Consider the following 144179-nt stretch of genomic DNA (forward strand, 5'->3'; position numbering starts at 1 on the left):
GAGGGGATCAACTTAGCATTCCCAATTCATTCAGAATTCAATCTACAATGTTTGTGTGAAGAGATTGAATCTAGTGAATTATCATCTCCTTCTTCCTAATGTAATGGTGAAAAGTGCTTGAAGGATAATCAATAGTGAAACTCTCATCTCTCTTTGAGGGAAAGGGTAGTTTTCCTCTTGATCTATTATTCACCATTTTCCCACCATTATGTTTTGGTGAACCCAACATCTTGCATGCTTTCCTTTGAGAAAAAGTGCATATTTTTCATTTACAAGTTTCAAATTGTTGCAAACTTACTGGTTAATTCATTAAAAACCCTAGTTTTCCAAATTCAAATTGAACTTGTGATTTGTAAAAATTTCTTGTGGTTATCTTAGATTTGAAAACTATCTTGATTGTCAAATTCAATTTCCTTATTTTCTTGTTCAATTTGCAATTAAAATTTGCAAAATTAAGAGGTTACTTGTTAAAACCCTAATTTTCAAAAATCATCTTGAACTTGTGCAAAAATTGGATTTCCAGTTAACTTTCAGATTTCTGATTGTTCTCAAATTTGTCTTCAATCCTACAATTCTAAATTTTAATTTCCCCCCTCTTTTCACAAAATTCAAATTTCAAACTTAATTGGTTAGGTTATCAAACCCCAATTTTAAAAATTAATTGGATTTTGTGTGAATTTCAAATTAACGTTAGTTACATTCAGATTTATAAACATTTTCCAAGGTGTCCCTATCCATTAGGTTTGACCCTTTTCAAAATTCCAATTCAATTCCTCTTTTTCTTAAAAACCCTAATAGGGTCCTATTTTCACATTTGTGTCTTCATTTTGCCCATCTAGAAATTGTAAAATTTGCCAATTGTTTGGGGTTAGCTTTAAACTCATCGTAATATCCATCCTTGAAAATTTTGAAAAAAGTTGGTCAAACCATTTGCGTTCCTGCCACGGTCCTTGACTTTTTTCCTGAATTTTCGAGAGACTGTTATGACTATATTTAATAGCCTAAATCCGGAAGATTGGCTGATTTTATCGATTTTTTACCCCTCTAGAATTAGAAATACCTTCAAAATTCAACATTGTAACTTTTAAGAAGATTTTTGAAATTAAGAGGTTAATTATAGTCTACCCTGATTTTAAAAATTCCAATTTTAAAGTTAAGTGGTATTCCCTTCATCGTAATTTTTAAATTCCAATTTTCTTTCATTTTTGGAAATTGTGTCATCCTCTCCCCGCAACAAAGTTCAAATTGTGTAATCATTCTTTTCTTCAATTTTGTAATACTCAATTTTGTAAGATTTGTTCTACAATTCAAAATTCAAAATTTCCCTCTAGTGCATGAGTTTTACCACTATTAGTCCTACCTCTCCTATCCATGTTAGACAAAGCATTAGAGTTAAGTCTTCCCAAGGTTTAATTATCGAGGAGATGGAGCCTAATCTGGATGACTTCTTTAATGAGGATCATGCTAATTCTTCTCATCCTAGTCATGTGCCTATTCACCCCATTGATGGATCCCATGACGAAGAAGAATATTTAACTAGGGTTTGTTTAGATCAACTTTTTATATTGGACAATCAATTTGATAGCTTTCAACAATGGATGTCCCAAAAATACCCTAATAGTGAAGCTCTTCCATTAATTGAAGGTCTTAAATGCGTGCTTCAAAGTGATAAGAATGGAATTGATATATTGTGTGGCATTGCACATATTGTTTATTTTAGTGTCATGCCTAAAAAGAGTTGTGTCAAAACCTTAGGCTACTCACAACCCTCAACACAAGTCAATCCCTCAATTCCTTTGACTAATCCTATGAGTAGCATTCCTACTTTCACATCCAACATTGTGGCTGCTTAAACTGAAAATGTCATTCCTACAACCATAGGTCATGGGGGCAAAATCTTTTCTTCATTTAATCTTCCATCGTTACCTATGTCTTCCATTAGCGTTCCTATTATTTCTCAACCAATTAGTATGACACAAGGGGGTAATTTCTTCAATAACTTTATTCCTCCTTTAAGTGTCCCTTTTCCTACCCAATCATCACCAATGCCTACTTATCATAATGTCCCACCACCTTATTCTCATTCCATGCCTACATTGAATAACATCACACCACTTTCTCAATCACCTATGTCTAACATCAATTCTTTCACCGAAATGACAATCAACAATCTTGCTCAAACTATGTCTTCTTTTCAACAACAAACTACTTCCATGAGTCAATCCAAGTTTAGTGTGCCCACCTTTGATCTTGTGAGCCCATTTTCTCTTGATATTGTTAAAGTTGTGCCACCTAAACATGTTGAGATCCCTCAATTGGAACTATATAATTGAAAAGGTGATCCTCTTATGCATGTCAAAACATTTCAAACCTTGCATATTGATTTTTCTTATGATCAATGATTGCTTGCAAAATTGTTTACAAGAACACTAAGAGGTAGGGCCTTAAAATGGTATTTCTCTTTGCCTTCTTATTCTATCACTTCTTTTCAATGGCTAGCAAATGATTTCATCCAGTAATTTCAAAACAAAATTGGTCCTAAAATCACTTTGACTGATTTAATGCATTGTAAACAAGGTGTTAAAGAAAAAGTGATTGATTTCAGTGGTAGATATAATAATTTGTGTTCTCAAATTTCTTTTCATGTACTTGATAATGATATTCAAAGAATTTTCATTTCTAATTTTCAAAAAGATATCAGGGAAAACTTCTTTTGTCTGAGTTTACTTCCTTTCCGTAGTTGTGCGCAACACTCCATTATTATCAACTAGTTGTGAGTCAAAAGGAGCAATCTGCTCCTATGACTCTGAGTGATAAAGGGGAGTGGTCAAAAACTATTTGCAAAGTTCAAACCAACAAAAATCTTGATCAAATTCAATGATCCAATAAACAACCATGTGAATGCTACAACAGGTGTGCCTTCTGTTTCTAAATTTTTCCAAACAAAAAGACAATTTACTCCTTTGAATGAATATTTACATAGTATTATGTCTTAGTTGTTGCACATTATCAAACTTCCTCCTATAAAAAATTGATCCTTCCAAACTTGCATCTCCTTATTTTGATAACAATTCTTTTTTCCAATTTCATCGTCAGCCTGGTCATGATACTGAGAAATATTTTGCATTGAAAAATATGTTTCAGGATTTGATTGATAATAATACTATATATGTAGCAGGTGTGCATGATAAAGGGAATAAATCAGTTTCTCCTCCTAATCAAAATATTAAGATTTTCACCGATCCTTTGCCATCTCATACCTCTAACGTTATTGAGATTGTGCCTAATTCTCTCACTTCTGAAGAATTCACCTCTCTAGCTCAAAAATTGGTTAATATGGTAGAAACACACAATATGCCTAAGGATTCTTGTATTACATTTGACCCTAGTGAGACTATTATAGTACCCAATGGCCCTTTATACATAGTGTCAAATGTTAAGGATATCCCTTGTCGTGATGCCCTGATTGATCCCTCTTGCATGGTTAATGTCATAACTGAAGAGTATCTTTTTACTTTACGATTTCATAAGCCAATATATGATGCTTTTAATATGGTTGTGAAGTTATTTGATGGCTTCTCTTGTCCTACCATTGGCTCAATCACCCTTCCTATTGAAGATCATACTAAATCCATGGATGTTGGCTTTGTTATCATACCTTATTTTGAGCAATTCCATATAAAGTTGGCATATCCTTGGCTATCTTCCATGAAGGCTATTTCTTCTCCAATCCAAAAGTGTATGAAATTTCCTCACAATGGAGAAATCATAACCATGAACCATAGCTTAATTTGTCCATCTAATAGAAGTCCCAATGTTCTTATTGATCTCTTTTGGCCTAAACAATTTCAATCCCTTCCATCAAGGAGAGATTCTCTTTCTAAGTCTTATAAAAAATAGAAGAATGATATGATCTTATCCTTAAGTCAACCTAGATCGCCAATACTTGATATTCCTATTATTTTTCAATATGAGGCTCTTTGCCTTTCAGATAGAACTAATCTCGCTCCTAAGGAAAATTGTCCACCTACTCCTATGGATGTGACTTTACCTTCTCTTAAGGAGAAAAATAATATTCCTCCTAAGGTTAGACCTATACCTCCTCCTCATGATGGACCTAGTCTCCTTCCTACACCTAATATTCATCTTTTCTATGGCATAGTTCCACCTCCTTCCTCTTATCAAGAGAAGAGGCCCACTTCTCCTCTTGTTCAACCAAAAACACCTCAACCTAAACCTTCTACTATCAAGGAGAGAAACATTCCTACTTTTTCAAGTGTTCCTCCTCCTTCTCAGCCTTCCACTAAGACTCAACGGAATCGTTGTACGAGGGAATGCTAATGAAGATATTCTGTTTGAGCTCATGAAGCTATCCCTCAAAATACTTAATCTCCTTAAACTCCAACAGTTCACATGATTCCCTTTTCTCCTAAACAAGATTTTCAACCTACATCTCCAAAGCATAAGTTGCATAAAATATGTGATGGTTTTGCTTTTATTCATGTTCTTGCTCCTCTTTCTCTAAAATTTTATGAAGAAAAGGGTGAAAATGTTATTCATAATGGTAATACAACTCCTAATGCTTCTGACAATGTGTATGAGTATGTTGATATGGACAAACATTTATCAGTTGAGTATTTACAAAGCCTAATCCTAGCTCCTAGGATCGAACAAAGTGACTTACAACCTGAGGGTTAGTGCAAGATCATGGGTGGCCAAAAAGTGGCGATGTAAAAAAAATAGCCTTCTCTTCTCGCCTAAAAATGCAAAAATATTCATGTTGACTTTTTGCTTCGCCTGGGTGTCAGTACACCTTGGCATGGTAAAAACCTAAGCAAATCGAATATCGGATAAAATCGGATATCTGATTTTTATAGGTAATTTTAAACTAAAAAATAAATTATATAATATATGATGTAATATAATAATATATTATATATTACATATTATATAATATATAATATATTATTATATTATATTATATATTATATATTATATATTATATAATACATAATATATGATATAATATTAGATTATAAAATATTGTATTATATTATTATATTATATAACATAAAAGTATATTATATAATATAATAATATAATATTTAATATGTAATATATAATACATTATTATATTACATTATATATTATATAATATAATATAATATTATATATAATATAATATTATATATTATATAATATAATATAATATTATATATTATATAATACATATTATTTAATGTATTATTATATTATATTATATATTATATAATATATAATATATAATACATAATATATTATTATTTTATTTTTATTTTTTAAAGGTGGCAGTGTCACTTAATATATTTTATTTATATAAAGCTAATTCAAAGAGCTCTCGAAGAAAAGAACCTGTAAGAAAAACTCTGATCCTTTCTCTACAATACATAGAAAGTCTGTGAAATTCAAATCTCAAATATGAAAAAAAATACAATATCTTATAATGTCCGTAATACCGAGTGCCATAAAACATTCCCCAGTATCGAATGCTTTCTCGAATATATTGAACAAGATGCAGTCCGAACCAAAACATAACGAGAGTTGTAAATATTTACATAGCAGTCCACAATCTATCTCACTTATGCATTTATCCAGCTTACAATCCAGCATGCTTCTCAAATCGACATCCATTCACAACATACATATATAGAAAAACTACAGGATCCTGCATTTATAATGCCACTCATACCAATTTATATCATTATGAAAAAGACCACTTCATAGCTATATGTAATATTATCCTATACTCATATCCTCCAAAATTTTCCCCTTGAGAATTGGCTAAGAATCGAAATCACAATTCAGAGCCATCATATTAAGTTCCTCCTTGGAACTTCCCATATTTGCCAAATTATCTGCAACCCGGTTCCCTTCTCTATACATAGGTGAAATGGTAAAGTTTGTAAATGTATCAATTAGTGTCCATGCTTGTTCAAGTAAATATCTTTTCTGCCAATTACCAATATTTCTCTTTATGAAAGCATTGATAATAGTAGTTGAATCACCTTCAATGTGAATATAAGAGATGTTCAGTTTTTTTAATAGTAGAATTCCTTCAAGTAAAGCATATGCCTCTACAAAGCTGTTAGTACCCAATGGAATAAAAATAGATTTCAAAGCAAAAACACATCTTATGTGATCCCTTATGCATACTCCTATCCCTGCATCACTCAAGTTCCCTTTAGAGGAGCCATCAAAATTCAATTTGAAATGCATTGAATCCGGTGGACACCATTTCACTTTATTTCTATCAATTTTACTAGTTCTCACTCTCAGAAGACAAAGTGATATAGGAATAGAGATGCCCTTCTAGAAATTAATAACTTGACCATCCCAAGAAGTAAATTCCCTATTTGAATTGAACTGATTTGAAACATGAGCATTAACTAGTTCTGATACCGATTTTTCAATATTATTGAAAACATAAAAAAGAGGAGATGTTTTCTTTCTAAAAATATGCTTATTTCTTTCCCACCAAAGTGACCATACTACTATGGATGGGATCACTTTCCAAATACATGCAAAAAGAGAGGATGAGTATAAGACTGGTCATGACTAGAACAAATACCATACATTATTTGGAAGAGGGGTGCTAAAGGAAAGCTTATCAAGCACAAACATCCCACTATAGTGAGAAAAATCACATTGGAGGAGGAGATGATCTAAAATTTTACTGTGTTCACCACAAAGTACACAAGCAAATGGATGTGCAATATTCAATTTAAGAAATCTCTCATTGGTGAGTATTCTCTTATGTAGAGCAAGCCAAGTAAACATCCCTACCTTTGGAAGAACACTGTTGTTCCAACATAAATTGTAGGCTCTTTGTGAATAGGATTGAACAAACATTTGATGAATTTCCTTATATCGTTCCTTGATAGAGTAATTTCCATTCTTCGTAGGGTACCATATCAATTTGTCCAAACCATTAGAGATAAAGATAATGTAGTTCTTGAGAATCAAATAAAATATTATCTTTTGACCTGGGGATATTGGGAATTATTATATAATATGTATTACATAATATAATAATATACTATATAATATATTATTATATTATATAATATAATAATATATTATATAATATATTATTATATTATATAATATAATGTTATTTTAAAATAATTGAAGTATAAAAATCAGATATCCAATTTTTTGAGACAATATAATTGGACTGTGATAGCCCATGAGTTATTTTTAACACATGGGATAGCAATGTTTTGGAATCTGATATCCGTTTGTTCGACCCAAATTTGCTAAAAAATATATTAAAAGGTAGGATTTTTATTATTTTCAGTCATTTTTATTCAATTTTTATATTTTTTTAATGTATATTTGTTTTTTCATTGAAAATATGGTTTTTTTCATGAAAAATAGGTTTTTTTAAATCATATACAAAATTGTTCAAATTTGTTAACTAAATTCATTTTTTTACATTCAATTAGGTTAAAATGAGGGATAACATTGAAAACATTGATCAACCACAACCGCAACAACCAAACCTTCATTTGCCAAACCCCCCTCAATTCAGGATTTAATTGCACAAAATTTGAACCAATTGAGGGGGATTGCAGATGTCTATTGTATGATCCCTCGCCTAAACCAAATGTTTGATCTGCTCACATCGATCATAAAGAGTATGGAAACCATCAGTAAAGAGCACAATGCCACTCTTTTGTGGCAAGATTCTATGAGGGAACAATATGCGGATGACTTGTCCTATAAGGAGATAAGGATATCGAGATATCCAAAGCCGCTATCGCCGCATTGTTTGTGAATCCCCGCGCTGGTCAACCCGTAGACCCCCAAAAAACAATACTTTCTATTAAATGGTGCACAAATGATGATATTGTGAAAAACTTTTGGGATTGTTGGTGGATTGTTTTCGACAAACCACCCACCAACAATCTTTATGTCCCCTCTACTTAATAAAAAAATTATATGCTGAGTTTGTTTTAGGAAAACGTGTGAAATACTTTGACATCCAGGCATTCCAGGGTGTGGGTTTAGGTATGCCCCAAAATAGACCTGGGGTAGTCAAAGTAGTCCAGGGCCCATATATCCCCCCTCCTCCTATTGATCCCACACCTCCAGTGTAGCATCCAGATATCATTTATGAGGCGGCATCACGAACCATATCGGTTATTCACTCTTTGAGTAGCCTTTTGGTTTCTCAGGCTGGGTCAGTAGCTTAGCCTACTTTTGATGGTAGTGGTGCATCTGGTGGTGCTAACACATCCTCCTTGGCTCCACACATTTGCATGCCCCATAGTTGTGTCATGTGTGGGCACGTATGCTTGGGTCCAGCTGGACAACTTGTTGATCCTCCTGCGCACAATGTAGATTATGAGGTGCATGAGATGCACGATGCACCAGATGTTATGACATAGACTGGAGGATACCCTAGGGAGTCCTCGCATGCTAGAGGCAAGGAGGCACCTTCATCATACATTGATGATTTAGTGGTAATATTTGTATTTTCATAGTTCATTCTATATTTTAAATGAATATTTATAATCTAGATAATATTAAGTACTAATTTTTATTTACATGGTCTATTTAATAGTTGATGACCAAGGAGGAGTTGAGACAGATCCAGGAAGGAACCTTCACGACGATTTCATTTGGCTTTGATAGCTTGATGGTAAATATATTATTACACCTAGTCATTTGTATTTTATTATACATACATGCTCATCATTTATATTGGTATTAATTAGACTATGTAGTAACTTGCATGTATATCTTGTTTTACTCTTGTAGGCTACAAGCAACACGAGTGCGAGGTTGTGTGATTTAGGATCTGGTAGTGCAGTTGGAAACACGGGAAAGGTAATTGAATGCAAATATGATTGAATGAATAGTTTGAATAACTTATAGTGATTATACACGTCTAGACATAGATTGATAGTTTCATATACTTGTGTATATGTATAGAGAATTTTTGGCTTCACATCCTTGTTGATGGCACCCAGTATACCTGAAGATGAAGAAGAATAAGAGATGCCTCAAGTACATGTGTGTTTATTTTATTTTGTGTTTGCTATTATCAGTGACAATTATATGCTAACTTGTATCAATGTCATATTTGTGAACATATGTAGGTTGTGTATGAAAATATTGAAAACATACCTCCTCTACCGATGACATACATCAAGAGTCCTACAAAGCTAAAGAGAAATGTGGAGATGAGGTAAACAAGAATAGTTTAATTATAGTTCATTTTTATGTTAGCTTTTCGAATGTGAGTTATATAATATAACTAATCTTAATCGTTGTTTGTTTTTTTTTGTGTAGGATCCTTCAGAGCCAAGCAATGTGGCGAAGAGGATCGATTTTTTTGATCCATTGACAACTTAGGATGTTATAGACAATTTTGGGATGCTTACATGTCTAGTTGGCATGTATATTTTGTATATGGACATACATTCACATATATAGACATATATTTTGTTTGAGTTGGCATTTATGCCATATTTGTGTATGGACATACACTTGTAATCATTTGACATTTTCATATATACAAAAGTTGATAATTGATCATATAAACTGTTGCTCATCTATGCATGGTGTTATCATGGAAAACTTTAATCTTCATTCCAATAATTAAAAATGGTTAATAATGGTTATTTAATGAGTAATACAATTCATTTCATTTCATCATAAGTTTTGTTTGTATAATGAACAATATAATTCGTTTAATAAACAATATAATTCATTTAATGAACAATACAATACAATTTATTAAATGAACAATATTATTCATTTAATGAATAATATAATATAATTTATTTAATGAAAAATACAATACAGTTCATTATTACCCTATGCATGGTCGTATTCCCCCCCCCCCCAATTGGTCGAATGCTCGGGGTCATACCCTACTAGCGTTGTCCCTTGAGTACCCTGAGTGCTAAAAATTGTCAAAATTTGATGGGCCCTAACTCAGAATCCATGGCACCTATGAATGATCCATGTGAATCTACAGGGCCATGAGAGGGGTCCCTACAAAATCCTATCTTGGGTTTTCAAGTTTCCCTATGGTTTTATTAGGGTAGCATTTTTTTGGTTGGCGAAAAAATCATTAGTCTCATTCAATTGAATGTTGTCACGTGGCCAATTTCTAGTTCTGCTTGTCATGATAATGAACCATCACCTCAGACATGTCTAGTTAAGAATTATTTCCCTATGCATTCTCCTATTCCCCCCCCCCCCACTTAGTCAAATGCTCGGGGTCATACCCTACCGGCGTCGTCCCTTGAGCACCCTAACTGCTAAAAATTGTCAAACTTTGATAGACCCTAACTCGGAATCTGTGGCACTTGTGAATGATATGTTTGAACCTATAGGCCCACAAGAGGGATCCCTAAAAAATTCTATCTCGGTTTTTCAAGTTTCCCTATGGTTTTATTAGGGCAGCACTTTTTCGGTTGGCAAAACAAATTGTCAGTATCATTCAATTGAATATTGTCGCGTGGTCAATTTCTCGCTCTTCTCATCATGATAATGAACTATCAGCTCCAACATGTCTAGATAGGCATTATTACCCTATGCATACTGCTATTTTTTCCCCCCACTCAATCGAACGCTCAAGGTCATACCCTACTGACGTCGTCCCTTGAGCACCCTAAGTGCTAAAAATTGTCAAACTTTGATGGGCCCTAACTCAAAATCCATGGTACCTACAAATGATCTATTTGAACCTACTAGGCCATGAAAGGGGTCACTACAAAATCCTATCTCATTTTTTCAAGTTTTCCTACGGTTTTATTAGGGCAACATTTTTTTGGTTGGCAAAAAAATCATCACTCTCATTGAATAAAATGTTGTCGTGAGGCCAATTTCTCATTCTTCTCATCATGATAATGAACCATCATCTCTAACATGTCTATATAGGCATTATTACCTTATGGATGCTCCTAGTTTGGCCTCTGACTCAATCAAATGCTCGGGGTCATACCCTACTAGTGTCGCCCCTTGAGCACCCTAAGTGCTATAAATTGTCAAACTTTGATGGGACCTAACTTGGAATCTATGGCACCTAAAAACAATCTATTTGAACCTACTGGGCCATGTGAAATATCCCTAGAAAATCCTATCTGAGTTCTTCAATTTTCCCTATAGTTTTATTAGGGCAGCATTTTTACTGTTGGCAAAAAAAATCATCAGTCTCATTCAATTGAATGTTGTCGCGTGGCCAATTTCTCCTTCTTCTAATCATTATAACAAATTTTCATCTCTGACATGTCCAAATAGGCATTATTACCCTATGTGTGCTCATATTTTCCCCCCCCAACTCGATCGAATGCTCGGGGTCATACCTACCAATATCGTCCCTTGAGCATCCTAAGTGCTAAAAATTGTCAAAATTTGATGAGCCCTAACTTAGAATTCATGGCACCTGCAAGAAATTTGTTTGAACCTACAGGACCATGAGAGGGGTCCCTACAAAATCCTATCTCGATTTTTCAATTTTCCCTATGGTTTTATTAGGGAAACATTTTTTCGGTTGGCAAAAAAATTGTCAGTCTTATTCAATCGAATGTTGTCACGTGGCCAATTTCTCATTATTCTCATCATGATAATGAACCATCCACTCTAACATGTATAGATAGGCATTATTACCCTATATATGCTCCTATTTTTTCCCCCCACTCGATCGAACACTCGGGGTCATACCCTACCGACATCATCCCTTGAGCACCCTAAGGGCTAAAATTGTCAAACTTCGATGGGCCCTAACTGAGAATCTGTGGCACCTGCAAATGATCCATTTGAACCTATGGGTCCATGAGAGGGGTCCCTACAAAATCCTATCTCTTTTTTTAATTTTTCTCTACGGTTTTATTAGTGAAGCATTTTTTGCAAAGTTGGCAAAAAAAATTATCAGTCTCATTCAATGAAAAATATAGATAAACAAGCATTACACTATAGACACATAATGATCATCAATATTTTCATGTATTGTATACACATAATTAGCATTACACTTGCATGTGATATCTATGAAGGGATATGCAAACATGATTTTTTTTATTATCAATACAACTATACCAATGTACTCATGTACAGATACATTGTATATCATCAATATTACTAAACCAATTTTCTCATGGACATTATATATCATCATAATAGAGTTACATCAATTCACATCCATTAAAAAATGCAACATTACACTTCATTTGTATCAGACATCTTCATGTCCTAAGAGAAAAGGTTACATACAACAACACCTGCATATAAATGAAGACCAAAATAAGCAACCTTTTTATGCGGAAGGAATGTGCTACAAGAAACAAATTATAACACTTAATACAAATTATTTTGTCAAATTATAAATAGATCATTTGAAACATTTTTAAGACATACAATGTTGTATAATTATGAAACTTACCAGTTTCTCTGCAAAGTATACAAGCATAACTTTGAAGAAAGACACATGTTGATTAAAGCCCTTCTCACTGCATTTCTCTGCATGGTTGAAGATGATGGTAGATATGGTCATTTCTAAATAGAAATACATTCACTTGACTTAGTATTTATGAACAAAATTTAATCTCATTAATGCACACATGTACCATCACCAAGAGTAAACTAGTCAATAGCGAATAATCTAGCATGAACCTATATTTTTAAGAATTGTTAGTTTACACATAAAATGCATGGATGAACATAAAGGCTTTATGATAATCACTTCAATCGAAATGCATGATAATAAATGAAAAGGTAGGATTATATACCATAAAAATACATCCCTTCGAATTATATCAATAGAACCCACTATGTTGACACAAAAATCATAATGTGATACTGTTGTATATCATCAAAAAAGACCTACATGAGCATAAAGGTTTTGCGATAATTATATCATCAAAAACTGTCAAATAGTGTTGTCTAATAACAAAAATTGTAAAGCTCATCAAATGCATGATAATAAGTTGTGTTGCAAAAATACATCCCTTCCAATTATATCAAGTGTACCCGCTATGCGCATGCAAAAACCGTGTTGCCAGAAAACAAGTTCATCAATAGACCCGCATTTTGAACACATCCTTAATATACATGTAACAGACTTGAACATTAAGGTTTAATGATCATTGTTTAAAACAAAATGCATGATAAAAAAAATAAGGCACCATTAAACACCTACTACTCAAGTATGCCTAAAGGGTCATATCTTTGCTTAAGAGTATCTAGTATTGCTTCATGATCAACACTAGTCACCATTCATAGGTTTTTGGTCTTTGGTCTTTGGTTTTTCTTGATTATTCAACAAATTGACATTTGTAGATATAATAAGGTGTGAATACATTAGAATGGTTTTGTGTCTCTCATAGTCTTCAAATGTAGGTATGCCATTCTTTCTAATCATGTATGTTTGCAACCAAGTTCCCACAACAACAACTGAACCTGTAGGATATGTGAACCTATCATCATCTATCACTAGTTGTGTTAGCTTCTTTTTTCCCTATACACATCATGCCAACCAATATTTTGATCTCTCTTCATTCCCTTGTGGTGCAACAATTGCAAAACCATGTCCTTGTTGTACAAGATCTAATAGATGGTCATACTCAAGTGAAATTTCCATGTCATCGTTTGACAAGGACATTATTTGAGATAAAGGAGTTAGATATTGGGGAACCCATGTATCAACCCACTCACTTGACTCACACCAATCCAAATCACACCGAACACAACTCTGACAAAAATAAGCCAATGCTCGTGTCCAAATGGTCTATGTACTTTCATCTGAGCTGAGAAATGAATGCATCTTTGAAGAATCTTTAATTGTTTGACAATCCAATCTGTATCCCACTGTGCTCTCCTCAACCAACCAAAAGAATCTCATTACTGTTGAATCAAGAGTAGCTCCATGTGACAATGTTGAACTACACCAATCAACAATAGAATGTGCATCAGAGAAATTTGCACCTGAAATCCTCAATTGATCCTTAACTAGAGCTCTCTTCAAGCATGCACTTGCTCCATCATGCTCCCCCTTCCCATGCCCTACCTTGAAAAAATACCAAATATGAGGTATATGCTAGGATTCCCATAGATACTGAGAGGGGGTGCATTAGTATCTAACCAGTTGCGGCAATTTCTTAACTTAAAACATGTAGAACATATTAATATTGTATATTGGTAAATATAGATTAATGCAATAAATAGAGATAATAACAACCACATGAAAAAACCTGATGTGGGAAAAACCTCGGTGGGATTTGTGACCCACAATATTCACTTACTGGCCAATAAGAGAATATTATTACTACAAGAGGGGCCTGCATATACAAGAAGGCCTAGTGCCTAGAGCTCACTACTCAATTACAAAATGGGAAGTCTCACTAACTTACAAAATGGATTATATAAATCCAATGTCTTGTATTGCTTCAAAATATCAACTACTATGCCAGATCTAGTACCGGTTTATAGCTCTACTTCATACATAAACCCTTAACCTATAATTCACATAATAGGTCTGCCTTATTTCACCTAATTACATTCCTCCATGCTTACTAAAATGTTCTACAATGATCTCTTATATATATGAGTCATTTTACAACTTGCCAAGTTGTCTTACAATGATTTTACAATAATTAACAAAATAAATTACAAACAAAATTCATGTCGGCTTCTGTGTCAGTATGCTTCCTTTTAATGTCGGTGTCGGTGGTCTATGTGGCAGTGTAGAGTATGACCTTGCTAGTGCCGGTGGATTGCCTTGCCAATGTCATAGGATTGTAAGGTTGCCATAAATGACAAAACCTTCAATCACCTACAATGTCTCATTGGAGTGTTCATTTGCCAACAATCTCCCCCTTTGGCATTGATGGCAACACTCATGAGAAAAATCCAAAAATTGTCATCCAAAAATAATCTACCGGTATTGTCTTACCAAAAATTGTGTACCAAAAGAATGTGTACTCCCCCTGAGTTTATGAGTCATTTTACTGATTATTTTTCTCATTCCACTACTTGCCCTTTGGCATCAATAAAAAAGGTTGTTAAAGTGTCAATTGAGTGTGGTTTCCTTCTTCATCCTTGTAACCGGTTGGTTACAATCTGAAAAAGATCTGTCAAAACCAGATTCAGGCTTTCGATGAACTGTTTGTTGTCTTTAATTGCGGCCTTGATCCTTTGAACTATACCGGTGAGGTGTTGCATTTGCTCTGCCAGTGTTTTCTATCCTTGAATTAAAGCATCAAATATTTCTTTCCTTAAGGAAGCGAGGTAGTCCAATTTTGGACTTAGTATCCATTTAAGATCTTTAGCCTTATCTTTTATTCTTTCTTTTTCTCTTTCCAACTTTAATAGTTCTTCCTCAAAACCTATTATCTTCTACTCAAAAACTGATAATGAATCAGATGAATGAATGAAATTGTCAGCTAGTTGATTTATTTCTTCCTGTATCTTGTTGATCTTCCTTTCTATATCAACTATCAAAAAGTTTGTTTTGCATGTTTCTTTGTACAAAGTTTTGAATTCCTTTAATGTACTACATAGTTCTGGTAGAAGTGTGTCAAATTGCCTTGTACACTTCTTTATTTCTTCCTCAAAGAATTTGTGTTTTTCCTTCTCTAATCTCTCCTTGAATGCTTCCTCTTTTATTTGTTCAACTGTCACAGTGTTTTCAGTAATATACTTAGACAAAGTGTCAAGTTGATTCAAAGAATCTTTATTATCTATATTACATTTAGGTGCTATCATTTTCAAAATTGAAATGATATCCTCTATTGCCTTGTATGCCTATGAGCTACAATCTGTTATCTTCTTTATGGAATCCAAAAGAACTTATGTCACATTAGTTGGTTTGAATTCTGCATTTGAAGAGCCAACACTCTGTATTTCATCGGTGGGAGCATTTTCTTTTCTTGTGGTGACCTCTGGTAGGTTAGTTTGTGTTTCCATTTCTTTAAGCAAAGGTTTGTCTTGGTCAATTTTTGCCGATGGCACTAACTCTATGTGAACCTATTACTGAGATGGAGCCTGTTGCTCTGCTTGTTGCTCAGCCTGTTGCTCAGTGTTATCATCTGTCAGTTTACCTTCTCTACCATCTGTTACCAGTGGCTCATTAGCCATATCTATTTTCCCAATTGAATCCTTATCTACCACAATATTGACCTTTTGAGTATCAATGTCCACTGTGTATAATACCTCAGAGTTGGGATTTGTGTCCTCTTATGGTATGTCCATACTCTCACTAGCCGGTTGATTGTCAGTGGTAACTACCGATGGAGTATCCAGGGGCGGTGGGGATAGATTATCTGTTATTTTTATGCTAAGTGGTCCACCAACCTTGCCTTTTCCCTTATTCTTATCCTTTTGGTATACTTTGATAGGTTTGGGTTTTCTATATTCTTCCTTCTTTTCCTTCTCTAGAAGGAATATGTCCCATGCATTAGCAGTTTCTTCTACTACTTCATTCACTCTACCAACCATAAGTGCTATATGTCGGTGCGCAGTTAAGAATACTGTCCGGTTAGCCTCAAAGATCAGATCATCTATCTCTTTTTGTGAGTTGACTGGGTATACAGCAAGTAGTTTTTCAATTTTTATTTTCTTATCAAGCTCTACAACAACTTGCCTTCTAGGTTCAAGTCATTTAAATAGTTCTGCTGGTAATTCATCTACAACTTGAATAAAAAATTTCTTGTAGATATCCAAGTGTAGAATTACATTGTTTTCAACTTTGTTACCCCCTTTTTTTTTCGCTTATAGCCCATCAAAAATAAGGGTCATAATTTTCGCAGAGCTTAAGTATTCATCAATCGAGTTTCGTACTCATCTGTTGAACCTTTTATAAAGTTCAAAATCTAGGTTCAAAGGAAATACGATCCATTAAGTTCTAAGTCTTCATTAGCATAGTCATTGAACTTGAACTTTGAACCTTTCCAGTTCAAGGTTCAAGGTTCAATCGGTCTTTTGTCTTGTGTTTTGCGGCTGTCTCTTTAGTACTAGTCTTGTGGTCACTTTGAACTTGAACCATTGAACCTTTTTTGAAATTGTTCAAGGTTCAAGGATCATTCCCATGTCATTGAATGTTCCTTTTGTCTCTTTCTGCCTATTTGTAAATGTTGATCTTTTGTCATTGAACTTTGAACCAATGAACTTCTTTAAAAATAGTTCAAGGTTCAAAGTAGTGTTTCAAATCAGCCTGATGGTGTTTAGGAAGAAAAGGCGGGGTGATGGAAATAGAATATTCCTTGTTTTTCATGTTTTCAAATTGTAATTATGGAAAACAATCATGAGAAAGCATGTCGACTGTGTGAAATTGATTTCTAATTAATGAGCATGTCAGAACTATATCAAATCATGAGGGGTTTTACACTGATAAATGAGCTGGGGTGAAGCATGTTTTGGTACTTTTCAGTGTTTTTTGTCCTTAAATATGATGCTTCTCAGGTAAGACAATTATTGTTGCCATTGGTGAAGAGTAGAGACGCGGAAGGTAATTTAGCTCAGTTTTTCTGAGGGTTTCACAGTTTGATGGTGAAGATAGGTGAGTTCAATTTCTTATTTTCCCCTGCTCTGTTTTAGTTCTGAAATTGGAAAAGTGTAATTCTTTGCCTCAGAGTTGAATGTTGTCTAATTGATGCAATTTTAAGAAAAAATGAGACTGACTCTTCCAAAACTGGGTCAAACATCATGCTTGATTAGTACCCTCCCAAAATTAGATGATACAGCCTTCGTTCAAGATGAGTTAGATAATTTTCTAGAAAGGGCTAAGAACCCAAAAGCCAATTCCATGATGGGAAAGATAGTTCACAGTGGTCTTGTTGAGGCTTCCACATTCCCAATTGCTGCTTCTTTCCCAGAATTAGTATATGCATGCATAAACATATATGATGCTAGTAATAGGTGTATTAGAGCCAATAATGGAGACATGCTAGTGCGGATTGATAGAGAAATAGTAATGGCTGCAATTGGAATTCCTCACAAAGAGCTGTATGAAGATTGGTCCATAGGAACCTCATACGCATTTTTATCTGAGAAGAAAAGTGTTTATTGGAGTGTCATTGCTAGAAACTGGCTCCTTAAAATACAGAAGGGAGGTTCTAGGTTGCCTAAACCCTTGACGAGAGAGCATTTTATTACAGAAGTAAGAGATATTGTGATTCTTTTGAATAGGCTTAAGGGGAATTCACATGCCTTCTATTGGGAAGACTGGATGTATTTTTACATTCAGGTATTATTATCTGGTGAGAAATACCCTGATTGGGCACAAGTAATTGCTAAGAGATTGCATGAAGGTTTGAGTAATTTTGTTGGAACAGCTGATTTTCATATGACTTCATACCTATTTTATATTTTAGCCTGTATCAGAGAATGGCCAGGATTATATCAAGAACCTTGGTTGATGGAATGAAGATCTATGAGTTCTATCCATATTTGCAGATACAGAGGTACACAGAAAACTTCTTGAGATGGAATGATGTCTTTGTGGGAAGATTAACTTTTGAACTGCAGGGAAATTTGAATAATAGAATGTCACCTGAGGCATTAAAGTTGGTCAATACATATGGGAGTTTTTTTATTCAATTTCCTAGATTTACTTATATTGGAATTGGTGGCTTTGAAGATGAAGCTTTCAAATTGCCTAGATATGCTCTTGATAGTTATGTACTCTTCGAAGTTTGCAGACAGTTAGCTCATGTTGATAAGAAATTAGGGATGAAAAGTGAGTCTGAAGCAATTTTCCTAGTTGAACTCGGATATTATAGTTACAAAACTATTTCTGATGCATTGAACTTAGAAGTGGAGCTCAAGAAAATGAATTTGCAGCCTTATGTTGCTCGACAAGGGTTTGACAGTAAAGAATATGCAATGAAACACTTGAATGTTGATTGGAACTTTTCACATATACCCCAGTTAGAAGACTACTGGGAAGATTTCTATGATGAATTTGAAGCTAGGAGAAGATTATGGTCAAGGTTCACTATACGGCAAATCATTACTTTGAAATTGCCAATGAACATAGCAGAAATACAAGAAGAGGAAGGTGAAGATGTATTGGACCCGCAGTTCAATGAAAGAGTTCATGAGCAACCTATTCCTAAAATTGACTGGGATAGGAGAGAAGAAGAAAATATTCAATCTAAAACCTTTAATGTTATAAGGAGAACATAAAAATGGTTAAGAGACCATAGATCTGGAATAAGATTGACCACTACCTCAGCCAAGAAATCGGTTGAGCAACCTCACGCTACTGTACCAATTTCTTCTTCTAACATTATTGTTGATATTGCAGGTGTCACTAATACACAAAGTGAGAAGGTTCAAACTAGAAGATTTAAAGAACCACTATTTGGCCCCTTAATAGTTCGACTCACTCGTTCCAGAAGTAAGAAGAAAAGTAAAGAAATTTCAAGAAAAGAAACTATCATAATTCTTGATAGTGAAGAGGTGCAAGTGATTATGGGTGAACCGAAAGCAAACATCCTTGTAGCTCAAGATGCAGGTAAAGAAAAGGAGCAACCTGAGGAAAGCCCCAGTCAAGTGACTACTTTGGTTATCATGGATTCATTTGAATATCAGATGCCACCAGCAAAGGAATCTCCAAATGTTTCGAGGTTCTTGGGAGCGTCAATTAGTAAGAAACGTAATGTAGTCCCTATCAGTGTACCAATGGAGGATATGGTGAGTACATGCCTCGGGAAAACACCTAAATCTAAGAAGCTAAAACCAGAGGCTATGCTAGAAGTGGATGAGAATACAGGGCATTGGGTAGCTAAAGTGGCTAGGCCGATTTTAGACAAAGATCTAGAGAATGCTACTGAGAAGGATTTTGCCATTGAAAAGGTTGATTTCGGAACTGCTTCAAGGGCTGCTGATGCAAAACACCTAGAGTCCTCCACTAAAAGAATGTTATCCAGAACATGGAAGGATGAGAAGGACAAACGGGAGTTGAAACAGATTGTTAAGTAGATGGCAGAATACATCAATGCCATACATCATCCTAGTCCATAGCCCCTATCATAGGTTTCTCAGAGTTTTGATCGTAAATCACCCATGAACCAAAAATTGTTGGATAAGGTTCAGATGAGTCATATGTTGGCGAAAACCTTTGAGGAGTGGCTTGAATGCATAATTCAGCAAGGATTAGAGTATATCACCAATCTGATTAGGGTGTACGAAGATGCTATAACTGTAACTGAAGAGCTTGAAACAGAGGTGTCAGCATGGGAGAAGGAAAGGAAAAAATGGGTTGCAGTATTGATTCAGATGAGAGATGTGCAGAAATATGGTGTCATGAAATTTCTCACAGAAAAGGCAGTAAATGATTTGGATGACAAGGTACTGTATGTGGCCAAGGAAAATATTGAATGGAGAAATTCAATCATGAAGAAAGGTCATGAAGAGTCCATTAAGCTGTTGAAAAAATTGAAAGAACTCATTATTGTGATGCAGAAATACTTAAAGTGCATTGATGTACAACTTCTTAAGGAAGATGGACAAACCATCGAGCAGGCAGTAGATATGGTGGAGAGTTTCAAAGGAAAGATGAACTTGGTTAAAGAATCAAAGTCTTTAACCAGAGATGACTTCACTAGAGTATCTCGAATTGAATCTATGTTAGTTGTCTATTCAAATCACTTAGAAGTGCACAAAATTAAAGTTATGCAAGTGAGTATGGACAAAGAAGTTTGGAAGCAACACATCCTGCACATTGGGCTCCCACATTACCAGGTTGTTCATAACTTCTCCATGGCTCATATGGAGTGGTGAAATATATGTGGCACCACACACACCCCTGAGACAATTTAAGCCATTTTCTATTCCTATCATTATAGCTCTATTTACAGCTCTTGGTCGTTTAGTTAATTTTAGTTACGAACGGTTGTTTCTTGAAACTTTGGTTTTAGTTAATGGGTCAATTTCATTTGCTAAAAAAAGACAATTTAGCCTAGTGGCTATAAATATTAGTTATGGATGTTTTGGCGGGATCCATAAAATTTTGTTAAAAATTGAGAGAGCAGACTGGTTTTGACTTGTTCATTTAAGTGAAATACCCATCTTTGAATGGAATGGAATATATGATATAGCTTTAGAGAACTTGTGAGTTTGAATATATAAAGATTTCTATTGGAATAATTATGTGTTCATGTATCGGATTCCTTTCTCTGATTTTTTCATTTTAAGTCTGTGAATCAATTTGATGAATGAAATTAGCTGAAAGCATTTGAATATTCTGATTCCCCTTTTCCTGTGAGACATGAGCGAGTATCAATCAGAGTTCAAATATTTTTTATCATGCTTTGAGTTAATCTTTATTTGAAGTTTAACATCTTAATATGAGTTTCATTATCTATCATGAAGCGTTCATGTTGTGTTGACAAGTGAATGTTAAAACCTTGTGTTTGCTTTCTGGTTAAAAGTGAATTACATGATTAAGTTTATTCAAGATTCATTGAATATCATATAGGGAGCTATACCTTTATGCAGAGGGTAAAATAATATTATTTACCCAACTATTGGTTCTCATTGGTTTTCTATTGGGAAATAGGAGTATTTATTTTGAGAGATCCAATCTATTAACCAACAAACTTTCTCTTTGTTATCAGTTGATAATGAATCATATAATTTATTTATGTTGTTCTTCTTTCCATCCTCGGTTATTTCATCTAAAAGTTTTTCAATTGGAGCAATGTTTTGTTGAGTCTTCTTCTTGGGTGTTAACTTCTTTTTCTTAGGAGTTATTTTCTTAGTCGGGGGCCTTACTGCCTGTTGTTTTTGTCTGGTTCTTCTAGGAGAAGGTGCAAATACTAGTGAAAGTTCTCTTTTCCTCACAACTCTTTTAAATGTAGCTGACATATCACTTTCTGAAGAAGTTTCTATCAGTGAAAGGTGAGTTTCTGGCTGTAGTGCTTCTAACTCATCTTCAGTGATATCAGTTTGTTTAAGTACATCTTCTTTGATAGCCTTTGCTTGCCTAAATCCTCTTCTTACTATTTCTTCTACCTTCTTTACCTTTTTCTTAGATTGATTTTGATTCTCAATAATCTCAGCACTGCCAAATACATCTTCTTTAGGTTCCTTGGGTGCTTCTAGAAGGGCTTTTTCATATGTTTCAATTATGTTGTCATCAGTTTCATAACCCATTTTAGTAACCCAAATTGTTCTTGGGATAACTGCCTCCATCTAAATCTCATCCTTTTTAATAAAAAAGCATATTTCATCCTTATACTTATTTATAATTGCTTGTGATAATCTGACTCTAGTATTCATCCGAGCCTTCAATGACTGAAAGTACTCATTTATATTCTTTTATCTATTTTCACCCATGTTATTTAGTAAATCAGACAATTGTTTGCCTACTAGTATATCAAAACCAAGATTCTGGTTATCATTATCGGGCACCTTTTTTGTTATGTGCAACAATAAATAGACAAGTAGGTTTCCAAATCTAAACATCCCCTTTTTGTCTTTCTTAATCTTTCTAAGATTTTCAATAAGCTCATCTTTCAACCATTCACACACATCTATCTTTGCATTATCTTTGATTATATCATAGGCACTCTTTATGCATAGGCTAGAGACTAAATTTAACTTGTTTGCATGTGTGGTTTTGTAGCCTAAAATCATGCTAATGAATCTAACATTGATGTCGGTCACATCATTTACTCTTAAAGTTCTCTTGTCAGATGTTGCACCTATTAGGTTGATCACAAGGTCATTTGAGACCTTCTTTGTTTTATCAGGTCTGTTACCGATGGAAGGTAACCCTGTCATAGCCCCTATCATAGCCTTTACTGCCTCTTTAGTGATTTTGTGAACCAAATCCAACCAAAAGAATGCACCATGTACCTTGCTTAAAACTATCCTTATAACTTCCTTAGGGAAATTCGGAATACTAAGAATTTCAGTGAATCCTAGGGTTTCAACTATTTTGTGTTCAGGTTTCACATTACTGGAATCGTCACATATTACAGTCTTATACATGTTCTTGATTTCCTCATCACCTAATTCTTCTATGTGACAATGAATGTACATTCTAGGGTCTTTAGCAAAAACTACTCCTTTGGGAATTTGAGAAAATGCACCAACATTATCATCCTTCTTAGCTATTTTGGGAACTAACTGAAATATGGGTCTAGGGCACTTGATCACTTTGACTATAGTAGGGTTTGCTATGAACTCAAGAACATATGAAGAAGCCATGATTATAAATACCTTTATCTACCTTAGGAAAGATTGCTTGTTGAACTGCTTTGCTTCTTTGCTTGAAATACCTTTGCTTAGGATTTTTCACGCTCTTCAAATGTTTGCATGCTCGGTGAAGTAAAAATGGAGCCAAAACACTGATTTATAATGTTAATTTTGCCAACCACCATATTTAATGCTTGTCGGTTAAGTAATCACTTAACTTATTGTTTGGTATAGAAGTAATTTCAACTTCTTACCATCAACCGAGAGAATAATAGCATGTTTCACATTTGATTGCCAAACCCTTAAGGAATTTTCTTCAGTTAGATGAAGAGTCTCCTGCTGGTGGAGTGTTACTTCATTTTGTTGGTGGAGCAGTATTCCTATCAATTTAGTTATGATTTCTTGATCCATTATTTTGAGAATTCCTACTTAACTTCTTCAACTTTTTCTTTACCATTCAAACTAGGACCTTTGTTATTTACCGGTGAGGACTTGCTTCTACAAAATTTAGCAATATGTCCAATTTTGTTACAAGCATAACAAGTCACATTATTTTTCTGAATAGCTTTCCCATATCCTATGCCGGTTTGTATTCTACATTGATTAGATAGATGTCCAAACCTTCCATAAACATAACATCTCACATTCATTCTGCAATTTTCAGAATTATGACCAACTTTGTTGCATTTTGAACATTGACCGGTGGGTGTATTGGTATTCTGATAATTTATAGATCTACATTGATTTTCTCTATGACCATACTTGTTACAGTTAAAGCATTTTCCATTAAATTTATAAGCAGTAGGTTGCCTTACCGATTTTCCATCATCCTGTGTGTTTGTAGTATTGGAGCTTTCACTAGCTTCAAAGCCAAGTCCACAAGTGTTATCATTAGGTTTTTGATTCTTCAACAAGTCACTAAGTTCTTCTGAGCTTTTCTTGAATTTTTCTTTGTGCTTATTTGCAGTATCCAGTTCTCTTTCTAAGATTTCTTTCTATCTCATAAGTTCATTTGAGTCATTCTGTGTATGCATCCGATCTGTCTTCAACAAATCATTTTCATAGCTAAGTCTTGTGTTCTCATTCGCAGCATCACTTAGTCTTCTAGTCAAATCTTCTTCATTCTTCTTTCTATCTTCAATTTCCCTACAAAATCTCATAGTCATATCCTGCATCTCATTCTTTGTTGTCATGTTCTCTTGTTTCAGCTTGCTTATCAGATCACCAAGAGTTTCCTTTTCATCATTTTCATTTTGCATCTTTTCACAAAGTTCTCTTCTCTTGTTTCTTGCAATGGTAATATTTTCTTGAAGTGCTTGAATAATATCCTGTGTAGCCTTTAGATCATCTTCAAGTTTGATATTTTTCATTTTTTTTGTATCATAGTCTGAGAGAGCTACTCCTAATTGCTTCATCAAGTTTTCCATCTCTACCTATGTCAAGATATTCCTCAATCTGTTAGACTTTTGAAAATAGAGGACCGGGCTCTAATACCAATTGCTAGGATTCCCACAGATACTAAGAGGGGGGGGGTGTGAATCAGTATCTAATAGGTTGCAACAATTTGTTAACTTAACACATGTAGAACATATTAATACTATATACCGGTAAATAGAAAGTAATGGAATAAATAGAGATAACAACAACCACATGAAAAACACACCATAACACAATAGTTTAATGAGGAAACCCGATGTGGGAAAAACATTGATGGGATTTGTGACCCATAATGTTCACTTACTGGCCAATAAGAGAATATTACTACTACAAGAGGGGCCTGCACATGCAAGAAGGCCAAGTGCCTAGAGCTCACTGCTCAATTACAAAATGGGAAGTCTCGCTGACTTACAAAATGGATTATATAAATCCAATGTCTTGTACTACTTCAAAATAGCATCTACTATGCTAGATCCAGTACCGGTTTATAGCTCTACTTCATACATAGACCCTTAACCTATAATTTGCATAATAGGTCTACCTTATTTTGCCTAATTACATTCCTCCATACTTACTAAAATGTTCTAAAATGATCTCTTATATATGAGTCATTTTACAACTTGCCAAGTCAGCTCACAATGATTTTACAATAATTAATAAAATAAATTACAAACAAAATTCCTCTTGGCTTTTGTGCTAGTATGCTTCCTTTTTCTGCCAGTGTCAGTGGTCTGTGTGCTGATGTAGAGTCTGACCTTGCTAGTACTGGCGGATTGCCTTGCTGGTGTCATAGGATTATAAGGTTGCCATCAATGACAAAACATTCAATCACCTACAATGTCTCATTGGACTGTGCATTTGCCAAGAGTATATGCTTCTCTACATGCATTCAAATCAACCAATAAAATATATGGGAATTCTTGAATTGACCCATATAGTTATCTAACCATATGATATATCGATCAATTGCAGTATCTTTCTCATGCAAGAAGTCAAAAAATTCTTGAAAGAATGTTGCGCATACTCAAAGGATTGTGATCTATCATCACTCATATAAAAATGATACTCCCTAATTATCTTCATGTCCTCTTTTGTACTATAAGGAGCATGTCTATATGTAATGTGACTAAAAATAACAACCTATATTGAATTGTAATACTGAGACTGTACCTCATTTTGTGGTTGCAATGTATAGATCTCTGCAAAATCAACCACTGATACAATAGTACCAATTGGGAAAGAGTTCTTACGCATCCTGAACTGTTGATCCAACCACTGAGACCTATGGGTGTGCCTTGCATACTTGTAAAAACTTTTTTCCTTAAAATCCAAAATAAAATCAGCAACACTCACTTCTCTTGAGACTAATTCACATCTAGAACCTTCACCTCCACTCTTCAAAGTATATTTCACTATCTCATATCTTTTCTTCTCAATATAATTCTTTCCAAACTCATGTTCGCTGCCCTCATGAAAACATGAAACAAAATTTGACAACCCACCACATTGTGAGCACTTCTCATTCAAACAATCATTTCTATAGAAATAGCAGCCATCATCTCTAGGGCATAAATCTTGCAAGTCTCTTTATGATCTGGGAAATAGCATTGCACTACACTCCTGCAACATCTCTTTAGTATGCATCGTAGAACGAATATGGCATAAAATTTCATGGTACATTGAAAACTCCACATGGTACTTGCAACAAAAAGTATTAAAAATATTAAAAGGAAAATAATAAAATGGCTTCAAAGATTCAAAGGCCCTTTGTGATATTTGTAAAGTTGGATGTACTTCACAAAAAAAATTGTACAACATTGTTTGGCTTGATTCCAAGAAATGTTTGGGATGCGGTTGCAATCTCGGTTGTCGATTCTTAATTTCAAAATGTCCTTTACATTGGGTGATACTCTAGAATTAGAGTGCCAAAATTTTTGAACCTCCTCCTTCACATTGTCAGTCAACTTTCTATCAACATGTGGAAGCCTCCCACCAAAATCCCATGTATCATGTTGAAGTGGATCGTCAAGTCTTTGTCTTCATGCAAGTGATCTATCCAAATTTTTACAGTTTATGTTCAAATCAACACATGTTTGTCTCATTTGATGAGCCTTCCTCAATTGATGGCTTACTAAGGAGGTTGTAATCACTCTTCAAGAAACTCTCTTATCTATTTCTTTGGTCCAATAGAATTGAGAGCATCAAATAGATTTTTGGCAATAATAGAATTTCTCTCCATCTTCTTGTTTATAAAAATCTTCAATTTGTTTAGCAATGGTCTCATCTTTATCATCTTTATCAATTGAACAAAGAGTTAGAATTTTGTGGTCAATGTCTTATTGCTAAAATTTTGGTCGAAAAGTTGTGTAGCCCACAACCAAATGGTTCTTGTTGACCTCTTGCCTTCAAGATAATGTTCTCATAAATTTCAAGTAACCATTTTGGGGTTCTTGAAGGTCTTGGATTTGGAATTTTTATTTCATCCATGAGAAGTTCTTCATTTCTAAAGTAAATAGGTGTTACATATTGTTCACTTGGTTGAGAAATTCCACCTTCAATATCAAATTTTTCCACATTTTTACCTCCAATGTCAAAATTTTCCACATGTTCACCTCCTATGTCAAAATTTTCTACATTTTCACCTCCAATATCAAAAATTTTCATATTTAAACCAAAATTATGGACATCTTCATTGTCAACTCCCAAATTTTCACTTTCCATTCTCACGTCATGTTGAGCATTTTCATTATCACTTTCAACATTTTCAACATATTCAAAATTTTCACTTTCAAAATCTACATTTTCATTTTCAATAACTTGTTCAACATTTTCAAATTCAATTTCCTCTTCACTTGAAGTAACATTAGCAATACTTAACATATCTTGTCTTGTCCTCCTATGACCTTCTCTATCTCTTTCTCTATACACTTCAATTTGGTTATTTGAAAGTTTTCTTTTGTGTTTAGACTTCCGATGACTAATACTCCCAATTTACCTCCATAAAGATGCTCCTAAATGATTGACAATGTAAGATTTGACTTTAAGAATCTCTCAAAAGCACAAATTTGTCTCAACCTGTCTGAAAACTTGTGATCGTCAACAGAAAATAGAATGTGAAGACTGTGGGCTATTGGAATCTACAAAATGGCCCACAAGGCTCTTTTTTATTTACAAAAATCGGATATCCAATTTTAATGTATAAATTTGTGGTCCCAAAAGCTTTTCCCATTACCACCTTTTTTTTTTAATTGCTGCCACATTAATGGCAGTGACAGAAATTAGATATTCGATATCCAATTTCATTACTCATATTTTAGAGAGAGAGATTATGGGAGAGAGAGAGAGAGGGAGAGAGAGAGAGAGAGGGGAGAGGGAGAGGGGGGAGAGAGAGAAAGAGAGAGAGACAAAGATTAGGGGAGGGGAAGAGAGAGATTAGGGAAGAGGGGGAGAGAGATATTAGGGGAGAGAGAGGGAGGGGGAGAGGGAGGGAGATAGAGAGAGAGACAGACAGATAGACAGACAGATAGATAGACAAATAGACAGAGAGAGGTAGAGAGAGAGAGATAGAGAGAGAGGGGGAGAGAGAGGGGGAGAGAGAGAGGGGGGACAAAGAGAAAGAGAGGGAGGGGCAAAGAGATAGTGACCCCTTAGGACACAATATGACCACTTAGGGGAGGGGTCATATGGTGTCCTAAGGGGTCATATGTTGTCCTTAGGGGTCATCGGGTGTCCCATGACCCCTTAGGACATAATATGACCCATAACGACACAATTTGGTGTCTTAAGGGGTCATACAGTGTCCTAAGGGTTCATAGGACACAATCTGATCCCTTAGGACACCATAGAATGCCATATGATCAAATATGGTGTCATAAGAGGTCCTATGTTGTCCTTAGGGGTCATATGTCATCCCATGACCCATTAGGACATCATATGACCCCTAAGGACACAATTTGGTGCCTTAAGGGGTCATATGGTGTGCTAAGGGGTCGTATGACATAATATGACCCCTTAGAACACCATAGGACACATAACGACCAAATCTAGTGTCTTAAGAGGTCATATGTTGTCCTAAGGGGTTGTAGGACACAATATGACCCCTTAGGACACCATAGGACCCATAACAACCCAATATGGTATCATAAGGGGTTGTACATTGTTCTTAGGGGTCATAGGGTGTCCCATGACCTGCTAGGACACCATATGACCCCTAACAATACAATTTGGTGTATTAAGGGGTCATATAATATTCTAAGGGGTCTTATGACACAATATGACCCCTTAAGATACCATAGGACCCCATAATGACCCAATATGGTTTCATAAGGAGTTGTATGATGTCCTAAAGGGTCATATAGTGTACCATGACCCTGTAGGACACCATATGACCCCTTAGGACACAATATGACTGACAATGACACAATTTGGTGTCTTAAGGGGTCATATGGTGTCTTAAGGGGTCGTAGGACACAATATGACCCCTTAGGACACCATAGTACCCAAAACCACCCAATATGATGTCATAAGATGTCATATGTTGTCCTTAGGGGTCATATGGTGTCCCATGACCCCATAATGACCCAATATGGTTTCATAAGGGGTTGTATGATGTCCTAAAGGGTCATATAGTGTACCATGACCCTGTAGGACACCAAATGACCCCTTAGGACACAATATGACTGATAACGACATAATTTGGTGTCTTATGGGGTCATATGGTGTCTTAAGGGGTCGTAGGACACAATATGACCCCTTAGGACACCATAGGACCCAAAACCACCCAATATGATGTCATAAGACGTCATATGTTGTCCTTAGGGGTCATATGGTGTCCCATGACCCATTAGGACACCATATGACCCCTAAGGACAACATATGACATCATATTGGGTGGTTTTGGGTCCTATGGTGTCTTAACGGGTCATATTGTGTCCTACGACCCCTTAAGACACCATATGACACCTAATGACACAATTTGGTGTCTTAAGGGGTCATATGGTGTTCTAAGGGGTCGTAGGACATAATATGACCCTTTACGACACCATAGGACCCCATAACAAACCAATATTGTATCATAAGGAGTCGTATGTTGTCCTTAGGAGTTATATGGTGTTCCCTGACCTCTTAGGACACAATATGAGCCCTAACCAAACAATTTGGTGTCTTAAGGGGTCATATGGTTTCCTAAGGGGTCCTAGGACACAATATGACCCCTTAGGAAGCTATAGGACCCAAAATGACCCAATATGCTATCATAAGGGGTTTTACATTTTCCTTAGGAGTCATATGGTGTCCCATGACCCATTAGGATATCATATGACACCTAAAGGCACAATTTGGTGTCTTAAGGGGTCATGTGGTGATTGAAGGGGTGGTAGGACACAATATGATCCCTTAGGATAGCATAGGACACATAATGAACCAATATAGTGGCGTAAGGGGTTGTATGTTGTCCTTAGGGGTCATATAGTCTCCCATGACCACTTAAGATGCAATATGACACATAAAGACACAATTCAATGTCTTAAGGGATCATATGGTGTCCTAAGGGGTCATAGGAAACAATATGACCCGTTAGGACACCATAGGACCACATACCACCCAATATGGTATCATAAGGGGTCATAAGTTTCCCTCAGGGGTCATATTCTATTCCATGACCCATTAGGACACCATATGACCCCTAACAACACAATTTGGTGTCTTAAGGGGTCATATCATGTCCTAAGGGGTTGTAGGACATAATATGACCCCTTAGGACACCATAGGACCCATAAAAATCCAATATGGTATCTTAAGGGGTCATATGGTGTCTTAAGGAGTCATATGTTGCTCTTAGGTTCCATATGGTGTCCCATGACCCATTAGGACACCATATGACTGTTAACGACACAATTTGGTGTCTTAAGGGGTCATATGGTGTCCTAAGAGGTCAGAGAACACAATATGACCCCTTAGGACACCATACAACATATAACGATCAAATATGGTGTCTTAAGGGGTCATATGTTGTCCTTAGGGGTCATATGGTGTCCCATGACCCCTTATAACAACACAATTTGGCATCTTAAGGGGTCATATGGTGTCATAAGGGGTTGCATGTTGTCCTTAGGGGTCATATGGTGTCCCACAACCCATTAGTACACCATAAGACCCCTAACAACATAATTTGGTGTCTTAATGGGTCATATGGTGTGCTAAGGGGTCTTAGGACACAATATGACCCCTTAGGACACAATATGACCTACAATGATGCAATTTTGTGTCTTAAGGGTCCCTATGGTATCCTAAGGGGTCACAAGACACAATATGACCCTTTAGGACACTGTAGGACACCATACAACCCAATATGGTTTCATAATGGGTTGTATGTTGTCCTTAGGGGTCATATGGTGTCCCATGACCTATTAGGACACCTTATAACCCCTAACGACATAATTTGATGTCCTAAGGGGTCATATGGTGTCCTAAGGGGTCATATGGTGTCCCAACGGGTCGTCAGACACAATGTGACTTCTTAGGAGACCATAGGACCCATAACAACCCAACATGGTGGTTTAAGGTGTCATATGGTGTCCTAAGGGGTCGTAGGACATAATATGACCCCTTAGGACACCATATCATCCCATAATGACCCAATATGGTGTCATAAGGGGTTGCATATTGTCCTTATTGGTCATATGGTGTCCCATAACCCCTTAGGACACAATATGACCCCTTAGGACAGAATATGACCCATAACAACACAATTTGGTTTCCTAAGGGGTCATATGGGTTCTTAAGGGTTCCTAGGACATAATATGACCCCTTAGGACACTATAGGACCCACAACGACCCAATATGGTGTCTTAAGGGGTCATATGGTGTCGTAAGGGGTTGTAGGACATAATATGACCCGTTAGGACACCATAGGACCCATAACAACCCAATATGGTGTCATAAGGGGTCGTATATTGTTCTTATGGGTCATATGGTGTCCCATGACCCCTTAGGACATATACAACCCATAAAGACATAATTTGGTGTCTGAAGGGGTTATATAATGTCCTAAGGGATCGTAGGACACAATATGACCCTTTAGGACACTATAGGACCCATAACAACCCAATATAGTGTCTTAAGGGTGTCATATAGTGTATTAAGGGTTATAGGACACAATATGACCCCTTAGGGCACCATAGGACCCCATAAGACACAATATGGTGTCATTAGGGGTTGTATGTTTTCCTTAGGGGTCATATGGTGTCCCATAATCTGTTAGGACACCATATGACTCCTAACGACATAATATGATGTCTTAAGGGGTCGTATGGTGTCCCAAGGGGTTGTAGGACATAATATGACCCATATGGACACTATATGACTCATAAGGACTCAACATGGTGTCATACCGGGTCATATGTTGTCCTTAGGGGTCATCTATGTTAGGATTCCCAAAGATACTAAGAGGGGGGGTGAATCAGTATCTAATCGGTAATAAAATTTTCTTAACTTATAACATGAAAAACATATCAAAACTATGTACCGGTAAACCAAAAATAATGTAGAAAAGAAGAATAACAACCACAACATAAGAGACACACCATAACACAATATTTTAATGAGGAACCCAGTTTGGGAAAAACCTCGATTAGATTTGTGACCCACAATATTCACTTACTGGCCAATAAGAGAATATTACTGCTTACAATAGGGGCCTGCACATGTAGGAAGGCCAAGTGCCTAGAGCTCATTGCTCAATTACAAAAGAAGTCACACTGACTTAGAAAAATGGATTATAGAAATCCAATGTCTTGTACTGCCTCAAATCAGCATTTGCTATGCCAGATTCAGTACCGGTTTAAGCTCTCCTACATACATAAATCCTTATCCAATAATTTGCATATTAGGTCTACTATTATCTTTTCATACTTCACTTCTCATAAATGATCTAAAATGATCTCATACATATCTGAGTCATTTTACAATTCACCAAGTCAGATTTTCAAAAGATTTTATAATTAAATACAATATATATATATATATATATATATATATATATATATATATATATATATATATATATATGCAAAATTCTTGTCAGCCAGGGTGCCGGTAATCTTCCTTTTTGGTGCCGGTGTTCTAAATGTCGGTGTAGAGTCTGTTGGTGTCGGTGCCAGTATCTGTTAGTATCATATGATTGTAAGGTTTCCATTAATGAAAATACCTTCAATCACCTACAATTTCTCATTAGCATGTGCATTTGCCAACAATCTCCCCCTTTGGCATTGATGGCAACACTCATGAGAAAAATCCTAGAATCCAAAAATGGTTTGCCAAAATTGTCTTACAAAAAATGAGTGCTCCCCCTGAGCAGATGATGTCCATTTTTCTCATCTCCACTACTCCCCCTTTGACATCAATGATGAAGGTTGTCATTTTCTATCAGTGGAGTGTGTTTCCTGCCTTAGTGTGTTATAATCTGAAGGATTTCTACTAATACCAAATTTTGACTCTCAGTGAACTTTTCACTGTCTTTTAGTGCAACCTTTATTCTTTGAATAGTACTGGTGAGGTGATGCATTTGTTCCTCCGGTGTCTTCTGTCCTTGAACAAGTGCCTCAGAGATCTCTTTACTCAAAAAGATGAGGTACTCCAATTTAGGGCTGAGTTTGTATTTAAGGTCTTTTGCCTTCCTTTTTATTTTATCTTTCTCAGTTTCAAATTTCTCAAGTTTTTCTTCAAGACTGTGTATCTTCTTCTCTATAGCTGATAATGGTTCAGATGAACCGATGAGGTTATCAACTATATTGTCAATTTCCTATTGTACCTTTCCTATTTCCTTGTCTATATTTGTTGTTAGAACATTTGTCTTTCATGTATCTCTATAGAGTTCCTTGAATTCCTTTATTATTTTGTTTAGTGGTGGTAAAAGTGTGCCAATGTGGCCCATGCACTTCTTTATTGTTACATCAAAGAATTTCTCTTTCTCTTTAACCATTTTCTCCTTAAATGCATCCTCATTTATTTGATCAATTATCAAGGTGTTGTCAGTGATGTATTTAGACAATGTGTCTAGTTGTCCTAAAGAATTTTTTTTATCCACAATGCACTTGGGTGCTATCAATTTAAGAATGGGGATTGCATCATCAATAGCCTTATAGGATTGTGCATTACATTTTGTGAGTTTCTTTATTGATTCCAATAAGATGTCTATTACATTTGTACACTAGAATTCTACTATAGAAGTACCAGATGTCTGTCCAACTATTTTTAAAATTTCCACGCTATTGGTTGTAGTAATAGCCTTATTTTCCTCTTTCTTAGGAGGATTTGTTTGGGTATTTATATCTATTAGCAAAGGTTTTGGTTTGTCAGTTCTTGTCGGTGGCACTATCTTAGTTTGAACTTGAACATCAACCTATTTCTATTTCAGTGCCTCAGATGGTTTCTCTAAGTTCTCAACTGCCGGTTTCTTAGATGTAGTCTCTGAGTGTACTTCTAGTTTCTATGTATTTGCCTCTGTACTATTCATTCCCTATTTCTCTGATTATTTCTCAGTAGAGTCCTCTACCAGTTTATGTCTCTGTGCTAACATTAGTTTCCACATCTGTAGTTGGTGACTTAGTAGTTTCTTTATCTACCACAATATTTACCTCTTGTGTATCAATATTTATGGTATACAAAATTTTAGACTCAGGATTAGTATCCTCTTTAGGAGTCTCCATACTCTCTATAGTGGGTTGTGTGTCAACTGATTCTACCATTGGAGTATCAGAAGGAGGTGGGGTTAAGTTGTTAGTTATCTTAAGGTGTGGAGGACCTCCTATCTTTCCTTTTCCTTTATCCCTATCCTTTTGATATACTTTGATAGTCTTGGGTCTTTTTAGTTCTTTATGTTCCTCTTTTGTAACAAAGAATATGTCCCATCCATATGTTCTTTCTTCAGAAAATTCTTTTACTCTACCAGCCATCAATGCTACATGTCGGTGAGTGCTTGAAAATACAATACGATTTGCTTCACTGATTAAGTGATCAATCTCTTTTGGTGAGTTAATTGGATGTATTGCAAGTAGTTTCTCAATTTTAATTTTCTTATCCAGCTCAACAATAGCTACCCTTCTAGATTCAAGTCTTCTATAAATATCAGTGGGTATTTCATCAACAATTTCTATCAAAAAATTCTTGTAAATATTCAAGTGTAAGATTACCCTATTTTCTATGCTCTCTTTGTCATCAATTGAAAGTGTATTATATAGTTTGCTAATGTTCTTTAACTTTCTATCCTCTATTATTTCGCTGAGGAGCTTACCTAGTGGAGAGATTTCTTGTTTTACCTTTTTCTTCTTAGGAGTCAACTTCTTTACTGGAGGCCTCACTGCCTGTTGTTTTTGTCTGAATCTCCTAGGCGTGGGTGTGGGTGAGGGTACCGGTAAGGGTTTTCTTTTCCTTTCAACCCTTTTGAATGTTTTTGGTATATCACTCTCAGAGGAAGTTCCTACCAGTGAAAGATGAGCTTCTGGTTGAAGTCCTTCCAACTCACTTTCATTTATACTAGTTTGTTTCAAAACATCTTCCTTAATTGCCTTGGGCTATCGGGTTCCTTTCCTTACTATTGCTTCAACTTTCTTAACTCTTTTTCTAGACTGAATTCCACTTTCAATTGTTTCCACATTTCCAAAGACTTTATCAGTGGGTTCCTTTGGTGCTTCAAGGAGGGCTTTTGCATAAGTTTCTATGATGTTGTCATCTATTTCATAGCCCATTTTAGTTACCCGGATAGTTCTAGGGATAACTACCTCCATCTAGATTTCATCTTTCTTAATTACAAAGCAAATTTGTTTTTGATATTTATCCACAATTGCTTGTGACAGTCTTATCCTTGTCTTCATTCAAGCCTTCAGTGCTTCAAAATGTTCATTTATATTTTTTTCTCTGTTATCTCCCATGTTGTTAAATAGATCCAATAGTTGTTTTCCTACCGGCATGTCAAAACCAAAATCTCTTGCACCAATACCGAGTACTTGATTTGTAATGTACAACATTAAACATACAAGTAAATTTCCAAATCTAAAGGTTCCTTTCTTATCTCCCTTTATCTTCCCCAGATTGTCTATCAATTCATCTTTGAGTCATTCACACACATCTATTCTAGCATTGTTGTTAACCATATCATATGCACTTTTAATACATAGGCTAGAAACTAAGTTCAACCTATTTGCATGTGTAGCTTTGTAGCCTAAGACCATACTGATAAATCTGAAATTTATGTACTTCACATCATTTACCCTTAGAGACTTTTTGTCAAATGTTTCACCAGTTAAATCTATCATTGTCTCATTTAAGACTCTTTTGTTTCTGTCAGGTCTACTAACGGCGGAAGGTAAACCTTTTACTGCCTTTACTGCTTCTTTGGTGATTTTATGGATTGAATCTAACCAAAATAATTCCCCATGAACTCTGCTTATCACAATCCTTATAATATCCTTCGAAAAATTCAGGACACTAAGGATTTCAGTTAAAACTAGGGTTTCCACTATCTTATGTTCCAGTTTGATATTTTCAAATTCATCACAAATCATAGTCCTATACATATTTTTTATCTCATCATCACCTAATTCCTCTATATGACAATGTATGTATATCCTGGGGTCTTCAGCATATACTACTCCCTTAGGAATTTGAGAAAATGCACCTAGGGTATCATCTTTCTTTAAAATTTTGGGAACAAGCTTGAATACAGGTCTAGGGCACTTGATTACTTCAATCATAGTAGGGTTTGCAATAAATTTAGGAGTAGATGAGGATGCCATGATTATGAATACCTCAATCTGCCTTTAGGATGAATGATTGGATGAACTGATTTGCTTCTTCGCTAAGGATGCCTTTGCTCAGAAATTTTTCGCACTCTCAAAGATTTGAATGCTCGGTGAATGAAAAAGGAGCCAAAATATTTGCTTTATAATATTATTTTCTCTAACTACCACATTCAATGCCTACTGGTTAAGTCACAAATTAACTCTTCTCCTAGTAATGAAGTAATTTGAACTTCTCACCATCAACCGAGGGAATAATAGCATGTTTTTTCATTTTGTTGCTAAACCCCCAAAGGATTTTCCTTTAGTTAGATGAAGAGTCTCCTAACGGTGGAGTGTTACTCTGATCTATCAGTGGAGAAGTATTCCCATCAACATTCTAATCCAACTTTCTGATCCATTGTTTTCAGAATTCTTGCTTTACCTCTTCAACCTTTTCTTTACCTTTCAAGCTAGGACCTTTATTATTGGCCGGTGATGACTTAGTTCTACAAAATTTTGCAATATGTCCAATCTTGTTACAAGCATAGCAAGTTACATTGTTCTTCTGAATAGCTATTCCATATCCTATGCCGGTTTGTGTTCTGCATTGATTGGATAGGTGTCCAAATCTTCCACAAACATAACATCTTACATTCATTCTGCAATTTTCTAAATTATGACCAATTTTATTGCACTTAGAACATTGACTGGTGGGTGTATTAGTGTTCTGATAATTTCTAGATCTACACTTTCTCTATGACCATACTTGTTACAGTTAAAGCATTTCCCATTGAATTTGTAAGAATTAGGTTGTCTTACAAGTTTTCTATGATCATGATTGTTTGCAGTACCAGAGCTTTCACCAACTTCAAAGCCAAGGCCATTTGTATCACCATTAGGATTCTGATTCTTTAGCATGTCAACAAGTTCTTTTGAGCTTTTCTTGAATTTCTCCTAGCGTTGATTTGTAGTAGCCAGTTCTCTCTCCAAGATTCCTTTCTGTCTCATGAGTTCATTTGTGTCATTTTGTGTATGCATCAAATCTGTCTTCAACATGTCATTTTCATGACTAAGTCTTGTGTTTTCATTTTCGGCATCACTCAGTCCTCTAACCAAGTCATCTTCATTCTTCTTTCTATCTTCAATTTCTTTACAAAATCTTATAGTCATATCTTGCATCTCATTCCTCATTGTAGTGCTTTCTTGTCTCAGTTTGTTCACCAGATCATTAACAGTTTCTTTTTCATCATCATTATTTTGCATCTTTTCACAAAGTTTTCTTCTCTTATTCATTGCAATAGTAAGATTTTCTTGAAGTCCTTGAATGATATCCTGTGCAGCCTTCACATCATCTTCAAGTTTGATATTTTTCACCTTTTCTGCATCATAGTCTGAAAGAGCTATTTCAAATTGCTTCCTTAGGTTTTCTCTACTGGTGACAAGATCTTCGTCAAGCTATTAGGCTTATGAAAATAGAGGACCAGGCTTTGATACCAATTGTTAGGATTCCCAAAGATACGGAGAGGGGGGGTGAATCAGTATCTGACTAGTAATAAAAATTTCTTAACTTATAATATGACAAGCATATCAAAACTATGTACCAGTAAACCAAAAATAATGCGGCAAACAAGAATAACAACCACAACATAAGAGACACACCATAACACAATATTTTAATGAGGAAACCTGGTGTGGGAAAAACCTCGATGGGATTTGTGACCCACAATATTCACTTACTAGCCAATAAGATAATATTACTGCTTACAATAGGGGCCTGCACATGCAGGAAGGCCAAGTGCCTAGAGCTCACTGCTCAATTACAAAAGAAGTCACACTAACTTTCAAAAATGGATTATAGAAATCCAATGTCTTGTACTACCTCAAATTAGCATCTGCTATGGCCGATTCAGTATCGGTTTAAGCTCTGCTACATACATAAACCCTTATCCAATAATTTGCATATTAGGTCTACTATTATCTTTTCATACTTCGCTTCTCATAAATGATCTACAATGATCTCATACATATATGAGTCATTTTACAATTCGCCAAGTCAGCTTTTCAAAAGATTTTACAATTAAATATAATATATATATATATGTAAAATTCCTGTCATCTAGGGTGTTGGTAATATTCCTTTTCGGTGTCGGTGTCGGTGCCTATGTCTACCAATATCATATGATTGTAAGGTTTCCATCAATGAAAATAGCTTCAATCACCTACAATTTCTCATTGTAGTGTGCATTTTCCAACAATATGGTGTCCCATGACCTCTTACGACACCATATGACCCCTAATAACACTATTTGGTGTTTTAAATGGTCATATGGTGTCCTAAGGGGTCGTAGGACACAATATAACCTCTTAGGACACCATAGGACCCATAGCAACCCAATATGGTTTTAGAAGGGGTCGTATGTTATCCTTGGGGGTCATATGGTGTCCCATGACCCATTGGGACACCATATGACCCCTAACAACATATTTTGGTGCCTTAAGGGTCATATGGTGTCCTAAGGGGTTGTAGGACACAATATGACACCTTAGGACACCATAGGACCCCTAATCTCTCTCTCCCTCTCCCCTAATCTCTCTATCTATCTCTCCCTTCCCCCCCCCTCTCTCTCTATCTCTCTCTCTCTCCCCAATACCCTCTCTCCCTCTCCCTTGCCCTAATATCATATACTAATTTATTTATAAATTAATATAATAAATATTATATATTAATATAATAATAAAGAATAGATTAATTATGTGCAAATTTAGTTAGTGAATTTACTTATTAAAATCGGATAATTGGATATCCAATTTTTTTTGTGCAAATTTCAAATTTAAAATTTTGGCTCGAGAATGCTTTGGGGTTCGGCTTAGAAGTGACAAGCCTAGAAACTCAACTAAAAAAATGTGTTTTTCAGTATTCCTTGAATTTCCAGACTTTACACTGATGGCTGATGAGTTTTTTTGTAGCCAAAATTGATAAAACAAGAAGGGCATTTTAAGGACATTCTCAGCTTTACAACAATATAAGGCTTGTCTTATTTCAACTTCAATAAATAATTATTATTTATTTTCTAATTAAATTCTGACAATAGTCTTGAGTGATAGACTGATTGAAAAACACTCATAACTTTCAAACGGTATAATATTTTTTGAATCCGAAACATGCGTCACATCCTATGCTTTGTCTACTATAGGGAAAAATTAAAAAAAAAAAATTCATAAGGTTTTGACCAAGTTAAGGTGGTCAAACATAGGAATTTCTGAATTTCTGAAAAAGTTGTACTAAAAATTTCATAAATAATTATTTACTTTATAAAAAATTATAAAAAAATGTGTCACATTTGGACACGAGTCTAATATTTATATTATAAATATTATAAAAAGTATTATGATTTTATTTTGATTAGGTTGGTCAGACATACATCTACATCTTATCTTTTTTAGGAAATTTTAGTACCACTGCATTGAAACTTGAAATTTTCATCAAATAGGATTATTTTTTTTTAAAAACCAACTAGTGGCTTAGAAACTAAATTCAATTTTCTCTAGATTCTCTTCTTACATATTTTAAAAATAATCTTCACAACTTATTCAAATTTTGATGTCAAGTTGCATAACTCTGATTTTCTAAAATTTCATTGCCACTTAAGGGCCTATTTTGGCACACCATGATCCTGCACATACCCATGAGAAGAGTCCTTGTTTGGATCTTGTAATAGCTTTGTCTGCTGTTCTCAATATTGCTCCTCTAGTGTATTGCTCGCCTTCCTGAAATAGTGAACAACAAGATCGGGAGGCAGATGTTGTGCTCGATTAGCAATAATAGCACTGTAGATCTTGCTCCCTCTCATTTCTTTCTCTTTTGTGACCATTCTTCTATGTGTATCCCTATTCTTCTATTGTTCCCTTCATGTCTACTTGGGGATGATACAAATCACTGAGATCTTCTCTTGGTCTCTTTCATGGTGACTCAAAAGACATCCTCTCTTCCCTTTCTTCAAAAGATGTCCTCTATTTTAAATTTATCATTATTCTTTGAAATTGTTCTGACTTGGTTTGTTCTTACAAATATTTTGTATGAATTTCATGATTTGGTTTTACTTGAAAAGTTGGGGAGTTCATTTGGTATATTTTTGCCTAGTGATTTTTCTTTGGTGGATGGCTCTTTATTTGTTTAGATTTGTGTGTTGGCCTCAAATTCCTCTCTCATTCCACTTTTCTGAAATATCAAGTCCTCTTTTGGAATTTGGAGGTATGATATTGTGAAAGACCCTACGGTTTGTCCTAAAGCTTATATGTCTATGGATTTGGAATTGTTTTGTCAACTTAAAAGATCAAAGCTTAAAAATCCTAGTCTTTCTCGAAAACTGAAGCCTTCTCCATTAGATCCTAAGCCTAGGGAGGCCATGGTTTTTCCCACCTCCTTTGTTGGTGGGAGGATTAATGATCCTAATAAGTTTGTTCCCTCTCATTTATTGGTTAATAATGAGGTAGTTTATACTAATAAGGGGACTTTTTTTATCTTCAATATTATGGGGGATCCTAAGCTCCTTTCTATGCAAATTTGTTCTTTTAACCATTTGGTTTCAGGTGCATCATCCTTTAATGTTGAGATCTCTATGACCCTTGTAGTGCCTAATTTGGGCCTCTCTACTCTAGCTTGCTTTGCATCTATGGGGTTAAATTCTACTAATTTTCCTTGTTTTTCTCATAACATTGGCTCTTTGAGTAATGTAGGTAAGAATTTTACATAGAACCATCAAATGTTGTTGTTGACATTTTGGATCCTATTTCTAGAATGGATTGTTCTTCTTTTAATCCTATTTCTTCAAAGGAAGGTTCTGATACTAATCATCAACCTCTATTAAGGGATTTGGTGCATGGTGATATAGAATTTGTCAATCATAATAATGATGTTAATGGTCTTATAAAGGATTGTTCTGCTATAAATCATTAGTCTTCATTAAGGGATTCGATGAATACTGATATAGATTTTGTACTTCATGGTAATGATGTTATTGTTCCTTATATGAATTTGATTTCTCAAGTTCAAAATATTGTTGAGGGGTCTAATATGGTCTTGGATGAGGATGTGACATATAGAGTTGTTAGGATTATTTACTCTGATCTCTCTCAGTTAGGAAATTATATCTCTATTTTGATTTCCTGCAACCATTTTGATGTTTTATCTTTAGATAAGGTTGTTGATATTAAGAATTTGAGGTTGTTTGAAATGATCAAGTTCCTAGGGGAAAAGTTGGTGATCTTCCCATTGTTCAATCCCCTCTTGTTTCTCTTCCTTTCTATTCTCCCTTGAAAAGAGGTAAGAAGCCTAAGAGCTATTATACACATCTTGAGATTGATGTTGGTATCCCTTCAACTTTGTTTTCTCTTGTCTCCTCGAAGAAGAAGAGGAAAATATTCAGTCCTCCTCTAACTAGGTGGTTGGCTTCTTATCATAACTTATAGAGTGAGTTTGTTGCAAGGAATATATCCCGAATGAAAACTCAGAAGAAGAGGGGAGAGTCTACCTCCCCTTTAGGACAATGCTAGTCTTTTGCATAAAATATTAGGGGCTTGAATGCTCCTAACAAGTGGCACTTTGATTAAGCAAGTTGGATGTAGCTTTTTTTGACATTGCTTTGTTGTAGGAAACTAAATTGAGGTCTTTGGTAGCTAATGAGTTGTTTTCTAGTTGGAAGTATTGGAAGTTTTTTTTTGTCTTGTCTATGGCTAATTTAGGGGGATGACCTTTTCTTTGAAATGATTGGGTTTTCGATTTTACCTTGGTGGCATATTTATCTTTTTGGATGCTTGGGTTGGTTAGAGTAGGGATTCTAAGGTCAATTTTTGGTTGTTTAATGTATATGGACTCATTGGAACCTTGGAGAAGAAAATATTATGGGATCATTTGTCATTGGTTTCTTCTCCTTTGACAAATGATTTGATTGTTTATGAGGGTGATTTTAATGATGTATTATCAGAAAATCAGAAGATCAATCTATAGATGGGGATGCTCTGATTATTCAACTGGTAGAGGAGGTTGCTCCTTCACCTATAGGAAGCTCATCCGATAACTAAGGTAGATGCCTTAGGGGTAGGCAAAATTCATGAAGATAGTGCATTTTCCATGGGAAGAGGTTCTGAAAGATGTTCTAGATATTGGAGATGCTTATCCAGCATGGAGATGTTTGACTGAGATCCAATACCTTTCATCAAAATCCATATCAATGACAAATTAGGGTTTCTTGGAGGATAAAAGGTTTTATTCACTTCATTTATGTTCACCTTCCATTCAGAGTGATTCAGAGCAATTCAGAGAAAGTCTAAGGCAACTAAGTGCGATCGATATTTTCTTGAGCGATTTCACTAGCGATCAGAAGATTTCTTTAGGGTTTCACTGGAAACTATTTCACAGGTATTTATCTTTTATCATGGAAGTGGGATCATCCTTTGCACCAAATTTTATTGCAAATTGTATTGTTTTTGAGGTCAATGACCATCCTAGGCTTCTTTTCAAATGATGTCAACATATAGCCATTTGGATGATTTGGTTGGCACTTTTTCCTGTATCCTAGAATGAGTTATATATGTTTGATGTAGACGTCAATAACAATAGGCTCACGAACCCACACACATACCTTTGGTCTTCTTTTTCTGGTTATGTTTCACACCTCAACTATGAAATCAACTTCTCTCCACTAACCGAGTTGACACACACTCCTGCCCACTTCCTAAGACCTATCAAGGTCTTCTGAAATGCTTATTAGAGACACAAGACATGAATTGGTTTTTGAGGACTAGACAAGCCCACTGGTATTGGCCTACTAGTACAGGTTTCATAGTTTTAGTGATACCAATTTAGAGTTTTACCGATACAAGTTTGATAGGCTTACCAGTAATGGTTTACCAATAAGTAGCCCTACTTTACTGTCTTTTTGAGGACTTCTCTCCTTTTAACACCAAACAACACTTTAACCAAATTTAGGTTTCTGACACCCTTTTGGGACCTCTGTCAGATTTGAAAAATATTGGATTTCCACCCTATTCCTACACTCTTAAACATATACCTGGTTATAGGCATAATTGATCAGGTTAGACTGGTCTCACAAAAGAGGATGGAGAATGGGATCATAGGAGTGTTCCAACTTTTCAAGAAGTTTCTCCTATGCTCAAATGCCTAGCTTCAACACTTCAGCTCGTCATTTTAATATTGTTCATTATCTACTCAAAGAAACTCCTCTAATCTAATCTAAACCCTCAACCGGTTTAGACTAGGGCTTGGTGGTTCTATACGAATCAACTCCTCTGATCTCACCCCTCTAGAATCTGAAACTACACATCCCTAACTAGAATTATACCCATGGTCATCAGATCCCAATGAGTAGACTGCAAGTTAGGGTCCTACTTGCATTATAACCCTTGAAAATGGATGGTTTCAACCTGTAGAAAATAAACATTTGTAACTTCTACTAGACTTTACTTTAAGAGGTCAAACCTAGTGGATTGGAAGGGTGTTTCAGAGTTACTCCTAACCAATTCAAAGCTTCATCAGGAATCCTCACACTCTGTACAAATCATATGGAAAAATCTCTAAATGGTGAAAATCAAATTTGTCTTATTTACTTTCTCTACCAAACTTTACAAAACCTTTGACACACCTTCCTATGGTTATCCACATATATATAAACCTCTTCCAACATCCATAACCAACTTTTGAATAGTTAGGACTGTTGGAGAAGTAGTTGTCATCCTACTGACAACTTTGAAAAGTTGCTTGACAACAAATGCAACATTTTGCAATTTTGCAATTTTTGAACAACATTGGTTATTAAATACCTAGACCTTATGCAAACACAGCCAAGGTCATTATTTACTCCAACACCTAAGACAACATCCTAGACATACTAACTTTGACAAAATCCAAATTCCAAGCCTTCATGGCCTAATAGACCTCTAGGTTTATATGCTCACCTAAGAGATTATTGACCATACAAAATAGGAATTCAGTTACATCAAGGTTGATCATTGAATCAAAACACACAATTACAACATAAATGAACCTATAGACAACACCATGTTCTTGAAAATTATTTGTGAAATGAAATGTGCTCTGCACCATACTCCCGGGCCCAAAAGAAACTCAAGTCCCTTGAGTTGGGATGCCTATAAAGTGAGTTCTGGTCTGCTGAATGTCCTTAGAATTCATCCACGTAGCTTCCTCTATAGGTTGATTCTTCCATTTCACTAGGTACTCCAAGTAATTCTTCCTCTTGGTTTGCTTGTTGATCCTTTGATCCAAAATACATTCAATTTAAGGCTTGGGTTGTGGGGGAATTCCTTCTATCATGTTTGCAATAAAGGAATCACAAACATCACCAACAACACCCTTATATACATATATATCAGAAATATTAAATATAGCTGACAGTCCCACTTCCAGGGGTAGGTCTATTTTGTATGCATTGTCCCCACATCATTTGAGGAATTTAAAAGGACCTATCTTCTTGGTGTACTTCTCTTTAGGGAGTCTTTCTTTATTGAGATGGATCATTACTGAATATCCTACTATAAATTGAACATCTCTCCTTTTGAGGCCTACTATTTGCTTGTATTTCTCAGAGGTATGAATCAGTTTATCTGTGACTTGTTGGTGTATATCCTTCATGAAGTCAACAAAGTCATCTACCTGAGCACTTCTTCTATCAATATTATTCACTTCTCTAAGTTCAAGAATACCCTTGGGATGTGTACCATACACAATTTGGAAAGGACTTATCCTGATACTTCTGTTCATAAAGTCATTATAGGAAAATTCTACCCATGGAAGAATGGTATCCCAAGTAGTTCCATGCTCCTTGGTCAAGAATCGTAACAAGTTTCCAAGGGACCTATTTACTACCTTAGTCTACCCATTGGATTAAGGGTGATAAGAAGAAGAGAAACACAAGTTAGTCCCCAACTTATGCCACAAATTTCTCCAAAAGTGTGCTAAAATCTTAGAATCTCTATCCAAGATAATGCTCAAGGGTAACCCATGAAGTCTGACAATTTCCTTGAAGAATAAACCTGCAATATTAGAAGCATCATGTGTAACCTTGCATGGTAAAAATTTTGCCATCTTAGAAAATCGGTCTACCACAACATAGACACTATCATAACCTGATTTAGTCCTAGGAAGGCCTAAAACAAAATCCATACTAACCGAATCCCAAGGTTTGGTAGGGATTTGTATAGGAGTATAAAGTCCTGCATTTGAACTTGTACCTTTTGCCTTTTTATGCACCACACATTCTGAAACAAATTTCCTCACATCTGTTTGCATTCTAGGCCAAAAATAAAACCTTCTAACCATCTCAAGTGTCTTATCAAGTCCAAAATATCCTAACAAACTCCCACAATGTTTTTCTTTGACAATATTCTCCCTCATTGAGCAATGAGGAATACAAAGCTGACTACCCTTGGAAACTAAACCTTCTTGAAGCATATACTCAGGAAAAACAGTATGATACCTTTCATTCATAGCTTGATAAACCTCATAAGGCTCCTTTAAATCTATATCTTCTTGATACATGTCCTTCATAGTAATGATTCCTATGCTTTCTAATTGAATCTCTTCGATTGCCAAGTTTCTCCTACTAAGGGTATCTGCAACTTTGCTGGCCACTCCCTTCTTATGCTTGATAGTGAATGTGAAAGCTTGAAGGTACTCCATCCATTTCATGTGCTGGTGATTGAGTTTCTCCTGTCGGTTCAAAAAACTTAAAGCATGGTTGTCAGTATAAACAACAAATTCCATCGGTAACTGATAATGCCTCCATTTCCTAAGAGATTGTGCCAAGGAATACATCTCTATATCATAGGTTGAATATTTCTATTTTTCTTCATTTAATTTCTCACTAAAAAAGGCCACAGGCCTATCCTCCTAACTCAAGACTCCTATATCTTTCTTAGATGCATCACATTCAATAGTGAATACCTTATGAAAATCAGGATGGACTAAGATGGGTTGTTCTGCAATATTTGTTTTCAAATACTCAAAAGACTTGTTGGACTCATCATTTCAAGCAAATTGACAATTTCTTCCACCCTTAATGGTATCTATCATAGGAGCACTACCCCCATTGCAATTTCTTATAAACTTCCTATAAAAACTTGCTAAGCCATAGAAACTTTTTACCTCACTTGCAGATCTAGGTGTGGGCCAATTAAGGATTGCCTCCACCTTCGATGGATCCATTCTTAGATTACCTTGGAAAACAATAAATCCAAGAAACACCAGTTCCTCTAGCAAGAAGACACACTTGTCCAAGTTTACCTTCAACTTCTCCTCATGCAACCTTTTCAATACCAAATCTAAGTGCATCAAATGTTCATTTTTATCCTTACTAAAAATCAATTTATCATCCAAGTATACCACCACAAAATGATTGATAAAGGGCTTAAGAACCTCATTCATTAACCTCATAAAGGTACTAGGGGCATTGGAAAGCCCAAATGGCATTACCATCTATTCAAACAAGCCTTCATTAGTTTTGAATGTTGTCTTCCATTGGTTTCCATTTTTTATCCTAATTTGGTGATAGCCACTTTTCAAGTCTATTTTGGAGTAGTACTTGGCCCCTCCTATACAATCCATCAAATCTTCTAGTCTCGACATTGGGAACCTATATCTGATTGTTATCTTGTTGATAGCCCTAGAGTTAGTATACAACCTCCATGTCCCTTCTTTCTTAGGAGCTAACACTGTCGGGACTGCATGTGGGCTTATACTCTTTCTAATGAACCCTTTCTCAAGCAACTCTTGGATCTATCTTGCAACTTCTACATTTTGTTCAGGGGTAAGTTTATAGAACCTACTATAAGGTCTATGCAATGACTAATTTCTCTTTGAGGTGGTAGAGTATCTGTGGTACTATCTACAACAATTCCCTTGTACTTATCCAATACGTCTTGAACCTTCTTAGGCCCTACTTTCCTTTTTGCCTCATGGCTCCTAGACTGCTTCTTAGGTTTATCCCTAGGCTTGACAATTATGGAAAAATAAGGAGTATCCCTCTCCTTTAAATCCCTCATGAATTCTTTCTCATCTACCAACATGATGCTAGTCACAATGTGTTTATCTTTGCTATCATCCGAGAGAGGGGTCATAGTAAAATTCTCTTCATTTTTGGTGATGGTGTAGACATTATTTCTACCCTCATGCCTAGCATTTACATCATATTTCCAAGGCCTACCAAGTAACAAATGACAAGAATCCATTTCTACCACATCACACAACACTCTATCCTTATACTCACCAATTAAAAAATCTACCCAAACTTGTTCACTAATCAACACTTGTTGTTCTTTATTCAACAAAGATACCCTATAGGGATAGGGATGAGGTATTCTTTGCAAGTTAATTTTAGTAACCATTTAAATAGAAGCTATGTTATTTGTGGATCTAGAATCTAAAATGACCTTACAGACTTTACCTTGTACCTTGCATGTAGTTCATTGATGATTGGTTCCTTCAAGAGAGTCTGTTTTATCATGAAGAGCTCTCCTTGCTCCAGGTCTACAGACTTCGAAGTTAATGTGTGGTAGGAGGTCATGCTTTGACTATCTTCCTTTTGAAACAAATGTGCTCTCCTTTCACCCCCTTGACCATCATTTCCTTGCTTCTCTAGACACCTAAAGGATTGATGTCCCACCTAGTTACAAGAGAAATACCTACTGGTGAAAACACTAGGTCCTCTTCCACCAAACCTTCCTCTTCCATTTTATCTTCTCCCTCTAAAATTACCTTTCTTCCTTGATTCTCTCTCATGTTCCTAACTATTGGTTTCTCTTTGGGTTTTAGGGTATGATCCTCTACCATTGAATCTACCTTTACCTCTAAAATTTATATCCCTTCCTCTATTTTGCTTCTCCTCAATCCTAAGTTCCATTTGATAACACATGCACTAATTCGAGATTAAACAAACTAAGTTTATCATATATTTTAAACTTAAGGCCATTCATGTACCTTGCTACGTTTTGTGTCTCACTCTCTAGTATCTCTCCTTTGGGTGTCATTCTATTTAATGCCTCAGTGTAGGCACTAACATCTAGATCTTTTTGCCTCAAATTTTGTAGCTTCTTATGTAGGATTATCTCATAATCCTCAGGGACAAACTGCTTCTTAATTTTTGACACCATCCTCTTCCATGAAGTGATGGGTTTCTTAGCTTCCACCATTCTTTCCCTTTGTAGGACATTCCACCAACTAAGGGCTGAGCCTTTCAATTTTGAATTAGCCACCTTTATTCTTTGGTTATCCTTCACCTCCTCATATTTAAAATAGTTTTCTAAGGCCTCAATCCAGTCCATTCACTCCTATGGAATCATCTTCCCTTGAAACATAGGTAATTGTTCCTTAGTGTCTCTTCCACCTACTTTCTTAAGGGCTTCAATGAATTGCCTTTGATCTACTAGTACAACTGGTTCCTCTCCTTGTTCTTGTTCTTGTTCTTATTCTTCTTCTTCTTCGAACTATGAGCCAACTTCCTTCCCAGCTTGATCCTTCTTCCACTTTACTAGTTTTGCTTCCATCCTTTTTTTCTTGCCTACTTGCTCCCTCACTATCCTAGCCAATTCCATAGTGGTGAGTCTAGAGGGTATCTGTTCTTCACCTTGTCCCTTTGTTCTATATCCTATAGTTCAAATTCTTCCCAAGCTCTTCTAGGGCTCTGATACCACTTGATGCATAGGTCGACAATAGTAGGGTGATGAACCCACACACACCCGTCTAGTCTTCTTTTTCTGGTTATGTTTCACACCTCAACTGTGAAATTAACTTCTCTCCACTAATCGGGCTGACACACACTCCTGTCCACTTCCTACAACCTATCAAGGTCTTCCACAATGCTTATTTGAAACACAAGACAGGTATTGGTTTTTGAGGACTACACAAGCCCACCAGTATAGGTCTACTCGTACATGTTCATAGTTTTACCAATACCAGTTTCAGAGTTTTAACGGTATAGGTTTCACAGGCTTATGGATACTAGTTCATCGGTTAGTAGCCCTACTTCACTATCTTTTTGGGGACTTCCCTCCTTTCAACACCAAACAACACTTTAACCAAATTGTTTTTTGACACCCTTTTGGGACCACTATCAGATTTGAAAAGGATTTGATTTCTACCCTATTCCTACACTCTTCAACACCTACTTAGTTACAGGCCTAATTGATTAGGTTAGATGGGTCTCACAAAAGAGGCATGGAGAATGGGATCAGAGGAAGGTTCCAACTTTTTGGGAAGTTTCTCCTATGTTCAAATGCCCAGCTTTAGCACTTCAACTCATCATTTCAATATTGCTCATTATCTAGTCAAAGAAACTCTTCTAATCTAATCTAAATCCTCAACCGATTTAGACTAGGGCTTGGTGGTACTATACCAACCAACTCCTCTGATCTCGCCCCTTTGGATACTCCTGAATTTAAAAATGAGTTTGCCAGATATGTTCTGAGTAGAGTTCATGGATAATTTATCTGGTTGGATAGACCATATAAGATCTTGAAGGAGGCCATCAAGACAATCACCAATTTACCGCAGGTTGGACAACATCTAGAGAAGAAGGTTTCTAATGATCATGTCAACAAGATCACCGATGAAACATTGGACAAGTGATCAATTAGGATTAGTACTATCACCAACAGAGACAATGGATTGGAAGCATGGTTATTGGTTACAAGGGAACTTAGTCAAACCATCTAAATTCTATTTCTAGCTCCCGCGTTTATACAATACATAAGATGATGAGAGAAAATGAGAAGTTAGATCTCTATGGATGGATGTTAGATGAATTGTTAATTAATCTAGGGAAGATCAAGTGAGAGAAGAAGGGAACATTCCAGTATGGAAATCTTATTTTCTGTTTGATGTTATTTTTCATTAATGAAACTCTCAGCTTTAGGAAGAGATAATGGGCATTTGATATCTCAGTAGGGAGGCAACTCAAACAATCTATTTCTACTTTAGGTAGTCAGCGAGATGATAAATTTTGGGGTTACTTTAAGGCATTCTAAAAGGCTATTAATTCTAGAGAGAGGAAGCTATAAAAGTCAACAAACCATCAAAGGAGAATAAAGAGGAATCCAATAGGGAACCGGTAGTGAGCTCATCATTGTTGTCAATTGACACCAAACAAGTTGAACAAAAAATCATTACTGAGATGAGATGAGTTGTATTGAGTTCATGATGATGGATGCATAGAAGATGATGAAGGAAGGATCTATGGAGAGAGGAGTTACTGATCAATCTATCCCAATTTTGCATAGACTTGTCTCAGAGTGTAAATTTTATAAAGAATCAAGCCCATCCAGAAAGATTTTAAAATAATCACAGAGCACATTTCTAAGGACTTTGAATCTTTCTAGTAGATATCAAACCAACAAGCATTGGAGAGATGTACACAGGCTAAGAGAGCTACATTCGATTAGATGATTGAGTCAAAGAAGAATGAGATTAATGATAAGCTAAAGTTGATTGATAATGCATTGAGGTAGTGTACTAATATTTATAGAGTATGTTGTAACACATGTTTACTTGCTGCAGAGACAGATAAGTGGATTAAAGATACTCAAGAGAATATTGTAGGTATAGTCAATTCTTTTGATGGATCAAATTCTTTAACAACATCTATTGATAGTCAATTTTGGGTTTTGGAAGCCCAAGTTTCAGCTCTTGAGAGGGGAAAAGATAAAATCATAAGGAGAGCCAGAGGTCTTAGAGGATTAGTGAGTCCTTGGTTGGATTCATTGTGTACATAAGAAGGAGTGTATAGATTTGGTTGGTAAACCCACACCAGCAACACTTAATGATAAAGAGTCATATGCCCATATGCTTAATAGACTTGTATATATTTCTAGTACACTTAAATCAGGCTAAGATACCTATTTAGAGCTTTTGGGGAAAGCCTATCTAGAAATTGTATAATATATTTAGCTTTGGTAAGGTATTTTGGGACATTCATTGTATATCCTTTCATTCTTCATCTCGGTTTTTTTTGTATTTTTGGCATTGAGGTCAAAGGGGGAGTTATAAGTGAAAAATATTCAAGAGATACATAGATATGGAGCATTTTGTATTGATCATGATCATAGATGGATATTCTGCTCAAGGGGAGAAGTCTCAAGATGAAACTGATAGATGGAAACCATTATCATTTTTTACATGAGTGTTGCCATCAATGGCAAAGGGGGAGATTATTGGAAATTGACACTCATTTGATTAGTTTCAAGATGTTGTCATTGATATTTTGGTTTGGTTGTTTACCGACAGATACTTCACTGGCATCAGCATTGACACTGACACTAGGAGGTTGGAAGGAAATCTTTGGTTACCGACAGTCTAGGCCGACATGACTTCATCAAGTTATCAGTATTGGATGCCAACATCATTTGGGAGATCCAACATCGGCAATTGATTTTGATATTTATGTATTTATGTTATTGAGATGACATGTATATTTATTTTGTAATTATCTTTGTAAGTTGACATAGAGCATGATCGAGTGTAAAGGGTATATACGTCAAGTTGATTAGATCATTTTATGATATATTTGTAAGGAGATAAGGAAGGATATGCAAGATATATGAGAGAGATCATGTATGCAAGGACATTTATGTAAGAGGTTATTGTTGTAAGGGTTTAGGGTTTGAGACCGATGGTTTCTTTACTTATTTCAATTCTATATGTACCGGTATATCGGTTGGTGAATGCATGTTTTAATAAGGTTAAAATTGATCATTCTGGTAGAACACTGATTCACACCCCCTCTCAGTGTTCTTGGATTCCAACAGTTCTAGATCAGAAGGCTATTGATTTTTTTAGAAACTTGCTCACTGTTGAGCCTACTTCTTCTAAAGATTCTATTTTGGATGTTATTCCTTCTCTTGTATCTAGGGATGATAATAGGATGTTGATGTGTCCTTTTTCTCTAGAGGGGCTCATAGAATTTGTCTTTTCCATGGCTTTGGAGAAAGCTCCAGACCCAAATGGTTTCACAACCTTATTTTTTTACAAATGTTGAGATTTCATTGGTAATGATGTTCTTTTAGCACTAGAGGAATATAGGTGGGATAGATCCATTCTTAAATAAATTAACATTATTTTGATTACAATTATAACTAAGGTAGATAATCCTAAATCTTTTGCTAAGTTTCACCCTATTGCACTTTGTAACATTCTTTATAAAATATTCACTAAAGCAATTTCTTATAGACTTTTGAGGGTTATTCCTAAAATCATCTCGAATGAGCAAGGTGCCTTTGTTCCGAGAAAGGAAACTCTTGATGGGGCAATTGTTTCTCATGAGGTGTTACACTCTATCTCTTCTCGAAAAATTCCTTTGATGATTCTTAAACTTGATATGATGATATGATAGAGTTAATTGGGATTTTCTATTTCCAGTCTTGAGAAAATTTATCTTTCTTGATCCTTGGATTAAATGGATCTTGGCATGTATCTCCGATCTACTAGGTTCTCATTTTTTATTAATGGGTGCCCTTGCAAATTTTTTCCTTCCTCTAGGGGGATTTGGGAGGAAGATACTTTGTCCCCTTTTATGTTTATAATAATGGTTGAATGCCTAAGTAGAGCCATTAATGTTGCAAGCTTACTTGCTTCTTGGAAAGATATTAATATTAATAATATTGAGACTCCCCAAACTCATTGCTCGTTTGCTGATGATACTTTTTTTTTTGGGTGTGCCACCATTTCTAAATCCAAGGTAATTAAGCAAATGATAATAGATTACACTTCTACCTTTGGTCAATAGGTTAATGAGACAAAATCTAGAATATTTTTCTCGAATGTTCCTCCTTTATTTTAGTGCAGGTTATCCTAATTTTGGGGCTTTTTGGTTGGCTCCTTTCCATGTAAATACTTGGGTCTTTTGTTTTATGCGGGTTTAGAGAAACATAACTTTTGGGAAAAAATTATTGCTTCTATCTCTACTAGAATTTTGTCCTTGAAACATAAATGGTTATTCTTTTTTAGTAATATTTTGATGATTAAATCTATGTTGAATTTTATTCCTATCTATCTCATGTCTATTCTTAAAGCTCCTAAGAATTCTATTGTTAAATTACAATCAATTTTAAGAAGTTTTCTTTAGAATAATAATATTGGGGAAAATCTTGAATTCCCCTTATTGCTTGGGATCGTGTTTATCTTCCAAAGAGCTTGGGGGGCATGGGTATTAGATATTTGGAATCTTAGAATCTGGGTTTTGGAGCCAAATTAGAGTGGAATTTATATCAGTTCCCTAATTTAAAATGGTCTTAAATCATGTATTTTAAGTATATGTATGGGTTTGATAGCGAAAGCATCTTCACTTCTTCTTCTCATCCTCAAGGGTCGTCTCTTTGGAATTTTTTCTCATCTTGTTGATATGTTAACTTTTCTCATTTATCTTGTATTATTAATAATGTTCATAAGGCCAAATTTTGAGAAGAAGTTGGGAATGGTTATCCCTCTATGGTTAGTATTAGGGATTGGTTTTTGCTCATGTCTGTCTTATAATTGTAATGGGGTGTTCATGTGTCAAATTATTTTTATGTTGATCACTTGAGGGTGGTTCTAATTGTTCACTAGAACTCAATTGACTCTTTTTCTATTTCTCAGGATTTGAAGGTGGCCTATACTGATATATTGCAAAGTAGGCAAATTGTGTGTACTAATAAGGATGATGAGCTTATATGGACAAAGGACAAATTCGACTCTTATACTATTAAGGAGGGGTATTCTTTTATGTTTGTAACTTATCTAATAAGATTTAGGAGGGGTATTGTCCAAGCACTATCACAACTAGAGCTATTGATCATAAGAGAACTATTAGGAAAATGGGTTTAGAGAGATACTCTTGAATTTATTTTATGCATGTTAAAAATGATTTTCTTATAAGTTTAAATAATTTAAAGCCTTAGTTTCAAAATAATAGATTATAAGATTAGGGTTTTGAGACCAGATGGTGAATATTATTCTATACAATTTATGAGTTTGATAAGGATGCAAGTATTGTTTAGTAAAGGACTATTCCTTATTCTTTCCAGAAAGATAAGGTAGAAAAAATGAATGGATTTCTGATGGGAAGGGCTACAAGTATTTTGAATGGTGCTAAGGATGATAGATACTTTTTGGAAGAATTTTTTTAAGTAATACTTGTTATTAGATTAATATATCTCCTTTTTAAATTATTATTGATAAAACTCCTTATGAAGTATGGATAAGTAGAAAGTCTTTTGTTTTACATTTGAGGGTATTTGATTGTGAGGCTTATGTTCACGTTCCTTAAGAAAAGTTATGTAAGATAAATATAAAAGCTAAAAGATACATCCTCATAGGTTACAATGAGAATATAAAAGGATATAAAATTTGGATTCTCTTAACCCAAAAAAGACTTATGCTAGAGATGTCATTATAAAGGCTTTTAGAGCTTATTCAGGTGAAGAACAACCAAAGGAAAAGAAAATAATAAGACAATGTACTTTTTGATAAATATAGAAAAGCAAAAAGATGCGCATATGGAAGTAAAATCAAATGGGTCAAAGGACGAAGATGAAGAAAATTGGGTTGAAATTGTTTCGATGATGTGTAGGATGAACATATAAAGGAACATGCAAAACTTATTGCTCCTACCTTGAAAATATCCTCAAGACAATATAACTCACTTGACAAGTATAATTCGCTAGATTTTCCTATGTATTTATTTTGTTAAGTGCTAATGAATAACCTAGATATTTTAGGGAGGCTCTTCGTTAAAGGAAAGTGAGCTTGGGTACAAGACACATAGGAGAAAATGATGGTTATTGATAGTCATGATAATTGGGATCTTTTTTATTTCTCTATAAGGAGAAATCCCAATGGTTGCAAGTGGGTATTTCAAAATAAATTTAGTGTAGATGGATTATTAGAATGATATGTAATGCCCTACCAAAAAACCCCGAAGGGATAAGGTTAAAACTCAAGAATAGAGTGCAATTTTATTTTTTTTAATAGTATTAAACACAACATGATGATACAATGAGTTATCATATGATTAGAGAACACAACAGAAGACATAACAAACACCTAAAGGGTTTCCCAACGTAATTACTTGATTCAACACTTAACTCAACCCACACTAATTAACCCAATTAAGTTGATTTACTTAATTACCAGTTATTATTTTAAACAAGGATATAATTTGTTTGGTAAATTAAAATTATAGATAACAAGATGAGTTCATCCATTATGGTTAAAAATATAGATAACATGATGAGTTCATCCATTAAGGTTAAAATATAGATCTTGATGAGTTCATTCATTAAGCTTAAAATTATAGATGACATGATGAAGTTCACCCATTAAGGTTAGAATATAGATAACATGATGATTTCATCCATTAAGTTAAAATATAGATAACATAATGAAGTTCATCCATTAAAGTTAAAATATAGATAGCATAATGAAGTTCACCCATTAGAGTTAAAATTTAGATAACATGATGAGTTCATCCATTAAGGTTAGAAATATAGATAACTTGATGAATTTCATCTATTAAAGTTAAAATATAGCTAACATGATGAAGTTCATCCATTAAAGTTAAAATATAGATAACATAATGAAGTTCATCCATTAGAGTTAAAATTTAGATAACATGGTGAGTTCATCCATTAAGGTTAGAAATATAGATAACTTGATGAAGTTCATCTATTAAAGTTAAAATATAGCTAGAATGATGAAGTTCATCCATTGTAGTTAAAATATACATAACATAATGAAGTTCATCCATTAGAGTTAAAATTTAGATAACATGATGAGATCATCCATTAAGGTTAATAATATAGATACCATGGTGAGTTCATCCATTACAAGTTAAGCATACATCTCACCCAAATTTTATTAAAATATAAGTCATGCATCTAATACATTACATACTTTAATTTTATAGTAAACTAATGAATGCTTTCCAAGCATACTTTAATTGCATTATCAACAAATGAATATATTCCAATTATTCGAATTTACATTCTTTGTCATCCAAATTACCACATTAACGAGATGACTACATACATGCATTTACAATTAAATTCATCTAATCCACAATACACCTTTTAACATAATGCCATTCATACATGCTACATTAGAGAGGAAACAAAATAACATAAACACCACATAACACCGAAATGATATCAGAGTTCACCCCTAGTGGTCTGCATCTTCGGGTCTGCTCAACTGCAAGACCCCTCAGATAAAATAATAGGGTGAAGAATACATAAGGTTCACATCATTTACATCCTACCATCAAGGTGTGCTTAAACTAATAAAACATACAACCATATCGATCATTAAATACAAGAATGATCCATTAATTAGGAAAAGGATACAACTAAACATAATAAGAAACAAATACAAAAAAAATCAACTGGCTGATCTGTGAAACTAAGTCTTCACAACCCATCATAAGCAACCCATGGTCTAACATAAATATTAGGTTCTCAAAAGGGCAAAATCAACAGGACATGACCAGATACAACACCAACACATGAAAACAATAAATGCTCGAGATAAAGGACATAAACTAGTACCCAATTGAGCCTGCAACAATATCCAACATTCACAAATAAGGACTTTCCATTTCCTAAGCTTATGCAAATACAAAAAAACAAACATGCATAGACATAAATCGGAAAAGACAATCTTCCTCCATATTATTTACACAACAATTGATCTAGTTTTCTCATTGGTTTAATTTGATTTCAAACTGTCTACCTTGTCAAGGTACATGATGTTCATGATTTTCTAATTCACTAAAGTTCATTTTGCATCAGACAATAACATAAATGCATCATCATGAGTTTCCAAACCAAAAACACATTAAATAATTATAAGATATATATATATCTGAAACACACAATGATATAAAATCAAATAGTCAATAATCAACTAAGATATGATATTTATTCATCAAAATAAAACATCATTCTCGTTCTTGTTCGAAAACAATAATATAATTTCATCTCCTGCAACACAATATACACTTTCCTAAAATGGAAATGTTTATTAAAAAGGAAATAAATATCGCTGATCATTTACCAATTAAAATGACACTTCCTTGCGCATATGTATAAAAGTACAAATTAAATATTAATTAATATATATATATATATTAACCCGAAATTAATAAAATTTATACTAAATAATAAATTATAATTTAAAAAAAAACTATTTAAAAGAAACCTTTTAACAAAATAATATTATATCTTCTTTAAATAAACCAAATTTAAATTGGGATGCATATATATATTATTTTTTTAAATTTAAAAAAAAAAAAAAAACATAACAAAGGGGAAGTCATGGGCCCACCTCCCATCCACGAGAGTGGGGGCGGTCATGCCATAGCCACGGAGGTTGCGCCCAGCATGGTGGACGCAGACCCACAACGTCCACACTATGGACATGGGACTCTACGGCCACTATGGGGTCGCAGGTCTCTGGGACCACCATGGGGCCATAGGTCCCTGCGGCCATAGTGGGGTCACAGGATTCTGCGGCCACACTGTGGTCACAGAGCTCTACAGCCACTAGTGTGGTCACGGACCTCACAAACTATGAGCCTTTGGAGGGTAGGGGGGGACGGGTTGAGCCTCAGCTCCTCGGCCCTCCAAACCCTAAATCCGCCATTAAATTTTATTACAAATTTCATTTTACCCCTTTTTTATATATACAAACTTAAAATAAAAGGAAAATCCCCAGTTTCCATTGAATTCACAGTCTCATACAGAGACTAAAATATTTTCCAGAATGTCAAAGGCTATAAAGTATTTCAAATTTTTATGAATAACCAGACCAAGATAATAAAATTTCCTCAACCGAATAACATATTTGGGCATAAAGAAGATCATTTCTCATACAATGATTCCACCAAATTGCCAAACCCCAAAACAAATTCCCATATAAAAAACTTAAATTAGAGAACACCCATTGGATATTTTAAGCAACATTTCATCATGAACAACTATTGCCCAATATTTGGTTTTAGAAAATCAACTCAATAAAATAAGAAATTAAAGAGATGCACCAGAATCCTACCTCATTTAGCATTCCTAGCAAGATCTGAGGAAGAGTCCAACCTGCAGCTCAAGAAATCCTTACTTCCCAAAATGCCCAAATCTCCTCCAAAAATGCTTCTCCAAAAAATGTTTTAAAAATTCTCTCCAAAAATAATCCCCCAAAAATATTTCAAACCCAGGTTAAAATGGAAGAATATTTGACCTAATCTCTTATTTTTGAATTTAAACACTTTCTCTTAAATAAAATTAAAAATCATTCTTTTCAAACTATTCAAATATTCTAAACTTGATTTTCTAATTAAAAATCAAAATGCTTCTCTCCCTCAATTATAATTTTCTCAATTCTAACAAAAACTAGCATTTATATTTCAAAATATTAATGAGGGTAAAATATTTTTAATTAAAATAAAATCCTAAAATCAATCTTTCACACTATATCAAATATATATATTAAACTTGCTTTTCTAATTAAAATTGATTTTATTAAATAATTTAAATTAACCTTTCTATTCCAAAATGCCAAAGATATTAAATTATTTCTATTTTGAATAAATTTAAATCTTTCCTTTTCAAAATGCATAAACTGAATAAATTCATTATTTAAAATTAACCATTGAATTGAACTTGCTACAAACAAGAATAGAACAATTTTTAATTAATGATTAATCACATAAAAGAAACCTATTTAATTTAGTTACTTAATTAAAATGTGTAAACACACATTAAATCAAATTAAATACTTAGGATTAAATACTCAATTTTACCACACGCAAAGCACGCAACCCAAGAAAGCCAACCAGATACACGACTTGCAAACCCAAACAAAAAGGGAAACCAATAGATGACTGATGACACACACTTGAGCATGACTAGGGTAAAATAAGGGTTTTACGATAACGTAATCAGAACTCTAAGGACCAAAGAGGTACACTCAAAACCGTGAATCTAGGTGAAGATGAACCTTGCACCTAGGCAATACTATACCTACAATCTCCTGCAACCATGAGTCACCCAAGCATACCTATATATATATATATATATATATATATATATATATATATATATATATATATATATATATATATATATATATATATATATATATAATGAAAGTGTTATCTCGATAATAATAACATGAATTAGGAGAACAAATAAACTTACATAGAATCGATGTGAAAGCACATTAACAGGTACACACAATAATCATAATATCTGACTACAACATTACATAATGGTAAATCAACCACCCAAGAATGCCACATAAAAAAAAGTCAACCAAGGTCAAACTAGTTTTACAAAGCTTACTAGGGTAGGGGTACTACATCCTCTCCCCCTAGGTTCCAACTTACTCCTGGAAGTCGTAAGGCTAGACGGGAAAACATGTAGCACGTATTAGCCCTGAAACTCATTTAACAAATATCAATTTGCACATATTAATCTTTTCACAAATAATTAAAACATTATTGCTAAATTCTCTACTAAATTCATTATCCATCAACAAGATATATCTAAATCTATACATTTCTTATAACATTCTGGGAATTATCTATAATCATGGCAGAGAAACAAAAATTTTCTTCCTTTCATCACACCAAATTAAAGCATAAAAAAACTAGGTAAACAACAATTACCATACTCATCTACCAAATATGACAATAAAACATGCCATCATGATCAATTTCCTTTACCAATCTATCTTTTTAATAAAACTTTATCGCATAGAACTAGCTTCAAATTTCAAATTTTACAACTAACTTAACTTCCCATAAATAAGAGCAACATATATAACTCAATTATTTACACCTTCTAGGCATATAAAATATTTCTAATGACTATGTCCCATAACATAGTGACAAGATAACAAAATTTTACTCCATGATTACACATAATAACCATCCACATAACTGGAATACACAACTCAAAGGGCCACATGTGAGAATGTCTAATGCTTGGTCATAGATAATATGCACAATCAACATCTCTATGCTTGATATTAGAATAAATAACATGATCATAAATATACAACACCTCACTCAAGGGCTTGATGGTACTAGGGCACACCATAGCAGTGCTACCTTCCATACAAGACCCTTGTGAACATCCCTTATTGCATAAGGTGGTTAGCCTCCAAGAAATAGTCACCACACATAGGTAGCTAGTGTATCCTAGTTGTTTCACAGCCTCACATACACGCATCCTCAAGATTTCCTACGTCTACTTCCTCATATACACTCAACCAAGACCATCTCCTACGTTCTTTGTAGTACCCCTACCCTAATCTATTTCTAACCTTGGTTTAATCTTGATTAGTTTATCTTAATATGATGTTATAGTCAGATGTTGATTTAACGCATAGCTATTGATGTGATTTTCACACTAGTTGTATGCAAGTTATTCAGTGTTCCTATTTCGTGATATTAGTATCGGGCTAACGCTTTCATTAAGTTTATATATGTATGCATGTATGACTCTTGGTTGCAGGAGATTTCAAGTACAACGCCGTATGAGTACGAGGTTCGTCTTCACCTGGATTGCAGGTTTGAGTGTACCTTTTTATCCTTAGAGTTGGATTAGGTGGTCGTAAGACCCTAGTTGACCTTAGTCGTGCTCTAGTGAGCATCGCCAGTCATCATCGGTATTCCCTTCTTGTTTGGGTTTGTGAGTCGTCTGTTTGGTTGACCTTCTCGGTTTGCATGCCTAGTGTGTTTGGTTAAATTGGTTAATTAGTCCTTAGCAATTATTTTGATTATATATGCATTTGTGCATTAGAGATTTATGGATTAAATTAATCGAGAATTCATTATGCGATTTTCTTTGTTAATGAATTGCTCATTTTTAATTGGGAGTAAATTCGATCAAATGACTGTTTTCAAATATTAAATGCATTTATATATGCTGTTGAAAAGAAAGTCTTATATTTTATCGCCATAGAGTTAATTGTGTTCTGTTGGCTTATTTGATTTGAAAGGTTAAATTTCAGTTAAATGAGAAATCGATTTTTGATTTGAATAGCAAGTTAATTTGTTGCTATAGTTAGAAAAGTATTAAATTTGGAGAATTATTTGTAAATAAAATTTTTAATTCCTAAAATAGAAATTTTGGGTCAACTCTTCCATATAACCCAAATTTGGGGAAATTTTTGGGGGATGGACATTTTTGGAGAAGATTTTGATTGGGAATGAAATTGGAGGATTTTGGATGGAGAAGGAGGGTTTTGGGCAGCTGGAGATTGGGACTCTTCAGCCGATCTTGCCAGGAACGCGAGATCAGGTAGGATCCTCAATTTTAGTTATTGTTTAAAATGGAAATGGGGGTTTTAATGTTTCATGCTATCTTGGCTTTGGATTCTCCATTGAATGCCATGCTTTTGACTGATTTAGTAGATTAACCAGCTTGGCTGGAAGTGTTTTTGAGGTGTTGTTAATTCCTCTTTGCTTTTGGGTGTTTGAAACCCTTGGGTGTATGTTAAGGATGAGAAAACCCATCAAGAAAACATGATATCAATCTCAGTTTGTTTAAACCGAATGTATAGCAAATCAAAATTTTATTATAAATCTTTGTGGTGGGCGTTTGTGTTTATTGAAAACGAACTGTGTGTTTTTTTTATAGCAAATTTATTAAAAACACCGAATTGTGCGTTGTATAATAACGCTGTGTATCTTATTTTTTTGAGCTGGGCGAAATTGTTTCTATCAAAACCCTTGGTTGGGGTGGAGGGCGGGGAGCGGAGCTCCACCCGCTCCTCCTCCCCTTTCCCCCACTCGTCCCCTGCTTGCTCCCCCGTTCCCGTTCCTTTGCTCGCAGACTGCAGCGCCTGCGGCTCACGGCGGTGGCCGCAGGGGCCGCGGTGGCCGCAAGGCACCGCGGCGCCTGCGGGCACCACCGTGGTGCCGCCCGTGCTCCCCGTGCCTGCGGCTAGGGTTAGGGCACGGCCCGCCCTCGCCTGCGCTTTTAGTGCATTTAAAAAAAAAAAAAAAAGAACATAGTTTTATTTAAATGCATTTTTTGTTTTAAACGTAGTTTTTAAAACCGTTTCTTTTAATGTATTTTTTTGGTATTTAAAAAAAATGCATATGATATTTTATATCATTTTAATGGAAGTATTTTTAATTTTAGGTTTAGTTAGATTCTTAATTATGATTAAAGGTGGAATATCATGTTAAATGTTAAATTGGTATTGATTAATTTTATAATGGGGTTATAGGTTAATCATTATCCAATTTCATTTCACGACTTTGGTACCTTTTCTAATTAAGTTCTACAACTGTGAATTTTCGCAATTTTATATTGTCGATTATATTCTGATCGATCTTGGATTATTAAATCTAGATCTTACCTTCTAGTTGATTAGGGAAGATGGTTATTTGAAGTAGTATTGTTTAAAAATAATAGAGAATAAAATGTTTTGGAAAATCGTTGAAAATACGATGTAATTACTGCTTGATGATGTTAAATTTTATCGTAGAACATATCATTTGAGTAATTGTAAAGTAGTGAGATATTTATCGTTGGGCATTAGAAATTTAACAATATGCATTGGAAATGACTATCTCCATTTAGATTCTCTTTCTACATTTTTATTTCTGTAATCCGTATAGTACATCTGGGATTGAAAATTATGAATCTGTAGAGATTGATTTTAGACCAGTATGTCTATGACGTTTTGATTGGAGATTAAATACCTTGTTTAATTGATTAATGGTTGTCTGAGTTTTATTAAAATGAATTGGTTTAAAAACTCTTTATGGCTTTATATGTCTGTTCGATGCTTTGAACCGTAGGAGTTAGAAAACCAAGAACAACTTATCCCTTGATGAGGTAGATAACTGTAAGCTGATTCAGATCTTGTAGAAAACTTGATCGACTTGTAATGATTAAATCAATTTGAGGAAATATTGTCTTTTCTAATTATTGCCTTGCGAGTTTAATTTCTGTATTCACTTTTAATTATGAAATGGCATGTTTTGCTTTGTTTAGTAGGACCCTGTCGTATGGCTTGACTTGGGGTACCTGTTTCAGTCCTCGATTTCGAGTTGACTGCTGTATTGTGGTAGTGTCGTTTTGATCATATCCTCCTTGTGTGTGAGTCGAATGATGATTGTGGTTGACCGTTGTTGGTCGGGTCTCTAGTTAGAGTACTGTCAGTAAGTGATTACCCTTGAGTCGTAGTTGACCAGATGATTGTCTCTCCCTTCTTGAACTCCGTTCGTCTGACCATGTGTATTCCTTGGTTTTGAGTTCGTCTGAGTTTAGTCTAGTGTCGTATGGGAAAGTGGCTTTCGATTGGGGGCCGCGCCCAAAGTGGCTGCTGGGTAACCCGTCGAAAGTGAGTCTAATAAGTGATAACCTAAGTAGATTAGAATGTAATCTCTAAGTAAGATAATTGTGCCTCACACATGGGACAAGTGCTATCATAGATTTGACATGCTGTGAGAAGGCCTGAAATGGCAAACCATCTTCCTTGTCTCCACATGAGGCTTGGATGGGCCGGAAGCTCGGATTAGGTGGCCAGGGTGACCCAGTGTATGGGGCTGGGACCTATGAAGACTTGCCATGGTAACCATACCAGGTTGTGTGATGACACTTGTCCCTACGTTCGCTAGTGTGTTGTCGTTTTGTCCTGTTAGGAGTACCTTTGTGAGTCGTCCTTTTGTCTCTGCCCTTGTGAGTGTCGGTTTCATGTTAGACCTTGGGTGGTGATGGCTCAGTTTCATGGATGCTCTCATGGACCTCTTGTTTTAGCTTTGATTATGTTCAGCTGGATCCTGTTCTTTTCAAGGATCGTTTATGTATTTATTGACCGATGCGGTCGTTTGTATATTGTTTATGTATCGCCTTGATGGCTGGATGGTATAGTGTAACCTCTTGTACTCTTAACCTTATTATTTATCAGAGGGGTCTTGCAATTGAGCAGACCCAGAGATGTAGCCCTTTAGGGGTGAACTCCGAGATCATTATGGTGTTATGTGATGTATTCTCTTATGTTTCCTTTATTCAGCTTTATCATGTATGATTAGCTTATGTTAGAATGGTTAAGTGGATAAATGGAATTAACTTTAAATGCTTATATTCAGTTCTTTCTTGAATGCCATGTTGATCGAATGCTTAAATGGTATAGATGAGATTTATCGTAGATGCTAGTATGCAATCGTCTTTTGAAATGCAATAAGATGGAATATGAAAGAATGAAACTTAGAGTAGTGAATTATACTCAGTTGTTGTTAGGAATTTAAATATGCTTGGAAAAATCTCTTATGTTATGATGAAATCCTAGTGTATTAGAATGTTAGATGTATGGTTTGTAATTTTAAATGAAAAGCTTGAATGAAGATTATGAATGGATCTTAATGATGAATCTTTGCTTGTGATTATATTTCCCCCTTTTGAAAGGAATTATCCTGATTATGAATTATCTCGTTATTAAGATATTCAGCTTATTGGATTAATTGTGTGAGTTAAATGAATTGTGAAATTTAAGTAATCTTGTTGGGAAACTCTTTAGGTGTTAGTTGATGTCTTCCACTATGTAATCTGAATCTTTGATATCTTGTTGTATCTTATGTGTTGTAACTTTAAAAAAAAAAAAAATTGCACCCTATCCTTGTAATTTTGGCTTATCCCTTAGGGGTTTCCTGGCGGGGCATTACATTCTTGGTGAGGAAATCATATTTCAACACAAGATCAACATATGAAAACAATAAGGATAAACCAGTTTAGCCACCAAAGTACAAAAGAATAAAGATAATAATCATTGATTCCAACAGTAAGGCAAGAAAATAATCTGGAATTGCAACACCAAATCAAGTAAGCAGAAGATTGCAAGATCATGGCTAAACCTTCAAAGTCAAAATAAAATAAATTGCTGGTACACATGGAAATAAATAAGAATATCATAATTGCACATAACATCACTATGTGACTAGCATCTAGCCACCAACGAGGAAGGAAGGAATAATCATCTAGCTATCACATTAGCTCATCATGTGGTGTGGCCTAGTCACACATCCATATGGCATGGAAGTGTGCACCTCGAAATCACCCTGCATCACATTATCACATGGCATGTCTCTACCCTAAACTAGTTAGCAGGTTGCATGGCAATGTTTACTACATCCTGCATCATGTCTCAACATGGTATGGCAATACTCCAAGTAGAAAAGGCATGCAATGTATGTATCCAGCATGGTAGTGTACCTCACGGAAAAGGGCACGTGCAGGTCACACCTCGCATAGCGGCGTACCACTCAAGGTACTCACCATAAGCCAGAGGTATACATGGCTAAGGTCCATCCACATGTCTACCAATGCTGGCCAATTGGTAGCTCATGTGAGAATAACATAACTTTCATGAAGACAAGGCAAAAGGTCCTCCAAGATGCACTATCACTATGCTCAAGATCTACTATCAATATGCTCAAATAAAGGAGAGGAATAGGCTGGCACACATAAACCTTACAAATTGGTTCATCAAAAGGGAAAGTACACCTTTAATACAGTTTCATTATATAACTATATTTTTTGCTCAAAATAGAGAAGCTAAAGTCGCTTTGCACCAACATTACTCGTACAACAATCCATACTATTCAAGGAATGGTGACTTCTAATACTGCCCCTTCATATACTGACTTATCAACAACCCGTGGGTTGGCACTCAATAAGGTAACAAACATACAACAACACATAAACAGTATGGTATTCTCATACCCATAAGTAAACATATTCTCCATGGTTGATTATTTAACCATCCCATGGGCACATATAGCAAGCATAGGTTTCTTACAACACAAAATGAAAACACTAGTACTAGTTTAGTCACATTTGTGGGGAGTACTTTTCAGTACACTATTATCTACTCAAGGAAGGTTTTAAATATGCTTCCCACATGAATGACTGAATAAAATTTATTCTAGATACAAGTACGAAAATTCTTTACAATTCAAAATTATATAAAGAAATAATGTCCTTCCTATATCTTCCACTAATTCCTGTAAGCATTCATATTCACATTACTAACCATGCAAATTTTCTTTCCAAAACGTAAGACTTCTATCTTTCAATATGAAGCCAAAATGTAAAAATACAATTTCACATGCTTTATATACATTCTATTTAAATCAATTCATTCTTTTGTAGCATTTCTAAAAATATCATAATCTAGGCAAAGAGAAGGGAAAGAGAGTTTGATAATCCAACCATTTCTTACAGAAGCACAAGATTTAACAAGAGCACATTATAAAATTCTCATTATATGCCTATCTTTTAATTGTATGGTTTTCATTTCACTACCATTTTTAGAAGAATGCAAATAGGCCTAACATGACATCTCCAAATATTATGGTTGCAACAAAATGTTCTAGTTTTCCAAAGCAGAAATCAAGATAGACAATCTTACGATAATACAAGACCCCTTGCAAACACTCACTACTTTAATTCAATACAAAATATATCATAATCTGCAACCTTTCTTTGAAAATCAAGGTACAATAATAAGGTAAACAAGGAACTATCAACTAAATAATATATATTAATGCATGCACATCAAATAAGCTTTTCATTTTCACTTTCTAATCATAATAAGTCAATTATATATATCCAAAATCAAGTTCAATATAGAATTGTTAAAATAGTTCCTCAATTGAGTTGGTATTATGAAACACATAAAACAATCTTTCATGGAACACATTAACACACTCGCTTAGCCACTATAATGTGTTCCCTTTTATACATCTTATTACAACAAGGCAATTTCACATAACAACCATTCACACATTAATGCACATTACTTAAGATATAATTTAATTGTGTTACTCCTACAATACACATGGATAATTCCTTAATGTAAACATACAATTTTCTCCCAATAACCAATATGATGTTTTAAACACATAGCCCTGTTATTACTTAGAACCACAAAACATCATTAGGCTCACACAAGGGTTCAAGAAGTCACAACCTTTCTCTCGCAATAAGAAATTCACATAAGGATAATTACACATATAACAAACATTTTAATTTCTAGAGAGAAAGAGGAGGAAGGATGATAATCATTCAATTTTCTACAAAATAAGCATTCAACATCTACCATACACGTCCTTCAAGTGGACAACACTAAGATAGATCATATAATTAAAACAAGCACATTTCATACTTTCAGATTCAAGACACACACTGACCAACCCAATGGATTAGTCAAAAGAATACAACAATCAATAAGGAAGGTACATATGACTCTTTTTCAGAATAAGAGTAATTGTAGACCAAGACCTCAGTAATAAAATAAAGCTCATATAATCACTCAAAAGCACCAACATCAAGAAGGTAAAAAAAAGGTGTGAACACACACGTTACACACAATTAAGGTCTTCTCAAAATAATATGCAAAAGAAAAGAACACGAGTACTTAAGATCTTCAAGATCATATGCCTCAATCACACACATACAAAATGAGGACAAGCATACAACATAAGGTCGATACACCTCACACCAACTAAGGCCACAAGTGAAACAAGAGATCCCAGTGTTTGCAACTTGGGCTCTGATACCAAATGTAATGCCCCTCTAGGAAACCCTGAAGGGATAAGGCTAAAACTCAAGAATAAAGTGCAAATATATATTTTTTAAAGAGTATTAAACACAACATGATGATACAATGAGTTATCATATGTTTAGATAACACAACAGAAGACATAACTAATACCTAAAGGGTTTACCAACGTGATTACTTGATTCAACACTTAACTCAACCCACACTAATTAACCCAATTAAGTTGATTTACTTAATTACCAATTATTACTTTAAACAAGGATATAATTCATTTGCGAAATTAACATTATAGATAACAAGACAAGTTCATCCATTACGGTTGAAAATATAGATAACATGATGTGTTCATCCATTAAAGTTAAAATATAGATAACTCGATGAGTTCATCAATTAAGGTTAAAATTATAGATGACATGATGAAGTTCACCCATTAAGGTTAAAATATAGATAACATGATGAGTTCATCCATTAAGTTAAAATATAGATAACAAAATCAAGTTCACCTATTAAAGTTATAATATACATAGCATAATGAAGTTCACCCATTAGTGTTAAAATTTAGATAACATGGTGAGTTCATCCATGAAGGTTAGAAATATAGATAGCTTGATGAATTTCATCCATTAAAGTTAAAATATAGCTAACATAATGACCTTCATCCATTAACATTAAAATATAGATAACATAATGAAGTTCATCCATTAGAGTTAAAATTTAGATAACATGATGAGTTCATCCATTAAGGTTAGAAATATAGATAACTTGATGAAGTTCATCCATTAAAGTTAAAATATAGCTAACATGATTAAGTTCATCCATTAAAGTTAAAATATAGATAACATAATGAAGTTCATCCATTAGAGTTAAAATTTAGATAACATGACGAGTTCATCGATTAAGGTTAATAATATAGATACCATGGTGAGTTCATCCATTACAAGTTAACCATACATCTTGCCCAACTTTTATTAAAACATAAGTTATGCATCTAATACATTAGATACTTTAATTTTATAATAAACTAATGAATGCTTTCCAAGCACACTTTAATTGCATTATCAACAAATGAATACATTACAATTATTCGAATTTACATTCTTTGTCATCCAAATTACTGCATTAATGAGATGACTACATACATACATTTTTGATTAACTTCGTCTAATCCATAGTACACATTTTAACATAATGCCATCCATATATGCTAAATTAGAGAGGAAACAAAATAACATAAACACCACATAACACCGAAATGATATCAGAGTTCACCCCTAATGGGCTACATCTCTAGGTTTGCTCAATTGCAAGACCCCTGTGATAAAATAATAGGGTGAAGAATACATAAGGTTCACATCATTTACATCCTACCATCAAGGTGTACTTAAACCAATAATACATATGACCACATCGGTCATTAAATAGAAGAATGATCCCTCAATTAGGAAAATGATCCTACTGAACATAGTAAGAAATAAATACAAAAAAAATCAACTGGTGGATCCATGAAACTAAGTCTTCACAACCCATCATAAGCAACCCATGGTCTAACATAAACATCAGGTTCTCACAAAGGCAAAAACAACATGACATGACCAAATACAACACCAACACATTAAAAGAGTAAATGCTCAAGATCAAGGACATAAACAAGTACCCAATTCAACATACGGTAATATGCAACATTTACAAACAAGGACTTTCCATTTCCTAAGCACATGCAAATACAAAAAAACAAACATGCATAGGCATAAATTGGAAAAGACAATCTTCCTCCATATTGTTTACACACAACAATTGATCCAATTTTTTAGTTGGTCTAATTTGATTTCAAGCTATCTACCTTGTCAAGGTACATGGTGTTCATGGTTTTCTAATTCACTAAAGTTCGTTTTACATCATACAATAACATAAATATGTCATCATGAGTTTCCAAACCAAAAACACATTAAATAATTATAATATATATATGCGGAACACACAATGATATAAAATCAAATAGTCAGTAATCAACTAAGATATGATATTTATTCATCAAAATAAAACATCATTCTCATTCTTGTTCAAAAACAATAATCTAATTTCATCTCTTGCAACACAATATACACTTTCCTAAAATAGAAATGTTCATTCAAAAGGAAATAAATATCGCTGATCATTTACCAATTAAAATGATACTTCCTTACATATATGTATAAAAGTACAAATTAAATATTAATTAATATATACATTTTAATCCACCATTAATAAAATATATAGTAATTAATAATCAATAACATTACAAATTAAATATTTAATATAATCGCGAGCCCTCATCAACTGAAAAATTTTGTTTTTGCTTTGGGAGGTGCAGAGGAGATGGAAAACCATCCGATTAGGGTTTTGGTTTTCTTTTTTTTCTCGACCACTTCAGCAAACAGTCCATGCAGGTCAACCTTCAATTTTTTTGCATGAGGGTTTCTGGGGAGTTTTGAGCAGGAGACGATTTTTCTAAACAGCAAGTGCATGGTGCTAGGATTGATAATTTTTTTAGAAATGACGACAGTTGTCTTTCCTCATAGGCAGATGCGATGGGTAGATGTGCTATTTGACGACCATGATTTGGCTCAATTATAGACTTCTAAGCATTCCCCTCAATGGGTTGTCAAGGATGGTTGCTGGCATGACTTGGCTTATGACAAATTCATGTCCACTTCATCAGATTTTCACAAATTTACAAGTAATTCTTTTCCAAAACCTTTACGTTCTTATTATAAATCTTATATTTTTAAGGCATTAATATTTCAGGGCATTCTGTGTCCTCCTCCTGTTAATCACCCAAAGACTCCTTTTAAGCATTTTCATTCCTTTTTTGGTTCTAAGAAGCCTAGGAAGCATAGATTTGTTCTGCCTCAACCGCCATTTTATATTTGTGATGGCTCCCTGCGTTCTCATGGTTTTTCCCCATTAGCTCCTTGAGGATCTCTCTCCAAGGATTGTAATCCTTCCCTCCCATCTTATGTCACCTGGCCAAATAACACTTTGGTTTCTAACCCTCACTTCCTTTCTTCCTCGAATGACATTTGTGTTGCTAAATGAGCTTGCTTCCATCCAAATCCACTTTCCCATAAATCTCCCTCTACATTTTCTGATTCAATAAGTGGTAATCCGCATTCTTCTATGCAATATAAGGTTATATTCCCTGATTACATGATTCAGGATTCTGTGAAGTTATTGCATTCTACAACCCTCATTGGTAAGCTTCTTTCTCCTATTTATTTTGGTAAATTGTTAACATGGGCAAAGTCTAATTGGGATGGTATGAAGGATTTATTTCTATTTGATAAAGATTCTCTATATTTCACTATGATTTTCGATTCTAAAAAGTATAGGGATTGTGTGCATAGATTTAAAGGGTGGTTTTATTTTGGGATAGGAATTTTTACCTATGCTTGGTCTCCTCATTTTGATATCCAATCGGCGAAGCCATAGTTTATGCCCTTTTGGGTAACTTTCCTGAGTCTTCCTTTGGAGTATCATGATGTGTATATGGTTGAAATTCTAACAAACAAATTGCCCATCTTTATTAAGCATAATTTAGTTCCTTTCAAATGACCTCATCTTTTGGTTAGGGTTTGTTTGTTATTAAATTTCTCTAAACCCATTCCCTCTAAGCTTACTATTTGCTCCAAATATGGGGCATGGATTCAGCCTATGGCAATTCAAGATCCGATCACTATTCATTCTTGTGCTTCGTTACTTGGTCATTTCACCTCTCAATGTTGTGGTGATTTTGATGCACCTTTACAAGTTTGTTCAGCTTTTTCATCTAATTTTTCCCAATGTTCCTTTTTTAAAAATAAGGATCGTCAGTCTTTGAAGGATCATAATGTTAAGGATTCTGCTCCTTTACCTCTTTCTGTTACATCTCTCATTCTTTTTTCTAGATATACCGTATGTGATGTACCTCTGATGGATTTTACTTTTCTCTGCTCTCTATCCATGTTCTTATTTGTTTTGTCTGCCATTCATCATTTTTGTTCTATTTCTTCAAACTCGGTTAAGTTTCTTCCTAGTCCTTTCAAGGATTATTGATCTTCTGAATTTTGTTTTGAACCTTTTCTTTTCTCCTCTATGAGTTTTTTTCAAGTTTTTTGTCCTTCAATTTCGTTTCCAAAATTGTTGTTACCTTCTAATGGTTACACAGATCTTTGGTCTATTAATTGTTCTCCTTGTTCTTCTTTTGTGGGTCAAGTGGATGATACCAAAATTATTCATGGTTTAATTTTTGATAGTGATTCTTTTTTGCCCATTCCAAGGTCTCCTTCTTCTCTTTCCCTTTCTGAAGAGAAGATTCAACTTATTGCTTTAGATATTTTATTTTTAGTTTCTTCTGATCTATTCTATGAGATTGTTGCAAAGGAATTTCCCAAGTTGTCTTTTTCTTTTGCGTCTGCCTCTTCATGGCCTGTCCATGATGGTTGTCATGTTTTCTCTTCTAAACCAAATTTAGTTGAAGGTGTGGAAGGGGATCTTATTGATAGTCCTTCTTCAACTGTTTCCACTTTGTATGGATTTGATTTCTCTTAGAAGTTAGCATTGGAGAAATCTCTTTCTATTTCCCCCCTATTGTTAAAACTCATAAGAAGAGGGGTCAGAAACCAAAATTGGCTAAAATCAAGAAGGAGATTGCGGTTGGTATTCAATCCAGTATTATAGAGAAATTTTCTTCCCAAATCAAAACAAGGAAGGCATGTTTCTCTCCTTGTGATAAATGAGGATTTTACCCTAGAATGTCAGGGGATTAAATGCCCCTAACAAAAGGGGAAGGATCCACAAATTTCTTGATTCTTCAAAAGTGGATATCATCTTATTGGAAGAGTCTAAACTTTCTCAGGATTCTTTTGATAACATAATTTCCAAATGGTTGCTTTGAAAATTTGTTCATGTTCCTTCTTTGGGTGCTTCTGGTGGTTTTATAACTTTATGGAATCCTAAATTAGTCAAAGTTGAGATGTTATCTTTTGCTTCTAATTGGCAATTGTTAAAGGTTGATTGGTTTCAAGTCTCTTTTGTTCTATTTAATATTTATGGTCCGACTTCTCCTTTAGATAAAATCGACTTATGGGATTCCTTATCTAAATTTTTTTTATGATATGATGATTTTTTTATTGTGCTTGGGGGTGATTTTAATGCTCTCCTTTCCCTAGATGAAAAAAGAGGGGGTAATCCTACAACTCAGAAGGTTATTGATGACTTTTCTTCCTTTGTACAACATAGTGTGTTATTCAATATTTTCCCTTCTAATGGTTCTTTCACTTGGACTAATAGGAGATCTAAATGCCAGATTGCCTCTCGCCTTGATAGATTTCTTATTTTCCTAAACCTACGTTTGAGAAACTTTTCCTTTTCTTCTGAGATTCTTACCTCCTCAGATTCTGACCTTTTCCCAATTTTTCTCAATTTTGATAAATTGGATCATGCTTCCTCTATTAGACCTTCTTTTAAGTTTGAGAAAATATGGTTCACTCATCCTCATTTTATTTCTTTATTAAAGCAATGGTGGATAAGTGCTTCATTTTGCAAAGGTACTAAGATGTTTCAATTTTATTCCGAACTAAAATTTATGAAATCTCAAATTATGGCTTGAAATAAATTGGTTTTTAAGAATATTTTTGAAGGTACTAAGTTGCCAATAATTTGAAGGTTTTTAATGAGGAGATTATTATACATGGCACTAATTCCTTCACTAATGATGTTCAAAATAAATTGCAAGCTTGTTGGGAGATCCTTTGCTCCTGGGTTGAAATCTATTGGCAGCAAAAGTCTCGTGAGGTTTGGCTTAAAGAAGGTGATAGTAGTAATGCCTTATTTCAAGCTATAGCCAAGCTTAAACAAGATGGTTCTACAATTTTTAATATTAAGGATTCTATGTCTGGTTATGTCCTTAATTTAGATTAGCAAATTAGAGAGGAGGGGGTGTCTTTTTTTAAGGAATTGTTATCTCCTTCTTTTTCTTCTTCCTCTATGGATCATCATGTGGATTTTCTTTTAGATTCTATCCCCTCCCTTGTTTCTCATGAGCATAATGACTTTCTTATGAGGTCTTTTTCATTAGATGAGCTTCATTCTGTTGTTTTTTCCATGGCCCCTAACAAAGCTCCGGGTCCTAATGGGTTTACTATCTTGTTCTTTCAGAAATGTTGGGATTTTATTATTTTTTACTTATTAATGGCTTTGGAAGAGTCTAGGATGGGTGGGTATATCCTTAAAAAATTTAACATCACTTATATTGCCCTTATCCCAAAATATAAGAATCCCCAAACTTTTGCTGAATTTAGACCCATTTCTTTGTGCAACTCTATTTACAAAATCTTCACCAAGGCTATTTATTTAAGAATTAAAATTATCCTTCCTCGTATCATCTCTCCTCAAGAGGAGGTTTTGTTTCAGGTTGGGAAACTCATGAGGGAGAAATTGTTGCTCATGAAACTTTACATTCCATAAATTCGTCCAATATCCTAGCTTTTGTGTTCAAACATGATATGATGAAGGCTTATGATAAATTTTGCTAGGCTTTTTTACTGAAAGCTCCTATAAATGGATCAAGAGTTGTATTTCTACTACTTCATTTTCTGTCATCATTAATGGAGATCCCTTTGGATACTTTTCTTCAACCCAGGGTGTTAGACAAGCAGATCCTTTATCTCCTTTCTTATTTATCATTATGGTAGAAGCTTTTATTCAAATGGTTATTAAGAAAAGGGATCTAGGATTTTGGGAAGCGGTGTTTATTCCTAATTTTTATATTTCAGTCACTCATAACCTTTTTGCTGATGATACACTTTTATTTGGGTCTTCTTCTATTCAAGATGCTACTCATATTAAATTTATTCTGGATACTTATACTACTAGATTTGGCCAACAGATTAGCCCCCATAAATCCAAGATCTTCATTTTTAATACTCCTTAGTTGGTGGCTGATAAACTTGTGAATATCTTAGGTTTCCTAATAGACTCTCTTCCTTCTACCTATTTGGAGATTCCTTTCTTTATGGGATCTACTAAGTCTTCTTTTTGGAATTTAGTTATTGAGAGACTTAAATCTTGTATTTCTGCTTGGAAGGCTAGGTGGTTGTCTCTTTCAGGTAAGCTACTTCTCATTAAAACGGTCCTATCTACCATTTCTAATTACTATATCTCATTTCTTCAAGCTCCTAGATCCGTCATCTCCTAAATTGAAAAGATTGTTTGATCTTTTCTTTGGAAAAATAACATGACAGAAGATAAAAAGATTCCACTGATTTCTTTGACCAAGATGTCTCTTTCCAAGAAAGTTGGTGGTGCTGGGACTTAGGACTTATCTAAAAGAAATAGGGATTTTGGGGGGAAACTAGTTTGGTCTATGTATACTAAACCCTAATCTTTGTGGTGCCAAATTATGTAGGCTAGGTATTTGGATTCCAAGAATCCTCCTAGGATCTTCACAATTTCTAATCCTCCACAGGGTTCTTCTATTTGGAACTTTATGATCTCATGTAGGGAAGTGGTCTCTAATTTTCTCTCCTGGCAGGTCCATTTGGGGGAGGATATTCTTTTTTTGGAAAGACTCCTGGAATGGCTTTCTCCCTCTTTCACAACATGATTCTCTTGCTTCTATTTTAGTTGTTCTTTCTCAATCATGGGGAGTTAGACTGGTTGATTATGTAGATAGTGTTGATTTATTTTCTCACATTGTCTCATGGAAGGATCCCTCTACTCTCTCATTTTCCTTGCAGGAAATTTAAAATTTAAAATCTCTTTTAGAAGACCAAGTGGCTTCCCTTTCTAACATCAAAGATCAAATTATTTGGTGCCCTTCTAAATCGGGAAACTACTCTATTAAAGAAGGATATCTTGTTGTTCAACAAATGGCCAATCAAATTGCTCCTCATTGTGTCCTTTTGTTCTATTGGAATAATTTAGTATTACCTAAAGCTGGTGATTTTTTTTGGCTCGCGATGCAAAATAGAATTTTGACTAGTGATCATTTAGTCAAATTTAATATTGCAGCCTCCTTTTCTTGTGTCTTATGTGGTAAATCTCTTGAAGAGGACAATCATCTTTTTCTTCATTGTGAGTTTGCAAGTAGTTGTTGGTATTTTTTCCTCCACAAGTTATCTCTTTCATTCCCTTTGCCTTTATCTTTATGGGACATGTTTCAGTCTTGGCCAATTTTTTATTCATCTTCTGTATTTGCTTGTTTGTGGTTTGTAATTCCCTCTTCACTCATATGGGCCATTTGGTGGGAAAGAAACAAACGCATTTTTATATGTGACTCATCAGATTTATTTGTTGTTCTTGGGATTTTGGAAAGAAGTATTATTGAGAAAGTTAATGCTCATGTTTTGAAATATTTTAATATAAATTCAGAGTTCTCTTCCTGGGACAATTTTATTTCTTCTTGGAAAATTATCATTATTCCTGTATCACCCTCCTTTCCAAAGATTCAGAAAACACTTGTAGATAGAAATTCCATAAAATGGCATCCTCCTAATGCCCCTTTTTGTAAATTGAATTTTGATGGATCCTCTCATGGAAATCTTGGTGATTCAGGAGTAGAGATAGTTTTTTGTGATCATTTGGGTTCTTTATTAGCATTAAAGCTATGCCAATTTCTTTTGGCATAGATAATATGGTGGAGGCTTGTGCTCTTTTAGAAGGTCTTGTTATGGCTAAGGATTCAAATTTTAAATACCTTCATATTGAAGGTGATTCGACTATTGTCATTAATGCTTGCAAGGAAATAAAAGCTAATAATTGGTATTTCTAGTATATTCTTGAGCAAATATGGACTCTTCTTGATATGTTTGAGCACCTCATAATCTCTATGTTTATCGTGAAGGTAATGCATTAGCTGATTGCCTCTGTAATATGGGTTGTGACAAAACTGTTATTGATTCCTCTTGATTGGGGTGTGAGCTGATGAGCTTCCCAAATCTATTAAGTATAGCCTATAGAGAGTCGATTATTTAATCTTTCTTATTATATGATTGCTCATTTATATGAGTTGATATTCTCTTCTCTTGGTGAGGTATTCCTTTTCACAAATCCATTTGGTTTTGATTTGAGGTACTTTTCTTTACTCGATCATCACTTTGAAATCATTAATGATGAGTTGGTTGTTATTGATGTTGTTCATGTGTTTGGTACTCTCTTTTGGTGCAAAATCTAGAGATATTTATTTTCACATTGGGAATTTGTCCCTCATATGCCATTTAAATTTTGGTGTGTCATTGTTTTCATGATTATATCTATATGCCACTTCTTTTGGTTTGTCAGATTTTTTATGATATACCTCCTCTTTCTTTTATTTTATGAAAGAAAAATTTTGGGCTTCATTTATCTCTAGAATTTCTGCATTTACCTCTTCTCCTTTGGCATTTGTCTATATTGGCAGATCGTAGATCTCATGTAATTGGTGTTAGTCATGTTTTGGACCCTTGTGTTTCTTGTAAATTATGATAACTCAATGATGAACAATAAGTACCAAACTGGTACTGAGAGGGGGGGTGAATCAGTAAAGGCACAAAAACCTTTCCCGAAATGGTTTCACTGCAAACACTGCAAATGTTTGATAGACAGTAACACTGGTCTGAAACAAAGTGCAACCAATAAAGATAATAATGACTGTGATAAGCATTAACTGGTTAATCACTTAGCTTTCCACTCAACATACTACTACACTTCCATTTCACCTTTATGCATGAATAGGTAATCTATTATTAGAAAGAAAATAATAGCTAGCTCAACATGATTTACCTTCAAACACAAATCACTTAAATCATCACATGAAAAATACCACACATGACACACAGATTGTTCATGTGGAAACCCAACTGGGAAAAACCATGGTGGGGATGAATACCCACAAGCTGCTTTTGACCTCTTTAGAAGTCCGCTCTGTTAGGAGACTGTTACAATAGTTTTTGCTAAGAACCGATCCTGTCAGAGATCACCTAGTTAAGGGATGGCCAAATACCTAATTAAGTGTTAAACCCTATTAGAGGTTACCTTGTTAGAGGATTTCAAGAACTCAATGAGTTTGAGTCACCCTGTTAAAGGACTTACATCAAGCTGATTAAAGCTACCCGGTTAAGGGGTTTTGCAGCTATTGAAGTGGTTAAAGATCAACAGGTATTACAATGATCTGATAATAGCACTCAATGCCTAATGCAGATCTACTTAAGTACCTTCCTTCTGCACACACACTATGAAGGATTAGTCCTCTTATCTCATTTGGTCTGGCAAGAATCACGTCTCTGCACTTAGATACACACACACCATTTCCCAGCAACCTTGGCATGAAACACAACATCAACCTTATAGGAAATAGATAGGTTGGTAGCATAAACCCTAAACCCTAAAAATTTAGGTTAAACAATTTAGGCGGTTCAATCCTGGCCATTGAACACTTTGCATTTGAATGCAATGGTCTTGAAAAGATCTCAAGACATTCTCCATCACTCATTCTCCACTATTTCATGGAAGCTATAACCCATCATGCGTTCTCCATCGTTTATAGGGACTTCACACATTCCCGAGGTAGATAAGATCATTCTCCTTCATGCAAGATCCTTTAAACGCACAAGACTGACATGGCACCATGATCTGATTTTCATTTCAACTCTAACTCATCACACGATGTCATCAGTTGAATCACACAGGCTTGGAATACTTGAACCAAAAACCCTTAAGATAAGACTACCAACCGATAGTCATACCATGTTAAGTCTTCATAGAGAACATTCCATATGCCGGTTCACATTTCATCATACTGATTCTCTTGGACAAACATACCACTTCACTTATTGCTCAATATACCAGTTTATACCACTATACTGGTTCACTTTGCTAACTGTTTAGCTTCAATATACATGTTCACTTCTTTACACATATACCGGTTCACCAAATTGTACCGGTTCACATTTCAGCATATTATCGATTCACTCTCTAACATATTGACATCAATGACAACATAACATCATTATGTCAACAGACTCTACACAAATGCCAACAATCTCCCCCTTTTGCATTGATGGCAATATACAAAGATCTCTCTTTCTGCATCACATCTTCTCCCCATTGTTGTAGATATCTTCTCCCCCTTTGATAACAATGCCAAAGTAGAGGCACAAGCTATCATGTTCTACCTATGTTGCTCCCCCTGAGGAGTAGCATCCTTCAACACATCAATCTGGAAAAAATAAAAATAAAAATTTGGACACTATAATACCTGACTGATGTGGAGTACATACTTTCAGTTTACCTCTTGAAGGGGAAACAACCCTAGTTCACCTCTTAAATAGGTAAATGAAGCCCTTTGTAGAGGCGTGGTGAATATATCTGCTAACTGCTCCTTATTGGAAACATATTCCAGTACAACCTCCTTTTTCTGAACCTTTTCCCTCAAGAAATGATACTTGGGCTCAAAGTGCTTTGTTCTAGCATGCAAAAGTAGATTCTTGGAAATGTTGATTGCACTTGTATTGTCACAAAATATACTTACCAGTTCAGATACAAGAAATTTTAAGCCATTCAATACATGCTTCATCCAAATAGTCTGGGTATAGTTCATAAAGGCTGCAACATACTCCGCTTTTGTTGTAGACTGAGAGATACAACTCTACTTTTTACTCATCCATGAGACCAATCTACCACCAAGAAAGAATGCACCACTGGTTGTGCTCTTTCGATCATCTACATTACTAGCTTGATCAACATCTGTGAATATTTTTAGGTTGAAATCATTATTGTATGGATACCATAACCCATAGTCAATAGTTCCCTTCAGATATCTAAGAATACGCTTGACTGTTACCAAGTGGGATTCTCTAGGGCTTTGTTGAAACCTAGCGGTAATACCCATTGCATGTGTAATGTCCAGTTTGCTATGCACTACATAATGCAACTTACCAATCATTGATTGGTAATCCTTCTCATTTACCACCGTCGAGTCATCTTCTTTTGATAGCTTACAACTAGTCACAATTGGTGTACCAACCGGTTTACTATCTTCCATTCCAAAGGTCTTCAACACCTCTTTGACATACTTGGACTGAGTAATAAAGATTCCATCTTTCATTTGTTGAATCTGCAGTCCAATGAAGAACTTAATCTCCCTATGAGTGACATTTCAAACTCCTTTTTCATCTCATCAGCAAATTCATGACTCATTTTGTCATCACCTCCAAAGATGATGTCATCAACAAATACTTTACAGATCAGAATCTGATCTCCTTCTAATTTCAAGTAGATATTGCTATCTTCACTTGTTCTTTCAAATCAAATCTTCACAAGATGGAAGTGCAATCATTCATACCATGATCTAGGTGCCTGATTTAGTCTATACAAGGCTTTATGTAGCCTACACACCATGTCACTATCTTCTGACAGGGCAAACCCATCTGGTTTCTCTATATACACCTCCTCTTCAAGTATTCTATTTAGGAATTTAGATTTTACTTCCATTTGGTATACCTCGAATCCTTAAAAGTTGCATATGCAAGAAGCATACAAATTCTTTCCAATCTAGCTATTGGGGCAAAGGTTTCTCCATACTCTTCTCCTTCTTCTTGAGCAAATCCTTTACACAGTAGTCTGGCTTTGTTCCTTACCACTGTGCTATTCTCATTCAGCTTGTTTCTGAAAACCTGTTTGGTACCAATGACATTTTTATGCTCCAGTCTGGGTACCAAAGACCATGTACCATTCTTCTCTATCTAGTCAAGTTACTCCTCCATTGCCTTGATCCAGTCTTCATCTTTATGTGCCTCTTTAAATGATTTAGGCTCAAATTCAGAGATCATACAAGAATTTTCTCTAACCTTTCTTCTTGTAAGGATTCCTGCATCCTTATCTCCTATGATCTGATTTGGATCATGATTTAGTTTGACATATCGAGGAATTCTCTTGACCGATTCCTCCTTCTTTTCTTCTTCATCCTCATCTTCATCAGCATCAGCATCTATCGGTGTGGGGACACTGTCACTAGTACTTGGCTGATTAGCAACTGGTTCCCAGAAGGTTACTATTGGTTCATTTCTTACTTTCTTACTGCCGGTTTCCTTAGGTTTTCTAGAGTTTTCATCAACTCTAACATTGATTCTTTCAAAAATTATCTAAGTCTTACTGTTGAAACATTTGAGAGCTTTGCTCTTGGTGGAATATCCTAGGAATATTCCTTCATCACATTTTGCATCGAACTTGCTTTGATGTTCACTCCTCTTGATATAACATTTGCTACCAAACATTCTAAAGTAGCTTTCCACTGGTCTCTTACTAGTATAATACTCATAAGGAGTCTTATCCTTTCCTTTCTTGATGAGTACCTGGTTCATTGTGTATATTGCAGTGCTCACCGCTTCTCTCCAAAAGGTGTGAGCAACTTTTCCTTGGATCACCATGGTTCTAGCTGCTTCAACCACAATCCGGTTGTTTCTCTCTGCTAAGCCATTCTGCTATGGAGCCCAAGGGCAGACAATTTCCTCTTGATGTCATTCTCTTCACAATATTTATTGAATTCACCTGAGGTGAACTCTCCTCCTTGATCAGTTCTAAGACATTTGATCCTTCTACCACTTTCCTTTTCTACCAGTGCTCTAAAAGCTTTGAAATTTCCAAAAGCTTCAGACTTATCTTTCAAGAATGTGGCCCACATCATTCTTGAGCAATCATCAGTCAGAATCATGAAATATGTATCTCCCTACACACTCCTAGTTTTCATAGGACCACACAAATCAGTATGCACAAGATCAACTAAATTGTCTATTGTGAAAGATTTATGTTTGAAAGTTGAGGAAGACATTTTACCCAATTGACATTCTCTGCACAAAGGATTTTCTGGTTTGCTCAACACTGGCAATCCTCTGACTGCCTTGGTCTTACTAGCCTTTGCAATGTTATCAAAGTTTATATGGCAGAGTCTCCTATGCCATATCTAGTTATCATCAAATTTAGCCATAAGACATGAACTTACATTTGTATCTAGCTGAAATAAGTTACCTTTTGTCTTCTTACCGGTGGCCATCAATTCACCATTCTTACCTTTGATTTTGCACACTCCATTTTTGAATTCCAAAATAAGTCCACTATCATTTAGCTAGGCAACGCTCAATAGATTGTGTCTAAGACCTTCCACCCAATACACATTGTCAGCACTGCTCTTTCCATTCAGAAAGATGGACCCTCTTCCTTTAACCATACATGGTGCACCATTACCAAAATGAACCACACCACCATTATATTCTTCCAAAGATAGAAACTTGCTCCAGTCACCAGTCATATGGTGAGAAAAACCACTATCAATAATCAACTCATTGGGATTATCAAAGTGAGAGACAAGAGCCTTCTTGTCTGACACATCTTCCTTTACTGCAACAAACACGATATCTTCATTCTCTTCATCTTTTGATTCCTCATCTGTGACACCTTCATCAACTGCAAAAAAATAGTTTCTTCAGTTTCCTCCTTTGAATTTCTTGAACCTCTCCAGTTTTTCCTGGCTGTCACCATTAGGACAGTTTATAGAAATATGTCCTATCCGATTACAAGAAAAGCATTTCAAAGGGAGCTTACATCTGTATTTACCGGTTCCTTTGGGAAGTTTCCTGGCAAGAAGAGCTTCAAATTCCATCAGGATCTCCTCATCATCCATTTCTCTACTCTATCTTGGTTCACCACTAGTGCACGCTTCTTTTCCTTTTATGGATGGTATAGCAGAAGCTTTAAAAGATGATCTAGTCTTTTGAACACTACCATCAAAACTATTTAGCTCATAGGCTGTAAATTTTGCAATGACGGAGTCTAGGGATATGTTAGTCTTGTCTATTGATCTCAACTCCTGAATAACAACAACCCTTATTGTATAGACCGGTAATAAGGATCTCAAAACTTTCCTTACCATAGTGGAATCTTCCATTTTACCACCTGCACTCTTGATATCTCCAACAATAGTTTTGATTCTTATTCCATACTGTTGAATGGTCTCACCTTCAACCATCTGCATGTCTTCAAACTTCCCTCTAAGGCTTTGTTCCTTAGCTTGTTTTACATGCTCATCACTCCCATAGATACTCTGAAGAGTGTCCCATACTTCTTTGGGATTATCTTTATCCTAGACATCAATAAACTCAATGTTAGATAAGCTGCTAATTAGGGCTTCCATGACTCACCCATTCTCTTCTATTTCTCTCTTTTGATCATTGATGAGAGTATTGGTAGGAATAAACAAAGCATTCTCAACATAGCTCCAATGTTGAGCACCCATGATTCTGATGTAAATCTTCATTCCGTCCTTCCATATTTTGAAGTTGTCTCTATTGAACTTTGGACCTTCCCTCTTCATCATTACAATAGGATCTTTCCCTCAAGCGATTAAGCTTACAACATAGAGGACCTGGCGGACGCTCTGATACCAATTGATAACTCAATGATGAACAATAAGTACCAAATCAGTACTAAGAGGGGGGGGGGTGAATCAGTACAGGCACAAAAACCTTTCCCGAACCGATTTGATTGCAAACACTGCAAATGTCTGATAGATAGTAACACCTGTTTGAAATAGAGTGCAACTCGTAAAGCTAAGAATGACTATGACAAGCATTAACCAGTTACTCACTTAGCTTTCCACTCAACTTACTACTACACTTCCATTTCACCTTTATGCATGAATAGGTAATCTATTATTAGAAAAAAAATAATAGCTAGCTCAACATTATTTACCTTAAGACAAATATCACTTAAATCTTCACACGAAAAATACTACATATGACACATAGATTGTTCACATGGAAACCCAACTGGGAAAAACCATGGTGGGGATGAATACCCACAAGCCACTTTTGAACTCTTTAGAAGTCCGCTCTATTAGGAGCCTAGTTCGGTTAAAGACTATTACAACAGGTTCTGCTAGGAACCGATCTTGTAAGAGATCACCTGGTTAAGGGACGGCTAAATACTCGGTTAAGGGTTAAACCCTGTTAGAGGTTACCTTGGTAGAGGATGTCAAGAATTAAATGAGTTTGAGTCACCCTTTTAAGGGATTTATAGCAAGCTAATTAAAGCTACCCGATTAAGGGATTTTCCAACTGTTGAAGTGGTTAAAGATCAACAAGTATTACAATGATCTGATAATAGCACTCAATGCCTTATGCAGATCCACTTAAGTACCTTCCTTCTACACACACACTATGAACGAACCAATCCTCTTATCTCAGCTGGTCTGACAAGAATCATGTATCTCTACACTAAAATACACACACACCATTTGCCAACAACCTCAGCATGAAAAACAACATCAACCTTATCGGAAACAGATAGGTTGGTAGCATAAACCCTAAACCCTAAACATTTAGGTTAAACAATTAAGGCAGTTCAATCTTGGCCATTGAACACTTTGTATTTGAATGCAATGATCTTGAACAGATCTTGAGACATTCTCCATCTCTCATTCTCTACTATTTCATGGAAGCTATAACCCATCACACATTCTCCACCATTTACAGAGACTTCGCACATTCTCGAGGTAGATAGGATCAATCTCCTTCATGCAAGATCCTTTACACACACAAGACTCACATGGCACCATGATCTAATTTTCATTTCAACTCTAACTGATCACATGATTTCATCGATTGAATCACATAGGCTTGGAACACTTCAACTAGAAACCCTTAAGCTAAGACTACCAACTGTTAGTCATACCATGTTAAGTCTTCATAGAGAACATTCAATATGCCAGTCCACATTTCATTATACTAGTTCTCTTGGACAAACATACCACTTCACCTATTCCTCAATATACCGGTTTATACCACTATACCAGTTCACTTTGCAAATTGTTTAGCTTTAATATACATGTTCACTTCTTTGCACATATATCGATTCACCACATTGTACCGGTTCACATTTCAACATATTGCTGGTTCACTCTCCAACATATTGACATCAATGACAACATAATATCATCATGTCAAAAGACTCTGCACAAATGCCAACAAATTCTCTGCATTCTATAGTATATATGTTTTAGTTGCAGGTGTTTTTTGGTGCAGGGGCATGTTAATTTTGGTTGTAGGAGTTCTTTGTTGTAGGGCCTTCAAGATATCCCATGAAAATGGATTTGTCCTTCGATGCAAGTTTACTCCTCTTGCTTTTTGGAGCTCTCTTCTTCATTCACTAGGTAGCCTATGTTATTTCTTTTTCATGTCCTTCTTTTGTAAATAATCTTGCGTGATCCTATTTTGTCAAATGAGATTGCATGCTCCTATTTGTAAATTAGCCTGTATGCTCCTTTGCTGATTTCTATTTTGTAACTAACTCCAGCTAGAGGATTGTTCACTACTTCTCTTCTATAGTCATGTTGATGAGCAATGACCAAAGTTTTTCTTGTTGGCTCTTTTCTTTGGGACCTCAGTTTCAACTAGTTTTTAAATATATTGTGAAAATTATATATTATTAATAAAATATATCAAGTGGCATTGCCATCTTGCCAAAAATAGAATAATAATTTTAAAAAAAACTATTTTAAAAAAATCTTTTAAGAAAATAATATTATAACTTCTTTAAATAAACCAACTTTAAATTGGGATGCATATATATATTATTTTTTTTTAATTTAAAAAAAATAAAAAATAAAACATAACAAAGGGGCAGCCACGGGCCCACCTGCCATCCACGGGGGTGAGGGCGATCGTACCCTAGCCATGGAGAGTGCAGCCACCATGGTGGACGCAAACTCATGGCCTCCACACTGTGGATGTGGGACTCTATTACCATCATGGGGTCGCAAGTCTCTACAGTCGCCATGAGGTCGCAGGTCCCTGTAGCCATAGTGGGGTCGTAGGCTTCTGCGACCACACTATGGTTGTACACCTCTGTCACCACCAGTGTGGTCGCAGACCTCACAGAGTAAGAGCCTGCAGAGGGTAGGGGGGCACGGGTTAAGTCTCAGTTCCTTTACCCTCCAAACCCTAAATCTACCATTAAAATTTTATTCTAAATTTCATTTTACCTGCCTTTTTTTTAATACAAACTTAAAATAAAAGGAAAAACCCTAGTTTCCATTAAATTTACAGTCTTATACAGAGACTAAAATATTTTCAAGAATGTTAAAGTTTATAAAGTATTAAAAAATTTGATGAATAACCTAACCCAAATAAGAAAATTTCCTCAACCGAATAACATATTTGGGCATAAAGAAGATCATCTCATACAATGATTCCACCAAACTACCAAACCCCAAAACAAATTCCCATATAAAAAACTTAAATCAGAGAACACCCATTAGATATTTTAAGCAATATTTCATCATGAATAACCATTCCCCAATATTTGGTTTTAGAAAGGCAACTCAATAAAATAAGAAATCAAAGAGATGCATGAAAATCCTACCCCATTTCGTATTCCTGGCAAGATCTAATGAAGATCCCAACTTACAGCTCAAGAAATCCTTCCTTCCCAAAATGCCCAAATCTCCTCCAAAATTCCTTCTCCAAATTTTTTTTCCAAAATGCTCTCCAAAAATAATCCCCCAAAAATATTTCAAACCTAGGTTAAAATGGAAGAATATTTGACCTAATCTCTTATTTTTGAATTTAAACACTTTCTTTTAAATAAAATGAAAAATCATTCTTTTCAAACTATTCAAATATTCTAAACTTTCTTTTCTAATTAAAAATCAAAATGCTTCTCTCCCTCATTTAATTTTAATTTTCTCAATTCTAACAAAAAATAGCATTTATATTTCAAAATATTAATGAGGGTAACATATTTTTAATTAAAATAAAATCCCAAAATCAATCTTTCACATTATACCAAATATATATATTAAACTTGATTTTCCAATTAAAAATGATTTTCTTAAATAATTGAAATTAACCCTATTCCAAAATACTAAATAGATTAAATTATTTCTATTATGAATAAATTTAAATCTTTCCTTTTCAATATGCATAAATTGAATAAATTCACTATTTAAAATTAACCATTAAATTGAACTTGCTAGAAACATGAATACAACAATTTTTAATTAATGATTAATTACATAAAAGAAACCTATTTAATTTAGTTCCTTAATTAAAATTAGTAAACACACATTAACTCAAATTAAATACATAGGATTAAATACTCAATTTTATCACACACAAAGCATGCAACCGAGGAACCAGATACATGACGTCCAAGCCCAAATAAAAAGGGAAACTAATGAACGACTGACGATGCTCACTTGAGCACGACTAGGATAAAATAAGGGTTTTACGACCACCTTATCCAAACTCTGAGGACCAAAGAGGTACACTCAAACTTGTGAATCCAAGTGAAGATGAACCTTGCACCTAGGCATTACTATACCTACAATCTCCTACAACCATGAGTCACCCAAGCATACCTATATATATATATATATATATATATATATATATATATATATATATATATATATATATATATATATATATATATATATATATATATATATATATATATATATATATATTTAATGAAAGTGTTAGCTCGAGAATAATAACATGAATCGGGAGAACAAATAAACTTACATAAAAATTGATGTGGAAGCACATTAAGAGGTACACACAATAATCACAATATCTGACTACAACATTACATAATGGTAATTCAACCACCCAAGAATGCGACATAAAAAAAGTCAACCAAGGTCAAACTAGATTTACAAAGGTGACTAGGGTAGGCTAGAGTATTGGCCAAGAGCTACTCCTAGAGAGAGGGAGTTGATGTTAGTGGAATTGTCTCTTATTACTAAGTTATCTTTTATTATATTTATTTTATCTAATATTGTTTATCATAATTTTGATGTTGCTTGAAAATAGATGTTAAAACTACTTTATTGCATGACAATATTCGGGATGAGATTTACATATGACAACTTGATGTTTTTTTCAAGAAATAAAAATACAACTTGGTTTGTAAGTTAAAATTATCATTGTATTGTCTAAAATTATCACTCAAGATGTGGTACCATAAGTTTTATATCTTTGTATTGAAGTTTGATTTTTTTAGGAGTGAGTAGGATCATTGACTTTATGTTAGGATTAGTGATGATCAAATATTGATTCTTATTTTTTATATTAGTGACATATTCTTTATGATTGACAACTAGCTATTGATTAAGGAAATCAAGACTAAGATTTTTGGCACATTTGATGTGACAAACAAGGGCAATGATAAATATATTCTTGGGATGAATATTAGTATGGATCATGTACACAATTGTTTTTATTAAGTTAGAGTAAGTATATTGGTATCATTTTATAAATATTTTATATGTAATACTATACGATAGTAAGTATTTCATTTTCAATTGGTACTTATCTTAGTTTGGACATGTGTCCTAATTTTGATGATTTTTTAAAAGATATATTTAATGTTACTTATGCTATTTCCTTTAGTAGTTTGATGTATGTGATGGCTTGCATTATGCCATATATTGTCCAAGGAATTAGTGTTTTGAGTAAGTTTATATATGATTTAGTAGAGAGTACTTGGATTTATTAAAATGGTGTTTAGATATTTGCAAGTAAATTTTAATTATTATTTATTTTATCATGGTATTGATGATGTTGTTAAGTTATTGAAAAATATAAGCTTTTATTGATTTAGATTAGGGAAGTCACTCTGATAGTTGAAGGGCTTGTAGTGGTTGTTTTTTCTCTTTTTTTAGAGGTGCATTGAGTTGGATGATAAAAATAAATCCTAAAATTTATTTACCCACCATTTAAAGGGAGTATATGGGTGCTACAAATGCCTCTAAGTAGTTTGTATAGTTATGGAGTCTTGGTATAAGTATTAATTTTGATTGCAAGATGTGATAATCAAAGTGCCATATTTCTGATAAAAATATTTTATGTACCATTCTTGTACTAAACTTGTTGATGTACATTATTACTTTGTACAAGAAATGGTTGAGAATGGTGAAGTATTGCTAAATAAATTTGATAATTTTGATAAAGTTGTAGATTCCCTCATGAGTCAAATGATCATAGATAAGTTCTCTTGGTGTAGGAAGCCCATGTGCCTTGATCTATATTTTATTATAATTTTTTGTTTTCTCATGGATCTAATTTTAATGTATAACGTCAAGTGGAAGAAATTTAGGATAGATGACATTGACCTTTAAATCCTAAGTCAACTTCATGTGTCTTTATGATCCTTAGAATAGATACTTGGATGTTCAAGGTGATGTATTAAATAAATATTCAATTGCTATTTATTTACCTAGGAGAAAATATAATTGTATTCATAGAGGTGGATCCAATGATTGATGTTATAAAGCTATTGAGATAAAATTCCTTTTAGGAATCCAATTTTGGACTGGGGTACACTTGGACTTGCATGTCTGTACAAGCTGATATATATCATTTGCACATTATCTTAAGTTGGACACCTAAATTTTTGTGTTAACTATTAGAGTTGTTATAGAGTAATTTAGCACTTGATATTGACTCAATTTGATTGGATTTTTGTTAGGCACCCATGCGAAGGCACTGTGATCATTTATGATTTTTGCATATATTGATAAGAATGCCAAGAGGTAGAGAATATAGTTTTTGTAGGTGATTTTGACCCTTTTATTGAAATAGCATAGTCATATTCTCATCTTAGTTCTCCTGTAGATTAGGCACTTGAGTTAGTAGAAATTAATCTTATTTGTAGGTTTGATAAGTAATTGAGTGCTACAAAAATTCATATAGGAATATTATGTTGATTTAAAATTCTTTGAAAGATTAATACAAATATTGGATCTCTTTGGATGTAGAGTTTTCTTTGTAATGTTTTCTCTATGAAATATTGTGTCAATTCCATGTTTATTTTATTTTAACTATCAATTTTCAATGTGCTAGTGACATAAATATCTAAGTGGATAATCTTGGAAAATTATTTTTAGATATACATACACTTTTTTTTTAGTGACTATTGTTGTAGTTTAACTTTGATTTCCAGCAAAATTGAACCAAGAGAGATGAAAGAGATAGGGAATAACAATTTTGGTCAATAACATAAGTTAATGCAAAAAGTGGACATGCCAAGACACCATTAAATTATAAATTTGGATCATGACTAATGGGTTACGAAGTGGAAATAAATGTAGCATAATGTGGAACTCTAGACGAGAAAGAATATATAAGAGAACAAGGGTTAAGTGGCCTCAATGTAACATAAGAAACTTAAAGAATTGATTTAATGAATGCAAATGAAAAGGAGTGATAAAATAATAAAAATAAAAGATCATAGAATGAGGCCAAATAAGATAATAAAAATCAGATTTGATAAATGGAATGGATGGATAATGTCATGTGATTATACCAAATAATTTTAGTGAGAGAGATATGTTAGGCCTCAAAATATTAAAAATTAATACTAGAATCAAACAAATGTTGATTTAGAGAAGTTTAACTATGGTCACCCTATAACCAAATGGGAAAGGATGTGAGAAGATGACATTGAGTATGGCCTACGTGTCCAAGACAACGATGGAGATAAATGTGGGTTGGTGGATCACTAACATAGTCTATTGATAATTATCCTTAAAACACCTTCATAGAGGACAAAAGAGGTGTTTGAGAAAGTAATTGTCAGTAGTCTATTTTTTATTTTATATCTCCCTTGGATTACATCCACACATTCACCACAAAATTGATGGAGACATTTAGAACAACATTAGAGAGAAGGGCCAAACATTCCACCTCACCTTTTTGTTGTAGTTTTTATTAATCTAATTTTGTTGAGGGATACTTATGAATGGATATAGTTATTTTTCCTTGTTAATTCTCTTATTCTTGTGAAAAAAATGGAGGAAAATAAAAAGGCCAAATTAGGTCATTGAAAAAATATTCTTTATCATCAACAACACCTACACTCTCTTGCCCTCACACCACAACTCTAGAAATATATCATTTGTTACATTTTAATAAATTAATATAGCTTTGGTGTTTTACATATACACATTAAAAATAATAAATTTTCATTTACAATACAATATTTCAATAAAATTTTACAATACTTCACATCTACACTCCATTTAAACAGAGAATTGTATGTTAGTTTTTAAAAGGAAACAACTACTTACATAGACATAGACATTTCAAATACTTTATTTATATTTATAAGTAAGTTTAGGTTTCTGCATATATTCTATATGATGTCCATGTTTTCTATGATGAGTCATGTCAACATTGACTAGTTAATATTGTATCAAAACTTGTAAATGACTCACATGCCCTATTTGATAGTTTTGTAAATATGTTTGCTCATTTTTCAATCTAAGATTAGCAAGCCAATGATTTTTTAAATACTAATGATAAACTAGTTTATATGTTGTATCCAAATTTTATGATTTAATTATTGTCATAAGTTGATATTTCTTATAGAATGTTATATATTTTTTCTTAACCAATGCTACTTTTATATGATAATACATTCTATACAACGTGCAATTTACATGACCATCCGACCTTGTTTTCATGAAAGTATTAGTTATGAACTGATGTCATCTTCGATCCTCCATATTTTATGATACATCATATTGATTGTAATTCATAACTCAATTTTTTTTTAGTATAAAAAAAAAAGGTGTTATTATTAAAAGAAAATGGTAGAAACGACATTTCTAATATATCTTGGATTTAATTTAATGATCAAAGGTAAATTTTTATCTGTAAAAGTAGGATAACTATTTACCACTTTTTGGTAAGGATGAGTTGTAAAATTGCTATTGACTATTTTATCATTGAAGATTATTATGTTTAATTAGAGTAACTATGTTTATAAACAGACCTTCTAAACTTTATCTTCTAAGAACAAATTATAGAGAGGAATATTTAGATTACAAATCACCATGTGGAATTAATAGAAAATTCTAAAAATACTAATTATTTTTGTTATTTAGTCTCTTATTGATATTAGCCATTTTTAATTTTGATGAACACTCTTATCTAATTTACTATAACTGGTTAAAATAATACAACATTCACAAAAATAACTAGGGTGGTAAAAATGCATACTCACAAAATATAATTAGAACAAGTCCAACACAAAGACAATAAACAAAAGGATCATTTTTTGGATTTTTTTTTACCATTGTCTAGTTTTTTCTTCCAATTGAGACAACTAAATAATATGATACATAAAATACTTAAATATAATAATTTTCATGAGTTAAAATTTTAATATCCTTTCAAAAAAATTTATAGAAGATTAAAAAATGGAAAAAGGACTATAAAGAAGATGATTACCAAAAAGATTGAACATGTAGATTATAATGTCCCTTCTAAATTTATTTTGAAGGTGACCTTAGATTATATTAACAAAACTTATAGAATGGTAGGATTGGTAAAATTATATAGCTAAATTGTCTATTGTCTACTTTATTATTGATTAAAACAGAACTCAACTGACTCTCGACAATAGTTATAAAGGATTCTACTGTATTTGTGAAATTGAATGTTTTGAATTAATTCACGAGATAACTTGCTGAGCATAAGACTCCAATTTTGAAGGAGTTTATATAAAGATTATTGTAGGTATAATTTACACTTTGCATTTTGCATTTTGCATTTTGCATTTTGCATTTTGCATTTTGCATTTTTCATTTTGCATTTTGCATCTTTCATCTTGCATCTTGCATTTTGCATCTTGCATCACATATTTTTCATCTTGCATCTTGTATTTTGGATTTTGCATCTTGCATTTTGCATTTTGCATCTTGCATCTTGCATCTTACATCTTGCATTTTGCATCTTACATTTTGCATTTTGCATGTTGCATGTTGCATTTTTGCATCTAGCATCTTGCATTTTGCATTTTGCATTTTGCATTTTGCATTTTGCATCTTGCATTTTGCATCTTGCATTTTGCATCTTGCATTTTGTATTTTGCATTTTGCATTTTGCATTTTGCATTTTGCATTTTGCATGTTGCATTTTGCATTTTTCATCTTACATCTTGCATTTTGCATGCATTTTGGATTTTGCATGATGCATCTTGAATTTTCCATGTTGCATCTTGCATTTTGGATTTTGCATTCTGCATGTCACATGTTGCATTTTTCATGTTGCATTTTGTATTTTGCATCTTGAATCTTGCATCACTAGTCCATTCGGAGCTGATTTCTGATGGCCGTTTGTCAGATTTTTGACGAATTTTTGTCAGAGTGTCAACAAAATCCACCATCAAAAACTCAGCATCGGATTGGTCTACGATGCCATACCTGTCAAAAATTTGACAATTCGATGGACTCTGCCAATGGTTAAAGAAGTTGTTGGTCGAAAGCTTGGTATTCATCGTAATTCTGACGATGATCATTTTTATAAAAAAATAAAATAATTATCATTGATATAAAAGAGCAATCAAAGGAAGGAAACGCCGAAAGGACTCAACGAAGATAATAACTTCATCGATAAAAGATATCGAAGAAAGAAGAGAGGGTCTTCATCAACAGGAAAAGTTCTCAAGGAAATAATACTATTGGTGCAACATAAAAAGGACCCACCGAAAGGAACATTTTCATCGAAAGAAGAATATCGATCAGACAAAAAGAAGCTACATTGATAAAATATATCGATGAGGATATAGGCTTCAAGGAGGTTAAACTTCATCGACAAAAGATATCAAAGAAAGCAGAGAGGGTCTTCATCAATGGGAAAAGTTCTCGAGGAAATAATACTGTCAGTGCAACCTAGAAAGGACCCACCGAAAGGAGCATTTTCATCGAAAGAATAATATTGATCAGACAAAATGAAGATACATTGATAAAAGATATCGATGAGGATATAGGTTTTGAGGAGGTTAAAAAGCATGTTCTTGATATGTGTGGTTTTGCCGATGTAACTTTATCAGTGAAGAACGATAAGGGAAAATAAAGAAAAGCTTCGGTGAGATAATAGACTCATTCATCGATGGGGCATAGTGATATCGATGAAAGAAGTATTTTGATGGAAAATAAGGGAGGACACCGAAGCCCAAGGTTTCTTCGACATAAGACCTGATGGATATCAGATATGTTTCGATGAGGAGACAACCATACTGACCCAATACAGTATTTTGATGAAGGGAAAAAATACTTGATCGAAGTAATATTCGAAACAAAAGTATTGTTGATAGAAACAAAGAGATTGATGGACTAAAGAAACAAATGATCGAAACACATATCCTCATCAAAATGATTATTGATTGCTGCAAAAATCATAAACAAATCTCAGGGAAGGTCACATTGCCATTAAATTCAAATGTGTGCCCGAGTGACCGTTGTCCAAAGCACCATTAGTAACTGATTAAATACGCCATAAATAGTGGATCAACCATCAAAGGGCACAACATTAAGGAATTCACAGGTGACAAACTAAAAGTAGGAATTGGGCGAATTCACAAATAAAGCTCAGTAATTCCAAGTAAGTTGTTTGTACACAAGCCTCTTTTACAAAATTCAAATGGAATCATCAGCTAAACCTAATAAGACAAGAAAGGGAAAAGAACCTATCGTTCCAGAAGAAAAACCTAAAAGACAGAAAAGGGAAGGGCGTTCTTTGGCCCAAGACCTGACTGACTAGTGCCCATCATCCAGTTTGAGGTCCAAGAAGATTAGAGCTAATGAGGAAGGCTTGGAGGACCAGTTTGAGGATCTTGGAGACATATGGACAGAGTTGAGAGGGTATGAATTATTCATATATGGGTACAACAGAAGAGTTGCCCCTCAACCTATCAACAATTTATGGCAATTGAACTTAGGAAAGTTAGTTGTGGTTAATGTATTCATGAATGTGGAGCTCATGAAGGCATTGGCAAACAATTATGACCCTAAAACTAGGACCATATATAACTACATGTGTAAGCCAATTCTTGTAATCACAAAGGAGGTTATTGACACCATGTTTGAGTTGGATTGGGGATTTGAAGAATTGATTGACCTCAAGAAGTTAACAAGTGAATATTTTAAGCTAGAGCACATTTACAAAACATGGAGACTCCCTATACATAGACCTAGGAATGCAGGGTCCTTAGTGCCACCAAGTCAGGATGCCAAAGCTCCCTATGATGTCAACTCTTTCCATCCATATTTCAAGTATACCTATTACTGTGTTGCCCAAGTGCTAGGGATAAAAGCCCATTCTTTGATGGATATTTCAGCCATGGTCATTTGTGTGGATCTGCAGTCTAAGGACCCCCGCTTCTTTGATTTTTCTGCTTATTTGGTTGAGATTTTGAATCATGGGTTAGAAAAGTTAAAGGGGGGTGTCATCAATGTTCATTTCAAGCATTATTCCTTACTTATGCATATGCTATTGTATGTGGGACAACGTGAAGGGTTATGGCCACAAGAGTTATGTGTCAGGACATATGACAATGCTGGAATGAGAAAACCAGTGCAACTCTGGGTTTCTTCATGAGACCAGAGGTATGTGAATAATCAAAATTGGCATTTTGAGGAGTTCTTTTTCAAGCCTTTATATAGACTATTGGGATGCCCGTGTGATCATGCCCTTGCACCAGAGGTTCAAAGATTCCTAAGACCAAAAGATTTCACTAAAGATCCCTCAGTTGAACACAATTGGGGAGATTGGTATTGTTTTTTGAGATTACACACAAGTTAGGGTATACGGGTTTGAAGGGAGACCATACTTACTACCACTTACAGTCCCTAACAGAGTGTCTTGTCTGGAAATTGTGAGGCAACTATCAATAGTGAGTACAAAACATCTGACAAGCCATGGAAAACAATCAATTGTACCTGGGTTGTTAGTATTTTCAGATTTTATTGTGAAAAGTTCAAAGAGTTATGGCCTACTGTAGACAAAACTAGATTATTATGGCATGGCTATGGGGGATCCAAGGCCCAATTTTGATCCTGAAGGATACATAAGGATAGCCCGGTCATCACAAAAGCTGAAGGCTAGAGAGCATAAATCTTACCTATCAGATGACCTCATTAAGAACATTGGCAGAGAAGAGGCCAGAGTGAAGCGAATAAAGTTTGAGAAAGCAATCCAAGCTTATAAATGGAAGCTTTATAGAAGGAAAATGGATGAGAATGTGCTACCAAAGATTGAAGACCCCTTGGAGTTGGCCAAAAAACTTGTGGACCATGAATTGGAAATACTTGAGGGAGTCCTACCTCATGTTTTTAGGGATTACATTTATACTATTAGGAATACAGAGCCTTTGGCTCATATGTCTCCTTCTTCCACATCTGGCATCATTCCATTCACTCCTCGAGAGGATTACCCCCCTGGTTATGCAAAGGATACACCGATAGACTTGGCAACATGAAAACTGAATGTCTGAGAAGTGGTTGACATTAGATTCCTGGAGCATGAGGATTTCATTACTGATAGTGACTTCATTGCTTCCGAGGAGTTCACCACATTCCTCTATCAACATAAAGGATCTCAAATTAGGAATAACATAAGAAATAGTGAAGAAGAGCAGTAGCTTCAAAAGTTACAAGAGGAGATGGATCTTATGATGAGAGAAATGACACCTGAGAAGGGAAGATAGTTGCTTAAGGAAGTTGGTGTGGTATTATACTCTGGATGCGACATGAACTCTTCCTTGTTGTTTGATGGATTCCTCAAGAAATAGGACCCAAGTAGGCAAATGATTCCAAAAGAGATTGATAAACTCTTTAGAGGATCAGGATATGATCTAGATCAGAAGGCTTTTCTACAGTGGGCTATCTATCCCAAAGATAAAAGACCTATATTGGTTGATACAAAAGAAGCTTTTGGACATTTGATGGTGTAGTAGGTTGGAAAGATTGATCCTAGAACAACTGCCAAACTAAATTTGGATGTCGATAAACTGAACCAAGGTCAGATAGAGTTTCTGGTCCGAGAAAATTGTACATACAAAAGCCTATATGAGAAAACTGATGAAGAAAAACAGAGGCTGCAAGCAAAATTGCTTCAGATTGATACAAGTACTAGTCAAACAGAGATGACATACGGTGTTGACAGAGATTCCATGGATGCCTTGATAGACACTATGTATTGGAGGAACAGGGCCGAAAAGACATCTCAAAAACTAAAAAAGGAATAACAAAAGATGGATAAGTTAGTTCTCGAGGTCGTTGACCATAGATTCAAAAGTATGATGCAGGTTATAGAAATCTATTGGAAGACATACACTAGAACAGTCAAAGCTATGAAAGAGCATGAAAGGCTCAGGTCTCCGTTGGAGGGCTTGATGAATGACAAAAGTCTGGTGAATCCAAGTGAGAAAATTGAAGCTAAGGCTCACTTGAATTCCCATGATGAATTGGAAAATCAATTAAGGAATGAGCATCAAAGGCTAGATGATGGGAATACCCCTAGGGTGCCCTCTTTTTACAGTGATGGTGAGTTAGTATCATTGGAGCAGTGGAAACAAGAGTTCAGTGATGAGAAGAATCGAGCAGTAGTAGAGTTGGATCAGGACAAAGATTTGTCACTTTGTGTTAATAATATTCTATCCAATCATTTCCAAACAAAAAGTGACATGAGGACACTAAACAATGGCGTTCTAATGTATAAAGATGATAAGTACATTGAACACATAGGAATGCTGAACTTGTTTATCTTCCAGTTTGTTAACAAAAGTGCTAATTAATAGTTATGTGCTAAAAAGCCACGATGCTTGGTGACAATGTATACCCTCATATAAATGAGGGAATTTTTGTAACAATAAGGATCATTAGAGAAGAAGTAGAATATAGCCTCAGGCTTACTATTGTACCATTTTGCGAACATGCATAATATATTTAGTCGTCTTTCCTTTGTGTATATGTTGTGGATTACTGCATCTTTCTGTAGGTAGTTGCTTGTGATATTATCTAAAGGAGATAAGGTTACTTGTGTTCTTCTAGTAAAACTCTATGTTTCATATTGTGGATTTCAAGAAAATATTTACTTGCGAAAATAGTTTTGTATATAGTGCGCATGCATATTATCTCAACCATGGTGCGCCTGCATATGTATATAGTGTTATTTATAGGTGGAAAGCCTGAGGTTCAGTGTCGAACTTTGTTTCTCTGATACCATATGTAATATTCCATTAATTATATACTTAAAGAAAATAAATTGTGATCTATATTAAGATAAAAAATTGAACATTTCAAAATAAAACATAACTACTTCAGTTGAAGGAGAAAACTAACTAAATGTTCTTCAACATAATAAGAATCTAACTAATTTATCTAAAAGGAAGGTATCTTTTAATGACTAACTAATTTATCTAAAAGGAAGGTAATCTTTTAATGATAAAAAAAATTGAACAAATATTATTAAGCTAATCAATATGAGAAAGGAATTCAAATGACAAGTTTCATTTTTGAGGGAAGAGATAAAGGTTCAGAGGTTACTGTTATCACTATTTAAAAAATGGGCATTCTTTTCCATAATTGGCTAAGTCTATGAAATTCATGGGTCTGGTATGGCCTTTTGACTTCTATTTCTTTGGGTCCAAAATAGGGTTTAGGGTTTAGGTTTAATCACTTTCAAAATGTTTGAGAAAAAACCCTTATAATTCTATTTCCATGTTACTTTATTCACTTATGTAATGGGTCCTTTTGTCATGCAAAGTGTCCCCCCCGTTGTTTTTTACCTAGGTGGTCCTTTTAAATGTTTTAATTTTTATTTGCCTTTAAATTGCCTTATCTAATGACCATTGGGCCTTGTAATTGTCGTGCAACACTCAGTCAATCAGATGGCCCACATGGCTTCGCGAACTCAACATGCCCAAAAGTTACCTATCGCGTAGTAGCAAAAAGGTTTGGCAGGACCCAGTGATAAGGACTTCTTTCTTGGCTAAAAGCATTCTATCAAAGTATCTAAGATTCAAACAGTATCGATGAGACCCAGTGATGTCTCATCGATATAAAAGGGGCATCAAAGAAAGCAAAGACCGATGAAATTCAGAAAGGACTCATCAAAGATAGTAACTCCATCGATAAAAAATATCGAGGAAAGTGGAGATGGTTCTCATCGACAAGAAAAGGTCTTCGAGGATATAACACTATGAGTGCAAAAAGACTCATCGAAAGGGATGGTCCCACCAATAAAATGTATCAAAGATAGCAGAGGTGGCCCCCACTAATGAGAAAAGGCTTTCAAAGAAACAATATAATTGATGCAAGATAAAGAAGATTCACTAAAAGAAGCATTCTGATCGAAAAAGTGATATCGATAAAACAAAAGAAAACTACATCGATGAATGATATCAATAACAATATGAGTCTCGATGGGAGGACAAAAGAAGTCACCGAAGTCCAAAGTCTCTTCGACATGAAACCCGATGGACAGCAAAAATATTTTGATGAGAATGAGTTTTGAGGAGACTAAAAGGCATGTCTTCGATACACATGTTTTCATTGATAGAAGCCATCTCTCTTTGGAAGAAATCATCATTTTCATTGATACTATAATAACCCATAAGTTATCGAACAAGTCTAAAAGCATTCTATCAAAGTATCTAAGATTCGAACAATATCGATGAGGCCCAACAATGTCTCATCGATATAAAAAGGGTATCGAAGAAAGAAAATGCTGATGAACTTCAGAAAGGACTCATTGAAGACAATAACTCCATTGATAAAAGATATCGAGGAAAGTGGAGATGGTTCTCATCGACAAGAAAAGGTCTTCAAGGATATAACACTATCGGTGCAAAAAGACTCACCGAAATGGATGGTCCTGTTATCACTATTTTAAAAATGGATGTTCTTAGTCCATAAATGTCTAGGTTTTTTGAAAATTTTGTGTCTAGTACGCCTGTGTTCTTTCAATTTGTTTGAAATCCTAAGGGGTTTAGGGTTTAGGTTTTAAGTCGCTTCAATACCTGAGAAAAGCCCTTTTGGTTTCTAATTTGGTGTTACTTTATTCACTTAAGCGATGGGTCCATTTATCATAAAAGTGTTCTCCCCTTGTCATTTACCTAGGTGTTCCCTTTAAATATTTTATTCTTGTTCGGTTTTAATTTGCCTTTTCTAATGTCCGTCGGGACTTATAAGTATCATGCGATTTTCTGTTGATTTGACGGCCCATGTTGATTCATGACCAAAAAGTGCTTGAAACTTAGTTTCCATGAAGTAGCGAAAGGCGAAGGTGGACCCAGCATATAGGTTTGGACCAAAGCTAAACATCGATCAAGTTTCATCTGATCGGACAGACAACGTGGTTTCATGAGATCAAGCTGAACGTGTTTTAACCTTCGCGAAGTGGCAAAAGCATTTGGTGGGTCCTAGAGATAAGTGGTCTTCTTTGGTTAAAGAATGATTGAGTTGGAAAAAGATCAATGGCTTCTCATTGTTTCATGGCCGAGAGATGCACGAGCTATACCTTCAGCGAAATAGTGAAAAGGTGGAGGGTCCCACTAAGAGTGGTAGTAAATGTGGTAACCCTAGTTGGTGATGACATGGTGGTGACAAGGCACTCAGTTGGCGGTATGCAGTGGGTCTGGGAAAGGTTGTGATAAAAAGAGTAAACAACGAGCAAGTTCTTGAGATCTAACGGCTCACATGAATTCGCAAAGATAAGATGCTAGCAAGTTAGTCATTGCGAAGTAGCAAAAAGTTTGATGGGCCCAAGGGACAGGCATGGCATGAAGTTAAAACAAGATCAGGTCTATTTTGATCTAACGGTTCTTGTGGTTTCATAACTGCAAGCCAAACGAAGACTAATGTTCATGAAGTCATGAAGGATAGGTGGAAATCACATGAAGGAGTGACGTGGCATAACAACTGCCACTTTTTCTAGAGCTTGATAGTAATGTGTCGAGTGACACGTGGTTTAAAAAAGTGGTTGAGGGAATAGTAAAAGGGAACACATGGCAGATTAAGGGTGGAACCAAAAGGAGTTTCCAGGGCTAATGGCCGACTGCCATGTGGCATTTATTAACTGGAGAACAAGTGGGGTAAGTAATTCCCAGATAAAGGGCCCACTTAAAAGGCATTCATCTCAAGATTGATCGAACACTTCTCATTGTTTCATGACCTGAAGATGCCCGCAGCTTAACCTTAGTGAAATGGGGAAAACTGTTAGCCATCAAGATGAGGCACGATTAGTTAAAAGGATTGACAGTCCCAGTTGGAGTTAAAGGCCGGGTGATTTGAGTTTGATCTAACGCTTGGCACGGCCTCGCGAAGGAAAAGTGCACAACTGTTAAACTCCATGAAGTGGCGAAAAGGAGGTAGGGCCCGACACTAAAGAAAAGAGATTAAATGGAGATAAAGGTGATGTAAGTTCTCGAGATCCAACAACTAGCATTGTTTTGTGAAAGAAAAGAGCACAGGTTTTATGTTCTGCGAAGTAGCAAAAGAGTGAAATAGAGGAAAGACTTAGAGAAATTATGACCCATTGGAGCCAGTTTTGAATTCAATTTGGTGAATTCAATTATGAAAAAAAAGCTTAAGCATGCGAACTTAATTTCTAAGAACTTAAATGCCAACTTTCCCTTTTGAGTCCGCATCAACTTGATTGCTAAGTATTGTTTCATCGAAGTTTGTTGTAGAGCGAATTGTTGTAGAGTGATTTTCTTTAGGTGAATAATCAGGTTTCTTGTGCTTTTCTTGATAACTATTGGTTTTTGCTCAAATACTGTTGTGTGAATTACTTCATTAGAGGTATGTGATAGCTTCTAGTGGTATAATTGTTTGACTAGAATGGCACCGAAAAGAGAATTTACAGGGAAAGTGAATTACGAGGACCGAAATATTTGTGATGATTTTTTAGAGTAATTAACCATGTCCGCCAATGCTGGGGCTAAGGCCAAAGAGCTAGTACCTAAGAACCCTCATCTGAGATGGCTTTTATGATAAGGATAATTGGTTGAGGGACCCTGAAATAGGATTGTCAGGATTAGGACTCTTCAAAGTCAGTTTTGGGCAGAGGAATTCCCCAGCTCCTTTGAATGGCATATGGGAGTAGGATGTAGGAAAGCTTGTGGTCCTAGGTGTTTTTATGGATGTAGATCTATTAGCCCTGATTGCACAAAATTATGACTCTGTGGCAAGATGCATCAGGAACATAGAGGGATTAGTCTTGATTGAGATAAATGAAGATGAATTCAGGAATGTGTTTAAACTCAGTGAGTCCTCCAATTTGTTAGAACCTATTGACTTTGAGTCGTTAGCCCATGTTTACAACACACAAAGGGATCATCTTAGAAGTGGCCCATTGAAAGAATTCTTTGTAAAGATAGGGGGGTTAACAGTTGTAGGCCCCAACACAATGAAACCATTGTCTCTCAACCTATTCACTCTGAGAGCTAAGGGTATGTATTGGGCATTATGCCAGATTTTTGGAGAGGATGTTGAAAAAAATATGCCAACCCATTATATGTTAATGATTGCACAAATTCTAAACCCCTCCCTAGCAATAACATTTGATTACGCCCCATACCTTGCTGATGCAATTCATAAAGGCCTAGTAGGAATAAAAAATGGTAAGTTGGATAGGCCATTTGGATGGTACTCCATGTTAATGCATATGTTTCTGTTCAAAGGGGCTAATTATTTTGGAAAGGAGATGGACCTGATTAAGGTCAAGGATAAAGAGGAGATGCCAGTGCAATTGTGGAGTACTATTCTATCTTGGGATACAGTTTCTATGGAAGCAAAATATTGATCAATTCAAGACTAGATGTGAATAGAGGAAAAGTGAACAACCTCTTAAAAATACAACTCAAGTAGAAGAAGAGGTTAAGCAAGAAATGATGGAGGAGTTCAAAGAAATCACCCCTGAGAAAGGAAGAGAAATGGTAGCAAAGGCTGGTGTGTTGATTCTCCCTAAATGGGATATAGCTAATGCCTTAGTGCTTGATGCAGTGAGGAAAGAAACAAAGCCTATGGAAGGAGTGACATTCAACAAAGATAATGTTGCTCTTGTCATGTGGTCTATAAAGAAGGATTAAAACAAAAGAAGGAAGGATGCATCAGATTCTAGCCTCTTAGGAGGCATGATAGTTAAAAGAGTCCAAGACATAGGGGTAGTGGAAGCTGCAAGCACACTCCTAGAGACTGCAAAATTTAGTGTTGTTGTGGCAGAGAAAGAGACACAAGAAAAGGCTAATCTCCAATTGAAGTTGGAGACTATTTTAAAAGCTTACAATGATGCTAAAGAAGGAACAGCCAACAAAGACAACATAATTGCTAGACTCCAGAGTCAACTGATAGGTCAATATCATCTCGGTGAATCTTCTACACTCATGATAGCCTCCTCTCCAGCAAGACCCCCTCCTACTAGTCCCATCATTGAATATCCCCCTTCTCCTATGACTTCTAGTTCCTAATTACCTAAAAATGTCCAACATGAGTTGGAAAAATTGAAACAAGCTCTGACATTGTATGCAAACAAATATGAGGGGAAGGTGAAAGCCACCATCTTGAAGTAAGCTGACTCAGTCAAAACCTCCAATGTATACATAAATATGAAGAGGATTCTTGAGATTTTGATCTCAATGTATGCCTAGTCCTATACTGAGGACGAGGACACTGAAGTGAAGGGGGGTCCTCTGCAATAACAAAGAAATGGGTTAAATTAAAAAAAATAAAAAATATTATTGTTACAAGTATTTCATTAATTTAGAGAACATAATTGTTGTGCTCTTTACCTGATGGGGCCACATCATTTTGTGTAGCCTCAACTTCAACATGCTGAACACCACGGTCCTCTTTACCTGAGTGAGGAACATCACATTCTTGAGGTTGTGTACCCAGATCATGCTCCACTTGCTCACCACCAACTCCATTTTCTAAAATATTAACAAGAAAGGTTACATTAATTACTACTCTAATTACAAATTAAGCTGTTTAATTGTATTAATAGCTAAATAAATAAATTTGAATAGCAAATGAATACCTCCACTATTGGGATGCACATCCGGACCCTCATGTGTAGGTGGTGTTTCACAATTAGCAGGCTGCATTCTAATGACATGCACATTGTTATCATTGCTTTCTTATTTAAAACAAATATAATCACTTTATGTTGGAACTCAACATCAATTAGATTATTGGTAATGTATTCAATTTGAAACAACTTCCATTTAGCATATTTACCTATGTGACAGATGCACTCGAATGTTGTGTATGCCCACTCAATTCTTGTAGCTGATCAGCCACGGCTGAATAACCTTGCTAGTAGGCAATTCTCTTGTCATCTTCTGTGGGCACTCTATTAAATTTAGAGCCCTACATTTTTGCTTGGTACCATGAATTTTGCTTGCATTGTTTGATTAAAAAAAATGTTTGCAATTTATTAATATTTTGAGAAAATATGGGAGTTTACATGAGATACTTACAATTCATGCAGCAAGTTTCATGTAACCACCAAAGCTAAGTTTATGTTTCCTATGCTTTTCTTGCCTTGCCTTGGTTGCCTTTGATGTGTCACTCAGTCTATAAAAATTTTGAAATATGTTAGATTATATAAATATAAAGAGTAATTAATTAGTATATAATTACATTCTTAATAGTATCTCGTACCTTCTTCTAGCATCTACTAGTGTATTTCCTTTTTTCTTTTCAATTCTCTCCTTGGCATCCAAAATCAGGTCCTTCCACTCCCTCTATGGAATCATGGGGGGACACTCGTACTTTAGGTTCCTCTCCAAATGGGTCCTATATTGGTCCCTCACATACTTTAGATATGTGCCAGCTTTTTCAAGGAGCTTGGTTTTATCAAAGGTGTCATTTCCAAACCACTTAACCATTTGGTTTGTCAATTCATCTTTTAACCTTTTTTCTTGGTCATTCCACCTTTTAAAGCAAAAAAAAACCTGTTAGATTCAGAAATGAACTGAAGATACATTTATTACACTTCAAGAAATGGATCAAAGGAAAAGTATTCTAGCTATGATATAAAATCAAAAGTGGATAAGGGTTAGTTCAAATATGATGTACCACCTTTTACGTATGGTGGGCTCAAATATCTGCAATGCAATGTCACTAAGATGTTTATAGAAAATGTCATTGCCAAAAAAAAATTAATGGGATCAATATTAGTCCAAAATGAGTGATCATAAAGTAAATTACAATTAGAGTATATATAATAATAATTTTAAAGTACTTGGAACCTTTTGTATCTTTAAGGGAAGCATTTCTTCGTCAATCACCATGAATGTGGCCTGCAATGTTCCCGTACTAGCAATACGAGAAGATCCAAGAAATGATGCTATGTTATCAGTAGTAGTCTCCTGTGGCACATCCTCATGTCCATCTCCTTCTACAAAAAATGAATCCACTATGAAATGGCATTAGAATTCAAGAAAGAACACTTGAAGGGAAATAAACACATGACAGAAGATAGAGAAAAAGAGGGATCTACCAATAGTGGGTGGGCCAATATGACATGGACTAGAGGATGTCTGCATGCTATGTGTTGCCGACATTGCAGTTGGCAATACAGGTGAGGGTGACCTCTAATGAGGCAGCATCGGCATTTGCACAGTAACATTGACAACACCTAAACGATAATACATTAAATATATCAAACATTAAATATATGAAAAGTGCAAGAATTGTAAACAAGGATGAACCTTTCTTTTGTAAATTGATAGTATCAAGTATAATGTATTTTGGGTACTCAGAGTGATAAGCCAAGTAAGTGATAATATAAGAAAATCATCATCACCTGATCCTACAACACCCTGATCGTAGGAATGACTTTCATGAGGGCAGATAAATTGTTGTAAAAAAACTATGTACATATTTTAGTTAATGACATAAAAAGAGAATAAAATATAAACCATTATTGAACTTTTGTTATAATTGAAGCTTTCATTACTGCTTACTTGCAAGTTTTCTGCTGTCTTATACAATAATTCCACCCTTTATCGTATCTCATCAGCGGTAGGATGCATGGCCTCCAAAGAAACAATCTCTTTTCTAATTTTTATAAGAGGGATTTTAAAGAATTTCACAAGGTCTGTGGGATCTTCAGGGTCATAATTGCTTAACCCTAATGATTCCACATCCATAGAAAGGTGCTCAGGTACTGCAACTCCCTTTCCCTTTCCCTAAACATCCGTCTGTGTAAAAAATATCATTAACAATTACAAAATTGGTATAAATCACTAAAAAAAAGAACATAATAATGTAACAGTTTGCTTCTACCTAATTTGTACAATTACAATGAGGTTTACTTGCTCGGTAGAAGTGTTGCAAGGTACATCTCTATCTGTGATATGTGATGGATCCATGTCAGACTGTGACAAAGAAAAAATATAAAAAATGTTAGCAAAATTACATCATACACAACATGAACAACATGAACTTTGTACACAAAAAGAGTATTAAATAATAAAAAGATGTTGTCATCAAAATCATTGTAAATTTTGTAATTCCTTACCTTTACTTTATGTAGACTATGCAGGATCCTCAACTAAATGGTCACATAAATAGTCACATAGCTAATAAACAATCCAATTTCCATAAATAAACATAGTTTAAAAATTGTCACATAAATAGTCACACCCCCTATCTCCATCTCCATATTAAAAGGTGCATCATGAATTAATTATTTAATGGCATTAGAATTCAAAACAAAATGAATTAATTATGTAAAAAAAATTATATCAAGAAGTCAATATTCAATAGATAAGATACTAATCGCATTCCTCATACATTTCATTCCTCATCATCATGAACATCAAGGTCATCATCACCATCATCATCATCATCATCATCATCATCATCATCATCATCATCATCATCATCATCATCATCATCATCATCATCACCATCATCATCATCATCATCATCATCATCATCATCATCATCATCATCATCATCATCATCAACATCTTTTCCATCATCATCACCATCATCACCATCACCATCATCATCATCATCATCATCATCATCTACTTCTTCTTCTTCTTCTTCTTCTTCTTCTTCATCTTCTTCATCATCATTGTGAAACTATCGATTGTGATCATCATCCACTTCATCTTCTACTTCTTTGGTATCTTCTTCTTTGGTATCTTCATCTTCCATCACATTATACTTTATCGGCCTTCCTCTTGGATCATGTCTAACAACAAATGACCAACCCGGTTTATGTGGAACCTCTGAGTAAAATACTTGCTCACATTGGATTGGAAGAACATAGGGCTCATCCCCATTTAGCATTATAAAACCATTATCATGTTCAATAATAGTTCTATTAGGATCATTTTTTTTCAATCGTAGCCTATACCATTTGACGCCGAACAAAACTAATTTGAAGGAATTAAAGTCACACTCAAGTATATCATCCAAAATGCCATAGTATTGATTTTGAGACTGTTGAGGATGAATGTCATTTCTTGATGAAATATTTGTCACCTCAAAGACTGCAGTGATGCCAGAATCACAAGTTTTCTTTGTGTCATCCAACATTTTTATGCGAAATTTATGACCATTGCAGCACATAACGTTGTGGTGTTTGACCTAGGATATGTCAAACATGTAAAATTTATTGCATTGTGAGTTGATAAACATATGGGTGATTAATAAATTTATACATACCTGTTTATCTCTTAAACCATATGCTAAATCAATTTCCCTTTGCGTAACATTGAAATCTCCATTACGATGTGCTTCTTTAACCAATGAAGCCACACCTTCCCATGTTAGTGTGCATCCAGAATGTTGACAACGTTCAATCCATACTATCATCCAATAAATAATGTTTGCAATATACAAATGTAGTGCATCCCACTCTCGACTAGCTGTACACAAAATAAATAGACATCATACAATTGATTTATTTTGAAGATTAAGAATTAATTAACTACAATAACATCTTATAATTACCTCTCACTTTCCTCAATCTACCTTTCCCCATCAAGTACTCCCCTTCAAATTTGTTAATGGTGTTGGGATCCCAAATGCGATCCACGTGGATCTTTGCTGCAAACTTAGGAAGATATTCAGAAATGTACACCATAGTCTGGTATACCATATATCCCTCCACCATAGAACCCTCAGGATGTGCTCTTTGTCAAACCAAAGCCTTCAAAAATTTCAAGTGCCTCTCAACCATCCACATTCACCTAGTGTGTACAGGTCCACACAATTCAATCTCCTCAACTTGGTGTATGAGGTAGTGTTCTTGTGTATTGAAAAAAGCTAGAGGTAGACACTTTTGCATTTCACACATTAAATGAGGAATTTTTCTCTTCCAATATTTTATATCATCTTTATGGATTTCTTTACATGACAACCACCTACAAGGTATTTAAGATGCAAAAAATATATTACATAAGAAGTAAAACAAATCGCAAATATAATATCTATACAATGAACTAAACAAATATCACTACTTACCTCATGTATTTTCCAAGATCATATATGACTTGCTTGACATTATTGTCGAAGTCGTCTGGGAGTGATAGAGGTAGAACGTACTGCAATAATTATAAAATTATCTTTTCATTTTTTTGTAACATAATGAAAAGTACACGTACATGTAGTACTTAAATACATACTAAAAACACAAGAACATGAATTACCTTAATGAAGGTATGCCAATCATGCATTTTCATCCCTAGCCCAAATTCAATTTTCTTTGATATGAGATTGTTTATGTTCACAGCAAATCCTGTGGGAAATGGAATTTTTCATATGACTTATTTTATAGCATTGCTTTGTTGGTCCGTTAATAACCAAGGAAGATCATTTATATTAATCAGGTCTCCATGGCTATTTGATTGAATGACATTTATCATTACATGATTGGAATCTTGAATGTCACTACATATTTTGACAATTTTTTCTTTGTCACGCATTCCATCCAATATTTTCCATAATGTCTCTGTTATATTCTTTTTAATATACATACTATCAAACCAGTGAACAATTTGTAACTACTCATAGTAGGGAAACCTACTAAATTACAGGGGATAAATTTTTATTCGCTTAGGAAGGTGGTCATTTATGCCTTCACGACCTTCATGATCATCAATCACATCATCAGTAAACAAAACAAAATAGAAAAGATGTTTTATGACAAACCAATAGATGGAATGGCATTACCTTGACGATTAATTCTATTATATTGCAACTTCCACATGTGAGGTGTCATTCTTCATGGCTTTGATGTATTCTCTTCTTTCCCATTGAAAAGATGTTTTTTAGTATTTCGATACTTATGATTTTTGGAGAAAGTTCCTATACTCATCAAACACCTATTTTCCTAAACTTTTTGAATGACGAGATTTCATCTTTGGACTACAAATAGGACATGCAAATTTTCCCTTTGTTTGAAGACCTACAAGATAATGTATAATTGGATTAAATATGATAATTTTTTGAATTATAATGTTCATGCACAACTTAAACACTATAACATACCACAAAAATATGTTAGCCCCAAGGCATCGTGTATTGTCCATAGAAGCATCACATGGAATTGAAATTGTCTTTGTCCTATTGGTCTAGAGACGTCATACATAGTGAAACCATTCCATAACTCCAACAACTCATCTATAAGAGGCTCGATATATACATTCATATCTTTAACTTGGTACTTACCTAATTGAATGAACAAAAACATTACATAATTATTATGACCATTTTACTGCAATATTTATAATTAAATTTAGATGACTATATTTAAATGATAAAATACTTGGAACAATCATTTCCAACATTATGTGCTCCCTCTTTATTGACATCCATGGAGGAATGTTATTGTTGATAACAAAACAGGCCACACTGAGTAAACAGATCTCATCTCTCCAAATGGATTGACACCGTCTGCTGCCAATGAAAGCTTGAGATTACGAGGTTCTTCTTTAAAGTGTGGCCACTTTTCCTCTATGTCCATAAATGTTGAACCATCCGCAAGCATTCGAATAATGTCATCTTGACTTCTATTGCATGCATGGTAATCCATAAATTGTGCCAAGTTAGTGCACTTGAATAATCGTTGCATACGTGGAATAATGGGAATATAGCGAAGAACCTTGTGAGGAACCCTTTTTGTTATTTGATCTATTCAATATCTACTGATATGACATTTAGGGCACTCAGTTCAAAATTAATGTTTTTTGTGATATATAATATGATCATTGGGATAAGAATCTATTTCTTGATACTCCATTCCAATATCTTTCATAACGGCCGATAATTCTCGATATGAGCAAGGTAGAATATTTGATGCTGGTAACAAAAACTCACCTATCAATCTACAACAACAAAATATAATTTGTTATAATAAATAATATTAATGGTACAACATGATTCATAGTTTATTATGACATATATGACATGCCTTAACATACATGACATTGTTATGTTGGATAAATCATTCATAACCTTCAAGTTCACCAATAACAATACAACAGAGAGAAGAGTTGCTCGTGAGCCTTCATAAAGGGCCTCAGATGCCTTCTCAAGTAGACGGACATCATGAACAACATCAAGGTCATCTTTATCATCATGATCAGCTACGCGAGTATTAAATGAGTCATGGATCAATGTATTCATACCATCATCTTCAATTGTGTTTTCTGGCTCATGATCGTCATCTTCCATGGGATCATTATCTTCAGCTTTGATATTCACACCTCCATGTTTGTCCACTTCAAAAACCATATTCTCAGGGTTGTGTTGATCCATACCATGTGCTTGAGGGTGCTCGACCTATACAAAATTGATATACATAAATAAACCGTGATCATGATCTCATCATCACATGATTTATTATGTATATAAATTGTCAAAATGATATAATGAAAAACTTACCAATGGATGATAATCATGTCCACCTTCAATGTGACCATGTAGTCTACAATGTTTCTTCATTATTTTGATTAGACGTCTTCTAGTCTTTAACCCCTTACAAATTTTGCGCGGACAATAACATTTTCCATCACCTTTTCTTTTCAAGTTAGACCACAATCTAGCAATTGTCTCCTTATTTTGTTGTTCATTGATATTGTCTCACATGGTCTTTCCCTCAGGAGCTGGTAGATCCTACTTCCATACTTAATTCTATTTTCTCAAAGGACAATCTTAAAAATCTATGCATTGCAAACAACTTTTTACACCTTTTTTGGTTGTGGTGGCATCAGAAAGAGTTTACATCAATAAATGAAGAACATGCCAATGCTTTTAATGCAGCAATAGAAGTCTATCTCTTATTCAATATCTCTAGTGAAACCCCCATGATCTTTTGTTGGAGTAGAATTTGTTATATTCTAGAAAGGGTCTTGTCCTTTGTTGATGGGATATTCATCTACCTCAAGAAACAACTATTCTTTTCTCCAACAAGAAGTGGAACTAAATGAAGATCTAGCACCATGAAATTAATCCTCAAAAGGATTACTATAGTTAGTTTTGGTAGATAATGATTTGGGTAAAATACTAATGTGGCTTTACGAAACATTATGTACTAGCTTAGCATACTCTAACAACTTTGGTGCGACATGCTACATCCAATTAAGTCTCCATCGGTGTCTCTATTGTGTTTATGGATTGGGATTCAATGTACTCATTTTATACACAGATTTTACTTTCAACTGAGGAGGTTTGTATGTATTTACTTGTCTTTCGATTCTATCCCTATTTCAAGAATTTCTTCTATCAACAAATCATTTGTTGTAAGTTGTACAAGTGGAAGCTTGAACATGCCTTCCATGCTAGCCTTGTTGATACGTTCAACACCATCTTGTGCAAAAAATCTTTAGAACTCCTTTTTTCCAAATTGAAGAGTGAGTAGTAGGGACAATCTAGGACACTTACAGAGGTTTTGCAAGAGAGATAAATAGACCTAAATATTATGGCTTAATAATGATCAATAGGTAATAGATAAGAAACTCTCAATATTAAAATGACTTTCTCAATTGTCTTTACTAGAAATGGATAGATCTTCTAATAATGGCTTTATGACTGTATGTCAACTTTAGACTCAATCCAAGAAGAGCTATAACTAATATTCGATATCTAGATTTATGATCTCTATAATATAACAATCCCATAATTATGTTTCCATGCATCTATACCACAACACAAACATCATGCTAGTGTTTAGCCATAGCAATTGATATCCTAATTATAGAATGTGAAATATGCACTTAACTATGAATAAAGATTAAGAAAAACAAAGAAATATGCTTATTGCAAACATAAATGACTAATGGACAAGAATTGAATTCCTTGTAGATAGTTTTGAATATCAAATTCACTTATTTGTGTGCATTTAGTAACTCATGTACTTGTGGCCAACCATTTATCTCTTTCATAAATTAAACACTTATTAATAACATTAAATGGCTGAGTAATTATGTTTTAGTTAAAATTGAAAATAAAATATTTTATTTCAGGATAGCTCACACTATTCACTATCATATTTTAGACTCTCGGTTTTGTTAGTAGAGGTTTGATGTCTTTTGAGCTGATCATTGCATTTCCTTAGTTACGTTTGCCAGCCTACTCCCAGCCTGTGCCAAAATAGGAGCTTTGGAACAGGGTATGGACATCCATCAAAGCATAAAAGATAGAGCAATTTTGTAAAATGTAGTTGCAACTACACAAAATGGATTTGTTGAGAAGGCTTTAGAAACTTTCAAGAAAATGCAATCAGCAGGTGTAAAGCCAAATTCCATGACCATTGCTACTATCCTCCCTGCCTGTGCCAAAATGGGAGATTTGGAATAGGGTATGGACATTCATCGAAGCATAAAGGATAGAGAAATTTTGTCAGATGTTGTAGTTGTAACTACCTTGGTAGACATGTATGCAAAATTTGGAAGCATAGACAAGGCATGTGAACCATTTTATAGAATGCGTGAAAGAAATGTTATCTCGTGAACTGCAATGATTGTTGGATATGCACAAAATGGATTTGTCAAAAAGGCTTTAAACACATCCAAGCAAATGAAATTGGAAGGCATAAAGCCAAATTCCAGAACCTTTGCCAGCATCCTCCCTGCCTATGCAAAAATGGGAGCTTTGGAACAGGGTATGGACATCCATCAAAGCATAACGGATAGAGGAATTTTGTTAGGTGTTGTACTCGCAAATGCCCTACTTGACATGAATGTAAAATGTGGAAACATGTACAAGGCTCATGAACTATTTGATACGATGCCGTAAGGAGATGTGATCTCATGTGAACAATCAACACGCACGTATACGGGAGGAAGGGATTGTTGATACAAAATTGAACACTCACTCCTCAATCACAGTTCTATGGTTTTACGAGATTAAACTAGGACAATTAACCACCACATGTATATTTTTTGCAACATGAAATTAAAAACTAGGGAAATTTGAATCTATCTCCTATGTGGGATTACCTTCGATGCAGGTTTGATGTTCTTGGGGATTGAAGTCACCAAGGATGCCTATGCAGGATTGCAATTCACAAATGAATTCCACGCCTCTTTTTTTATTTTGTAATGGCCACTGTCATCGGAATTATGATGAACTCGTGCACTTTTTTGAAAAAAAGAAAATTCTCATTGCTAATGCCTTTTTCGTCAGAACAAATTTGGTAATTTCTGTTGGAATTAGGATGAATGCGGGCATTTTTTCAAAAAAAATCAAATTTGGCCATAATATACCTTCTCCGTCGAAAACCTCAGTCAAAAATCTAGTCCAAATGTATTAGTGCATCTTGCATTTTTTACATTGCATCTTGCATCTTGCATCTTTCCTCTTGCCTCTTGCATCTTGCATCTTGCATCTTGCATTTTGTATCTTGCATCTTGCATTTTTCATTTTGCATGTTACATTTTGCATTTTGCATTTTGTATCTTGCATCTTGCATCTTGCATTTTTCATTTTGCATGTTATATTTTGCATTTTGCATTTTCCATCTTGCATCTTTCATCTTGCATCTTGCATCTTGCATCTTGCATTTTGGATCTGGCATTTTGCATTTTGCATTTTGCACTTTGCATTTTGCACATTGCATTTTGCATTTTCCATCTTGCATTTTGTATCTTGTATGTTGCATTTTGCATTTTGAATTTTGCACCTTGCATCTTGCATTTTGCATTTTGCATTTTGCATTTACGATTTTGCATGTTGCATTTTGTATTTTTCATCTTGCATCTTGCATTTTGCATCTTTCATCATGCATCTTGCATTTTTCATTTTTCATTTTTCATTTTTGATTTTTCATTTTGAATTTTGAATTTTCCATTGTGCATTTTTTGCAACATATATTTTCCATTTTGCATTTTCCATCTTGCATTTTGCATTATGCATGTTGCATTTTGCATTTTGCATCTTAAATTTCACATTTTTCATCTTGCATTTTGCATCTTGCATTTTGCATTTTGCATATTGCATCTTTCATTTTGTATTTTGCATTTTGTTTCTTCCATGTTGCATTTTGCATATTGCAACTTGCATGTTGGATGTTGCATCTTGCATGCTGCATTTTACATCTTGCATTTTGCATGTTGCATTTTGAATCTTGCATGTTGCATTTTGCATGTTGCATTTTGCATTTTCCAGATTGCATCTTGCATCTTTCATCTTGCATTTTGCATCTTACATGTTGCATTTTGCATCTTGCATTTTTCATTTTTTATTTTTCATCTTGCATGTTGCATATTACATATTACATTTTGCATGTTGCATATTGCATTTTTCATCTTGCATTTTGCATCTTGCATCTTGCATGTTGCATTTTGCATTTTCATGTTGCATTTTGCATCTTGCATCTTGCATCTTGCATCTTGCATCTTGCATTTTGCATAATTTTGCATTTTGCATTTTGGATTTTGAATCTTGCATCTTGCATTTTGCATCTTGCATTTTTCATTTTTCATTTTTCATTTTTCATTTTGCATTTTGCATTTTGCAATTTGCATTTTGCATCTTGCATTTTTTATTTTGCATATTTGCATTTTTCATCTTCCATCTTGCATTTTGAATCTTGCATCTTGCATTTTGCATCTGACATCTTTCACTTTGCATGTTGCATTTTGTATTTTGCATCTTGCATTTTGCATCTTACATTTTGCATTTTGCATTTGCATGTTCCATTTTGCATCTTGCATCTTGCATTTTGCATTTTGCATTTTGCATTTTGCATCTTGCATTTTGCATTTTGCATTTTGCATTTTGCATTTTGCATCTTGCATTTTGCAAAATTTTGCATTCTACATTTTGCATTTTGCATTTTGCATCTTGCATTTTGCATTTTGCATCTTTCATTTTACATTTTGCATCTTGCATCTTGCATTTTGCATGTTGCATGTTGCATTTTGCATGTTGCTTCTTGCATTTTTTATTTTGCATTTTTGCATTTTGCATCTTGCATTTTGCATTTTGCATTTTGCATTTTGCATCTTGCATTTTGCATCTTGCATTTTCCATTTTGCATCTTGTATTTTGCATCTTGCATTTTGCGTTTTGCATCTTGCATTTAGCATTTTTTCATATTGCATATTGCATATTGCATTTTGTATTTTGCATCTTGCATCTTACATCTTGGATTTTGCATTTTGAATTTTGTATTTTGCATTTTGCATTTTGCATTTTGCATTTTGAATTTTGCATCTTGCATTTTGCCTCTTTCATTTTGCATTTGGCATTTTGCATCTTGCATCTTGTAATGCCCCATGAGGAACCCTGAAGAAAAACCCACAACAAGGGTGAAACAAATTTTTTTTAAAAAGTATAAACATCATAAGTGCATTTACATAACATGCACGATAACACAAGTGGAAGATTTACACCAGAACTCCTTAAGGGTTACCAACAAAGAATTAACTTCAAGAATAAATTCCACAAAATCATAAATCCACATATGCATAATTAAATCAATGATCATAAGAAGCCATAAGAAAATAAAGGTTCATCATAGAAAGATTAAAAGGATACAACATAATTTCCACTTAAATAAGCATTTACTAACATCATCAAGGAAACTGATAAAAACATCCAAACATAGGATTACATTGGTCTTCCAATACATGGATTCTCAATAAACATAAAGGATAGATCTTATCCAATTACATGGTTACATAAGATCAATATTACAATGATACAATGACCACATAGGTCTACCAATACCAATAATCTTCAAAACATGAGATGAAGCATGAGTCATGAATCACAAGAACACCTGTGAAGCCAATCCTCGCATGAAGGCACAAATCTGAACATCCGATGGGAAGTGGGACTACCACCTAGCCATGTAATTCTCAAATGGAATCACCCCACCATGCTAGGAGATAGCTGAGGACCCTCAAATAAGCATAAGCATGGCATGGTCAATAAAACAATACGATTCCATGATAGCACAAAAGACTCCACAAGAATCCAGGTGACTCAACAACATAGCACACAAGTGAACCAAATGCGAGAGTATCATCACATAGCTTAAGATGGATCCATGGTACAACCTCCATAGGTCCCGTCTCACTATCCTGGTAACCTCTCCCAAGCCTTTGGTTCCAACTAAGTCTCATGCTAACCCTACCAGCCTTTTGTGAAGACAAGGTGCTTGGTTTTCCATTCTAAGCCTTCTCACAACATTATGAGCCCTCTACTAGCACTCACCTATGCATGAGGTACAATTATATTTTTAATTTTATGATTATACCCACCTAATCAATTCATTAGATTACCAGTTATTATCTAACTTTTTCTAGGTCATAATACCTACCACTTTGGTTGCAACCCCCAAACAAAATCCACTCTCTCAAAGGACACTACACAAGAATGGTCACTCCCCAAGGACCCTATGGAAAAACAGATAGCCATAACACCACTATTAGAAACAAGTGGTCAAACAAGGACATATTGACTCTTGGCTAACCATAAGGAAAAGACACTACATGGTTAAGACAACAAATCCAACATATATCTCTTGGTCAAAGGTACCAAATATGCCTCCATAGGATGACTGAACCACAGACCAAAACAACACATAATACACTTGCAACATCATTGATTGAAAATTAAATAAAACACTCTTGTCCAATAGTCACATTTAATCAATATTCCATTAGGAGTGAAATCCACATTAAACATTCAACCGGTTATAACATGAATTCCTACAAGCATTTAATTCAATTCCAGAACATATCCAAATCTACCAATTTGAATCTCTAATTCATGTCTTGATTTCCATTGATAAATTCATTAACCATATAATAATAATCACGTGAAAAATCACCATTTATGCTTAACATAAAATAACCACATCAACATGTTCACTTAATAAAAGTAAATTAATTTTATAACACATACCGGTATGCATAGGTAAGGAACAAGGTCAAGTGGTGGAAAAAGCCAACCCAGAGTAGTGTTGATGCCATGGCAACAAACACTACCTACCGGTAGTGCTGCTACCACTGGTAACAACCCTACTGATTAGTAGTGTCGCTACAGATGGTAATGACAACTATCGACCGGTAGCACTACTACCAACTGGTAGCGGTATTGGTGACCGATAATGTCACTACCGCTACCAACCGGTAGTAGTCCTACCGATCGATAGTGCTCCTACCAACGGGTGGCAATCCCACCAACCGGTAGCACTGCTACTCTATAGCGGTGTTACCAACCGGTAGTTCTGCTACCTATGGGTAGTAGACACTACCAACTCATGTGATAGGATAAGCATTACAGGAGTAGTAAAGTCTATGAAAAAACCAAAAAACACATGCCTCCAAGGCATTCTAAACCCAAAAGATCACAAAAACAATAATCACAAATAATATTCCATTTCTAGATTGTTCATGGGCACACACATATAGTGCCAATTTCCAAAATTTCAAGGAAAAGTTTACCTGCAAGGTAAATGGTGAAATAAACACACTAGAATGAATAGATAGCCAAATCATGATAGGATAGAAATAAGGATGCACCCAGCAAGCCCAATCTAAAATTCTTTCTTTCCAAAGAAGAGGTAAATCAAGAAATTGTTTACTATGAACAAATAACACACATCAAAGAAGAAATGAACAAATTCCTTTCCTAGATGCAACCATATGCTTATAGCATCATACAATCAACTATATCAGGCAATCTTTCTTCCATTTCAACATTCCAAAAATAATCTACAGGCAAGATACATAAATTTCCATACACAGGAAGTAAACTGAAAATTTTAAAAACAAATTCAAAACAAGAAGGGAACCTCCAACCTTGAAGCAATTAGCAAGTAAAAGGGATGAGGAACTCCAATCTAGCAGCTGTAATAACCCACTTACTATTAATCCAAAAACTAAACTGATGTTTTTTTTTAATATATAAAAATGTTGATTTCTTATTCTTACTTATTCTTATTTATTTTTTATTCAATCACATACTCAGGTACATCTATCCAAACGATATATGCATCCATCCAATGGGGATGGGCATCTAACCATATGGGTTAGGCATCTATCCATATGGGCCTAGACATTTAACCATACGGGTTAGGCATCTAACTGTATGATTTAGGCATCTATCCATACAGGACAAGAGGTTTCATCTATCCAATCTGGAAGAGGCATCTACCCAAATGGGATAGGCATCTATTCATACAAATAGGATATGCTCTGGCTAGAGACTTTAGACTCATCGGTACCATCCAGGTCCTTAGCCACTCTCTAAAGACTACACTCCCCTACTAGGAGTACACCGAGGTTGCCATCCTTAGGAGTACAAGAATAATTACATAAACAATATTGAGTTCTACCTCGGAATTCAGCCTAAAGCCTCAGGAAGTCAACCGAATCCATTCTGGATTCCTTTTGAGTATGCATTGAATTAATTTTAACCTTTCAATTATTATTTGCATCATTTGATTAAAAGACCAAGGAGCTTAAAGAACCAACTACTCACCCATAACCAAATCATAATCCCCATCCTTGAATGCCTGAGTACAAGGGACAACTCCGTCCCTAGACTACCTACATACCCATTTTAGCATAGGATCAAGGCGTAAAGTATGTAGTTCTGGTTTCTAACTATGATTTAACGTAAACTATTTAGTGGTTACCCTTTCTAGGGTTAATGTTCTAGATAGTTTCTCTATGGTTGCTACCCACGATGGCAGCTCTATCGAAAAAAGGCTTAAGGTGGCCTTTTGTTTGTGTCCTAAAACAACTAAGTCCTATTTTCTATTAAATACGTCACCCTTATTCCGTTATGATCCGTTCAATTGTATCAAGATAAAATAGCTTTCCAAGATCTTCACACACATCAAAACCCTAATGGGGTTATCTAAAGTTCAACTGATCGGATGTAAATTCATTTAAAAAAATAAATCTTTTAGATTATGGATCCAAGGGGGATTACCCGCCCCTTGGATTTTAACTTCCAAATGACCCTTATTTCTCCCTGGCGATTTAGAGGGATGATGCCACATACACCGTTATTGCAGCTTTATTAGGCATTAAGTGCAATAGTTCAACATGACGACATTACCCGTAAGTGTGACCCAGAGGCACCATAGATACCGAATGCCGGTAATTTTTGGTTTCAACTCCTCTTGTTTAGTTATCTAACTAGGAACTTAACTTTGAATTCACAAATCTTAAATAAAGCAATATACCAATAAAATTATGAAAAAGAATCTATTATATACAAGGAATTATCACTTGAATTTAAAAACTATAGTATGAATTGAACTAATTCTCTAAATACTGAGAAGAGGGGAGTTTTGACCTCCCCTGGAGATCAATGAAACTTATATCCTAGAATGGTAGGGGCTTAAATGCCCCTAACAAGAGATGCTTGATTAAGTCCCAATTGGATTTAGTCAAGTGTGATTTGGTTATGTTGCAGGAAACAAAATTGTCTAAAGAGTTTGCTAATGTGCTTTTCTCATCTTGGAAAAAGTGGAATTCTCTATCTTGTTCTTCTTCTAGTGCTTCTGGAGGCTTAGAGTTATTATGGAAAACTTATAATGTTGATGTGAAATTAGTCTCTTTGGCGGTAAATTGGATGGTATTCTTGGTTACCAGCAGAGTTTCTAGGGTTAAGGTTTGGTTGTTCAATATTTATGCTCCTTTAGGGATTCAAGGAAAAAAAAAGTTATGGAGGGACTTGATTAGGGTGGCTTCTCCTCTGAGACAAGGGTCCCTTGTTGTTTTGGGAGGACACTTTAATGCTATATTGGATCCAAGTGAAAAATGTGGAGGGATTTTTTCAAACAAGAGAATTATGGAGGATTTTGGGAATTTCATCCTTCATATGGGTCTTTTTAATTGTAAATCTCAAAATGGGATTTTTACTTGGACAAATATGAGAAGGGATTTCTCACAAATAGCAGAAAGGTTAGATCAGCTCTTGCTTTCAAAAAAATGGTTGCAATCGGATCTGGAGTTTTTTTCCTCTATTTTGCCTATGTCAGGATTTGATCATTTTCCGATTTCTCTCTTTATTTTGGAAGATAAGGCTCCCTTTTGGTTTCCTTTCAAATTTGAGCCTATGTGGTTCAGGGATGCTTCCTTCTTACCTCTCCTTAGAAAATGGTGGGAGTCTTCGCCCTTCTATTCAGGGTCTTGCATGTTTCCACTTGTCAAGAAGATAAAATTCTTAAAATTAAACATTAAAGAATGGAATATCTCACATTTCAAAAACATTTTTCATGAAAAATAGAGAATTCATGGTTTGATTGAAACTCTTAATAAGAATGTGCTTGATCATGGTATGGTTCCTTAGTTGTTTGATGAGTTAAAGTCTTTAGGAATAGACCTTGAAGAGATTCTGGCAAGGGAACAGATATTTTGGAGACAAAAGTCTAGAGAAGTATGGTTGTCCAATGAGGATAGAAATACCAAGTTCTTTCACTCTTCTACTAAGTTAAAAAGGAGTAGGAACAATATTTTTTGCATAGAGGATTCTTCTGGGAAATTGCTTATAGAACCTGAGGAGATTCCTGCGGAGGCAGTTAGATTTTTTAAGTCATTGCTATCTTCTGAAGGTGGCAATTTTAAGGATCATTTTATTTCTGATATAGCACCTTTAGTATCTTCAGAGGACAATAGGATGTTGATGTCTCCTTTTTCCCTAGAAGAAGTTAGAATTGTAGTTTTTGGTATGAGCCCTGATAAGCCTTTGGGTTCGGATGGGTTCACTCCTTTATTTTTTCAGAAGTGTTGGGATTTTGTGGGAAGGAATTTGCTTCTGGCTATTGAAGAAAGTAGGAGAAATAGGTCAATTTTGAAGGAACTTAATACCACGATGGTTGCTCTTATTCCTAAAAAGGAGATTGTTCAATCTTTTGCTGACTTTCATCCTATTGCTTTATGTAATACCTTATATAATATTTTTACTAAGGCAATTTCCCTTCGGCTATCCAAAATCCTTCTTAAACTCATTTCAGTGGAGCAAGGTGGTTTTGTACCTAATAGGGAGACACTAGAGGGAGATATTGTGGCTTATGAGGTATTGCGTTCTATCTCCATTCAGAGAATCCTTTCCATGATTTTAAAATTAGACATGATGAAGGCTTATGATAGAGTGGAATGGAGGGCTTTAGGTCTTGTTTTTAAAAGATTAGGCTTTTCTAGGGCTTGGATCAAATGGATTAATGCTTGTATTTCTTCTGCAAGGTTCTCAATTTTGATCAATGAATCCCCTTATGGTTTTATTCCTCCTCTCAAGGTTTAAGGTGGGTGGATCCATTATCCCTATTTCCATTTATACTTTTAGCCAAGTTCTTTAGTTGTGCTATTAAGGCTGCGAAATTGAAAGAACTATGGTTAGGGGTGAAAACTCGTGACTACCAAGATCTATATCTTACTGCCTATTTGCAGATGATACCTTGTTATTTGGTTAGGCATCTATGTAGGAAGCTTTAGTCATTAAAGAAATTATTCAGAATTATGCTTCTTTTTTAGGACAGAAAGTGAATACTGAGAAGTCAAAAGTCTTCTTTCTAAATACCCCGCAATTAATCCAAAATAGATTATTGTCTTTTGGGAGTTTTGAGTCTAGCTCTCTTCCATGCACTTATATGGGTATTGTTACTACTTATCAAATTACCATTATTTTCATATCCAAAGTCATACTATATTCTAGTTGGTTAGTCTTACCGAATCATGCAGTCAGTACACACAGAGAAGTTGGTATGAACAGTCTAGTCGGTTACTATAGAAAGCAGTCACAGAACATAATATTCATCGAGCTGTTTACCGAGTAAAGGTTCATGACTACCGAGTGGTATAATTAACTCACCGAGTTGATATTCACTAAGTAAAATGTCTTACTAGATACATTGAACCTGGACATGCACATGAAAATGTGTTACAAGATCGAGGCACATCTAACCATTTTTGCATTGGAAATCACACTAGGAGATTGTGTATGATTACAAGATCAATCTAACCTATGAGATATTTTGTTTAATCAAAGAATCTTGTTGTAAAATTGAAGCAATAAATCAGATCATCACTATAAGAGATCTATATATACAACATGATTCTAGGGTTAGACATATGACATGATATGATGTGATAAGAGATGCAATGAGATAGCAGTGTGTATGCATGAAGGAAGACTATTACAGAGACAAAGAGAGGTCACCGAAAAGGTTATCAGTGAATAGTCGAAGAATAGAGTAAACAGAAGGGTTTATCGAGTTTCATTATGGGTTACCAAGGTATGCTACAAGTTAGGTAATCTTATTCAGAGCACATAGAATCTGCTTTAGTATTTCAGATGTAAAGTTGCGGATATTTGTAATGATTATATTGTAATGTTTTGAAGTTGTAAGAGAAACCTTTAATAGGGTAAAAGACTCCAACCAAGTCTACAAATTGTAAATCCTTTAACAAGGTGCTACACTTATATAGTGTTGTATAAATCCTTTAGTAAGGTAGATCTAACTGATCTTAATACTCCTAACAGGGTAAGCTATCAGAAATAGCTAAATGTAGCTCTAACCGAGCATTCTTTATTATTGTAGTAGTGAAGTTGTGGGTGCCATCCCCACCGTAGTTTTTCTCTCTAACCAACAGTTTCTACATGACCAAAATATATGTGTTATGGAGTGAATCATGTATGAATGTTATCTATTGATTATAGTTTTGTTTTATGTTACTGCACTATTCTGTTTATGCATAACAGTAAGGTTATTTCAAAAGAAAAGTTTTGGAGTACTAATTCACCCCTCCCCTCTCAGTACATTAGCTTTCTATATTGGGCCTAACAATTGGTATTAGATCTTGAATCTTGGAAAATAGTTTAACCACCTGAAGAGAAAGATCTTAGCACTGGAAGGCTACAAACAATCTTAGAGGATTGTGCATCTTCAAGAAGAGCTGGATAATGCAAATCAAGTGATTGCAGACATGCAGAGGCAAATGCAAAAATCTCTGAAAGTAAGGAGAAGATTATCTGATGACTTACAAGATTCTCAAGAGCTAGTGGAACAAATCGAGACATCATCTGAGAACAATATATTTAAAGAAACTGAAGAAATGATTGGAATGTTGAAAGAAAAGAATAAAGCATTGGTTGATCAACTAAAAGCAATGAAAAGAGAACATGAACATTTTAGTACACAAATGACTAAAAATCTAGATGCATTAAGGAGAGCCGAGGATAAAGAAAGAGATCTACAAAGAGAGAAACAACAACTTGAAGCTCTAGTATCTGATAAGGATGATGAAATCATGAGGTTAATTGGTATTCAACAAAATATGATAGATCAACTAGGTTATGCACATCATGAAGCAATTCTGAAGAATGATGAAAATCAATCATTGAAACTTGAAGTATCAAGGTTGACTGGTGAACTTGAAATAGAAAAGAAATCCAAAGAATCATTGAAGAAGATTTATGAAGCATCAAAGATGTTGGATGAGCAACTGAATACAAGAAGACTCTACAAAGATGGAGGACTCGACTATAAAGGAAAAGAGTCTACCAAGAAAGGAAATAATACTACTGAGAAAGGAGAATCATCAAAACAAGCTGAAAAAAGAAATAACATAAAAAGGAAGAAGCTTATTTGCTACTACTATGGAGATCAAGGTCATACTACCAACATATGTCGGATAAGAAAAGGTAAGCAACCGAATATCTCTAAGTCCAATGGATATTGTTATAATTGCAATAAATATGGTCACATACCTAATCAATGTAGAACAAAGTCTGTTAACAACCATCAGAAGGCAAAATTCAAAGGGTTTTGTAAAAACTGCAATAGATATGGACATAGTACCAAGAGATGCTGGTTTAAGCAAAAGAACTACATGAAGTATCCACACCGAGCAAACACTAGAGGTTACCGGATTCACATAGATTCTCATCGACAATATGTAGCAGTACCATGGGATTACAATATGAGGATATGGTGCGAATATTGTGGAAGATATGGACATATAAGTGCCAACTATTTTATAAGGTTTGGAATGAACAACCAGAGATCATGGACAAATCCCAGTATGGCATGTTTTCATTGTCACAAAGATGGACATTTAGCTGGAGATTGCAAAGATCAACAAAGAAGAGACACTGAGGAGATAAAAGAAAAATTCAAGATGATTTGGAAAAAGAAAGAAATTATGTCTGATGAAGAAAGCACCTTACCTACCGAGTTAGGTTTACCTATTTCAAATTAATCAAGAAAAGGTATGAAGGGACTGCATTCTTTAAAAGTTAAATTATAACATTTCCTATTTTAGTATAAACAAGAATTCAACATCTGCATAGTTAAGATGCAATTAGTCAATTAGTATACTATACAGGAAACCTGTCAAATCAGTGTATACAAGAAACTTGTCAAGTTGGTTATCTAAGCAAAGTTGAATACTCGGTGAAAATATAAAATGAAGTAAATTGGTAAAAGGTGAACCGAGTGCATTTAATACCATGACCTAACCTGTACAGAGCCCGATAAGGTATTTTTGAGTACTTAAAAGTATTTTCGCAGTCATTTTCATTCACCCAAGTTTTCGAGAAGCAGAGAAGAGCGAATCAAAGTGACCAAATTTCATTCAGAGCAAATTTTCAAGGTATTTACATCAATCTATTCACAGTGTTTAGCTAGTTTCTAATCTAGTGAAATTGCTAGTGTCTACCGAGTGTGAAGAGTAAGCTACTTGTAAACCCTAAGGATAACCTATCAAATTTTTAATCGAGATCCACCATGGTGCCCAAGATCCAAGACCCTATAGTTGTCAAAAATGTGGAGAAGCCATCTCTAAAGTATTCCCTAACTCCTAAAGTCACCTCAGAACCAGATGATAAAACTACATTTTCACTCATCCCAGATCGAGTCTTATTGGCAGAAGATGTTAGATTCTTTACCAAGTGTTGTGTTGAGGAAATCGGTCATGTAGAGATTAGTAACACATATGATGAACTGTGCATTGACAGCAAACTAAATAGTAAATTTGAACATATCAGAATCAAGGGATTAACTAAAGCCCTAGTCTATCCTCATGTGTTCAAACCCCAATGGAATAAGTTTGTACTAAGCAGAGTACATGACAATTTCATGTGGCTACAATAGTAACCATTCAAGATCATGAAGGAATTCATTCTCCTGATCACCAAATATCCCATCTATGATCATGCTCGTGCATAGAAAATGATATCACAAAAGGAGATAATCAATCTAACCGGAGTAGAATCTGATTATTGAGGACTGAAATTGAATAATGTCACTGATGTTGAACTCAAATTTGCAATCAGAGTCATTGGTTACTATTTCTTCCAATCTACAAGGGAAAACAGTGTACCATGTGCTGCAGTGGACTTGGCCTACAAAATAGTAAAGAAGGGAATGAAAGTAGACTTGTGTGAAGTACTACTAAAGAACTTATTTCAGAACCTGAACACCATAAGGAAGCCGAAGAAGAAAAAATTGGCAAACACACTCAAGTTTGGTTCACTACTTGTCTGTATGTTTTTCTATTTTGAAAAGTTCTTTCCCTCAGTCGGTAAAGTAGTATGGGAGCTATACTGACCTATCACTCATCAGATCAATGATTACATCAAGAAGTTAGGAGATAACTTTAATGATGTCATGGATGATTACTTTATCAAATTCCAAGAGAAAATGCACAAAAGGTACAGGATCCCACCACAACTGGTTGAAAAATACAAGGACAATATTTGTTTTGAAGTCGACACTAATTACTGCTATGTAAATGTTGTTGAACCAAGGATTCAGTCATTACAACCAATGGGTTATGAAATTGATTATGACATCACAGAACAACAAACTGATGCCTACCTATCATTACCAAGGCATGCAACTGAACTAAGGTATGGAACTTATGAAGAGGTAAAGGAGAAAGTAAAAATGAGCATTGTAGTTCCTAAGGCTACAAGGAAAGCAAAAAATATGATAAAAGCTTTGTCTGAGATATTCGGAGAAGAATCTTCATCTACACCTATCAAAGGCAATCTTGCCATTACCGAGGAGAATCAAAAGCATAGGAGGTTGCAATAACATTGAGCACAGAGTTGCCAAAGGGAAAAGTTCTAAAAAGAAAGAAACAGGACATTACAAAGGCCCTATTGACTCCACCAACAAAGAGACCAAACACCAGAGCATCAACTACATCACCGAGCAAGAAACAAAAGACTATCGCCGCTCCTAAGGTAACAAAGACTTACAAGAAATCTACTCAGAGACTCATGTTGGAAAAAGAGTCGAGTGATACAAAGTCTAATGATGCTAACAAATTCCAGATTGTGAAGAGCAAAAAGGAAAACATTCACAGTGTTGAAAACTTTTGTGCCAATCTCAAGGAATATGGTGGATTTGCAGGATTCAGATATGTTAAGTATGAGTCTAGGAACAATGATGAGAAATGACAAATTGAAGAAGCTGTCATATGTACACTTCTGAAGTTTCGGTTAGCACCATTGGAACTAGCAAAGTCACTTCCAAGTGAACTCTACTCACATATTGATAATAGATGGAAATATGCAATGGATTCAGAGAGACAAATAAGAGAAAGAAGTCTTGTCCACTTATTTCCTAACATGTCCGTAGCTGAAATCAAGGAGCATCTATCCACATACAATTCAAAATTTCTTATGAAACAGAGAGCCTTAAAATTGATGAAAGGGCTATATATTGATGTGGAGAATGAGACTAAGGCCAAGTGGTAGGAGATCTTCAAACAAAAGGATGTCAGTGAACAATCTAAATTGAAATTGTTGATGTCATCGAGCAAGATCCAGACCCAATTGACACAATACAAATTGATGAAGATGTAATGGATGAAGCCGCACTGGAGCAAGAAATGATTGAAGGCACCACTTATGCAAAACTTGTGTCTAGTGAATCAGTCTTAGAACAAGTTCAACCTTATCTGCTTATGAAGCCAACAGTACCAATCGAAGCCCCCAAGGACACCAAACAAGTTACTGAAGGTAACAAATCTAAAGTTGCAGAAGATACAGGTAACAAGTCTGAAGCTGCAGTAGACACAACAAAAGATCAATCATCTCAGGGCCAGACAAGCACATCAAATATTATAGCAGAGACCCCTAGCACCGAGCCATCCAAAGACACTACAACTGCTACAGGAGCAGTGCAAAGTGTTGCATCTACTATGCAACCTACTGAGGGACAGCAACCCTCACAAGAACTTGTCTTAGTGCCCTAGAAAAAAGGAAAAGAGAAAAAGGTGAGAAAGCATGGTTTTAAATTTGACTTATCTAAACCGATCGTGTTACCCAATGTTGACATCTCCAAATTAAAAGGGCAAGCACTCACTAACTACGGTGAACTATGCAAAGCAAAGGCCGAATAGGAGAAACAACTAGCAATACAGAAAAAGAACAAGGTACTTCAAAAGGTTAGAACACTGCTCACAGAAATGCTACCATCAACAACAGTGTCAACCGATGTAGCCCTCCATATTCAGTTGGATGAACTCCTTAATCAGATTGAAACATCTAGAGTTGATGCATCCGAATACCTAAGCAAGCTCAAGGATAAAGAGCTCATAGCAAAAATGATAGAGGAAGTCCAAAAATCAATTGTTGTTGGCAAGGTAAAACTTGTCAAATTCATTGCCGAGTTGACCCCTCAACTCAAGCACATTCTTTATTTATTCCAGAAATTGTGTACATTTTCTTTATTTATTAAAGGCATCAAAAATAAAACTGATGCAATTGAGAAAGAGATCACCGATCTCTCCTCCAAGTTGACCACTGAGCCTAATTCAATTCAGACCTTTTTCAAAAAGCTACAACAGCTCATGGCTCAACAGTTAGAACTGGGGAATGAAGAGCATAAAATTAGGATGGATATAATGACCCTTGAAACATTATTCCTTCCTCATCTCTCATCAGTCCAAGAGCAGCTTAACCGAGCTACAAGCTTATCAACTACCCAAGAGGGAAGCACTCTTGATGCTTGATATCACTCTTATCTGATATTCAAGCACATAACTCATTAATGGAAAGTCTCAAGGACTCACTATCAGTCACCTTCACTAATGCCCGGACAAGTATAAAACTATTTTTGATCAGTTACCACCTCCAGATGCAAATTAAGTTTTTAATGTTTATCAAAAAGGGGGAATACTATTATGTTACTACACAGGAGAGGAAAGCCCAACAAAGGGGGAGTAATTCTACACTTGGAAAATAGTACAATTTTGATAACACAATTTTGAGTATTGTATACAAGGGGAGTCTACCGAGCAGAATATACAGAGCATTCAGAGTACACAAGTACAGTATAGAACCGAACGAAACATGCAAATTTAGAGTTATGTACATGATAATGATAAGGGGAGTATATCTACATATACTATTGACTATTGTACATTTTGTGAAGTATATTTTTTTTAGTTATGACTTTGTAAGTAGTTTTTGTCAAACATCTCAACTAATGTCAAAAGGGGAGATTGTTACTGCTTATCAAATTGCCATTAGTTTCATATCCAAAGTCATACTGTATTCTAGTCGGTTAGTATTACCGAATCATGCAGTAGGTACACACAGAGAAGTCGGTATGAACAGTCTAGTTGGTTACTGAAGAAAGCAATCACAAAACACAGTATTTATTGAGCTGTTTACCGAGTAAAGGTTCATTACTACCGAGTGGTATAATTAACTCACCAAGTTGATATTCACCGAGTAAAACGTCTTACTAGATACATTGAACCTGGACATGCACATGAAAACATGTTACAAGATTGAGGCACATCTAACCATTTTTGCATTGGAAATTGCACTAGCAGATTGTGTATGATAACAAGATCAATCTAACCTATGAGATATTTTGTTTAATCAAAGAATCCTTTTGTAAGATCAAAGCAATAAGTCAGATCACCGTTGTAAGAGATCTATATATACAACATGATTCTAGGGTTAGACATATGACATGATATGATGTGATAAGAGATGCAATGAGATAGCAGTGTGTATGCATGAAGGAAGACTATTACAGAGACATAGAGAGGTCATCGAAAAGGTTATCAGTGAACAGTCAAAGAATAGAGTAAACAGAAGGGTTTACCGAGTTTCATTATGGGTTACCAAGGTATGCTAGAAGCTAGGTAATCTTATTCAGAGCACATAGAATCTGCTTTAGCATTTCAGATGTAAAGTTGCAGATATTTGTAATGATTATATTGTAATATTTTGAAGTTGTAAAAGAAACCTTTAACAAGGTAAAAGACTCTAACCAAGTCTATAAATTGTAAATCCTTTAACTAGGTGGTACACTTATATAGTATTATATAAATCCTTTAGTAAGGTAGATCTAACTGATCTTAATACTCCTAATAGGGTAAGCTATCAGAAATAACTAAATGTAGCTCTAACCAAGCATTCTTTATTATTGCAGTAGTGAAGTTGTGGGTGCCATCCCCACCATAGTTTTTCTCTCTAACCAAGTGTTTCTGCATGACTGAAATATATTTGTTATGGAGTGAATCATGTATGAATGTTATCTATTGATTATAGTTTTGTTCTATATTAATGCACTATTTTGTTTATGCATAACAGTAAGGTTATTTCAAAAGAAAAGTTTTGGAGTACTAATTCACCCCTCCCCTCTCACTACATTAGCTTTCTATATTGGGCCTAACAGGTATACCTTTCTTTATCAGATAGGATAATTTAAGATTTTGGGATAAAATCATTTTTGTCATCTCAAAGAGAATTCTTTCTTGGAATCATAGATGGTTAAGTCTAGCTAAGAAAATTGTTCTCATCAAGTCTATATTGAATGCAGTTCCTATTTATCTCATGTCAGTGTTAAAATCTTGTAAGGATGTGTTGGTAAGCTTACAGGATACCCTTAGGTCCTTTCTCTAGAGTAGCAATAAAGATGGGAGGATTAAACTTCTTCTGGTGGCCTAGGATAAAGTTGGTTTACCTAAGGAAGTAGGGGGTACAAGGATCAGAAATTTGGAAAAGAAGAATTTGGCTTTAGGGGCTATCTTGATCTGGAATTTGTATGAGAAATCAGGATCTTTATGGGCACAAATTATGTTTTCCAAGTATCTTAATAATGGTCCTAGGGAGTATATTTTTCAGATTTTGAATTTACCTTCAGGATCAGTTATGTGGAACTTCATATGTAAATGCAATTCTGTTATTTTACCTAATATCTCCTGGATTGTCCATAATGGCATAAAGGTTAGATTTTGGGAAGAAAGATGGAATGGTCATCCTCCATTACGAAGCTTAAGGAATTGGTCTCCTCTGATATGTATTCTTTCTTCCCTTTGGGGAACCTTTCTGGCAGATTATTTTGACATAATACATAGTGGAAATGTGAGGTTGGCTGAATGGAAATCTATTAACTTTTTGGATATTGATCATGAATTGAAAATGCAGTATACCAAGGTCTTGAGTGAAAGGGTGGTTATTCTCTTTGATTCTGAGGACGAACTAGTTTGGACTAAGAATATTTCGGGTAAATACATGGTGAAGGATGGTTATAATTTCCTTATGAGCAAGAGTGATCTTCCTTCTTGGCCTTATAAGCTTTTTTGGCATTTGGCCTGCTTGCCAAAAGCTAGTGCTTTTTTCTTGGTTGGTAGTTCAAGATAGGGTACTTACAGGCATGAGATTAGATAGGCTTGGTATCACTATTGCTTTCCTTTGTGTGTTATTTCATAAAAACTTGGAATCCTGTTCTCATCTGTTTCTTCACTATGACTTTACATATCAATGTTGGTAGTGGTTGTTTGATAAATTGAATTTAGCATTTGTTATGGGAAAAGATATGATTACCTTCTTTAGTTCTTGGCCATTTTTGTTTACTTCATCCTTTTATGCATGTCTATGGATTATTTCTCCATCTATTTTAATCTGGAATATTTGGTTAAAGCATAATAATAGGATCTTTAGAAACACTAGCTCTTCTCTTCTAGAGGTCTTACTAAAAATTGAATTGTCCATTTCTGAGCTTGCCTTGTCTCATATAAGCAAGAATTTGGAAAACCTCACATCTTTCTCACATTGGGATAGTAGGGTGACTAGGGTTTGTAGGATGTTATCTATACTTCCCTCTCATGGATCAATTTTGAAAAAAGGTGATGCCTTTAACAAAATAAATTTGGCCTCTTGGAAACCTCCTCCTCATGGTAAGTTTAAATTAAACTTTAATGGAGCCTCTCATGGAAATCTTGGTTTGGCTCAAGTAGGTATGGTAATTTGTGACCATCATATTTTCATTATTCAAGCTAGGTATCATGCAATTGGTATTCAGACTAATAATTTTGCTGAATTTAAGGCTTTGTCTTTGGGCTTGGAGTTGGCTATTTCCCTAGGAATTAAAGACCTCATTATTGAAGGGGATTCATTGGTGATCATTTAGAGTGTGTTAAAAAGGAACTCTCATTGTTGGTAGTTGCAATATCTTCTAGATCATATTCTCTGGCAATTAGAATTCTTTGACTCTTTCTTCATTACGCATTGCTATAGAGAGATAAATAGAGCAGTAGATTTTTTGGCTAATCTAGCTATTGACAGTAATGCTAATCTACGTGATGTAAGTTCTGAAGAAATTCCTGTTTCAATTTTGAAATACTTGCAGTGATATGAGGTTTTCTTGGTATCTAATTTTTGGAAGTCTACTCTCTTTTGCCAGTCAGGGTAGGCATGTTTATTGTTTATGTCCAGCTAGCAATGTGGCTATGTATGTGGGAAATTATTCTCATAAATGTAGTTTGGTTTCGAGATGACATAGGAAGTAAGGGTGGCTATGTTTATTGGTTATTAGAGTGGCGGCTCAGTTTTGATCTTGTTTATCTCTAAAAGTCTTTTCAGTTTGTTCTCGTATGAGGGGCATTTATTTTTCTGCACATTAATTGTGATGTGCTCAGCCCTTTCACATGAGGATTATTGTTGTACTGATTATTGGCTTAGGTGGTGCTATTTTTGTACTTCTCACAGAAGTGATATTGTGGTATAATCATTATTTATTTATTTCTTGGCTTATTTAGGATTTTGTATCAGTTGGGATGCATCACTTGAAATGATTTTTTGGATTCTTGGCTTTTTACATGAGTGGATCATTCGTTATTGTGTAAGGTGGCTCAATTAATTTAGGTTTTAGTTTCTTTTTTGCTTCGGCTATATATTGATTATTGGTGTAGAACTCATTTGTTATCTGCGTTGAACGAAGCTCGATGAATATTTCTCTATGTGGGGAAGGTAATTATCTCTCATGTCTATTACACTTCCGATTTATCATGTTTCATTAGATTCACCAGAGGTAGAGATTGTTGATAATTATGGGTATGATTCTTAGAAGCTTGGAAGAGTTTTTGTTTTGCATAGTTTGGAGTTGGAGTCTAAAATTCATAGGGTGGTGGGGAATCATTGGTTTCTCTCTCCTTCTTTTACCTCTTTTTTCAGAATTTTTGTCTCTTTTTTACTATATGTTATGATCTATTCTGGGATAAGACTCTAGTCCAACTTGTTGCATCTAAATTTTTGGCTCCTCCATTGCTTGATATGCATTATCTTGGGTCAGCTTTGGATAGTTATAATTTTGATTTGGGGACTCTTCCTTATGGAGGTTTCCTTTCTGTTCAAGATCTCTTGGAAAATTGATACTATGCTAAAATGCAAAAATGCTAAAATGCTAAAATGCTAAAATGCAAAATGCTAAAATGCTAAAAGGCTAAAATGCTAAAAGGCTAAAATGCAAAATGCAAAAATGCTAAAATGCTAAAATGTTAAATGTTAAATGCTAAATGCTAAATGCTAAATGCTAAAATGCTAAAATGCAAAAATGGTAAAATACAAAATGCTAAAATGCAAAATGCTAAAATGCTAAAATGCTAAATGCTAAAATGCTAAATGCTAAATTGCTAAAATGCTAAAATCCTAAAATCCTAAAATGCTAAAATGCTAAAATGCAAAAAATGCAAAATGCTAAAATGCTAAAATGCTAGAAATGCTAAAATGCTAAAATCCTAAAATTCTAAAATGCTAAAATTGTAGTACCCCTTCTTGATCGAACTTATTAGACTGATATTATGTTGGAGTTTATTCTTCAGTTGATACTTTATTGCTAGACATTATTCAGACATTTTGGATATTATTTCATGTTATTTGGATATGAGATGTATGAGTTATTTCAGTATTTCAGTACTTGTGATTGTAGCATTTATGGATTATTGCATTGTACTGACATTTTACTTTATCTATGCAATGTGTCATTTATATGTTGTGTGTCTACTATTGTATTGGATGCAAGGGGATGATTTTCCTTCACTCACTCTGATGAGACAGAGAACATCGTGATTCTCCTTCATTGGTGTGTGTGACGTGTATTCTATATTCATATACATGCATGTGTGATTCGATGATGTAGGATATTGCAAGTACAAGTACCGAGTAGGTACTGGGTATCATCTCCACCCGACTTCATAGGTTTGAGCGTGCCTTATATGTCCGATGGGAGTGGAGGAGATAGTTTTTGACCCTAATTCTACCCTTAGTATACTCTTGTGAGTGTCGTCAGTCGGTCGTTCGTTCCCTTTTGTTGACCTTTGAGTCTTCTTGCTTTTTCTTCGGTTTGCATGCCATAGTGGGTTTGGTTATTTATTTAAGTTTAAGTTGTCATTCATTCTTGGTATAAGCAATTTATTCATTATTATGCCTTTATGTCTTAAACCTAGCTTATTTAGTTAATTTATTCGATTTAAATCTATAGTTGTTTTATTTTGGAAAAGTAATCATGTTTAAATCAAATGGAAGAAGTAAAATAAATAGAGTTAATTGCTTTTAGAAAAATAAAAATAGAGTTAAAATTATTGATTGTTACTTATGTTGAAAAGAGTTAAGTTTCAAAATGTGATAAATGTATTTTTTTTCAATAAAGGAGAAATTTCCATTTATTTTTGAAGAAAAATAGAAAAAGTCAAATTGTTATTTAAATGTTATTCATGAGAAAAATATTTCAAACTAAAAGCTTAGGTTAAGATATTTTTCCCTATTTATCCCTAAAAAGATTTTTGGAAAAAGGAGGCTTGTTTGGAAGAAGGGAAATTCTGGGAAAATTGTTTTGGAGGAAGCCTTTGATTTGGTTTGGAATTCTGTCGAAGGATTGAAGCTTAGAAATCTCTTCTTGGAAGTTCTATAGGTTGGTTGGATTCTTCTTAGTTGTTTTTTTTTAAAATCCATCCTTCTTCCCAATTTCTGGATGTTGATAAAAATTAGATATTATGAGTGTTGGGTTATGAATTTGTTTGTTAGGAGGTTATTGGAAAAATATCAATCATATTGGTTATTAAATTTTGAATTTCAAACTCTCTCAAATCCATTTCATAAAAAGTGTTGATTTTAAAATCATGTTCTTCATTTTTGTTTATGTATAAAGATTCCATTTCCTGGTGTTTGTAGTTTGGTTTATTTTGTATTTATGGGTGGAGTTATGCTGGCAAAATTTTGCCAAGGAATTTCCCCTCATGTTTTCATTTTTCTTAAAAAAATAAATAAATAAACTCTTCCTGGTAATTTCCAGATTGGGGAAGAATTTTGAGTTAATTCTTCTTATTCCATTCTTGTTTTGGCATAAATTTTCAATTGGGGGATGGCAAGCATTTTCTTTCCCAACCAATTTGAGTTTAAGAATGAATTTGTTTGTTTTTGGAAACTATTTCCTATTTCTGTTTTATCTCAGAGATTTTCTTGCTGGTAAAATTTTTTATTACCAGTGACTTAATTTGATATTTCTAATTACTTAAAATTTTGTTTAAAAATTATGCTAGGGATTGTTTATTATTTTAACAGAGATTTATCCCTATATTTCAATTTTTTTTATTCATTGGAATTAAAAGAGTTTTATTTAAAAAAATTTAGTAGAAAAATAAAAATAAAAAAAAGGGGTTTGGGGGCGGTGGCAGGGAGCTGGGCTCAACCCAACCCACACACCCCTCTCCCTTGCAGCAACTGCTGCGTCCCCTCTTACAGGCAGTTAGCAGCAGCGCTACTTCCCCAAGTAAGAGGTTGCAGTAGTGCTTCTACCTCTTACTGGGGCAACAGTGCCTGCTTCCATGGAGGCCTTGGGCCCCACATTAAAAAGTTTCATTTTAATTTTTTTTATATTTTTTGAAATTTTAAAAAAGAAATATATAAATATTAAAATATTAATTAAAAAAAATATATATTAATGTTAAAAAAGATAATAATTAATGTTATTTTAAGAATAAATAATAATATTATTGTTATTTAAAAATAATAATAATATTAATGATATTTAATAATAAATAATAATATTAATGTTAATTAATATTAATTTTATTTAAGTTATTTGTTTTATTTTTTTTTTTGTATTTGAAAGAAAAATATAAAAGTAAAATAAAAGTTATTATTAACTTTGGGAATAAATGTGACATCGGTTTAAATTAAATATTATTTTTCTTTATATATGTAATATAATAGAACCATATAATATTATATTCAATGAATATATATTATATTGAGATTATTTTATATTATTATATATATCTATTTAAATTGGATTTAAATGTAGACTTGGTTATAGTCGATTTGGATAAATTATAATTTAATCATAACCAAATGATTGGGGAGTTTAAATTTTTATTGTGGTCTCAATTAACCTTATTAGACATGTGACTTTATCATTTCCTTATGTTAAATAGATGTGACTACTTGAATCCTAGAAATCTTTATTGCAAGTATTTTATGTTGTCGACTGCTTAAAAGAAAGATTGCTTGGCTAAGATCTCATGTTAATATTTATTGCAGCCTAGTTTTAAATGTTGTTGATGTTTACCCCTTTGGTCAGGTGTCGTTGTTTAAACCCTGAGGATGTGAACCATTGTGTGTTATGTTTCCTAATGGTCAATCCTCGGTTTGTGGCTATGAGTTCTTCACCTGTGTTACGTGTGGATTAGATATGGTTGTCAGTTTTACCATTGAGTTCTCATAGAGAGTCCTATCATGTTAGTGTCCTAATAGAGAGAGTGGCTTTTAGGAGGGGGCCGCACCCAAAGTGGATGGCAAGATAACCCCCCAAAAGTTAGCTAGTAAGTGATAAGCTAATAATTTGATTAGGGGGTGGGTAGTTATTAAATTAATTAAGATATTGTACCCTACACATGGTTGAGTGCTTGTATAGGCTCAAGGTGATGTGGGAAGGCCTAGAATGGCAAACCTACTGCCTTGTCTTCATGAAAGGTTGGTAGGGTCCGCATGATTGCTTCGATGGAGCTGGGAGTTCGGGAGAGGTTACCAGGATAACCCAAGATGGGGGTCAGGACCTATGGAGACCTACCTAGGGTAACCATCTTAAGCCATGTGATGACACTCTCTCTTTAGGGTCACTAGCGTTTTGTGTGTTGAGTCACTTGAGTTCTGTGGAGTCATGTGTACTATTGTACTTGTCTTATTACTTGCTTGAGGGTCTTCTACTATCTCCTAGCATAGTGGGGTGGTTCCATAATGGGATCACATGGTTGGGTGGTAGTGCCACTTCCCATTGGATACCTTTGTTCTTACCTTCTTGCGAGGATTGGCTTTGCCAATGTGCATTGGTTCATGCTTTGTGTATCAACTCATGTTCTGGATATTGTACCCTTTGAGGCCCTTGTGGTCATTGTGTCAGTAATTTTGTAACCTATGTACTTTAATTATTCAATTGAAGCCCTATAATTTATGGATGTTGTAATTTAAGTTCAATGGAATGTATGTTGTTTCAATTATCTTTCATCTTATGTATAAATGAATCATTGGAAGTATATATGTTGTAACTCTTTAAATCTATCTTATTGGAAATCAGTTTATGAGTTTGAGTTATTTAATCGTAATTGACCTTCCCTTTTTAGATGGATAATTGGATTAACATTGTGATGTAGTTTTAATTTGAAGTAATCTTCGTTGGTAGCCCTTTAGGATGTCAATGATAGACTTCCGCTTGTGTTTTCATTCATGCAAGTTATAATTAATGCACTTATTCTTTTAAAAAAAATATTTCACCCTTTAGTTGCCTTGTAGTGTTGCAATCCTTTAGGGTTCTTGGCGGGGCATTTTATTTGGTATCAGAGCCCATGTTTCAACATTGGGTACTCTGGGATGTAGTGAGCCCATTCAGCTTGACCTTATGTGTAGGTCTTAGTGGTTGGATTTCCCTTCCTCTATCCTTGTCATAGATCTGAACCATTTTCTCTTTTGTGGTATTGATCATGGTTAGGAAAGCCAAAGGTGTTGGCTGTGTTGGTGGCCGCAATAGAGGTAGAGGTGGGGGACGAGGTCGAGGTTTAGACCACCATAGTCCTTCACCACCTCCTGCTCATGTGAGTGGGGAGCCAGAGCAGTCAGTGCAACAGGAGTCATCATGTGCAGAGGAACAAATTCCTGAAAGGGAAGAGCTGAGATAGATGTTTTAGGAGGTTCTAGCTAGGCTAGGCCGCAGGCCTAAGGGTGAACAACCTATCCATGCTTAGGTTGGGGAGTCACATCAACATGTTTTAGAAGAGAGAGAGAGAGGTCTCCTAGGAGGAGGGAGCTTCTAGTTGGCCATGATTTATCTCTCTTGAGTCACATCAAGGACTTGATGAGAACCAACCCTCCATTCTTTGATGGTCGAGGGATAGGTCTTGAGGTAGAGGCATGGTTGATTAGTTTGGAGAGGTCTTTTACTATGTTCCCATATAGTAGGAACACTAGAGTGAGATGCGCGATCATGCGTCTTGATGACTTTGCTTCGATCTGTCTGAGTATCAACACCATTTCTTGGGAGATTTTATTAGAGAAGTTCAGGGCATGGTTTCTCTCACTGTAGTGGAGGAAGACTTGGGCAGATGAGTTCTACACTTTGCGACAGTATGGTATGTCAGTTGACCAATTTGAGCATATATTCTATGAGCTAAAACAGTACACTGGGATTCGCAACGATGAGGCTATGCTTGTGGAGCATTTCTTGAGAGGTCTTAATGACCGTATTAGTGGAGGGGTTAGACTTTTCAAGCCAGCTTCAGTGGAGGTAGCCGTGGCGAAAGCTAGATTGGTTGAGAAGAACCTTAGTCATGCACATGGTGGACAATGAGGAGTTTAGATAGGGAGTGTTCCATTTAGTGGGAACAGAGCTTGTGGGAATTAGTCCTAGTCAGTGGCACCGTTCAGGACTCCTCAGGCACCCACTAAGGGTGGACACCAGCAGTGGTAGAAGCAACCGCAGTCACAGAAACTAAAACAGTCCAAAGGCCAGTAGGGTGGCAACCCTCATTATAAAAGGAACATGAACTAGTAGAGGAGCAAACAGGGTTTTCCAGGAAAGTCTTCTTAGAGTACATCTCAGGCCCCTAGCAGGGGAAGCTTTCAATAGTCCACTGGGCCAACTAGAGGTAGAGGACCAGGTAGAGGAGCATGCTACTCTTGTGGGTAGTTCAGCCATATTGCTGAGCAGTGTCCTCAACATTCCCACCAGATGGGAAGTCAGAGGCCAGCTGCATTAGAGCCTACAATAGGGGATGCTGGTAGATCCCACAAAGTGTTTGCAGCGATTGATGACCACCAAGCTGAGCATCAAGGGACAGTTATTGAGGTTGCAGGTGTGTTGTGTGATACCCCTATCTCAGTACTTTTTGACTCTGGTGCTTCAGATTCCTTTATTTATTCATACATTTTGGAGTGGTGTGGACTCGTGTCTGCTAAGTAGGCATATAGGTGGCAACTAGAGTTGGCTACTAGGGTGCGCGTGTTAGTAGATGCCTTTGTTCCTAGTTTTGAGTTGGATCTAGGACCCTTTGTGACTTCTATTTACCTTCGAGTCATTCCTTTGGGTTTCTATGGAGTAGTATTGGGGATGGATTGGTTATCATCTCACAATGCTTGTGTGGACTATCATGAAAAGACAGTAGAGTGTTTAGATGACCATGGTAGGAAAGTGGGGATCATTGGAGTTTAGCGATCGATATCCTTATGTATGATTTCTGCTATGCAACTTAAATGATGTATGCATAGAGGATGTCAACTTTTTGCAGTAACTCTTGAGGATATGGATGATGGAGAGAGTCGAGAAATAGATCTTGATGGTCACCCTATTCTTCGAGAGTTTGCTGATGTGTTTCCATTGGAGATTCCTGGTATGCCTCCAAAGCGAGACATAGATTTTCACATTGACTTGGTTCCTGGTGCAGAATCTATTTTGAGAGCTCCATTTGCGGCAGTATGGTATGTTAGTTGACCAGTTCAAGCATAGATTTTATGAGCTGAAACAAAATGTCAGGATTGGCAATGATGAGACTATGCTCATGCAACATTTCTTGAGAGGTCTTAATTACCGTATTAGTGGAGGGGTTAGAGTTTTTGAGCCAACTTTAGTGGAGGTAATCGTGGCAAAAATTAGATTGGTTGAGCAGAACCTTAATCATGTGCATGGTGGATAATTGGGAGTTCAGATAGGGAGTGTTCCCTTCAGTGGGAATAGAGCTTGTGGGAATCAGTCCTAGTCAGCGGCACTATTCAGGACTCCTTAGGCACCCGCTAAGGGTGGATAGCAGTAGCACCAGTAACAATCGTAGCTGCAAAAACCAAAATAGTCCCAGGGCCAGCAAGGTGGCAACCCTCATTATAGAAGGAACATGAACTGGCAGAGGAGCAGACAGGGTTTTCTAGGATAGTCTTCTTAGAGTGCATCTCAGTCCCCTAGCAGGGGAAGCTTTCAATAGTCTAGTGGGCCAACTGGAGGTAGAGGACCAGGCAGAGGAGCATGCTACTTTTGTGGGTAGTTCGGCCATATAGCCGTGCAGTGTCCTAAACATTCCCACCAGATAGGAAGTCAGAGGCCAGCTGCATTAGAGCCTACAATAGGGGATGCTAGTAGATCCCACAGAGTGTTTGCAGCAGTTGATGACTGCCAAGCTGAGGATCAGGGGACTATTATTGAGGTCACAGGTGTGTTGTGTTATACCCCTATCTCAGTACTTCTTGACTCTGGTGCTTCAGATTCCTTTATTTCTTCATCCATTTTGGAGTGGTGTGGACTCATGTCTACTAAGTAGGTGGATAGGTGGCAAGTATAGTTGGCTACCTGGGTGCGTGTGTTAGTAGATGCCTTTGTTCCTTGTTTTGAGTTGGATCTAGGACCCTTTGTGACTTTTGTTGACCTTCGAGTCATTCCTTTGGGTTCCTATGGAGTAGTATTGGGGATGGATTGGTTATCATCTCACAATGCTCGTGTGGACTATCGTTGGAAGAAAGTAGAGTGTTTAGATGACCATGGTAGGAAAGCGGGGATCATTGGAATTCAGAGATCAATATACTTACATATGATTTCTGCTATGCAACTTAAACGATGTATGCATAGAGGATGTCAGCTTTTTGTAGTAACTCTTGAGGATATGGATGATGGAGAGAGTCAAGAAATCGCTCTTGATGGTCACCCTAATCTTCGAGAGTTTGCTGATGTGTTTCCATTGGAGATTCCTAGTATGCCTCCGAAGCAAGACATAGATTTTTGCATTGACTTGGTTCCTCGTGCAGAACCTATTTTGAGAGCTCCATTTGTGACAGTATGGTATGTTAGTTGACCAGTTCAAGCATAGATTTTATGAGCTAAAACAAAATGCCAGGATTGGTAATGATGAGGCTATGCTCATGCATCATTTCTTGAGAGGTCTTAATGACCGTATTAGTGGAGGGGTTAGAGTTTTCGAGCTAGCTTCAGTGGAGGTAGTCATGGTGAAAGTTAGATTGGTTGAGCACAACCTTAGTCATGCGCATGGTGGACAATCAGGAGTTCAGATAAGGAGTGTTCCCTTTATTGGGAATAGAGCTTGTGAGAATCAGTCGTAGTCAGCAGCACCGTTCAGGACTCCTTAGGCATCCGGTAAGGGTGGACACCAGCAGCAGCAGCAGCAATTGCAACCACAGAAACTGAAACAGTCCCAGGGCCAGTAGGGTGGCAACCCTCATTATAGAAGGAACATGAACTGGCAGAGGAGCAGACAACATTTTCTAGGACAGTCTTCTTAGAGTGCATCTTAGGCCCATAGCAGGGGAAGCTTTGAACAGTCTAGTGGGCTAACTGGAGGTAGAGGAGCATGATACTCTTGTGGGTAGTTCGGCAATATAACCGCATAGTGTCCTCAACATTCCCACCAGATGGGAAGATAGAGGCCAACTGCATTATAGCCTAGAATAGGGGATGCTGGTAGATCGCACAGAGTGTTTGTAGCGGTTGATGACCGCCAAGCTTAGCATCAGGGGACAGTTATTGAGGTCGCATGTGTGTAGTGTGATACCTCTATCTCAGTACTTTTTAACTCTGGTGCTTCAGATTCATTTATTTCTTCATCCATTTTGGAGTGGTGTGGACTCGCGTCTGCTATGTAGGCAGATAGGTGGCAAGTAGAGTTGGCTACTAGGGTGCGCATGTTAGTAGATGCCTTTGTTCCTAGTTCTGAGTTGGAACTAGGACCCTTTGTGACTTTTATTGACCTTCGAGTCATTCCTTTGGGTTACTATGGAGTTGTATTGGAGATGGATTGCTAATCATCTCACAATGCTCATGTGGACTATCGTCAGAAGACAGTAGAGTGTTTAGATGACCATGGCAAGAAAGTGGGGATCGTTGGAGTTTAGAGATCGATATCCTTACGTATGATTTCCACTATGCAACTTAAACGGTGTATGCATAGAGGATGTCAGCTTTTTGCAGTAACTCTTGAGGATATGGATGAGGGAGAGAGTCAAGAAATCGCTCTTGATGGTCACCCTATTCTTCAAGAGTTTGCTGATGTGTTTCCATTGGAGATTCCTGGTATGCCTCCAAAGGGAGACATAGATTTTTACATTGACTTGGTTCCTAGTATAGAACCTCTTTTGAGAGCTCCATTTGTGGTAGTATGGTATGTCAGTTGACTAGTTGAAGCATAGATTTTATGAGCTAAAACAGTATGCCAGGATTGACATTGATGAGGCTATGGTCATGCAGCATTTCTTGAACGGTCTTGATGACCGTATTAGTGGAGGGGTTAGAGTTTTTGAGCCAGCTTCAGTGGAGGTAGCCTTGGCAAAAGCTAGATTGGTTGAGTAGAACCTCAGTCGTACGCATGTCGGACAATCAGGATTTCAGATAGGGAGTGTTCCCTTCAGTGGGAATAGAGCTTGTGGGAAATAGTCCTAGTCAGTGGCACCATTCAGGACTCCTTAGGCACCCAATAAGGGTGGACACCAATAGCAGCAGTAGCAACCACAGTCGTAGAAACCGAAATAGTCCCTGGGCCAATAGGGTGGCAGCCTTCATTATAGAAGGAACATGAACTGGCAGAGGAGCAGACAAGGTTTTCTAGGATAGTCTTCTTAGAGTGCATCTCGGACCCTAGCAAGGGAAGCTTTCAGTAGTCCAATGGGCCGACTGGAGGTAGAGGACTAGGTAGAGGAGCATGCTACTCTTGTGGGCAGTTCAGCCATATAGCCACACAGTGTCCTCAACGTTCCCACCAGATGGGAAGCTAGAGGCTAGCTGCATCAGAGCCTATAATAGGGGATGCTGGTAGATCCCATAGAGTGTTTGCAGTGGTTGATGACCACCAGGTTGAACATCAGGGGACAGTTATTGAGGTCGTAGTTGTGTTGTGTGATACCCCTATCTCAGTACTTTTTGACTCTAGTGCTTCAGATTCCTCTATTTCTTCATCCATTTTGAAGTGGTGTGGATTCGCATCTGCTTAATAGGTGGATAGGTGGCAAGTAGAGTTGGCTAGCGGGGTGCACGTGTTCGTGGATGCCTTTGTTCCTTATTGTGAGTTGGATCTAGGACCCTTTGTGACTTCTGTTGACCTTCAAGTCATTCCTTTGGGTTCCTATGGAGTAGTATTGGGTATGGATTGGTTATCATCTCACAATGCTCGTGTGGACTATCGTTAGAAGATAGTAGAGTGTTTAGATGACCATGGTAGGAAAGTGGGGATCATTGGAGTTCAGAGATCAATATCCTTATGTATGATTTTTGCTATGCAACTTAAATGGTGTATGCATAGAGGATGTCAGCTTTTTCCAGTAACTCTTGAGGATATGGATGAGGGAGAGAGTCAAGAAATTGCTCTTGATGGTCACCCTATTATTCGAGTGTTTGTTGATGTGTTTTCGTTGGATATTTTTGGTATGCCTCTGAAGCGAGACATAGATTTTCGCATTGACTTGGTTCCTGCTGCAGAACCTATTTTGAGAGTTCCATTTGCGGCAATATGGTATGTCAGTTGACTAGTTCAAGCATAGATTTTATGAGCTGAAACAAAATGCCGAGATTGGCAATGATGAGGCTATGCTCGTGTAGCATTTCTTGAGAGGTCTTAATGACCGTATTAGTGGAGGGGTTAGAGTTTTCGAGCCAAATTCAATGGAGGTAGCGTTGGTGAAAGCTAGATTGGTTGAGAAGAACCTTAGTCGTGTGCATGATGGACAATCAGGAGTTCAGATAGGGAGTGTTCCCTTCAGTGGGAACAGAGCTTGTGGGAATCAGTCCTAGTCAGTGGCACCGTTTAGGACTCCTCAGGCACTTGCTAAGGGTGGACACCAGTAGCAGCAGTAGCTACTGTAGCCACAGAAACTGAAATAGTCCCAGGGCCAGCAGGGTGGCAACCCTCATTATAGAAGGAACATGAACTGGCAAAGGAGCAGACAGGGTTTTCCAGGATAGTCTTCTTATAGTGCATCTCAGGCCCCTAGTAGGGGAAGCTTTCAATAGTCCAGTGGGCTAACTGGAGGTAGAGGAGTAGATAGAGGAGCATGCTACTCTTGTGGGCAGTTCAGCCATATA

The sequence above is a fragment of the Cryptomeria japonica genome, chromosome 8 (genome assembly GCF_030272615.1).
Source record: "Cryptomeria japonica chromosome 8, Sugi_1.0, whole genome shotgun sequence".
NCBI lineage: Eukaryota > Viridiplantae > Streptophyta > Pinopsida > Cupressales > Cupressaceae > Cryptomeria > Cryptomeria japonica.